The sequence below is a fragment of the Nyctereutes procyonoides genome, unplaced genomic scaffold, assembly GCF_905146905.1.
Source record: "Nyctereutes procyonoides isolate TBG_1078 unplaced genomic scaffold, NYPRO_anot_genome, whole genome shotgun sequence".
Lineage (NCBI taxonomy): Eukaryota > Metazoa > Chordata > Mammalia > Carnivora > Canidae > Nyctereutes > Nyctereutes procyonoides.
The window spans coordinates 18666326-18810504 of NW_026575033.1; the positions used below are offsets into that span (position 1 = coordinate 18666326).

The 144179-nt window shown below is 36.3% G+C and overlaps 1 protein-coding gene across 1 annotated transcript; it reads left to right on the top strand.

Moving 5' to 3' along the window:
• The first annotated feature begins 1323 nt into the window (after positions 1-1323).
• COG6 (component of oligomeric golgi complex 6) lies at positions 1324-93327 on the top strand. The gene is made up of 19 exons (XM_055317314.1): positions 1324-1540; positions 4749-4892; positions 9442-9513; positions 14432-14490; positions 19993-20104; positions 21023-21105; positions 21815-21885; positions 24963-25056; positions 29999-30127; positions 30202-30293; positions 31858-31922; positions 36651-36742; positions 42134-42251; positions 68178-68309; positions 68662-68829; positions 72049-72156; positions 73271-73324; positions 75984-76063; positions 91718-93327. Exons 1-19 carry the CDS (start codon positions 1385-1387, stop codon positions 91863-91865), a joined length of 1977 nt encoding a protein of 658 aa, XP_055173289.1. The 5' UTR covers positions 1324-1384; the 3' UTR covers positions 91866-93327.
• The last annotated feature ends 50852 nt before the right edge of the window (positions 93328-144179 follow it).

Below are 144179 nucleotides of genomic sequence, written 5' to 3' on the forward strand. Positions count from 1 at the left end.
GTATATATATGTATGTATATGCGTATATCTGTACATAGACATATGTCATAAGGCAAATTAAAGACAAAAGCCAAATGGTTAGTGTTTCAGAAAAATAGTAAACAAGAAGTTCAGAGATTTTTACTCTGATCCAAATTTTAAAAGGAAAGGAAAATTTAAAAATAACGATATTTGTTATCTAGGTCCTCCTGAGAATGTATTTTTCATTTTATTACTCACTACCTAATCCACTATTCTACAGCTACACTGGCTTTGGCCAGTTTGTGGAACACCCAAGTTTCTTCTTGTCTTTGGACCTTTGCATATATTACGCTTTCTCCTACCTGGGAGTGATTTCACCCCATGTCTCAGATTTTCCTTTAAATCTCATTTTAAATGCCAACTCCTTACCAGACCTTCCTGGGTCAACTAGGGCCCTCCCTCCACCATGCTCTTTCACTACAGTTTAGTACCTTGAGAATGCTCCTCATGATCTTGCAACATTGAACTCCTTTGTTTCATAGAATGTAGATTTCCCCCAATGTCTACGTGGGTACCTAGCATGTAATATGCTTCAGTACATCCTTTAAAAAAAAATTCAGGGGACGCCTGGGTGGCTCAGTGGTTGAGTGTCTGCCTTTGGCTCAGGGCGTGATGCTGGAGTCCCGGGATCGAGTCCCGCATCGGGTCTCCTGCATGGAGCCTGCTTCTCCCTCTGCCTGTGTCTCTCCTTCTCTCTCTTTCTCTCTCTCTCTATGTCTACCATGAATAAATAAATAAAATCTTTAAAAAAAATTCAGGTAAAGTGAATTTAATTACTGTGGAATTAACTTTTACTGAATTTACAAGCCAGGCACAGGTGTCAGTGCATGTGACTACGCTTCGCTTAGACTTTCATAGATTTAGGATTCCCAAATCCTTTTAATCCTCATAATTTTTTTAAAAGATTTTATTTATTCACGAGAGGTACACACAGAGAGGCAGAGACCCAGGCAGAGGGAGAAGCAGGTTACCCAAGAGGACCCTGATGCGGGACTGGATCCCAGGACCCCAGGGATCATGATCCGAGCCAAAGGCAGACGCTCCACCACTAAACCACCCCAGGCGCCCTAATCCCATAAAATTTAATTCCCAAACTTTAAATATTATCTAAATTTCAGACCATTTTGCAAAATTTCCCCAGAGTTCCCTTCCCATCCCAAGGATTCGCCCCCTCCCCCTAACTTCTCTACCGCCCCCGCCCCTCCAGCGCCCCTAGCGGAGCTGGGTAGTCCCCGCGGAGCCTCCGGGACGTGGGGCGCGTGCGCGGCAGGCCCCGCACATGCGCAGTATTGGCGCAGCCGGCGCGGGTCCTAGCCCAGGGCTGAGGTGGCGGCCGCGGAGCTGGGGCGGAGCCTGCGCCCCCATGGCGGACGGCGGCGGGGAAGTGGCGGCGGCGGTGCCCCCGTCCGGGGCTGCCAACGGCCTCAGCAACGGGGCAGGCGGGATCCTGGCGCAGACCGGCAACCCGCTGTCGCGGAAGCTGAATAAGATCCTGGAGACGCGGCTGGACAACGACAAGGTAACCGGGGCTGGCGGGGCCGGGTCCCGCGTCGCCGGCCGGGCGGCGTCTGCTCGGCGCCGGCTGCCTCACGCCCCCGTCCCGCTGTGGTGTGGAGGGGGCCGCACCCCCGCGGGGGCCGGCGCGGGGCGGGCGCGAGCGGGGAGGCCGACGAGACCCTGGAAAAGCGAGGAGGTGCCTTGAGTGTCGCCCCGTGCTTGAAAAACCTGTTCCTGGAAGGCCCGGGCTCCGGGAGGCGGACGGCGGAGTGTGCGCCCCCGGCAGGGGCCGGGGGTCCGAGGCGGGAGGCAGTGAGGGCCCAGGGCCGGGTCGGGACCCGCGCGAGCACCGGCCCCGCGCGGAGCCTGCCCCTCCCTCTGCCGGGGTCTCTGCCCCCCCCCCCCCCGTGTCTCTCATGAATAAATAAGTAAAATCTTAAAAAAAAAAAAAAGAGTAAATGACAAGATAAGGCGGTATGAATTGGGGTCATGGAGAACCGGGGTAGGCGGGATTGAGCATTTCCACCGACTGAACCAATTCGCAGAAGGAAGGAACTGCCACTTGCTCAGGGCTCACAGGAGATACTCTGTACTAGTTTTTATTGTTTTTAGATAAGCTCCGCCTGTGACACGTGGGCTCACCCTGTATTTCTTTACAAGATAAACCTTTCGTCTCCCAAGCGCCTCCTGAGACGCATCCGTCCCGCCTCGTCCTGGCCGGTTCTCTCTTCTGTAGTGGCTTGGAGTCCTTAGGTAAATTGGTCATGCCATAAAGAAAAAAATGTATGTAGAAGTTGAGAGACCTTTATAGATGAATTTGCCGGTGACTGAAAATAAGCCGTCAATAGAATTTGTGTGTAAAAAATAATAAGACAGACTCTAGGGCCACCTCTTATTAGATATAACCATCAAACTGAAGCATTATGATTTGAATAAGCCTCTTACTTTCCCCAAGCTTATTTTTCATGATTTCTAAGTTGAGAATTCTGCTGGTAGCTTTCTCAGGGGGAAATCCTCTTGTTGTGAGGAGGATTCAACAAGAGAATCTGCCTGAAGTGCTCAGCACAGTGCCCGCCCAGCACTTAACCATTTCTTATTCAGTGTTAATTTTATCGTACAGCTTATTGTTTATTGTATCTAATACTGACCCTTATTATCTCATTTAATACAGTTCCTATGATGTAGATAATCTCCTTTTTACCCAAGGTATTGAAAGAATGTAACTAGGTTAAATCCTATAACCAATAACTGATAGAGCTGTAATTTGCACCTGTCTATGTGGTTTCTTCACTCATCATTTACGGGCTATTTCTTTGAGCTAGGCCTAGGGCATTTCAAGGTTATAATCAAAAGAAATAGCTTCATTTTATGGTTTTTTTTTTCTTTTTCTTTTTTTGGTACATAAATCTTTGTAATGCTTTCTAGGATGTTAAATTGAATTAAAATAGCTTTACTATTTTTGTCAATCCAGCCAATGTCACAGAGTAACATTTTAACTGAAACATAGAGGGTTAGCTCATTAGAATATGTGTGAGTTCAGGCATAGGAGTTTAGATTTGCAGATAGATATCTTGGGCTTGGTCTTCTCCCTTCTCTCCTCTGTGCATATTTTCTCCGTAAGGAGAACTCTCTCACTTTCCTAGCAAAAGGGTGACAGTTCTCTAATTTATAACTTTGTTCTTGACATCTCTGATTTGTATAGTCAGTTGCTTGTATGATTCCTCCAGTTAGTTACCTGATCAACATCTTAAAAACCTAACATAGCCAGACTCTTGGTTTTTCTCCAAACTGGTTCTGCTTTCCACTGTTAGTAAAGAATAGCACTTACCCAGACAAGCAAAAAGTGTATGAATAATTTTTGATTCCTGTCATTTTTTTTTTCATTTCGTACATTCAGTCCATTAACAAGTCCTGTAGGCTCTACCTTCAAAAAAATTGATATGAAATATCTCCTTGCTTTCATCTGCAATGCTGCTGTCTTGTTCTAAGTCACTGTCAAATCTTGCTTGGATTATTTTAGTTTCTCCCTACTTGCTTCCTTTCTCCCTGTCCCCCATCTGCTCTCCTCACAAAATTAGAATAAACTTTTAAACATATAAAGCACATTTTATTTATTACTCCTTTTCCTAAAACGTCTGTAGTGTCCCACAGCTTCAGTCATAATGGCCTTTCTGCTGCTTTAGGGTCTTTTTAAAAATATTTTATTTGGTAAGTTAGAGAGGGAGAGAGAAAGAGAGAGAGAGAGAGAGAACAAACTAGGGGAGGGGCAGAGGAAGAAGCTGACTCCTCGCTGAGCAGGGAGCCCTGATGCAGGACTCAATCCCAGAACCCTGAGATTATGACCTGAGCCAAAGGCAGATGCTTAACCAACTAGGCCACCTGCTTTAGGGTCTTTGTACTCACAGTTTTTTTCTGCCTGTGAACAGCTTTGTCCTCATGGATGGCTTTCCTGTTACTTAGGCCTTAGTTCAAAAGTCACCTCAGAGAGGTATTACTCTAAGTTCTGCTTCCAGTTACTTAGTTCCTAACCTGGAGGCTGCGGGTAGTATTTATTTCTTATAGTGTATACATTCACCAATAAATATGCATGTATAAGGGCCCCTGGGTGACTCAGACAGTTAAGCATCTGCCTTCAGCTCAGGTCATGATCCCAGGGTCCTGGGATCCGGCCCTGTTTCAGTTGCCCTATTCATTGGGGAACCTGCTTCTCCCTCTCCTCCCCACTCATGTTCTCTCTTGCTATCTCTGTCACTATCTCTCTCTCTCAAATAAGTAAATAAAAAATCTTTAAAAAATATCCATGTGTATAGTCCTTTTCCTTTTTTTTTTTTAATTGGTGTTATAATTGTTTCTATACCTTGCTGTTTCACTTACTGTATCCTGAAGTTTGTATTATGTAAGTACATATAAGTTTTCATCTTTGTTAGAATGGATATATCATAATTTCTTTAACCAGTCCTCTTTAGATGGACATTAAGGTTATTTCCAATCTTTACAATTCAAAACTATTCTACAGTGAGTAGTCTTTTATTTATGCCATAATGTACAAGTAAGTAGATCCTTACTGTGTTTTGGAAATAAGTTTACTTTTCAGTAATGTGAAGGTCATCCAGTATTTTTTGATTATTTCATGGAAACATTTGAAAATTATTTCATTAAAATTTGGCTTGAGATTAAGAAAACATTTGAAAAATGGTTCCAGTAATTGTCTTCTGTTACCAATTTTGTAGGAGATGTTGGAAGCTCTCAAGGCACTCTCAACCTTTTTTGTTGAAAACAGTTTGCGGACTCGAAGAAATTTACGTGGAGACATTGAACGCAGAAGTTTAGCCATCAATGAAGAATTTGTCAGCATTTTCAAGGAAGTGAAGGAAGTATGTAAATTCTTTTTAACATTTATTGAGAACTTACTGTATATACCTAACTCTGTGCTAAGTATTTTTATGAATTGGGTTGATATGTTTGCTATTCATGTACCATGTTAAAATAGAAAACTACTTACTCCAGAAGCACCTAAGTCCTCAATTACTGTGATTTCTGAATCTGTGTGACCGCCACTAATGCTGCTTAAAAAGTTGTAACATTTGTTTTAGGATATTCTCTTAGAAATTTTTGCTTTTTAAAAAAAAAAAAATTTTGCTTTTTTATCAACAACAGCAAGAAAAGACATTTCTTTAAGTGATTTTCCAGTAGAAATTTTTCCTCACTGAATAAACCTCTGGATAACCACTCTCCATTGTAAGTTAATTAGGATTAGGTTACGTTAGTGCATCATAAATTAGGAAATTTTTGGATTAATTAAGATCAATTACATCTGGCATAAATAATAATTTATCATACATGAATGAGCACTCTATTCCCATAGGGTAAAAATGAATTTTATTATGTTATTGTATTTTATTTATCATGCAATATTTTGTTAACTTTATTAATATCACATATTCTGCATCAGTTGCATTTGAAAGTGTTATATATAGTTTCAGTGCCTAATTAATCAACAGATTATATTTAGAAAGAGTTCATTGATAGGCTAAAAATCTGGAAGGTTGGAAGGACAGTTTGATAGTATTCATAAGAATAGAAGGGGTATCCATGAGCACATCCTGATTGTGGTCTCTAAATACCATTTCCCACTGAAAGGAACAATCTTATAAATATCAGAAAGCCGGGAAGCTATCTAAGACTATTCGGGAAGTGACAGAAGAACTTTGGACCTAACTTGATGAGGCTTCTGTTGGCCAAAGATAGGATGATTAGAGCATCAATTAGAATAACTCAGTGGACTAAAAAATATCAAACATGTTTAAACGCACAAATTCATACTGATCTAAAAACCAAACAGAATCCTTGTTGGTTATATTTGGTGGATATAAGGGAATAAACTTATTTCGAAAACTGCTAAATAAAAGGGAAGAGTCAAGCATCTATCCTGTCTTTTCTTCCAACAACATACAGTTGTTGAGGGGAGGCTTCTCTTTTTATAGATTTATTGTAATATCAAGAAGATTAGAAGATTTTGCCACCACTGGTAAATTTATGGATCTAGTTTAAGGTTTCTCAACTTGGCACTATTTACATTTTGGTTCAGACAATTGGGGACTGTCTTCTGCTCTTTAGGGTGTTGAGCAGCATCCCTGGCTACTATCCAGTCAATGCTAGTAGGACTGTTTATCCTTCAGTTGTTCCACCCAAAAATATCTACAGACACTGCCAGATGCCCCATTGGGGAACAAAATTGCCTTGGTTGAGCACCACTGATCTAGCCCTTGGTCATTACCAGCAGCTAACCTCATACCTGTCACTCCTAATAAAGGTATACAGCACCACCTGTGAAAAATTCTGGCCGGAAAACTGAAGCAGAATATAATCAAGATCTAATTGCCTGTTTATAGGAAATACAGGGGTCAGAGGAATATATTAACACCACAAATATGCTGTTAGTAAATATAGAACACAGTGAATGATAGAGATAAATAAGCTGGTTTCTTCAACAAATAAATTGTTAAGAAAAAATAAAAGAAAAATGGGGAGAAGTGAGACTCTGTAGATTAAAAAAAAAGAAATGAGAAATAGCAATCAGTTGCTATTTGTGAATTTTAGTTTATTCCTGACTTGAAATAATTATTTAAAAACTGGGACAGTGGGGAGATTGGAACCCTGACTAGGTATTTGATATTGAGTTCATTGTTAAATTTTTAGATGTGAAAATGGCATTATGTTTTTTGGGGTCTTCTTAAAAGCATATACTGATGTTTATGAATGAAATGATAAAATATTGTGAATTCAAAATAATTCAGTTGTGGAGGAAGGAGAAAGGGATGGAGGAGAGGTAGAAAGTCAGTAGACAAATAGATGAAACGAGTGGTTGAAGCTGGGTGATATGCACATTGGCATTCATATTATCTCAACTTTTGGATATTTTTGAAAATTTTCTGAAGATTTTAAAAAATTTTATTGTATTCATGAGGGACACATTGAGAGTGCCAGAGACATAGGCAGAGGGAGTAGCAGGCTCACTGTGGGGAGCCCAATTCAGGACTTGATCCCAGGACCCTGGGATCATGACCTGAGCCAAAGGCAGACGCTCAGCTGCTGAGCCACCCAGGCATCCCATATTTTTGAAAATTTACAATAATAAAAACTTTTTAAAAAGTTTATCATACACCAGTTGTATTTCCCAGCCTATAATTTTATAATTGGGGGGGCAGGGGAACGTAGTTCGCCCTAAGTTCAAATAAAGATTTTATAAGTAATATACAGGCCATTGAATTACAGTCATCAGAACTCTGCATTTAAGTCATATATTCAGAGATATAATTTATATTATTTGACAAATCAGGTCCATTTTGTATATTATGGTGGCTAAAGTAAATATTAGGAGTAGTTATTCTTTTTTTTTTTTTAAGATTTTATTTATTTATTCATGAGACACAGAGAGAGGCAGAGACACAGGCAGAAGGAGAAGCAGGATCCATGAGGGAGCCTGACGTGGGACTCGATCCCAGGACTCCAAGATCTCACCCTGGGCCAAAGGCAGGTACTAAACCACTGAGCCACCCAGAGATCCCCAGGAGTAGTTATTCTTGACCTAGTTGGCTGATCATGTCATAGTTCTATTCGTATTAGATTACACAGTGAGGGGGTGCTTGGGTGGCTCAGTGAGTTAAGCATCTATCTTCAGCTCAGGTCATGATCCCCAAGTCCTGGGATCGAGCCTCGTTGGGCTTCCTGCTCCATGGGGAGCCTGCTTCTCCCTCTCCCTCTCCGTCTGCCTGTTGCTCTCCCTTCCTATACTATCTCTCTGTTAAATAAATAAATAAAATCTTTAAAAAAATTACACAGTGAGATTTAAGGGAATGGTGAGATAAATAAGTTTACTTAGGTTTCTGCTATTGCTAATATTAATTGATATTTTGAAATCATGCTTTTTTTTTTCTTTTTCTTTTTTTTTTTCTACTGTGCACCTCAAAGCAGTTTAGGATTTCATTTAATAATTTGATTTGTATCCTGTTTGTAGTGAAATAGAGCAACATTAGATATTTATAATTCAAAGTCTTAGATAGAAAGAAGGGAGAAAAATCTTACTTTGGAACTTAGATTTATGCTCATATTCTGATAAGTGATTTTCTAACTGGTTCATCCTCACGCTTTGTTTATAGCCTTGCTGGGCAGCTTTCTTATCTCTTGCCCTCTGATTGGCCATAAGGCTGTCATGTTTCTATTTGAAGGTCTGGATATTGTGTTGAAAGGGATTGTCCACTGTGTACCACTGAAACTTCCTTGTATATCTTTCTGTTGTGTGACATCAAGTTGAATTGGAAAAAAAAAATAGTAGTGCGATATGAAACTAAATGTAATTTTGTGATATCATTTTTCCATATCATAATTTTCATTGACTCAATAAGGACTAGAGAATGTTTTGGTAAAAAGTGTTGAGTCTGGGAGACCTGTTGGAAAACTTTTTTTTTTTTTTTTTTTTTAATCAGTTCACATAAGAGATCCAATTAACCTGAACTAAAGTAGTAGCTGTTAGAGTAGTAAAAAAGAAATGTATAGGTTACATACAGTAAGGGTATAAATGATGGGACATAGTAACCAGTTATGTTCCCATGTACCTGGGGGGAGGGGGGAAACACAAGGAGAGAATGTTACTGAGAAAATTGCCAACTTGTGGCAGGACTATTTACTATGTGATAACTTTCTACAAGGTAGAGGAGGCATGATTTTTATTTTATTGAGTTTTTGTATTTGCTTGTTTTTATTAATTAAAAGTTACAAATAGTTCATTATAGAACAGTTAGATAAGGTCAGAAATAGAACACTTGCTTATGATCCTATAACCCAGAAATAACTTTTGTCAGTATTTTATTGTCTGGCATTTCCTGTGTTCATTCATATATATATATATATATATATGTTTTTAAATGGGAAGTATTATATGTATTGTTTCATAATACTTTTTTTTAACCTTATATAGACATCTTTCCATGCCAACAAACATATATATATAATCATTGTTAATATATACACAGATTTCCATTTGTGGTTGGAAACGTTTCACATTTTACTTTTGTTTTGGACAACTCTGTGTTGATCATCTTATATATATTGTTGCACACTTATCTGATTAATTCCTTAGGATAAATCTTAGTGTTAGAATACTTGAATGAAAAGCTATTAATATTCTTATTAAAGACATTTGATATTTTCTATTGTCACCCCCCCTTAAAAAGCATATACTAATTTGTCTTTACTGACACTAGATTTATTCTTTTTAATTATTTACAGTCTATATTAAATATGCGATCTTTTGTCATGCTTTAGTAAAAAAAAATTCACAAGATGAAAATAAGGCTTTGGCTAAGGGAATAGAATTTCTTTAACGATATATGTAATGCTTGCTGTTACTTTTTTCCTTTTCAGGAACTTGAAAGCATAAATGAAGATGTTCAAGCAATGAGCAGCTGTTGTCAAGATATGACAAGTCGCCTACAGGTACTGTGTATAATGGCTGGATTTTAGCATAGTTTCTGCTTCAAAGTAAGCTTTCAAAAATTGTTAGATAGGTCTACAAGATGTGTGGATATCTAATATATCATGTCCTATAGGAAGTTTAAATATAAATATTATGCTTTTTTTTTTTTAACCACAAATGTGTTTTTAGGTGATGGTTTACCGATATTGTTCATTTAACTCCAGAAACCTTTATATTTTGATCTAGCCAGTATAGAGCTAACTTTATGGAATTTTGATAAACCTTGCAATCCCATAATATCCCATAAATCCAACAGAAATGAGTAGAAAGTCTTACGAATAAATCCAGACTACAGCTAAGCCTAACAAAGACCTAGCTTATGGTGCTCAAGCCTCCCCACAGAAACAAATCTCAGGAAAATATTTGTAATTCTACATCTGTTTATTAAAGCACTTTGAAACTTCTAGTTTGATTGCAGAGTTAAGATTTAACCCAATTATGCTCATTTATATAATTTTGGAATAGTGAATAGAATAGGCTTCCTTCTGCAAGTCAGTCATGACTATGTTTACTACCTCACATTTCTAATTCAAACTTACACCTATAAGATTCTTCTGGAACTGTTGACAGCTGCAGTGATTCTAGAAGAGTCATTAATTTCTGCATATTCCACAAATTAATCATAAGCTACTTGCATGTCTATTTCAAGAACCAGTTTCCTGTTCCTCTGAAATTTTAGCCTTCCTAGACTTATTTAAATTTCAGTATTCTTGGGATCCCTGGGTGGCGCAGCGGTTTGGCGCCTGCCTTTGGCCCAGGGCGCGATCCCGGAGATCCGGGATCGAATCCCACGTCGGGCTCCCGGTGCATGGAGCCTGCTTCTCCGTCTGCCTGTGTCTCTGCCTCTCTCTCTCTCTCTGTGACTATCATAAGTAAATAAAATAAATAAATAAATAAAAAAAAATTTAAAAAAAAAAAAATTTCAGTATTCTTACTAATATATCAGATATTATTGGCATATTTATTGTTCAACCTTTAAATCTTTATGAATTACACAGTACTTAAATACTCATAGAATCTTTGCTAATTACTGTCATTTCACATTTTTGGAGTATTACTTTTTTGCTAAGTAGTTTTGTTTGACTATTCTGTTTCTTTAACTTTTTCTTTTATTTCCTTATCTTCTGGCTTCCAGGTTTAATGCCTTTTCTCAAATCACGCTCTGTAAGGTTTGCTGTATTATTTTGTAGTGCTAATTTTATAATTGATGTTATAGAATTACTCAAGTTTCTCTTTTGGGGGGCAATATCTCTTGTTTTCTAATTTTTATCTTTAAATTATATTTTTATCCTTTTTATCATACCTATTTGTAGATGTAAAGAAATCAGAGTATTTTTATCCTTCGTGCTATTTTCTTTTTTTTTTTTTTTTTAAATTTTTTTTTTTATTTATTTATGACAGTCACAGAGAGAGAAGGAGAGAGAGGCAGAGACATAGGCAGATGGAGAAGCAGGCTCCATGCACCGGGAGCCCGATGTGGGATTCGATCCCGGGTCTCCAGGATCGCGCCCTGGGCCAAAGGCAGGCGCCAAACCGCTGCGCCACCCAGGGATCCCCCTTCGTGCTATTTTCTAAACAGATTATAAGTATTTTATATTATAAAGCATCCTCTTCGATTTTGTCCAATCCTATTTTTTTCCTATAATAATATGGGCCCTTCTTTCTTTTCTTATATCAGTTTTATTGAGGAAAAATTTATGTACAGCAATAAACTGCATCTATTTGATGTGTACAGGTTGATGCATTTTGACAATTATTCACCCATGAAACAGCTGCCATAATCAACATGTGCACTTTTATCACCTGCAAAAGATTCTCTATAGGTTTTTAAAAATATTTTATTTTACTTGTTGTTTACATTCAGGTTTGATGCACAAATTAGTAGGGCTTAGATCCATGATTCTGAAAGTTTTGTTCCTCCATTGGCACTGATTTATTTGCATATAGTGTTGTTGGAATCTTAATGGTACCCCCTCAGACTGTCAACTCTAGAATAATGTTTTTAATTCATTTAGTCATTCATCCAAAAAGAGTATTACTTTTTCATTTTAGGATGTCCTACACAGGACTAATTAAATTAGCTCATATTTTTCAAAATACTTTGGTTTAGGACATTTTAGAAATATTTTCAAGATACGTGTAGAAATGTAATCAAATTTTTATATGCTATGGTTTATCCCTTTGTGGATTTGCTTGGATAAATTACATTTAGAGGCATATGTTTATTATTTTATGAGAAATAATTATCCTTAACATTTAAGATAAATTGGAAATTGTTTTAGGAAAATGGTATTATTAAACGTTATTTTGGAATCATTACCAAAATTTATAATGAAGAGTCAGGAAATATGCAAAATTCTTATTGTATACTATTGTAATCAAGTATATTTCAGCAATTAATAGATAGTATTTATTGTAAGATATACCCTTGATTTAATAATGACTGAGGCTAAAAAAGGAGCTCATAAGCATTTTTTTAAAAGATCTTATTTATTTGTTTCAGAGAGAGCAAGCAAACATGAACAGGGGTAGGAGCAGAGGGAGATACAGGCTGCTTGCAGAGCCTGATGTGGGGCTCCATCCCAGGACCCTGGAATCGTGACCTGAGCTGAGAGGCAGATGCTTAACTGACTGAGCCACACAGGCGCCCCAGTGTTTTTTGATACTGATTTTGTGAAGCATTCTTTTTTCACAAATATTAAAACTAAATATATTTTAGAAATGAGGGAATTCTACATTTAAACAATCATATTAGGCAAGAATAAGGTGGCAGTGGATCTTGAAAGCAAAGCAACATTAAGGAAGATAAGGATAAAATCTTAAAAAAAAAAAAAAAAGGGATGCCTGGGTGGCTCAGTGGTTGATTGTCTGCCTTGGGCTCAGGGTGCGATCCCGGGGTCCAGGATTGAGTCCCACATAGGGTTCCTTGTAGGGAGCCTGCTTCTCCCTCTGCCTAGGCCTCTGCCTCTCTCTCTGTGTCTCTCATGAATAAATAAAAATTAAAAAAAAGATAAGAATTTGAAAAAATTAGTAGATTTAAAGAATAATAATTTTAGAATAGTACCATGGGAGCCATTATACTCCTTACATTCCTTAGAAGTTATTGATCTGCTGAATTATCTGGGTTCAAATCTATTTCCTTCAAAATATCTACTGTTTGCCAAGCACATAATTTGGTTTCAGAGTCCAGAGTGCTCACCATTACACTATGGAACCCATAATTTGGTTTCAAGGCACACAGACTCAACTGGAGATAGGGTGGGGGCTCTTACTGATGGGATGCCCATATGATACAATGAGACAGAAAATTTCATTGACAGTCTGAAAGACTGTAGAAGGATTAGGCCTCTGAGAACCCAGAAGTAGTGGTGGGGTAGGGGGTTCCTGTCTAATATCTAACACAAGCTCTAGAAACATTAGCAGCAGATGCTTGGCTCTTTATTGTAGTATTCCAACATGAAAATGACCCTGTATCTTCACATATTTGCTCTGGTATCCTATCTTTAACAGGCAGATCTTCTACAGTCTACTCTTAGTCTACTTTGTACAGTTGACCCTTGAGCAATGCAGGGGTTGGGGCATTGACCCCCACACAGGCAAAAATCTGCATGTAAGTTTTGACTCCCCAAAAGTTAACTACTAATAGCCTGCTGTTGACCAGAGCTGTTAGCATAAACAGCCACTTAACACATACTTTGTGCATTATTTATATTGTATACTATATTCTTATGATAAAGTAAGCTAGAGACCAGAAAATGTTAGTAAGAAAATCATAAGGAAGAGAAAATAGATTTATAGAACTGTAGTTCTTGTGTAAATGAACCCACAGAGTTCAAACATGTGGTGTTCAAGGGTCAACTGTAATTTTGTGGCTTTATTTATACATAATTTTAGCTCACTCTGTGCCCTTTCAGGGCATGGACTCCGTGCTCCTAGCTGCCATACACTCGCTTGTTTCTCCTCTCTTTTCTGACTGCTTTATGTTTAGTTCCTTGAGAATCTGAGTAGCTACATTTGTCTTTTGTTTCAGTTCACTTTAAAATATTTTCCTGATCTTAGGATGGAATAGCTTTTCATTAAGTTTTCATTCCTGATCCTGCTAGCTCTTGGGGAAGGATTGCTTAATATGAAATTTGGTCAGGAACTTGTCCTTTAGATAGGGCTGTCTTGATCTTCCCCAGAACCTTATATGAGGGGTAATTTGTATATTACAGCTCTCAAATGTTTATCTCCATCTTGGGCATTTCTGTTGAATTCCACAGTAACATTTCAGTAACTTAACTTACAACTCCATTTAGAGGTCTCATGGTATCTCAAGTCACATATGCATAACAGAAGTCACATTTTTCATTCTTCCTGCTTTGCCACTACTTCTGTTTCACTAAAAACATCATGAACTGTTAAATTCCTTAGCATGCTGACAACCTTTTTCCTTCTTGTAAGCCTTAGTGTTATGTGTTATTGAGAACGGAGTGGGTTCCCCTTGGTAAAGGTAGTATGTGAGGGGATACCTGGGTGGTTCAGTGGTTAAGTTTCTGCCTTTGGCTCAGGGTGTGATCCTGGAGTCCCAGGATCGAGTCCCACATTGGGCTCTCTGCATGGAGCCTGCTTCTCCTTCTTCCTGTGTCTCTACCACTCTCTCTGTGTCTCTCATGAATAAGTAAATAAAATCTTAAAAAAAAAAAAAGGTAGTATATGAGCCTTGAAACATCTCAATTATTTGGCCTTTTAAATTAGTTATTTATTTTTTGCCATTTTTAAGCTTCTAAATTCCGGAGTGTGATCTCACAAGCTGTAAGTTTGAACTTTAGTAAGTGGTACTATTAGTTTTTTGAAGTATAAAATCACTGAAATGTACTGATATGTTTATAATTTTAGGCAGCAAAGGAACAAACACAAGATTTAATAATAAAAACCACTAAGCTTCAAGCTGAAAGGTAAGTTTACTTTGTATAGTTACCTCTTCATTAATTTGGAGATTAAATGGAAAGAAAATTATAGATAACTCCAAATCAAAGTTAAAGTAATAAAAAAACATGATTCAAAATTCATACAACATATAAAATTCTAAGCTATTACCAAAGAAGAAAATAAACATAAAACGATAGTTTGGGGAGTATCAAACTTAATATTGGTCTTGAGAGATTATTCATTCTTGGAGGTGACAATGTGTTGTTTATTGTTTGCTATGAAATTAAGAGATTGCTTTTTAAAATGTAGATGATTTTAGATTTTTAGTGATTTTATTTTTTTTCCACACTCATTTTTCTTATTTTTTAGCTGTGATTAATCCTCTCTGATATAATTAAGAGTTCACTGTATAAATTTTTCTTATGGTAGTTTGCAGATAGGTATGTTAGTATTTGTTGACTGAATAAATGGGTGACTGAAGGTGAGTAGAATGTGAATTCATGTATTTTAGTGTGTATTACAGTCTTTGGTAAGTAGTTGTTGGTTTGTTTCTTTTCCTACTAAACTGAGCTAATTGAGAACAATGACAATTTCTTACCCTTTTTTTGTGTCTCCAGTGCCTAATACATTGTAGATCCAATAAATAATTTTTGAGTAAACGAATATGGAATGCACTAATCAAATGTCAGGAAAATAATATAAAATGAAAACTGAAAAAAGAAGCATTATATTGAAGCTTGTACCGTTTACCCTGATTAATGTCTACAGGAGGCAGCATTAGAACAGTGTGCTTCTATCTGTAAATTCTCAAAACTAAGCAGGGTTGTCCATGTTTATTATTTTAGTAAGCTGATGAAAGTATTTTGGCTTGGTATGCTTTCGGGAGTGAACATTTCTGACATTCTAGTATCCCAAGAGCTGTAGGTATGATGTGCCAAGTGAACATTTGTGGAAAGTATTTTAGGAAAATTACATAGCAGAAATTATAACAGATTCCTGGGAGCTGGTTGAGAGTTGTTTTTTTCCATTTTTAAATATTACCTTTTCTTTTTAGCAAGAAACTTTGTTAAACAAGCAATTTGCTTTAGAAATAGAATTTCTGTGGCCATATTTGGATAACATGACATTCTTACTGAGATAGAGTTATAAAGGATATGAATATTTTCCCAACTGGTTTAGAAGGTCAGTCGTTGTGACAGCTGATGCTTTAATAGGTAAAGTTCCATGTAGAATTGTCTTCACAGAACTGCAGCTAAAATTTTTTTTATGATATTTATTTAGTTGATAGAAGATAGATTTCAGTGATAATCAGGAAATTATATCCACATAAATACACTTCTATGTTTTTTAATGCTATTTAAGTCACTATTTACTATACATTTTATTGTCTCTTGTGAAGACTCAGCAGCCAGATTCTTTCTGGACTAAGAAAAATAATCTCGAGTAAATGTTCATGTTTCTTTTTGAGGTGTAGTTTGTTAAAGTGAAAAGAATGTAAGCTTTGAAGACAAAACCCTCAATTCAAATCTAAATTTTGAGTAAGAGTTCATTAGATTTTTAATTTTGTAGAAGTTCTTAACTTTCAGCCTCAGTTTTCACATCTGAAAAAAGAGACTAGCATCTGTGTCACAGGTTGTTGTGATGATTAGATGATATACATAGGTGCTGAACACTTAGCCTGAAATCTCTCATGGAACATTACCCTCCCACCATCCTCCAAAACCTTTATTAGACAAACTTATCAGCACATCTGTTTCTACATTGGCTTTGGTGGCTAGGAAGTTTAGGCTATTTGTGCCTAATTAGAAAAGCTTTCCTCATCTGTTATTTACTTTCTCATCCTTTCTTGCTATTTTATTTTTTAATAGTTTTAATTTTATTTTAATCTTGTTATAAATTAATTCAAGTTTTAAAGTTTGTAACAAAAATGTAAAACTTTATTTTGTACAAACATATATATAAAAATATATTACAGAAGCATACGTATTCAGACTGAAAAGCATACACCTCTTTCATCTTCCTCTCATTTATGTATATAAAATTTAGAGAAAGAAAATTAAAATCAGATATAACTTGACTACAAAGACATAGCCACTATTAACATTTTGGCATATTTCTTCCTACCATGAGTATATGTGCATAGTAGTTCCATTTTACTTTGTTCACCTAATATTTTATGTTCATTTTTCTGTCTTTTATCTAGAAAAAGCATTTTTTAATGGTGACATTATGTTTTGTCTTGTGAATGAACTGACATATATGTTAAGCATTTAAATTATTGAATATTAATATTATTTCCATTATTCAAAATAATGGTTTGAAAGATTTTTTTTTACTTATTTATTTATTCATGAGAGACGCACAAAGAGGGGCAGAGAAGAGACATAGGCAGAGGAAGAAGCAGGTTACCTGTGGGGAGCCCAAGAGGGAACTCGATCCCAGGACCTTTGGATCACACCCTGAGTCAAAGGCTGACACTCAACCACTGAGCCACCCAGGCTCCCCTTGACAGATGTTTTTAAATCATTATTTGTGTTTCAGGTTATTTCCTTAGGAAATGTTCTTAGAATTGTAATTAATGAATCAAATGGTAGAAACTTTTATTTGTATTTTTTTAAAGAGTTATGTATTCATTTTAGAGAGAGGGAGGAGCACTCATGAGTGGGCAGTGGGGAGGGGCAGAGGAAGAGGGAGAGAGAGAGAATCTGAAGCAGACTCCCCACTGAGCTCAGAGCCTAATGATGTAGGGCTTGATCCCAGGACACTGAAATCATGGCCTGAGCCCAAATCAAGAGTCAGACACTGAACCAGCTGAGCTACCCAGGCACCCCAAATGGTAGAAGCTTTTGAAAATATCCTGATGTATATTGCCTAAATTCCTCTTGAAAAGGTTATACCAATTTACACTTCTATCAGCAATACCTGAGAATGTCTCTTTGTCAGTAGTAGGTATTATAATTTTTTTTCTTTTTGTCTTGCCATTTATATTTCTTAATCTTTTTTATTCTTTTATATCTTTTGCCCATTTTTACATTCTTTTTCTTATTTGAAATTATTTGATAGGGGTGAGTCTAGAAGGTAGAGTTAAAATATGACAGGCATATTTTCAGGAAAAAAAGGAGACACCGTAAGATTCATAAATTGTGTTCTGGAAATGCTTGAAGGAACCATTATAAGGATTAATCAGTCTGTTTATTTTAAATACTTAGGTAATTATTCTGAAAATTTGTTTATTAGTATATATATATTTTAAAATAAATGTGTGTTGCTCTATATATTTTTTTGGGACTTGCTATTTGTACCTATAAAATGCCTTATAGATGATTTTATGTTAATAATACAGGTCTGCATCATATATCGCTGCATGTTATTTGACAGTATGTATTTGCTCTACTTATATATTGCATAAGGTATAATATACAGTGATTGCATGAACACATCTCAAAGAAGTTGTAATTTATAATAGCCATTTATATGTTTTATATGAGCATTTATTTTACATGATTTTGTTTAGGTATTAAAAACTCTCCTAAAGATACTATATTTTAATTGTGATGTAAGATGAAGGCAAAGTCTGTATCCTTATGTATCTTTTGTCACACCAGACCCTCCCTGGCCTAGGGCTGTCACACATCATAGATCTTCCTTAATGTTACTAGATTGCACAGATGCTCCCAAACCAAAGATTGGACTATCCAGTAGTAACTTTGTGTCAGAATGGTTGTGCACTCTTACCTGGGAAGAATATATGTGGTCAAACTAAAGAATGATATGATTTAAAGAATATATTAGACTTTATTTCATCAGTACTTTAAAAGTTGTCATCTTGAAATACCAGACCCTTACTTTAGCAATATGGCCATGGTTCAACATATTTTTGGATCAGATCTTTTGTAGATATAGAATCTCTGGTTGAAAGTCTTTATTTCATGGATTTTTTTTTTAAATAGCCAACAGTATTATTTGAAATAAAATTTAATGATTAAGAAGTAATATCAAAATAGGTAATACTGGGCAGCCCTGGTGGCGCAGCGGTTTAGCGCTGCCTGTAGCCCGGGGTGTGATCCTGGAGACCGAGGATTGAGTCCCACGTCGGGCTCCCTGCATGGAGCCTGCTTCTCCCTCTGCCTGTGTCTCTGCCTCTCTCTTGCTCTCCCTGAATGAATAAATAAATAAATCTTTTAAAAAAAATAGGTAATACTAAATTTGTTAAAACAAAAGTCAATTATAAACTAAAAATTTTTTTTCCTTTGTGCCTATTAAGTTGACTCTAAAGATAGATCCAGAAGTATCAAAAAGGTTTTAGTCAAAATGATTAATCTGTATAATCTTAAGGAATTTTATGAATTCTTATAATTACATTAAATCCTGTATGATAACGATTGGCACATTACTAGTATAAAACAAAACCTGTTAAGGTAACTTTTTGATGTCCATATAGGATGATTAAAGATATATGCCACTGATCTGTGTAGATTTAATTGGGTGATTTACATTATCATTTAAGATAAACAGAATGTTACTGCCACCTAGAGGACTTTTTACTTTCTTACTTGCTGTATTATTTCAGAGCTTTTGATTCTGAATTTAAAGCCTCACAACCAGACCATACTAACAAAACAAAGATGGCAGATGGGTTGTACTATCTATACATGTAGTGTTCATGTTTATTTTGTTCACTCTCATTTGAATATTATTAAATTGTGGAATATTACTGCCTTGTGAATACTGCTAGTGAAAACCCAATTTTATTTATATATCGTTAAATCTAAGATGGAGAAGCCAGGAATGTTGAAATTCATTCAGGTAGTTTGTATCCCTAACTTCCTTTCAGATGATGACTCTACTGTGTCTACTGTGTCAAGGACTCTTCAGTTCCTTGCAGATCACATTCCAGATGAGAACATGCTTTTTCTTAATTGTCAACCTAGTCTAGACAGATTTTATTCCGATAATACAGTTTAACAGACTTTTATTACCATATTATGCAGAAAAAATAAGGAAGACAAAAGTAGAGTGCTTTTATGGATTTATGAAGTATTGGTAAATGAGTTAACTTCTGTTTCTAATCTAAAGTTAAAATATAATAGACTTGATTTTGGGTTGCTATGTACTTCATGTGAAAACTTCAAAAGCTTAGAATTTTTTACTAAGAAGAAATTAGTTGGAGATGGGCATATTTCTCTCCTGTAAGATAAACTTATTATTACAAGATAAACAATTCACGTACATGTAAGTGGCTCAGAATTTGTTGTGTAGGGATCATTTGTGAACTTATTTCTTCTCTTGAATAATGAGTAACTCCTTTTACGCTGTGCAGATATCTAAGGTAGAACAATATCAGCTAATTTTGTCACCCACATGACTGATGAGTTTCTAATGTTTGAGGAAGAAATGAGACTTCCAAAAAGGTTGAGAATCTTTCACAATGTTTTAAGAAGTTATTATGTCAAAGATGTAACTTGTTTTAGGCAATGCAAACTCATAGCATGCTTGATTTTTTTTTATTGCTTTTTTTTAAATTATAGTCAAAGATTAGAAATAAGAGCACAAGTCGCAGATGCCTTCTTATCCAAGTTCCAACTGACTTCTGATGAAATGGGTCTCCTCCGAGGTACTAGAGAAGGACCTATTACTGAGGTATCTTGCTCTCTGTTACAGTCATTTAAAGCATAGCACATTCTGATTTATAGAGAAATCTCTTTTTTTAAGGCTCTGTTTTGCCATCTTAAAAATTTGATTTTAAAACTATTTTTGAAGTTTAGAAACTAAGGTGCATATTTTAAATTACCTTAATTTGGCTTTTTTGTTTGTTTTTTATTCAAAGCAATATCCAAACTTTTTTAAGAAATCAAAGAGTATCAAGCTTCTAAAGAAAACCTACTCCTCCTCCTCATCTCTAAGTCCTCTGTCAACCATTTTCAACCTTGTTTTTTTTTTTTTTTTTAATTTCACTCATCAAAGAAAAAGCATTCATTATTTTCATGATTGGAACATTATGACTGTCTGGAAACTAGGCTTCAATGCCTTCTTCTAAAAAAAAAAAATCTTGATATTCACCATCAGTCACCTATTTATGAGCAGCTTTTATGCCTTCAACTTTGAATTTTACTCTTGGCTTGGGGGCAAGAACAAGTATATAACAAATATGTAAAACATCATCTTCAGTGATAATAAAGCTATGGTTAATTAAGTCATAGGTGTGTAATATGTCGCATGTTTTTCTTTATTTAGTAATCTTTACGTTTGCACTCTCACTAGACTATACATTTCTTGAGGATAGTGATTTTTGTCTTTGTAAATTTTGTGTTCCCAGCAACTGGCATACTATTGATACATAGCAGAATTGAATTAATATATGTTTTAAAATGTAAATAAATATCTGTTACACTTCCTATAAAAATTTAGAGAAGGTTGAGGTCAGTATAGGAAGGCTTCATTCAAATTAAGTGAAATCCTTTCGGATTTGCTTTTCCCTTGTAGGGATATTTCAGTTTAGAGTAATGTAATTTCACTTGAAAAAATGGACATATTAAAGTTGCATTCTTAATTTTAAAGGATTTTTTCAAGGCTTTGGGAAGAGTGAAACGGATTCATAATGATGTCAAAGTTCTCTTGCGAACAAACCAACAGACGGCAGGGTGAGTAACCTTTTCAACTAATAATTGCATTTCCTGTTATATTTCTTAAATTTTATTTTTTTATAATAAATTAATTTTTTATTGGTGTTCAGTTTACCAACATACAGAATAACACCCAGTGCTCATCCCGTCAAGTGCCCCCCTCAGTGCCCGTCACCCATTCACCCTCACCCCCCACCCTATATTTCTTAAAATTTAAAGGCATTCTGGGTTCTTTTTGAAATATGACATTTTGTGAAATAAGAATTTAATCTTTATGTATCTTTGGTTAAGGAGGGAGTTAGTTTTATCCTTATATGTAATAAAGTGACACTTGGATACCTAAGTGATGATATTAAAATTTGGCAAAATTTATTTAATCATAAAAAGAATTAATGAAAAATCATTTCATAGGGGTCACCTGGGTCGCTCAGTGGTTGAGCATCTGCCTTTGGCTCATATAGTGATCCCAGGGTCCTGGGATCAAATCCCACATTGGGCTCCCTGCAGGGCCTGCTTCTCCCTCTGCCTATGTCTCTACCTCTCTTTCTGTGTCTCTCATGAATAAATAAATAAAATCTTTTAAAAAAAAGAAAAAAGGAAAAACCATTTCATAAAATGATAAAAAGTTAATATGCTATAACCAGATCACACTAGTTAAAATAATTAAATTCTTGGTTGTAGTTACTGTCTAAAACTTTAAATTAAAAGAAATCTTTAATTTTCTTAGTTTAGAAATTATGGAACAGATGGCCTTGCTTCAAGAAACAGCTTATGAAAGGCTTTATCGGTGGGCTCAAAGTAAGTGATTTCTTCCACTTGGTCTAGATTCATGAATATTATAGTTTTTAATTAGGTTATTTCATCTGACCTCTCCTATCTATTTTGATCATAGTAATCAAAAAGTATTTTTAAAAAGAAAAATGAACTTTACACTTGAACACATTGTATATGTATCTTAAGCATCTTCTATCCATGAAGCTCTATGTATTATTAAGGATAATAATAAAAAAATAAAGTCAGTACTTCTGCCCTACATTATCTTAGAGTTGATTAGACTTTTTTTTTTATTATTTAAGTAACTGTTTTATACATGGTGAATTGATATTTCTCTTGCTGCTGTCACAAATTACCACAAACTTAATGACTTCGAACAATACAAATTTATTACCTTATAGTTCTGTAGGTCAGATATCAGACATGGTCTCACCACACTAAAAGTGTTAATAGAGCTGTATTCATTTCTAAAGGCTGTAATAACAAATCTGTTTCCTTGCCCATTCAGTTTGTTGGCATAATTTATTAAGAGTCTGTAGGACCTGTGGAGGTATGAGTTTCCATGCCAGTTCTCACTGAAGGCTTTTCCCAGTTCTAGAGGCTTCCTACATTTTTTTGGCTTATGGCCTCCTCCACTATCTTTAGAGCCAACAGTAATTTATTGAATCACTCTCTCACTTTGAATCTCTCCTGTTTCTTCTTCCATATCATATCTCTGACTGACTCTGTTGCCAGCTTCTTCTACTTTTAAGACCTATGTCATTGGGCTTGCTTGGGTAAGCTGGGAACATTTCCCTGTTCTAAGGTCTGTCACCTTAATTCTATCCATGTACTATAACATAGTCATAGGTTCCAGGAATTAGAGAACTTTAGAGGGCCATTATTTTGCCTGCCACAAATGGTTTATTTATTTTAATTTTGTTTTAAAATGTTTAGTATTCTGTTCACAAAATTGCATGTTAAAGCCAAAGAAAACACTTAAGACAGTAGGATAGGATAGGATAGGAGTATATGACATTTTAATAGGTGTTACCAACTGACTGTTGGAAGGAGTTAAGAATACAAGCAGTTAACAAGTAATATCTATACTACACTGTGGAAAACTTAATTATCTGTTTGATCATTTGCTCTCTATGTCCAAACATGCTGTTTCTTTTTGTATCTCTCTTGTTCATACTCTTTATTCCTATTTGAAGTATTTTCTGGATTTTTCTCTTTAAATTTCAATCCTTTTTCAGTATTCAAAGCTGAACTTAGGTTCTGCATCTTTCTGGAACTCTCCATGGCTACATTAAATCACAGTGACTTTTCCCATCTCTAAACACTAACTGCTGGAATTGTGACATTTAGTAATTTAATGCTTAACTTTTCATATATGTATATCTTAGCCTCTCTAGTTAGATTTCTACTTTCTCAAAGGCAAGGACATTGCCACACATTTCTTTGTGCTTCCACAACAGTTAACATAGTGGTTCTAAACTATGGCCTTCTGACTCCTCAGGATTTTGGAGTCATCTTAAGATAGTTCTAGTTCCTATGAAGGAAAACGTCAACGAAACAAAAAGACAACCTACTGAATGGGAGAAGATATTTGCAAATGATATATCTGATAAGGGATTAATATCCAAAATATATAAAGAATTCTTGCAACTCAACACCAAAAAAAACCCCAATTTGATTCAAAAATAGGCAAAGGAACTAAATAGACATTTTTCAAAAGAAGACATACAGATGACCAACAAATACATGAAAAGATACACAACATCATTAATCATCAGGGAAATGCAAATCAAAACCACAATACGGTATCACCATAACAGTCAGAATGACTGATATCACAAAGACAAGAAATAACAAGTGTTGGTAAGGATGTGGAGAAAAAGGAGCCCTCGTACAGTATTGATGGGAATGTAAATTGGTGCAACCATTGTGGAAAATAGTGTAAAAGGTTCCTCAGAAAATTACAAGCAAATACCATATGATCCAGTAATTCCACTACTTGATACTAACCCAAAGAAAATAAAAACAGTAATTCAGGAAGATATATACACCCTTATGTTTATTGCAGCATTATTTACAATAGCCAGTCAGCTCTTACTCAGTCATAACTTAAATCTTGCCATTTGTGACAAGATAGACTGAGAGGGAATTATTATGCTAAGTGAAATAAGTGAGAAAGAGAAAGACAAATACTATATGATTTCATTTATATGTGGAATCTAAAAGACAAAACAAAGAAATAGATTCTTAAATACAGAGAACAAAGTAGTTGCTGCCAGAGGGGAGGTAGATAGGGGTACCGGGCAAACTAGGTGAAGGAGATTAAGAAGTACAAACTTCAGTTATAAAATAAGTCGTGGACATGAAAAATAGAGCATCAGGAATATAGTCAACAGCCTTGTAAAAGCATATATATATATGCTTTATATATATATATATATTATATCTTCAATTCCAAACATTCATACATTTTTCTCAGTGCATGGTAAAAAATATATTGCTAGTGTGAGGCCCACATATACCTAATGCTTGGGAATTTCTGAACAAGTTCTAATTTTTTTGAACATTGTAGACATTTAGTAAACATTTTATTGATAGAATAGTGAAATACAGTGTTGGTGTAAAGATTTTTAAAAGCTTAAAATCTAAACTATTTTGAAATTATAATTTTATTACTGTATATTATCTATATAAACATTTTAAAAAACTGCTTAGTTTGCTTCCAAGGGAAAGGATTGGTAATGTATTTTTTATATTCCTCCTCTTCCCCCTTGAACATTGCCATGTGTGTAGCAGTTACTCAGTGAATATTTCTTCACTGGTTTCTTAGGAACTGTAGTTTTTAAATAATAAAATAGACGTTTGGGGTGCACAGGATAGCATGTGTGGTCATATAAAATTATACAAATACTTAAGCTTACATTTCAGTTTGGTTGACAGCATAAAATAGTCTTTGATTGGAATATTCTCTTAAAGTTTTTCTGAGCATTTTTTTCATGCAATATTTGTTACAGAATTTAGACTCTGGGTGTACAATGGATGTAATAAAGGCCTAATTTTAATTTAACAAATGCTGTAATTATATGTTAACTGTTTTTCAGGTGAATGCAGAACACTGACACAAGAATCATGTGACATATCTCCAGTATTAACTCAGGCAATGGAAGCCCTGCAGGATAGGCCTGTCTTATATAAGTTGGTGACTTTTTCCTAATTTAAAAAAAAAATCTACTTTTTCTTTGATGAGTTATGTTAGTTTTCAGTATTATTAAATTAATGTACAATAGTTTGAGTAATATAATAATTTACAGTGGTATTTTCATTTCGTGCATTATTGGAGCATCAGCTTATTTGCATATTGTGTATTATAGAATTCAATATGGAGGAGAGAAGCAAAGCGTCCCCATACCATATCTAGACTACCCCTTATTGTATGTAGAGGTTAAGGAGTTTTACCCAGTCTGTCATCTCATTAACTACCTTAGAATTGCATGAAACTAAAACAACTCTATCAACCTGCCATAGAGAGAAGGAGGTCAGATAGGGGACTGAGAAATATAATTTCCCAGAAATGAAAATTTAAAATCAGAATTCCACTAATAGAATTCAAGAAAAGAAGGAGTTCAGGTCTTTGATTCTGTAAATAATGCCAACCAAGAGATATATGATGATAATTTGTATAGGAACTATGCATTAATTGTTTATATATTATTATTCTGTATTTTGATTTTATTATTTTATTATTCATATTAAATAGTGAATATTTTTATTTTTAATTTCTGCAATAGTATGGAAGTAGGGAGACCAAATGAGGAGTTCTGATGAGGGAAACAGAAAATTAGGGGACTCCTACATAGGCATTCAATCCTGCTCTGAGTCATGCCTTTCAGAGACTTGTAATAGTTTTAGAGTATTTCCCCATTATTCTTTCTGACTGGAACATTGCCTAGCCTATAAGAAGTTTCCACAACATTGTTCCAATGCTGGGACAGCTGTGTAAAATAATAACATTCAAAATGGAGCTATAGTAATAAAATGAGTATATTAATTGCTATTTTAGAGTTCGTGTGTCAGGTGCTGTGTGGCTCAAATGTTCTGTGGTAGGGGAAAGGGATGAACATCAGGGAAGGTTTCCTCTGGGAAATAGGTTTAAAGTGAGTTCTAAAGGTTGAATAGGCATTTTCCAGGAAGAGAAGGGAATTGAGAACATCCCAAGTTGAGGGAACAGCTGGTGCAAAGATGCAGATTGAGAAAGAACATGTATTTTTGGGAAATTGATTGCAAAAGCTTGTACTGGCTGTTGGGTTGGTAGGAAGAGCTGGATTGTAATAGCCCTGAATGTGGTACATGTATATATACCAGCTCAGCAGATTTTATGTACCTTGGAATTTCTTTTCCAGCCTTTTTAATTTTAGGTATTGCTATTTAATTATGAGAGCCTTTTAGTACTGAAAATATTTGGTATTTGATTTTAATAAAGTGTTAATAATATAATAATCACAGTTTCATATTTGCTCATAAGTTAGTCTTTGTTCTAAAAAATGGCTTTGTGTGTTTTGGTCAGCTGACTTCTATGTAAATATATTTTTGCTAAATTTTGATTCTTGATAAACACTTGGAAAGGAGCACTATTGCATAATAGTTTAGAAGATGAACTCTGAGTTTAGATTTTTTGAGAAGCCCCTCTACCTTCATAAACCTTAGTTTCCTTAAATGAGGATAAAAATAGTGTCTGTCTTATAGGACTTTTGTGAGTATTAAATTAGATTGTTCACATAAGGTGTTTAGTATAATGCTTTGCTCATCACTAAATATTAGCTATTTTATTTTGCAAGGAAGTAAACTGGAATGTTGTCAGCCACAGAGCAGTGTATATAGAGTCTGTTGTAATAGCCAGGAAAAAGCTTGAAAGACAAAGAACAAAAAAGATGTATCTTGAAGGGGCACATGCCAGGAAATAGGGGGGCAGTGGAGTTGGAAAGACTGTAAAAGGCATTTGGAAGTTAACTTGGGGAAAAAGGAGGATTTTTAGGATCAATTGATTCCCATTGGATGGATGCTAAAAAAGAGAAAATTGGCCTTTTTTTAAGTAATCATTTATTTCCAAAGTGGCAGTTTCTTTATACTTAGGAAAAATTTAACAATGTATCATGTTAACCACCAGATGGCACTATATGAACTTTAGTTAAGTAATGGGTAACTGCTTTGTTCTCTCAAATGTGTGTCTCAAATGTGTATCATGTGCAAGAAAAATGGTAATTATTGAAGTCCTTGGGAAAAGTTTCCATACCCACCTTTTATTAGTTAGTATGTAACTAGAGTGCTAATGTTTTATTAACTTTTAATAAACCAAATATAGACATTTCTTCATGGGGCACCTGGGTGGCTCAGTGTGTTAAGTGTCTGCCTTCAGACACTTCATGATCTCAGGGTCTTGGGCTAGGGCTCCCTGTTCAGTGGGGAGTCAGCTTCCCCCTCTCACTCTGCTTCTCTCTTCTACATGTGCTCTCTCTCAAGTGAAAAAATTGTTAAAAATGTTCAAAAAAAATTTCGTCATAAAGATATTTATTGTAAGTTGCAAAGAATAGATTGACATCTTCCTTTCGTAGACTTTCAGAATATAAAGTGTTAAAGAATGTAGTAATTTGCTGACTTTTCTTCATTATGTATTTGTTACATTTCTTAGAGGATTGTACACTATTTTCTTTATTTTTGATCAGCATTTTTCATGTTTTAATTTGCATTTTGACCAGAATTTTTCTTTTTTTTTGCTATAGAGATTAAAAATGGAGCCTTTAATTTTTAATTTTAACTGGAGGCATTTTGAATATTTGTATAATTTTAACATTCCCTTTTATAGAGTATTTTTGTATTTTTCACCTTTGTTGGGAAATAATCTCTTTTTAATCAAAGAAGTTTTCTTCTTTCCCTGGGAAAAGGTGTTTCACATATATTGATGTCATTGAAGATTCATTGTAGTGCATTCTGGTTTTGCCTCAAATTGTATCTGTTGCAGGGTGGTTAACATTCATATTAATGTATATGTATATTTCATATAATTATAACTATACAGATCAGAGTCTAGTGTTTGTCATTTAAAATGCCAGTGAATTTACCGGTTTCTAACATAACTTGTGGTCAGAGTGAATAGGCCTAGAAACAGAAGTTACATTGCTTCTGTTTATTATGGCAGGTTGAGTCCTGAGAATGAGGACTAGTTTTATGTATTTGGGAAGTTGAAAGTTTGTGAATGTTGTGCTGTTAGTAATAAACTAATCAAAGTCATTTCATAGAATTGGTGATCATTTAAAGGAATGCATTCTTTATACTACACATATGTATAATTTAAGAGCATGAGGGAAAAAATCAAAGCATTTTGGTTCTAACTTGTTCTAAAAAATAGAAAGTGATTGCAAGGTCATTGCAGGCTTAGAGCTTAGGGAGATAGTGCATTTCATCTTGACATACTACTAGTTGTATGCCACTGCACAGAATTTCTGAAGCATTTCCATTTAAGTGAAGACAAACACAAAAGACCATGATCTGATTTCTAAAGAACAGCCCTCTAAAAAGGTTCAGATTCCTACAGATTTATAGATCTAGACCATTTTACCACACTTACCCTTTTATTTAAAAATATTCTCAGGATCCCTGGGTGGCACAGCGGTTTAGCGCCTGCCTTTGGCCCAGGGCGCGATCCTGGAGACCCGGGATCGAATCCCACGTCGGGCTCCCGGTGTATGGAGCCTGCTTCTCCCTCTGCCTGTGTCTCTGCCTCTCTCTCTCTCTGTGACTATCATAAATAAATAAAAATTTAAAAAAAAATATTCTCTCTTCTAGCTTTCTTATGTTTAAAAGTGGATTTTTATTTTTTGTTTTTTAAGATTTTATTTGCATATTGAGAGAGAGCATGTGTGCAATCAAGAGGAGGGACAGAATGAGAGAAAGAATCTCAAGCAGACTCCCTGCTGAACATGGAGCTGGACATGGGGCTCAATCTCATGACCCTGAGATGATGACCTGAGCTGAAATCAAGAGTCAGTTATTTAACTGAGCGACTCAGGTGCCCTTGGAAAAATCTGGATTTTTAATTAAATCAGCAGCATATTAAAGAAAACAGTTTTTATAGTAGTATAAGAAATTAATTTTTTTGGCAACCAAAATCCCAAATTTTGGTAACTTTGGTTTATATATAGGGTACTGAGATAATTCTTAATATGAAGCCTGTTAGAAAACTGTTCAGATTAAAAAAAAAAAAACTGTTCAGATCTCTAAAAATTCATGGGTCTAGAATCTGCTGACATTGGACTGTGAAGAAAATCTCTCATTTTTCTGTGTACTTTTAAAATAGCAAGAACTTTGAATTGGTGGACTAGTGTAAGGAATAGTGGTGATAGTGGAAAACCAAGACTGATTCTAGTCCAAGAAATGGGCTGCCTTGACAGCTCTAAGCCCTATTGTAATTTCACCCAAAATTGTGTGATCTCGCAGTTCAGAGTTCCCTTTCCTGTAAACTCCTTCACTTTAGGAAGTCTTTTTTTTTTTTTTCTTTTAACCACAATAGATGACTTCTAAATATACGTAAAAAAAGTTTTTGCTCTGTAGGCCTTGTTGCTCAGTAAATTTAAAGGAACTCATGTTTAGTATTGGAGTCAAAATAAGCTCTTAAATATAAATAGTATGTTTGGGGCAAATTTTGATGGTAGAAGAAAAAATGTTTTTTGAATTATAGAGTTCTAACTGTGAGCAGTCTTGAGAACTGGAGAGTATGGCCTGTGTGAAACAGTAGAACATCATATTTTGGGCTCTAGGGGTGCTGAAACCAGAAGAATCCCAGATTTTCACCTTTCCTTGATTTTTACTTTTACCAAAACCACTTCTCTGTCCCTTACTAATGTTGCCCCTGTTATTGACCCTAAATTACAGCATTCTTTCCGAAGAGTAGTAAAAATATGTACGTTTAGGCTGAATTTTCATTATGGTAAGGTTATTTCATAAGTATTTTTTGTTTAAAAATGGTATTGCTTAAGAGTTGTGTAAAGAAGCTGTAGATGTCTTGCTTATCTCAAAAATTACATGAATAGTTTGATATAACCATTAAACAGAAACATCTGTTTTTCAAATAACTTTTTTCTAGGTATACCTTAGATGAATTTGGAACAGCTAGAAGAAGCACTGTTGTTCGTGGATTTATTGATGCTCTTACAAGAGGGGGCCCCGGAGGCACACCTAGACCCATTGAAATGCACTCCCATGACCCGTTGAGGTATAGTAATCAGACATTATTGGAATATTCTATGTTTTTCTGAAGGAAATACTAACATTTAGTTTTTACATTAGATATGTAGGAGATATGTTGGCTTGGCTCCATCAAGCTACAGCTTCTGAAAAAGAACATCTTGAAGCTCTCTTAAAGCATGTAACTATACAAGGTGGGTCCTCTGGTTGTAATTGCTAATGTCTAAGTATAGAAAGTAACACAAGGCTTCTCTGTTTTTATTCTTACTGCCGTTGTCTTCACTGAGATAAACTCTTCACACCTAAGTGGCACAATAAGCACCCTAATTAATTTTCTCTCTGGCTTCCTCCTTTTTCTGCTAATAGGCTTCTCTCCTCCATCACTTTCCTGTCACACAGCTGTTTACACTTGTATACTGTTCCCTCCTAGTCTTCCCACATCAGGCCTAGATTCCCCTGCCTCACTTTGAAGGTACTTCTGGAGTGTGCTGCATACACTGTCTCAGATCTTTAGAGCCACTCCTTGGAGGCGAGAGGTTGTATTATCTTCCTTTTATCTATGAGTAAACATACTCAGTAACTTGTTTAAGACCATTAAGCTACTAATTCTTTTATACTACCCAGCCCCTTTATTCATTCTCATGTGACTGTTGTAAAGATTTTTGAATAATTACTCATGGGGTTCTAAATGTACTTTAAATTTTAGTCTTGATTTCAAGGAAGAAAAATTATTTTTGAGTTGCTATGTCTGTTTTCTACAGAATTTCAGATTTTCTTAGTATTGTGACTTTCTTAAGATGCCTGTTAAGAGTTTGAGGGGTAAATGGGAAATAAAGATGGTCTGTCTTAAATAGGAATTAAAGAGAAATATTATGATGTGTATCACTTGACTGTGTTACATTGCCTAGCCCCAAACCCTTCTGGCTCATAACGTGATCTTCAGGAGGGTCTAGTGTACAAATTGGGGACAATCCTTACTTACCCTCCTGGGCTTTTTTTTTGTTGTTTCACTCTTTGATATTCAAATTAGACTCAGCATGTATGTTCAATTGGCACAAGGTCTAAACTTTTTAAAGTTGTTTTCTGTTATCCTAATTTCCTAGTTTAAAAGAATTTCTTAAAAGATGTTTTAATAAAGGATATGTGAGAGGCAGTGAAGAGGTTGGAAGAATATAGATCAGAGTTAGATGAAATAGGTTATTTGAAAATGGCTTCATTCTTCCAAGCCTTAGTTTCTCCGTCTATTAAAAAGAAGATGGTTACAAGCAGTAAGTGCCAAGTATACAGGAGCTTGGTAAATGGTCAGTATTTAGTAAATGCCAGTTTTTCTATTAGATTACATGGTGTGCTTTCCATCTTTATATCTTTAGCTTCTGTGTTTGGCACCCCTGCCCAGAATAAGGCATTTTTTGAACAAATTCTAATACATCTTCACATCACTTCCTTAATTGATATGTTTCCTAGTCAATTTTTCCTGTGACTCATACATTTACTCTTTTTCATAAAGAAGTGATGTTCATTTTATTAGTCAGCAGTGCAATAAATTAACAAGGCTCTAGACCCAGGTATTAACATAATTAATAATGTCCTAAAAGGTATTGAGCTTAATAAAATATTGTTACGTTATTCTAAATGTTTGTTATAGTACCAACAATAAGCATTATTGTTTGTTAATTTTTTGAACTTATGTGTAATATGGAAAAACTTTCAGTTATGTTGTAATTGATTGTAGGTTTTTTTTTTTTTTTTTGATTGTAGGTATTGAAGAAAATATTCAGGAAGTTGTTGGGCATATTACTGAGGGTGTGTGCAGGCCTCTAAAGGTAAATATTTTGTTTTTATATATGTTATATGATGTCTGGCTAAATGATTGCTTTATTCCTATGAGTTTAAAAAAACTGTTAACAGCTTGAAGTCAAGCTATAATTTTCTCAAGTTAACACATTAGTGTAGGAAAATAAAATACATTTTATTTTATTTTTATTTTTAAAAAATATTTATTTATTTATTTATCATAGACAGAGAGAGAGAGAGAGAGAGAGGCAGAGACACAGGAGGAGGTAGAAGCAGGCTCCATGCCGGGAGCCTGACGTGGGACTCGATCCTGGGACTCCAGGATTGCACCTTTCGCCAAAGGCAGGTGCTAAACCGCTGAGCCACCCAGGGATCCCCAATAAAATACATTTTAAAGTAATCATTGCCCATTTTCTCTGTAAGGAAGAAAATTTGAAATATTCTTAGTTTGTACATAGTCACTTATTTTTTTTTTTTACCATATTATGTTAAGCAATTGAAAAAAGTTCTTTAAGTTGAAATAACTAATCTATGAACTCTTCTCAGAAATCATCTAAGAACCTGTTCCATTTACTTTATTGTTTCAAGCATTGTACATTTTTTGCCTATTATAGCAATAAATGATGGTAAATATAAGTATAAAATAACATGTAAGTTTTATTATTACTGTTTAATAGTACAAGGAACAGAATTTGAAGTCAAACTTGGGTTAGAAGTTCCACTTGGCCACTTAATTGTGTTCACTTGTTCAGGTTGCCTCTTCTGTTGAACCTGTAAATAAAAATAGCTACTATGGGGTGCCTTTGTGGCTCAGTTTGTTAAACATCGGCCTTGGGCTCTGCTATTGAGCCCCTGTGGCATGGGCTCCCTGCTCAGCGGGGAGTCTGCTTCTCCCTCTTCTTCTACCCCTCCCCCCTGCTTGTGCTTGCTTTCTCAAATAAGTAAATAAAAATGTAGGAAAAAAAAAGAAAAACCTACCATTACGGGTGGTTGTGAAAATCGAATGAGAAAACTGTGTAGATGAAGTACACAGTTCTGACACCCATTAGGCCTGTAGCAGATGCTATTTTTCTTTATTAATATTTATAGAATACTTGGCAGTTGTTCGTTTACTTTCCTTGTTGTTGACTTTAATTTACTATGTGGAAGTTGAAATCCAGAAGGTTTTAGGATTTATTCTAACCAAGAACTTAATTTTAAAACTAATTTTTTTGTTGTTTCTAAGATTTTCTTTGGTATTTTGTTGTAGGCAAGGAAATATCAGTTGACATACCCTTGTAGCAATTGATTTACAGATTTAATTATTACTATAATTTGATCATTATAGGGCTCGATTGCATATTCAGTAAATGAATAGCAAATTTTTTTTTTTAAGATTTTTAAAATTTATTTATTCATGAGACAGAGAAAGAGAGATAGAGAGGCAGAGACACAGGCAGAGGGAGAAGCAGGCTCCATGCAGGGAGCCTGACGTGGGACTCAGTCCCGGGTCTCCAGGATCAGGCCCAGGGCTGACAGTGGCGCTAAACCGCTGAGCCACCCAGGCTGCCCAATAGCAAAATATTTTGAAACTACTTTACTTAGTTCTCTCAAATGAAATATTTATTTGCCACAGTTTGATTCTCAGACATTTATACTAATGTAAATGTTGCTTGTTTTGTATACTAGCAGTTATTGGAAAGATTAAAAAAAGAGAGAATAAAAATGTTTCTTTTTCTACACTTTTCATATTTTTTTGTGACTACATGGAGTTAAATGAAACTTATCATAACAATGAGTAAATTGCTTTGGTGAATAAATTGTATTTTATCTGCCTTATCTTTCTCTGCTCCCTTCCTTACTTGTGATATACTATGTTCGTTATATTCCTGATTCCTCTTTTTGTTGTTGTTAAAGTAATTGTTTAAAATATAATTCTAGAATCTGGGGGTTGGAATGGAGTTAAGAATTTCTTACTCTGGTAAGAAACTCTGGTCAGAGTAAGAAATGTTATTATGATGTTAAAAATATTAAAATTATACCCTTTGCTTATATAAAGAAATTATATACCAAAGTGTGCCTATGTTTTAAAATATACCTCATTTCATCTTTCTTAAACATGGATGTCCAGAAAGGTGTTTATAACAGTTGTAGGGCATTATTGTGATTGCCTGTGAAATTTTAATGTAAGATATCAAAAGGTGAAGGAAAAGCTAGTAAGCAAGCAAAAATATTTCTATTGTAAAATGAATAAAAATTCTTTTAGTTTCTGAAGTGACAGAAACCTTAGATCTTTTCATATAATTTTTTAAAAAAGATTTTATTTATTTATTCATGAGAGACACAGAGAGAGAGAGAGAGAGAGAGGCAGAGATACAGGCAGAGGGAGAAGCAGGCTCCCTGTAGGGAGCCTGATGCAGGACTGGATCCTAGGACCCCGGGATCATGCCCTGAGCTGAAGGTGGATTCTTAACCGCTGAGCCACTCAGGCGTCCCTGATAGTAATTTTAAGTACATACTCCAGAGAATATTTAACAGGTGTTCACAGTGACAATTTATACTATTTTAAGAATTTTCTTCCTATATGACCTCATTTAGGTATCTAATATTCTCAGTTGAAATACTGTAGTTGTCAACTGAGAAAAAGCAACAACAACAAATTATTTTAACATTTTCTTTTTTTTTTTTAATTTTTATTTATTTATGATAGTCACAGAGAGAGAGAGAGAGAGAGAGAGGCAGAGACGCAGGCAGAGGGAGAAGCAGGCTCCATGCACCGGAAGCCCGATGTGGGATTCGATCCCGGGTCTCCAGGATCGCGCCCTGGGCCAAAGGCAGGCGCCAAACCGCTGCGCCACCCAGGGATCCCAACATTTTCTTTTACAATTATAATTTGAAATGTTTTTTAGTGACCAAAAAATATATATAAAATTATAAAATATATCTAGCAATATAAAATATTTTACATTCCATTAATAGATTTTTTTTCTAAACTTTTCATAATGGCATATGGTATTGGATCTTTTGATTAAATATCTCTCACTCAATCTTGTTTCTTTGTAGGAGTGAATCCTTTTTAGGAAAGGGGAGATATAAATTTTTAGGAGCATAAAGAAAAAGTTGTAATGGTAATGAAGAACACCCTGTGAAACTGTGGATTTGGTTTACTCTATCCTGTGTTTAACCTTTACAGTATATGTTAATAAAGTAAAACTTCATAGGTGGTAGACTACATATTTGTAAATGTATGCATAAATTATGATTATTTCCAGTTTTAAAAATCTGTATTTAAGCTTAAAATTACATATATTGTGGAGAAGGTGCTATGTATCATAAACATCAAGCCTGTTACTTTATAGGTATCTCTATTTTAGAGTTGAAGCTAGCCTTATCAGAATTAATGTGTTAAATTTTTGTTTTTCAAGTGCATAGGTGGTAAAATGATGTCTCTTTTAAGTGAATGTTGTGGATTGCAGGGAGATTACCAGCAGACATTTGAATTCTATCTCTTTTAATAAAAACTTTAGTGTACTATATGCTCTGACCTTCATAAATTATGGTGGGTTCTATGCTGTCGGTTCACAATTAATATCTTTTATATTTTACCTAATAATTATATTAAAATTTAGGAAGTATTACTTTTAATGATATAATATATAATTTAAATCACTATTGGTCCAGGCCTTGGACATAGAAAGGAATTATAATATGAAAAATCTTGGTTTTTAAATTCACATGCCATTTGTGCTTTATAATACATGTCAGTTACCTCACTAGTACTTTATGCCATAAGATTATAAATTTCATAAACGTATTCATGTAAAGGTCATTTAACTTCTGTAATCTAAGAGGGTTTTATATGCTCATACATATATTTGTAAAATCTATTTTAGCAAATTTTATATGTTGGCATTATGACATATTCCAAAATCTAAGTATAGAGAAACTACATACTTTCAAAAGCGTGTATTAAGCATCTGTGTATATACTGTTCTACCAGATGCTGTAGAGATGTAAAAGAAGCAGAAAACACAATGTCTGTGTTTAGAATCTAGTTAGGAAACAAGAAGACACAATGTAAGCAGCAGCTTAAGAACAGATATAATATGCAAGTAAGCACATTAATCAGTGCAATTTAGATTGTATCCATTAATTAGGGAATGCAAAGGAAGGGCAAGGTCAGTGAGGAATGGAGTTTAATTAAAGAATCTTAGTAGTTAATCTTAAGAGAGATCAAGTTAACTTTGAAGTATAGAAGAATATTAGACATATATATTGGTACTAATTTAAGATTTGTCTATTATTGTCTAATGAAAGAGGAAAATTGGTATAATAGTTTGAAGATAAGAATTCTGTGATTTTTTTCTGAATATTTGGTGATAGGGCAGTATTTGCATTGATAATCTGTTTTTAGGGATGTAACAATTGCTTTGCAAATAATGCTGAACTAAATTCCATTATAATCTGGTGAAAAACCTCACAATGACCTCATCATTATATCATTTCTGGTAGCAACTGCCTTGAACCAAATTCTGTAGATAATGGATCTTTTCTTTTTAGTTTTTTTTTTTTTTTTAATGGAGTATATCTGTGTTAAAATGTTTCTTTTATTTTAACCATCCCCTATAATTTAGTATTCAGAAATTACTTAGAAGGAATTTTGTGATTTCTACAATATTAAATTTTATCTTTTTATATGCTATTAATACCACGTGTGATTATTGAAGGAAAGTTAAGCCTTTAAGAAATATTTAATTTTTTTTCACATGTTTTAATAGGTTCGAATTGAACAAGTAATAGTTGCTGAACCTGGGGCAGTTTTGTTATATAAAATTTCTAACCTCCTCAAATTTTACCATCATACAATCAGGTAAGTGGAGTGGTTAAATGTGTTTTATTAAGTCCTATATGATGGGGCACCTGAGTGGCTCAATGGTTGAGCAACTGCCTTTGGCTCAGGTCATGATCCCAGGGTCCTGGGACCTGAGTACCACATCAGGGTCCCCGCAGGGAGCCTGCTTCTCCCTCTGCCTATGTCTCTGCCTCTCTCTCTGTGTGTCTCTCATGAATAAATAAATAAAATCTTAAAAAAAAAAAAAACAACTAACTAACTAAATAAATCCTGTGTGATAAATCATTTCAGTTAGAACACAGTATAAGGGTTTTGTTTTTTGCTTTATTTGTTTTGTTTTCATCATTTGTATGACTAAATATAACTAGCAGAACCTCTATACCATATGAATTATTATATGCATATTATTTATGCTGTATTTAGAGGTCTATTATTTCCTTTTCTTCCCAAATGTAACTATACACATCCACTCACAGATACGTACACACATACAACTTAGTAAAACTTATAGGGCATTTTTTTTAATCCTTTTGCATTAGTAAAAGAGATCCATGACACCTAATGTAATTATACGTTATACTCAGAATAGGGAATAATAAGTGAAGTGTACTATCATTGATGTAAATAGTGTTATTTAGTTTCCTATTAGTGATAAAGCAGAACTATAGCTTTATCTGCTTTAAATAAAAGCTAGTTTAATTAGGAACCACTTGTTTTCTCTGTAATATGATCTTTGACTTTAAAGTATGCATTTATTTTCACTTTGAAGTGATGTTATACACTTGAGCTCTCTAATTTCACTGTAAGACCATGTTCCATGTGTAGTTGTGTTAAAATAATGTCTTTTCAAGCTAGATTTTGGATAGTTTCCTTGTTTATTAGAATGATTTAACAGTTATCTTTCATCCAGTATGCTAGAAGCAAGAACAGAAGTCCAATTGTTAAAATCCAGGAGGGTTATTATAACTAACAGATCCAGGAGAGGTGTGGGAATCACTAGTTCAAGAAGCACCAAAAGACTTTGACAGTGATGTTACCTACCTTCTAGAGCTGAGACTAGCCACCCAAAACTTCACAGCTAAGAGATGGATTTCATATGCTATTAGTAGATTTTTAAATAAAACCAACAAGCCATAGGCAATAAAACTAATAAGAAATAGGATTTGCATTAGTCCTCTAACATTTTAGATATTTATTAGGCTGTATTAGGCAAAGGTAGTGATAAATTATTTTTTACATTATTTATGTAGTAATACCCGTGATAGTACTGCACAAAATTTAGTATTTGAAGATAATGATAACTTAATTTCTAATGCAAAGAATGCTAAGAAAAGGTCATTTGAATTCTGAGGGTAATAGGTTGCTTAGACTCAGAATTATAATTTTTCTATCTTTGAAGATGATGATTTTGAGGATGACGTTTAGATCTTTTGGTACATTTTTTCCATATACTTTTTTTTTTACTTGTTCACGTATTTCCTCATTTAGTCAATTAAAAAAACAGATTATAAATGTCACTCTTCCTGATGCAAAGGAAATGGCAGTGAACAAAACTGCTTACACTTACATTTTAATGGGGGAAAGGCAAGTATATATAAAGTAACAATTTTATCTGGTGATAAGGGCACTGAGGAGAAAGAAAGCTGGAGAAAGTAAATAAAGTATAGGGAATGACCACATATGAGCAGCTGTATGCACATGTAGCTGTTTTAAAGGCCTTTTGGTGGAGGTGATATTTGAGTACAGACCTAAATAGTATGAAGAAGTTGGGCATATAAAGATCTCCGAGAAGAGTGTCCTAGGCAGGTTGCACTCTGACCCTGAGGCCAGAAAAAGCTTCCATTTTAGAGGACCAGAAGGAAGGCCTAGAATGAATGGAAGGTAGGGAGAGATGAAATCAGAGAGGCAGGCAGAGGCCAAATCATGTAGGACATTGTAGGCTAGGGTGAGAATTTAGATTTTATATTAAGTGAGTTGGAGAAGATGTGTGTGTGGTGAGGTGTGTGTTTCAGTGATTTGAGCTGATTTATGATTATAAGGTGACTCTGGGCACTGTGGATAATGTGGTGTGGTGGGGTAAAGTAGAACAAGGATGGTATTTAGGAGGCCGTCTGTACTCTTAGTAGAGATGGTGATGAGTCACAGTAGGGTGATAGTCTTGGAGGCGGTGAAAAGTAGTTGTTTCCAGAGACAGTAAGATATATACATAGACTAGAGAGGGTGAGATGTGAGGAGTCAGGGATGAATTCTTGGGTTTTGGTTTGAACAGTTAGATGATTGGTATTGCCATTTGCTGAGAGGGAGGAACTTGGAGAAGACAGGTGAATGGGAGTGAGTGGGTAATGAAGAGCCCAGCTCAGTTTTGACTATGTCAGAGTCAGCATCCCTGTGAACATACAGTGGGAAATGTTGAGTGAGCAGACAACAGAGAAATCAAGGCTGAACCTATAAACCTGTTGGTTTGCAGCATATAGATGGTATTTGAAGCATTAGAACTCGGTAGGATCACTTAAGTGAGTGTAGCTAAAAAAGAGGCCTAGGACTGAGTTGTGGGGAGCTCTAATATTTAGAGATTAGGAAGAAAAGAAAACCACAAAGAAAATTGGAAAGGAATAGCCAGTGATGTTGAGGAAAAGTGGAAGACATACAAGTCTTAAAAAATACTTTGCATCCTATACACTAAAACTAGAGGATGGATTCCATCAAAAGTCTGTAGTAAACCAAGAAAAGGAAGATGAAGAACCCATAAAAACAGGGAATCCAGCATACTTTGATACATTCCCTTTCTTGTAAAACTTTCTCTCTTTGTAGTTAATAATTGCTTTGTTTTTATACTTGCTTACTTTCCTATGTCCTTATTATTTCAGACCCAAACTCTAAAGTAGAATCTTACCTTTTTTTTAAAAAATTTTTATTTATTTATGATAGTTACACACAGAGAGAGAGAGAGAGAGAGAGAGAGGCAGAGACATAGGCAGAGGGAGAAGCAGGCTCCATGCACCGGGAGCCCGATGTGGGATTCGATCCTGGGTCTCCAGGATCACGCCCTGGGCCAAAGGCAGGCGCCAAACCACTGCGCCACCCAGGGATCCCGAATCTACCTTTTCTCACCATATAGTCAAGCATATCAACCAATCCTTCCCGACTTCTCCCTCCTCTCACCTTCCCACATCCATCTTGGAGACCTTGCTCTCTTTCTCTAGTCTGGGCTGGTTGCTCTTTAGGCCTACTGTAAGGCTGTGACACAGGGTTTTAATCTTCTTTATCAGCCTGCTCATTCTCTTATGTTGAAATATCTTATGCCTTGAGCAGCTCTGAATAGTATTTACATGACTATAATAATGTAAACGTTGAATATTTATTCACCAGAACCTTGTGAGATAACTGTATTAGGGAGCCTAGGAGAGATAAGTTTGAGTATATTGTGGTGAGGCATGAGCATTATCTAAGAGGATTTAACTCTCATCTTCTGTAGCAGGGTTTTTCTATATAATACCTAATGTTGAAAAATATAATAGGATAAGCGTATTAGATAGAAATATGAAATGAAATGCAAAAGCACCTACAAGTATCACCCCAGTTACTGGTACCTAGTGAGTACTTAGTAAATAGTAGTAAGTTCTAGATCCGAGTAAATGCAAAATATGACTGTTAACTCCATTTTAAAAAAATTGAATGTAAATATATCTTGATATCTCACCAAAGTTTTCATTAAATTATCAGTTTCCTGTGGTGCCTGGGTGGCTTGGTCAGTTAAGCATCCCACTCTTGGTTTTAGCTCAGGTCATGATCCCAGAGTTGTGAGATCAAGCTCTGCATTGGGCTCTGTGTTCAGCTTGGAGTCTGCTTGAGATTCTGTCTGCTTCTCCCCCCACCCATCTTCCTGCTCTTGTTCATGGTCTCCCTCTGGAATCTCAAAATAAATAAATAAAATCTTTAAAAAAATTTTTAAAAATCAAAATAAATAAAATATCAGTTTCGGTTTGTGTCCATTAGGTGTTTTTCCCTGTTGCTTGGTATGGTATACTTTTATTCAGAGGCATACTTACTTTTATTGTATGCATAGGCATATATGATGGTTTTTTTTTCAATTTATTTTGGTTTTTAGCTTATAATATTTTTAACTGAAATATTTTTCTTTTTATAATGTAGGTATCATGGCTGCCTGTTTAGGAATTTGCTTTTACTTTGCTGTTTGCTGTATTTTTTTTTTAACTTAATTTGTTTTGTCTGCATTAACTATATAAGAATTCATTACAATTTGTTTTAGTTTCAGAATCCATTGAAATATATAGTATTAGTATTTGCTTTTGTAATATGTTATATGCAGCTTACCAGTTTTCTGTAAATTTGCTGTATTTTTTTTTCATTTGCTTACTATCTACTAGTATTTATCAAGCCATTATATTTATTTTGAGCAATCTAAATTTCTTTTAGGCATACTAAGATGGTACTGTGCTGTTGGAAATTAGGGTTTCCTGCTGGATTATGGTATATTTTCACATCAACAAAAACCTTTCCCCTAACATCACATTTTTAAATGACTTTCAGTACATGAGTTAGAATAAAATTGGGATTGTTTTATATACGTGCTTGTCTTATATTCTTGCAAAAATGAGAAACTCCTTGGATAGGTCTAAGAAATATCCTTATAATAGCAAATTGAGGAGTACAGAATGTGCTAATAATTCAGTATTTTAAAATACTATCAGATTTTCATAATCAGTTTAAATATATTGCTATTTAGGCAGCTGTATAAAAATTGAGAAACTTTATAATTTAGATACGATGTAACAGTCTTAATTGAAATAATAACTCAGTGTTAATAAAATTTAAATATTTTATGAATAGAGCTATTGATGGAATGGCTTCCTTAAAATTAAAATTAGGTCTTGAATAATCAAGAGGTGCATTTACTATAATAGAGAAAAATAGAAAGATGAGTTGGCATATTATGAGTGTCTTTTTTCTAAAAGACATTGTGCAACACTGAAAACATTTGTTCATCACCTAACTCTTAAAAAAAAAATACCCTGTCATTTTTATATGAACCTAGAGTAGTTGTTGTTAATTCACAAATTATATTCTATATACACACTTTTTTAAATATCTAGAGTGATTTTTTGTTTTGTTTTTAGAGCTAGAGAGTGAGCGTGAGGGGGACGTGGTGGGAGGGGCAGAGGGAGACAGAGAGAGAATCTTAAGCAGGCTCCATGCCCAGCTCAGAGCCTGATGTGGGGCTCGATTTCAGAACTCTGAGGTCATGACGTTAGCTGAAATCAAGAGTCAAACACTTAACTGATTGAACTACCCAAGTGCCCCTAAGTCTAGATCTTTTAAATGAATTATACTTAAAGAAGTGATTGTTTTAGCCTCTGTTTTGCAACCTGAAATATTCTTTGCTTTTAGTGGCATTGTTGGAAATAGTGCAACTACATTATTGACTACCATTGAAGAAATGCATTTGCTAAGCAAAAAAATCTTCTTCAATAGCTTGAGTCTTCATGCAAGTAAATTAATGGACAAGGTATGTTTGAAAAATGCAATTCTTAAACTATGTGAGTGTGAATCTTTCACATTTAAAAATGTTGCTTTACAGTTCTTACATAGGTGACCATTTTTTCCCCCATTCCATATAATGTTCTTTTGAGTTCTTCTTGTGAACAACAAAATTTATTTTGAGATGGCTTTACTGGATCTAGGTTTATAGGCTGGGTTCCTGGAACAGTTTGACATTGAGTCATAATTGGAGGTAGAATCTCAAGCCTTAGTTTCACTACCAGTTTTCTGTAACCCAAAAATTTGTAATTAAAGCAAACTTTATTTAGGTCAAGGCTAAGATGATATACAGATTGGAAAACTGAAACTCTTACTAAATTTTTTTTTTCTAAACAGCTTGCTTTATATTTTTACTCTTTAATGGTCCAGTTTTGTCCTTAAGAAATTTATGCTCCTTTGAGTTGTATACTACAATCAATTATGAAAATAAGGTAACAAAAAACTCCCCACAAAAAACAACCAACCACAAAAAGAATCCTGAGAACTAATATTTTTCATTGGAGCAGGGTGTTGTGGCAAAACCTTAATGAATGGGTTTACAATAAGCAAATCCTTCTTTATTTTTGTTTCATTATTAAGGACTCAAGTCTTTTAAGGATACATCACAATCACCCTATGTTTTTTTCTTTTAATCATACCGCTCTAATAAGCTGGCTTTATTAGACACAGATTTGTAATATAGTATAGAATAGTGAGTAGCATTCCAACTTAGAATTCCCTAGTCAATTTTTATATCCCTAAGCTCAGAGAAGCCTTAATAGGAATCTGCTTTCTGACCCACATGCATAATTCTAATTCTTTGGAAAAGCAACATGAATTTATAGACCTGGACCTATTTAAATTTTTTCCTGCTTTATGTATTTTTGTTTATACCACAAGTTTACAAACAGTTCTGGTTATGTATATGTTTATATGAGTTCTTATTTAAACAAAAATTTTTAAAAATCATTCATGCTATTCTGAACATGAGTAAACATGTGCTAGCTGATGAGAGTACAGTAGTAAACAAGGTTGGCTAGCCTCATGTCATTTTTCCTTTTGTGGAAAATAGTTAAATTAATTGATGATTGCTATAGAATCATGTATTTTATGAAAGACATGTGCCCAAGGTGCTGTGCCAACACAAAAGGAAAAGGAGCTTTCCAAAGAGGGAGATAGAAGAGTTGAACTTTGAAGAATATGGAATTTAAATAGGCAGAAATGAAGGTGGACAGAGGTCATCCTAAGTAGAGGAAACAAAAACAGTATGTCCAAGAACACAAGCTGTGAGTCATCAGTAAAACAAAATTTTCATTTATTAGAAAAATCACTTGCAAAGTGGTATAGCATGTAGATAGGAGAGAGACCAGGTTACAGATCTGAAGATTAGGAGAGTATCAGGGTAGTTTTTTATGAAAATACATGATCTAAGGTAGAGATTCTAGGAAGAACCATGAAGGAACACATTCTTAAGGGATAAAGGTAAACCTTCAGAATTTGGTGACTGATTGAATATGGGTATATGAGAGACAGGAATCTAAAATAATTTCTAGGGCAGCCCGGGTGACTCAGCGGTTTAGCACAGCCTTTAGCCCAGGGCCTGATCCTGGAGACCCAGGATCCAGTCACACGTCAGGCTCCCTGCATGGAGCCTACTTCTCCCTCTGCCTGTGTCTCTGCCTCTCTCTCTCTCTCTCTCTCTCTCTCTCTCTCATTCTGTGCCTCTCATGAATAAATAAATAAAATCTTAAAAAATAATAATAATTTCTACATTACCAACCTAGGAATACCAAAATTAATCACAAGTATATAGAATATAGGAAGAGGGTAAAGTTTATAGGATGAAGATAATATTGCCCATGTTAGGTAGACAGGATAACAGGATACCTTGAAATATCCCGTTGTTCTTTGTCTAATCTATCTGGGAGCTGTACATATGGGTTTAGAGAGTTTTACGTGTAAAAAATAGTTGAATACATGGATCTGGATGAGGTCACTAGGAGTCATGTTTAAAAGGGTAGAGTTCACAGGACATATGGTCTTGGAAAACTCTAATACTTAAGAAAAGAAGCCCACCCATGGTAGGATGCTGAGGAAGGATGACAAGAGAGGCAGGAGAAAAATGAAGAAAGGGTTTTATAAGAAGAGCCAAGAGAATAGAATATCAAGGACATTATTAATGACCAGTATTGTATAAAGATTTCTAGTAAAACAAGGACAGCAGATTTGTTATCCTGGGCAACACATGACATGTGTTAGAAATTCTTAGCCAAAGAAAAAAGGAAGTTAAAAATTTAGAATATCAGAAATAACCAGAGATAAGAATTGAAATTCATTAGGAAATACCATGTTAAAATACAGGAATCTGTATTATCTACTATACAATAATACAATCTGTATTATCTACAATAATCTGAAGATCGGGAAAAAAAAAAGACTGATTTTAAGACAATATATATTGACAGAAAGGATGAAAAAGAAGCGGAAAGCTTGAATATACCTACCAAGAAAAGAAAAACTATTAAAGAACATGTGGCTTAGGCCTAGTTTATAGATAATTTTATTCACACCTATCATTCTCCAGAATGTAGGAGAATATAGAAGACTTCCCAGTTCACCTTAGGTGTTTTAACACTAACCATACATGTCCAGGGAAAGGAGCCAGCTCAGAAGAGAGCTGCGAAGACCTTAAGGGTTACATCTCAGGCTGATCCTTGGTACACTGATAACAATTTAAAAAAACTGAAAACAGTAACAGAAAATAGCAAACCCTGAGGAAGGAGGAGAATCTGCTTTTCAGAGTTAGCAAATCTTTACATTGAATTGTTCAGTTTTCAACAAAAAAACCACAAAGTAAACAAAGGAAGAGGAAAGTGTAGCCATTCACAGGAAAATACATAAACAACAGAAACTGTTTTTGAAAAACATGGTAGATCTATTAGACAAAGGCTTTAAAACAATTATGTTAAAGATGCTCAAAGAGTTAAAGGAAGATGTGGGCAAAATCAAGAGAACAGTGTATGGACAAAATGAAAATATTCATAAAGAGCTGAAAAACCTAAAAAGACACCTGAAATTCTGGAGTTGAAAATACTTTAACTGAAATGAAAATTTTACTATAAGGATTCAGAGGCAGATTTTAGCAGGCAGAAGACATAATCAATGAGCTTGAAAATAGGACTTTAGAAATTACTGAATCTGAGGAATGAATGAATAAAAGATAGGAGAAGTGAACAAAGCCTAAGGGACCTGTTGAATACCATCAAGCAGACTAACATATGCATTATGGGAGTTGCAGAAGATAGCAGTTGGAGGGCAGAGGGAATATTTGATGAAATAATGGCTGAAAAATTCTCAAATTTGATGATAGATATGGGGTAAACATACATTAAAAGGTCAATAAACTACAAGATGAACTCGGAGACCCACATCAACATCCTTTATAATTATAATCACATTAGATTTTGAAACAAAAAATAAAGGATCTTGAAAGTACCAAGAGAAAGGCAACTTGTCACATAAAATTATCAGCAGGTTTCTCATCAGAAACTTTGGAGGCTAGAAAGCAGTGGCTTTGAGCACATTAAATGTTCTTTGACTCTTTAATAAGACTTCTTTATTTGGCAAAACTGTCTTTCAAAAGTGAGGGCATTCTTTCACAAAAGTGAGACATTCCCAAATAAACTAATGCTGAGGGAGTTCAATACTAGAACTGCCCCACAAGAAATGTTCAAAGGAGCCCTGCAGAGAGAAATGAAATGACAGTAGACAGTAACTTCAAGCTTTATGAAGAAATAAAAATCTCAATAAAGGTAAATACATAAGCAGTTAAAAGCTAGTATTGGGGCACCTGAGTGGCTCAGTCATGTCACCTGACTTCAGTTCAGGTCATGATCTCAGGATCCTGGTATTGAGCCCCACATCAGGCTCCGTGCCTCTCCCTCTGCCTCTCCTCCCGTTCATGCTCACGCTCTCTCCCTCTTTCTCAAATAAATAAATAAAATCTTAAAAATAAAAAGTATTGTAACAAGAGTTTGAACTCTATTTTTTGTTTTCTCCATGATTTAAGAGACTAATACCTTTTAAAAAAGATTTATTCTAAAAACTAGTATTGTTGTAACTTTGTTTTGTAATTCCATACTTTTTCTACATAATTTAATAGGCTAATGCATTTAAAATGATTATTAATTTATATTTTATGACATCAACTGACAGAGTGGCGATGGAGCTATAAAAGAGTAGAGTTTTTGTATATTATTGAAGTTAGCTGGTAATTTCAAGTTAAGAGTGTTAAATAATTTTCATCCTTAAATGTAATCCCCATGGTAACCACAAAGAAAATAGCTAAATATACACAAAAAGAAGTGAGAAAAGAATTTAAATGTTTCATTCACTACAAAAACCAACCTAAAAGAAGACAGTAATGGAGGATATGATAGACCCCCCCCAAAAAAACTATAAGGTATATAGAAGATGATAGCAAAACAATGGAAGTAAGTTTCTTATCATTATTTACTTTAAATGTAAATGGATTAAACTGTCCAGTCAAAAGACAGAAATTGGCAGTATGAATAAAACCACAAGATACAACTGTATGCTGTCTACAGGAGACTTATTTTAGATACAAGACACAATGAAAGTGAAAGGAAGGACAAAGATATTCCTTGCAAATATAACCAAAAGAGAGCAAATGCAGCTAAAATAGCATCAAATAAAATAAACTTTAAGTCAAAAATGGTTACAGTAGATAAAGGACAATTATATATTAATAAAAGGTTCAGTGTAGCAAGAAGTTAAAACAATTATAAGTATTTACATAACTAATGACCAGCAAAATATATGTGGCCCAAACTGATGTAATTGAAGGAAGAATTAGATCTACATGAGTAGTTGGAAACTTTAATAGCCTTTTTGCAGTAATGGATAGAATAACCAGACAGAAGGCAACACAGTAAACCAACCAGATCTAACAGACATATATAGAACACTCTACTCGATAAAAACAACAGTATACACATTGTTATGAAGTACACATGGCTCATTTTCCAAGGTAGACCATATATTAGTCCACAAATTAATCTCAGTAGATTTTAAAAGATAGATATGATACAAATTATCTTCTTGATCACAACACGATAAAGTTACAAATCAGTAACAGAAGGTAAACTCAGAATTTTATCACAGATCTTTAGAAATTTAACAATTGTTGTTAAGACAATAAGAAATCACAAGGGAATTAGAAACTACTTAGAGACAAATGAAAATGAAAACACAACATGGCCAAAATTTATGGGGCACTGAAAGTGGTATCAAGGGGAAACTTTATGGCTATAAATACATTAAAAAACAAGGAAAATAACAGATCAGCAACTAACTTTACAACTTAAGGAACTAGAAAAGAATATACTAAACCCAAATCTAACAGAAAGGAAATAATAAAGATGAGAGCAGTGATATATGGAGTTAGGAAAACGATAGAGAAAATAAGTCAAGCTAAAATATGGTTCTTTGAAAATGTCAACAATTTTTTTAAATGTCAACAAAATTAACAAACCTTTAGCTAGATGGTCTAAGAAAAAAGAAGACTCATATTACTAAAACCAGAAATTAAAGTGGGGCATTACTATCAATTCTATGGAAAGAAAAGTATTATTGAAGAACAATATGCCAGCAAATTGGATAATCAGATAAAATGCACAGATTCCTAGAAATACAAAAGCTACCAGAACTCATGAAGAATTAGGTTGAATAGACGTGTAATTAGGCGAGAGATTGAATTAATAACAAAAACTTGTCCTCCAAACAGAAGCCCTAAATCTGATGACTTCACTGGTGAGTTCTATCAAACATTTAAAGAAGAACCAATACCAGTCTTTCTCAAGCCTTTTAAAAATTGAAGTGGTGGGAATACTTAGCTCATTCCATGAGGTCAGCCTTCCCTAATACCAAAGCCAGAAAAAAGACACCATAAGAAAAGGAAACTACAGACTAATATCCCTTATGAATATTGATGCAAAAATTGTCAACAAAATACTAGAAAACTAAATTCCGAAGTGTATTTAAAAAGATTATGCACCATAATCTAGTGGGTTATATTCCTGGAATACATATGGAAGTCAAACAACGTAATTATCTCTTAAAAGAACGGGGAAAGAAAAAAATGTGATCATCTCAATTGATTCATAAAAAGTATTTGACAAAAATTCAGTACCTTTTCATGATAAAAACACTCAACAAAGTAGGAATTGAAGGAAATTATCTCAACAGAATAAACCCCATCTATAAGAAAATCTCCAGCAAACATCATGCTCATCAGTGAAAGACTGAGTTTTTCCTTTAAGATCAGGAACAAGTCAAGGATGCCCACTTTCACCACTTCTGCTAAACAGTGTTGGAAGTTCTAGCCAGATCAGTTAGTTAAGAAAGAGAAATAAAAGCTATCCAAATTGGAAAGGAAGAAGTAAAATGATCTCTGTTGCAGATGATAAGATCTTATATGTAGAAAAACAGAACTAGTGAATGAATTGAGCAAAGTAGCAGGTACAAAGTCAACACCAAAAAATCAGTTGCATTTCTGTACACTAACAATGAAAAGGAAATGATGAAAAAAATTCTATTTGTAATAGCATTAGAAAGAATAAAATACTTAGGAATTAATCAGGGAGATGATAGATTTATACTATGAAAACTGTAAAGTGTTGCTGAAAGAAATTAAAGAGGACATAAATGTTCATAGTTTGGACAACTTACTCTTGTTAAGATGTTAATACAAAATAATTACAGAGTCAGTATAATCATCAAAATCTTAATAATTTTTTTTTTCAAAAACAGAAAATTCTGTAATTCATGTGGAATCTCAGGGGACCCTGAATAACCAAAACAATCTTGAAAAAGAAGCTAGAGGATTCACATTTCCTGATTTCAGAACTTACTGCAAAGCAAGAGTAATCAAAATAGTGTGGTACTGTCATAAAGGCAGGTATATAGAACAATGAAATAGAGAATTCAGTAATAAATCCTTGTTTTTATGATCGGAAGATTTTTGACAAGGATAACAAGACCATTATGTAGGGAAAAAACAGTCTTTTTTAAATATATGGCATTGTGAAAATTGGATAATCACATGCAGAAGACTGCAGTTGAACCCTTATCTAACAACATATACAAAAATTAATTCAGAATGGATCAAAAACTTGAAGGTAGACCTAAAACTATAAAACTCTTAAAACATAGCACAAAAGCCTCACAACGTTGTATTTGGAATATATACATAGAATATATGAGGACTATCAAAACTCAACAAGAAAACATCTTGACCAGGGATCCCTGGGTGGCGCAGTGGTTTAGCGCCTGTCTTTGGCCCAGCGCATGATCCTGGAGACCCGGGATCAAATCCCACGTCGGGCTCCCGGTGCATGGAGCCTGCTTCTCCCTCTGCCTATGTCTCTGCCTCTCTCTCTCTCTGTGTGTGACTATCATAAATAAATTTAAAAAAAAAATTAAAACATCTTGACCAAGCAAGGGACTAAATAGACATTTCTCCAAAGAACATATATATAAATGGCCAATAAAGTTTCAAGGAAAGATATTCAAACATCACTAACCATTTGGGAAGTAGAAATCAAAACTACAGTAAGACCCATTAGGATGGGTCTAATTGGTTTATGTCCATTAGGAGGCTGCTATCAAAACAAAACAAACCTCCCAAACCCAGAAAGTAGCAGTGTTAGCAAGATTGAAGAAATTGGAATCCTTGTTCACTGTTGAAAGAAATGTTAAATAGTACAGTGCTGTGGAAACCAGTATGGCAGTTTTTCAAAAAAATTTAAAATAGAATTACCATTATGATACAGCAGTTTCACTTCTGGGTCTCCAAAAGGTTTGAAAGCATGATCTCAAAGAGGTGTTTGTTTGATTATTTCATTGTAGCATTATCACAATAGCTAAAATGTGGAATCAGCCAATGTCTGTCAATGGATGAATGAATAAGCAGCATATGTGTGTGTGTATACACACACACATACATACATACAAGCAACATATATATTATATAGATGTACACACACACACTGTAATATATACATACTAGAATACAATTCAACCTTGAAAAGGAATAGAATTCTGACTTTATTACAATATGGATGAAACTTGAGGTTACTATGCTAAATGAAATAAGCCAGACATAAAAAGACAAATGCTGTATGATTCCACCTATATGAGATTGTACAGTAGGCAAAATTACAGAGACAGAAAGTAAAATGGTAATTGCCAGGGACTGGGACTGGGAGATAGGGGGTTATAATGGGTATAGAGTTTCCGTTTACAAGATGAAAAGAGTTATGGATATGGATAAGGATTGTACAGTGTTAATATGTTTAGTACCACTGACTTACACACTTAAGTATGGTTGGTTAAGGTGGAAGAATGAGATAAGATGGTGACATAGATTATTCCTGCCTGTCCCCCTCTCACAAGAACTATTCATAGGCAAGACACCACTGAGAGAATCCTAGAACTCTGGAATGAGGCTGAAGCACCCCCCTGTATCACAGAGATTAAGACATACAAGAATAAGAGAAGTAGCTACATGCTAACTGTATACTCCCCCCACCAACCCAGTTGAGAGTAGCACCATACAGACCCCCACCAAGCCTGTAATTCCTCCGATGGAAAAAGAGAGTCTGAGTAGACATCTAGCCTCCCCAGTGTTATGGGTTACTTCATGGGAGTCCCTATGCTATTCTTACTCCATGGGGATTATAGGGGAATCTTCAGGTCTCAACCACTGGAAATCTGGCTGGTGGAGCAATGGTGTGAGGCTTACTACAGGCATTCAGATTATGGCAGACCAAATTTATACCTGTAGAGCCCAAATAGTAGTCCCAACCAGTGGTTTTGCCCATCTGTAGAACCAAGTCAGAGGTACACTCTGACCAGCGACCTCATCAAGATTCAGGTCTGCCTGATTTGGATCCTGAAATGAAGAGTTTTGATGGCCTTAGATCTTGGTTTGCCCTCACATATAAAAGGGAACTGAGTCATAGTCATTTCTACTCCAGAGTATAACTCTTAGTCCCCTTTGACTAGAATGGCTGGCAGGAACACCTGATAACCTAGCAACACTCAAGCCTAGAAATGGATAAGCAGAGCTACTTGCCTCCAGGACAAAGCCTAACCTGAGGCTGAGGGTAGCTCTCAATTGGGAAGCCTGTTTGAGAAAATTGGGAGCTGATTCAAGGGACCCTTCCCTACCCTTTCCTTCCTTCCTCCTAGGCAGAGAGCTGACTCACAGCCCCACCTGCTGTGAAGCCTGGCTCCTAGCACCATGTGACAAAAACAACAAAAAGTTGTTTAACCCAGTAAAGCTTGAACCAAGAGACAGGCTGAGAAGCTGATAGTTTGCAGAACAAAGCCAGCAGCCCTGTTTGGCCAGGAAACTTGGGGCACAGGTTGGCTTAAGTTAAGACCACAAAAAGCCTTACTAGCTTCAGAGCTGCTTTTCTTGCTGCTCCTGAGCAAGGAAATTAGTTTGTAGGCCTATTCATTGCTGAATGCAACCTTTAGCCTGTTGAGGGAACCTAAGCACATGGGAAGCTGCATAGCCCATTCAACAGTCATGCCTACAGTGGCACTTGAACAGAGGGCACAGCACATGGCTTCCCCTATCTGTAGAGCAAGACTCATGGCTTCACCCAACCAGAGAATTCATTGTATACTCTTATCTGATTTTGATCACCAAATAAAGAACAGTATAGGCCATGGGTCTTGTCTTGCTGACCTCCCAGGTCAGGGTATCTAATTCATAATCTTACCTACTGCTGACTATAGTAACCAGCCATGGCTGTCTAATAAACCTGATGAGAGAACCCAGGCAACAGTGGAGTTCATCCTTCAGTCTCACTTGAGCAGTGAACCAAGCCAGCAATCATGTCTACCTGTTCTCAGCCAAAGGCACACTGTCATACCTCCTATCCTTAGAGCTCAGTTACTTTGTCTAAAAGTAAACTCTAATAGGAAGTCCCACCTGCTCAAGAATGGTCTTTATTAGCAAAGATGCCCAGAAAATCAAACCAAGCTGACTAGTGAAAAACTGTTTCTGCCAAGAAAATCTGCAGTCTGGGAAAGAAGCCTGCTTGCTCCAGTACACAAATACCAATGCAAGGAATCAAGGATCACAAAAAATCAAGTAAAAGTATAACACCACCAAAGGAAATTAATAAAGCTTTAGTAACTGCACCTAAAGTAATGTAGCTCTGTGAGCTGTCAGACAAAGAATTGAGAATAACCCATTTGAAGAAGTATAGTGAATAAGAACACAAACAACTAAATGAAATTAGGAAATCAATGCATGAACAAAAATGAGAAGTTCAAACAAAGAATAGAAACATTAAAAATCCTAGAGTTGAAAAACGCAATAACTAAATGGAAGAATTCAATAGAGATCTTCAAAAGAAAACTTGACTAAGTGGGAGAAAGAATTAATGACCTGGAAGACAGGACATTTGACATTATTCAGTCAGAGAAGCAAAAGGGAAAAAAAATGAAACAGTGAAGAAAACCTATAGGACCTATGAAGCACAATGAAAAGAAACAATATTCATATTAGGGGAATACCGGAAAGAGAAATAAACAGAAAGTATGTTTTAGCAGTAATGATTGAAAACTTCCTAAATCGGGGAAGAGGAATGGACATCCAGATCCATGAGGCCATAAGGAACCCAAATATGCAGACCCCAAATAGGACTACACCAAGATACATTATAATTGAAAAGTCAAAGACTGTGAATTTTAGAAGTAGTAAGAGAAAAAGAGATGTAACATTCAAGGGAACTCATCTATTGTTGCGCACTCTGCAGCAACACGATCAGGGTCCTGAGGGTAAGGGGATGAGGAAAATAAAAGTAAAGAGACGGGGACAGGAGGGACACAGTGGATGATGTCCAAGCAGTGTCAGCTTTATTCAAGGTTCTACAGCATTATATACCATAAGCAAAACAAAGATAAGGAAGGTCCATTCTTAGCATGTTTGTGAATCCCTCCAAGCTTTCCCTTTATCAGCATGCAAGACAGACCCACAGGCGCCAGAAGATTTAGGGTCCTGGTTAATAGATAAGCTTGTTGCTCCAGGTGTATATACCTCGAAGGAACATTATATATGGTTAACAGACCAGCAAGGACAGCACCGACCCTTATTTAAGTTTATGACCAGGCCAGAATAAATTGTATCTATGTGGACCATCACGTAAAAGCAAGCTCTGAAAACCATTGCTCAAGCCCTTTCTCAAGCGTCAACCAACTATTCACCCTTTAGGCTCCCGAGCCTTTTGAGTGATGAGGGACACAAGTCCGGGCATGGTTTGGTCTAGTTACTCCAGCTAGTCCGTGGCTGCCCACAATCTATAAGATTATGGGCAGAGTTCTTAATGAAAATTTTCAGACCAGGAAAGAATGGGGTAACATACCGAAATATCAAAAGAAAATAACTGTCACAATAATTATTTTAAATGTAAACAGATGAAATTTTCCAGTCAAAAGACATAGATTGGCTGAATAGATAAAACAGGAAAAATAACCAATGACTTGAGGTTCATAAGAGAGTCATTTTAGCCTTAAAGACACACATAGACTGAAAGGGATGGAAGACAATTTTCCAAGTAAATGGTAAACAAAATAAGAAAGGGGTAGCTATATTTATATCAGGCAAGGTAGATTTTATTTATTTTTTAAATTTTTTTTTTATTTATGATAGTCACAGAGAGATAGAGAGAGGCAGAGACACAGGCAGAGGGAGAAGCAGGCTCCATGCACCGGGAGCCCGACGTGGGATTCGATCCCGGGTCTCCAGGATCGCGCCCTGGGCCAAAGGCAAGCGCCAAACCGCTGCGCCACCCAGGGATCCCAGGCAAAGTAGATTTTAAACTAAAAATTGTAAAAAAGAGACAAAAGTTGTTATATAATGATAAAGAATTCAACCCATCAAGAAGATATAACAATTGTAGATAATATATGTGTCCAACATGGGAGCACCAAAATATAAAAAGCAAACTCTGACAGAGCTAAAATAAAAAAATAAATGGCAATACAAAAATAGCTGGAGACTTTAATATCCCACTCTCAACAATGGATACATTATGCAAAGAATCAACAAGTAAATAGTAGATTTGAACACTATAGATCAAATGGATTTAACATTGTTACATGCAGAACATTTTCTATCCGAAAACAGTAGTATACATGTTCTTAAGTGCACAAGGAACATTTTCTAGGGTAGAAATGAGGCTACAAATTTTAGCAAATACAAGAAGACTGAAATCATACCAACTATTTTCCCTGACCACAATGATATGAAACTAAAATCAGTAACAAAAGAAAAACTGGAAAGTTCAGTATGGAAATTAAACAACACATTCCTGATCAACCAAGGGATCAAAGAAGAAATTAAAGGTGAAATTAAACATCAGTGAAAGAAATTGAAGACAGAAGTAAATATAAAGGTACTACTCTGTGTTCATGGACTAGAAGAATTAATATTCTTAAAATATGAATACTACCAAAGGCCATCTGTGGACCCAGTGCAAACCCTAACAAGATTTCAGAGGCATTTATTACTGAAATAAAAATCCTAAGATTTGTATGAAGCTACAGAAGACCCCCCCCCCAAAAGCCAAAGTAATCCTAAGAAAGAAGAGCAAAGCAGGAGGCATCACACCTTCTGATATCAAGCTATACTATGAAGTTATAGTAAATAAAACAGTATGGTACTGGCATAAAATCAGAAAAAAAAGAAAACAATGAAACAGAATAAAGAGCCCAGAATAAACCCAAATAAACCCAAATATATACATTCAACTAATTTTGACAAGGGAGCTGATAATATTTAATTGAGAAAAGACAGTATCTTAAATGGTGCTGGGAAAATTGGATACTCACATTTAAAAGAATGAAACTTCTATCTTATAACACTCATGAAGATTTAACTCAAAGTGGAATTTAAAGGCTTAAATGTAAAACCTAAAACCATGAAACTCTTAGAAGAAAATATAGGGAAAAAATTCCTTGATGTGGGTCTCAGCAGTGACTTTTTTGAGTGTGACATCTAAAGCACAAGCAATAAAATCAAAACTAAACAAGTAGGATTACACCAAACTAAAAAGCTCTTCATAGCAAAAGAAACCATCAACAAAGTAAAAAGACAACATACTGAATGGGAAAAAATATTTGCAAACCACAAACCAGATTCCTAATAAGGGGTTATTATCTAAAATATATTTTTAAAACTCATACAAGTCAATAGAAAAGAAGCAAGTGATTTAATTTGCATATGGTCAAAGAACATGAATATGTATTTCTCGAAAGAAGACATATGAAAGGCAAATAGGTACATGAAAAGATGCTCAACATCGCTAATCATCAGGGAAATGCAACTCAAAACCACAATGAGATATCCACAGACCTGTCAGAATGGTCACCATCAAAAAGACAAGAAATAACAAAATACTGCTGAGTATATAGAGAAACCAGAATACTTCTTTTCTTTTTGGTGGGATTGTAAATTGGTACAGCTGCTATGGAAAACAGTATGGAGGATCCACAAAAAGTTAAAATTTAGAACTATCAAATGTTCCAGCAATTCCATTTCTGGGAATATATCCAAAGGAAATGAAAACACTAATCAAAAAAATCACCCCCTGTTCATAGCAGCGTTATTTACAATAGTCAAGACATGGAAACAACTTAAGTGTTCATCAAGAGATGAACAGATAAAGAAGCGATATACAATGTATATCATATATACAATGTAATATTATTCAGCCATAAAAAAAAAAAACAAGGAAATCCTGCTATTTGTGACAACATGAATGGATACCTTGAGGGCATGCATTATGCTTAGTAAAGTATTTCAAACAGGGAAAAGACAAATACTGTATGCTCTTAAGTGTGGAATCCAAAAGAACAAAACAAAAACCAAACTCAGAAAAAGAGATCTGACTTGTGGTTATAAAGGATTGAGGGGATGGGGAATTGGAGGAAGGTGATCAAAGATATAAACTTACATTTAGTTGTAAGATAAAGAAGTACTAGGAATGTAATGTACAACATAATGACTACAGTTACCACTGCTGTATGACATACGGGAAAGTTGTTAAAAGAGTAAATCTTATGTGTTCTTATTATGTGGAAAATTTTTCTTATTTTTTCATGTCTTTTTATTGAATCTAAATCAGATGGTAGATGTTAACTGAATTTATTATAATTTTGCAAAATATGTAAGTCAGATCTTAATGCTGTGCACATAAAATGAGTAACCATAATTTATATTAATCATATTTCAATAAAAGGGGGAAATGTATTGTATTTCAGTTAAAGAATGGCTAACTGGGGGCACCTGGGTGGCTCAGTGGTTGAGTATCTGCTTTGGCTCAGGTCGTGATCCCAGGGTCCTTGGTTTGAGTCCCACATAGGGCTCCCGCGGGGAGCCTGCTTCTCCCTCTGCCTATGTCTCTGCCTCTCTCTCTGTCTCTCTCTTGAATAAATAAATAAAATCTTTAAAAAGAATGGCTAACTGATCAGAATGATGCCTTTTACAAATCATGGCCAACATTTAGTGAGCGCTTAGTATTGGACACACAGACATATACACAAATGATTAAGATGGTTACATATGTTAAAGAAAGAAAGAAAGAATGATCTTCCTGTATGCCAGATCACATGGGACTTAATAAATATTAATTATGTGAATGACTCCTTCCCTTCGTTTTCTGCTAGCCTATTATTATCTCTTGCACCCTTTTCATTTTACCACACTTCCTTTGCAAAAACACTCTGAATTCAGCTTTCAGTATATCCTCTGTATATCCTGTTGAGCACTGCTAAAAGAATCATGTAACCATGCAGACTAAATTTACTAAAATTTACCATTTCCAACATCATTGAAGCCCGCCATAATGGCAGTCTTACATGTCCTTAAGCAGCCACTTCTATTTACCTTTCTTTCAGTTATTTCCTCAAATCTACCATACTTGGCTCCTATTTTAAACTGCCAGCTCTTATTGACATTGGATAATAGGCATTTTAAAATACCTTTGCCAATATATGAGAAAAACGTGGTATTACTGTTTTTTTTTTTAATTTGGATTTCAGTGATTCTACTGAGAATGAACATTTAAAATATGCTTATTGCCTGTCTGTGAATTGCTTGTTCATGTCCCATGCTATTTTCTTATCAGATTTTATCCTACTATTTTCTGATATTCTTTATACATAAAGAATATTGACTGTCATTTTTATTACAAATATTTTCTCCAGGTCATCATTTGCCTTCTACATTTGCCCATAGTATTTTCTAACACATTTACCTTTAATTTTTACATAATCAAATCCCAAGTTTCTTTGTATATGGTTTCTCCCTTTGGGAGTATGTGATGCTTAAAAACTTCAGCACGATTAGGAAATTTTTGTTAATAACATTTTAAGCAGATAGTAAAATTGTTAGGAAGAATAGCCTTTAAAGAATTTAATATATGATAAAGTTAGCATCTGTCAATTGGAAAATGTTAGATTACATAATAAAATTAGTTAGATTTATGTTCTTAGGTGTTTTTGTGGTTTCATTTTTAATTTTTTTTTAAATTTTTTTTTAAATTTTTTTTTTTTTTTATTCATGACAGTCACAGAGAGAGAGAGAGAGGCAGAGACACAGGCAGAGGGAGAAGCAGGCTCCATGCACCGGGAGCCCAACGTGGGACTCGATCCCGGGTCCCCAGGATCGCGCCCCGGGCCAAAGACAGGCGCCAAACCACTGCGCCACCCAGGGATCCCTGTGGTTTCATTTTTACATCAAAATTTTAATCTACATGAAGTTTATTTTTGTCCATGCTGGGGAGGAAGAATCTTATTTACTTTTTCCAAATGGTTATCCATTTATTTTATGTCAGTTTTACTCAAAAAACTACTAAGTTCTTCTGGTTTTATTTCTTTTGTAAAGTTAAAATGCAAATTGCAAGAAAATAGAAAAATAAAATGGATAATAAGGGATGACATCTTTTAGTTAAAACCTTGAGCAGGACAGGGATAAACAGGGAAAGAAAGTAATTATAATTTGAATATTCTAAGTGCAAGTTAAGTAAGTTTATAGTAGTGCAAAGATTTTGACTATTATTGGTTTTTGTTGCCATTATCAGTATTGTGCCCTGAAATATTTTTCCTCAGTTCATTTTGGGGCTCTATTTAGGGATATTTTGACATTAAATTGAGATTGGAATATGATACTGTTTACAGCTTGCATGTTGCTTACATCTGTAGCCATTTCAGATTTCTTTCAAGAATTGTCTTTCTTTCATTAAATTTTAATGTTCCATATTTTATATTAATTCTTTCTTTTATTCTGCATCTCATAAATCATTCACTTCTATAAAGATTCTAGCCTTATAAAGAAAACAACATTTACTTAGAATGGTCTTCATCAGCAAAGCACCCAAGTGGAAATTTTTGTCAATAAAATTTTAAGTAGATAGTAAAATTGTTAGGAAGAATAGCCTTTAAAATGAAGGCATAGCCAGAAATGAACTTTTTATATGATTCCTTTTGTGCTTTTAAAAAGACATATTTGGGGACCAATTCTTTATTCACCATGAAAAAAAATTCAAAGACATCATTTTGACAGTTGTATCTTTTTCCTAACAAAGCAGTTTGAAGCACTTGAGTGTTCAGTATGTATACTCCCTTCTTTATCAGACTCTCTTGAAACTTTAATAGTTGCAGACCTAGCAATGTCTAAAGGGAATACAGTCTTCCTCTACTTATGATAGGTTTACGTCCCAAAACTATTGTAAGTTGAAAATGCATTTAATACACCTAACCTATAGAACACGATAGCTTTGCCTAACCTGTCTTAAACGTCTTGGAACACTAACATTAACCTACAGTTGAGTGAAATCTAACACAGAACCTATTTCATAATTAAAGTGTTAAATATCTCATGCAGTTTATTTAAAATTGTATTGAAAATGAAAAACAAAATGACTGTATGGGTGCAGAATGGTTATCAGTTGTTTACCCTTGTGATTGCTTGGCTGACTGGGAGCTGCAGCTTGCTGCTCCAGCCCAGCATCATTGGAGAGTATTGCAACTGCATCTTGCTAGCCTGGGGGAAAAAAAATCAAAATTTGAAGTACTGTTTCTGCTGAATGTGTATTGCTTTTATGTATATTGCTTTTACACCATTGTAAAGTAAAAAATTCTAACCATCCTAAGTTGGGAACTGTCTACATGTATCTTTGCTTCAAAATATACAATGCCATATCAATTTAAGCTAGACAGACATTTGCAAAAATTCTTTTTCACTATAGCAGTATGACAATTCTGATTTAAAAGTATATATATCATAAATGAAATCAGATCAGGCACACCTGGGTGGATCAGTTGGTTATGCATGGTTATCCACCAAAATTTTAAATAAAATTTAAATTTTAATAAAAAATAAATTTATAATAAATTTATTTATAATAAATAAATAAAATTTAAAATTTAAAATTTAAAATTTTAATTTATAACCAATACTATTGGTTTTGGCTCCGGTCGTGATCTCAGGGGTCCTGGACTGAGACCCTCTCCTTCTGCCTCTTTCCCTCCCCCCCCCTCACTGGCTTGCACAGGTTCTCTCTATATCTCTTTCTCTCTCTCAAATAAAATAAATCTAATGAAGCCCAAATCAAATTAACAATTGTCAGGGTAAATTTACCCATGCCTCTAGGGAAGGAAAAAAAAAAACCCTAAACTAAATGGTCTTTTAATAAAATTGTGATTTAAATTCTAGTATTTAGGGACACCTGGGTGGCTCAGTGGTTGAGTGTCTCCCTTTGGCTCAGGGTGTGATCCCTAAGCCCCGGGATGGAATCCCACATCGGGCTCCCTACAGTGGAGCCTGCTTCTCCTTTTATCTTTCTCTGCCTCGCTCTCTTTGTGTCTCTCATGAATAAGTAAATCTTAAAAAAAAATAAATTCTAGTATTTAGTTAGTTAAAAAAAATAAATTCTAGTATTAAGTGTTTGAAATCTTTTACTGTTCAGAGTGTAGTATATGGACCAGCAGCTTAAACGTCACTTCTGAGCTTCTTAGACATTCTAATGAGATCCCTTGGTCACTCATATACTTGTTAAAGTTTGAGAAATGCTATTCTAGATGAATAGTTTGAGTTTTACGTTATTTCTTACAGATAGTTCTGCCAGGAAAAACAAAACAGGATTTTCAGCTAAAATGCTTTTTAAATTTTAAATCAAGTTAGGTGAACTGAAAAGTTGTAATTATTTGAAGTTATTTCAAGCAGATGTTAGTTTGCATTTTAAGATTCATCTTGGTTATTTTTATCGACTTAACATCTTCAATTACATAAGTAAAAACACAGGACAAGAAGAAATTTTTGGAGGTTATGGGTATGTTTTATGGCATAGAATTTGGTGATGGTTCATGGGTGTATATCGATCTCCAAACTTCTCAAATTACATATGTTAAATAAATACAGCTGTTTGTTATGTCAATCATGTCTCAATGGAGTGGTTTTTAAAAAACACTTAATTCTGTTTATTATCAGTTGCTAGAACATACATGTATATAGATAGAGCAAAAGGAATCTAAAATGAAGAAATACTTTTAAAAATAGGAGGTTTTATCTATGTTTGTGTGTTTGGTTTGTTTATTTTGTTTTTATTTTATTTTTTAAACAATTATTAATTTTTAAAGATTTTATTTATTCATGAGAGACAGAGAGGGAGAGAGAGGGGCAGAGACACAGGCAGATGGAGAAGGAGGCTCCATGCTGGGAACCCGACATGGGACTTGATCCGTGGTCTCCAGGATCACGCTCTGGGCTGAAGGTGGCACTAAACCTCTGAGCCACCCAGGCTGCCCTTATTTTTATGTTTGAAAGAAGATAGGTGAGTGGCCTTCTAAGCAACTACAGAACAGAAAATTAGAATACCTTAAATGGAAGGTATTTGAATGAAGTCTTAAGAACAGCTTTTGGAATTTTTATGGTGCAACCTTATCATTTCTTCTAAAAAAGAGCACCTCTCTATAAAAGGGATGAAAAGTATCATGGTGAACAGTCACAGGAAGAATAATTCTATGTAGTCTATAGCTCTATACATTTTTTAAAAAGAGAAATTCTAACATATGGGTTGTGAAATTTTTAGTAGACTAAATGTTTTTAAATGTGAATTTTTTATAGTTCGACTTTATCAATTGGAAAATGTACTTAAAATTACTAATGTGGGTTTCATATAGCTCTTTTATACATTCATAATTATTAGTAATAACTTTATGAATCTTGGATATTTTTATAAAACATTGTTGATTCTCAATGTTTACATAATATAAATAAAAAATCAAGTGAACTTTCTTTTTAAGTGGAGATGTCACTGACTGTACACAAAACTTAACTGTACAGTTAGTTGAATTTGTGTATACTCATAATCTCCACCCCGATCAAGATCTAAAACATGTCCAGCACATCAGAAGGCTTCTTTATGCCTTTTCTCAGTAACCCCTATGGTTAACCACTATCTGACTTTTATTTCCTGTTTTTGTGTGCTACTTAAATTCACATAAATAGAGTCATACAGTTGAACTTTTTTTGGATCTGATTCCTTTCATTTAACATATCTGTAAGATTCATCTAAGTTGTCTACAGTAGTTCATTTTTAAATTATTGTGTAATAATTCAGTTATACACAATTATACGCAATTCAATACACCACCGTGTATTGATGGACACTTGGACTGTTTCCAGTTCTTAGGTATTGTAAATAAGGATCCTGTAAACATTCTTGTACATGTCTTTTGGTGGATGTACATTTTCATTTCTCTTGTGTATACACAGGAATGGAATATCTGGTACTGCCATTCATTTTTTAAGTGTTTGTATCAATTTCCTCCACCAGTAATGTGTAAGAACTTCATTTGTTCCACATCCTCTCCAGTACTTGATATTGCTAATCTTTCTAATTTTAGCCATTGTGGAAATTGTGTGGTGGTATTTCGTTTGTGATTTGTACTTTTCTGAAGACTAATGACGTTGAATACTTTTTCCTAAGTCTATTGGTTGCTGGATTACCTTTTTGTGAAGCATCTTTTGAAGTCTATCACCCAGTTTTCTATTGGGTTATCTGTATTTTTCTTATTGATTTGTGAGGGTTTTAAAAATGTGTTGTAGTTACAAATAAGCATTACAAACATTTCCCCCCAATTTAAACCTGTCTTTTCACTCTCTTAATGGTGTATTTTGGTGAACAGAAGTTCATTTTAATTTTGTCCTATATCCTAAGTTTTATTCATTTAATGTTTTCCTGCTCCTGGGTCATGAAGTTCTCCTTACATGTATTTTCTAAGAAGTTTGATTACTTTAGCTTCCACATTTTAGGCCTTTGATCCATTTCAAATTAATTTTTGAGTATGCTGTGAGGTGTAGGGGTCAAGGTTAAGATTTTTCCCATTTGAATTTCTAGTAGATCAAGAAAGATCATTTATTATAAAGGCAGTCCTTTCAGGGGGAACCCTCAATTGCAGTGGAAACTTTGTCAAAAATCACAAGACCATATATGTGTAGATTTGTTTTATAAATGTTTATTCTACTCCCATTGGTTTGCCTATCCTTGCACCAATATCACAGTATCTTATATAAAGTTTAACCATTAGAAATACATTTTACTTGAATGGAATTAAATTGAAATGACAGAATATTAATTAGATATTTTTCTTTCAGTTTTTCTCAGTTATTTTTACTACATTATTATAAAATTGTAAATAGTGTTTATCTGACAACAGCCATATTTTTCCCTTTGCCTTTGAAGTGTGATTCTGGGCTATTGGTAATATGATAAATGTGTATAAAAGCCTTTCATAGAATGTCAGTTTGTTGAATGAAGTGAGTTTAAGTAGTACTTGTGTCATTTATCATTGGCTCTACTAGCAGAGGCAGGACTTTTGCTTTAAATTTGCACAGCTCTTAAAGACCTAATTCAAGAGGGTAAAAAGAGTTTTCTCATCAGCCATCTCTTACTGGTAGGATTTCTGTCATTGGCCTTCTGTTTTGATTGGCAATTGAAAAACGCTGGATTTTTGAAAGATATTCCATAAGGCTTTTTTTTTTTTTTTGGTTTCCAAATGATACTTATACTATGGTTTATAACTTAGAAGAGAAAATTGTATATTAAACATTAGAGTCTTAATCATACAGTGTACGTAGCTATATTGAAGCTTCCCTAGAGAATTTGTTAAATCCTTGATTATTATTTTTTCTTTTTATAAAAGGCTTTAGGAATACCCCCCCCCCCCCATTTCCTCAGGTTTATATAGGTGCCTATTTTTGCGTTAAAGCTGTGAGAGTGCTGGAAAATCTTACTGATTTATACTGATCTAAAGATTCCCGAGTCATTTTTTGTATGAGTAGCTTCTGTGCATTTTATATTACTTATATATATGCATGTGTGTATATGTGATACCTATATATTCTAATTAAATTTCTAAAATTATAAGTACACTTATTAAATAGTTTATTTTAAAATGTTGAAAACATAAAGAACAAAATAAGTCATTCATCCCTTTTCATCCTGAATTAATTGCTGTTAACAAGTTGATATGTTTCATTCAGTCTGGGGTTAGATTGCTTTATTATTTTTGTAAAATTGATATACATAAAGTCATTATAAGGATTCAGACCTGCAGAAAACACAAAGATGAAAGTTTAAAAAATTCCTTCACTTAGAAATAATATTGAGGAACCATCATTGTCATCAGTTTAACAATATTTTAGATATCTTTTATTTTTTTTATTTTTAAATATTTTATTTATTCATGAGAGAGAGAGAGAGAAGAGAGAGAGAGAGAAAGAAAGAGAGAGAGAGGCAGAGGGAGAAGCAGGCTTCATGCCGGGAGCCCGATGTGGGACTCGATCACGGAACTTCAGGATCACGCCCTGGGCCGAAGGCAGGGCCAAACTGCTGAGCCACCCAGGGATCCTCTAGATATCTTTTAAATTGGGTGAATGAATAGAAAATACTTTTATAAAGATGACTTTATATTCTGGTGTTTTTCTTAATTCAATTTGAGTTTAATACAAAAAAAAAAAAAGGAAAGAAAAATGAAAGAAGTGTGAAACTTGAAATATTTGCCATGAGAGATACTTCTTCAATTTTGGTTTCAATCTTGGCTTCATATATTTTGGGGCTCTTATTGTTAGATGCACACATGTTGGTAATTGTCATGTCTTCTTGATAATAAACATTATAAAATATCCTTCTCTGTTTCTAGTAGCAGTTTTTGTCTTCAAAATTTATTGTGTCTGAAATCAGTATAACTAGTGTAGTTCTCTTTCGGTTTTTGTATGCAAGATTTATCACTTCCTGTCCTTTCACTTTTCAACCTTTTTGTGTCTTTAAATTGTTTTTGGATGACAGCCTATAAATAGTTAGATCATTCTTTTTTAGTATTTATTTATTCATGAGAGACACACAGAGAGAGAGAGAGAGGCAGAGACACAGGCAGAGGGAGAAGCAGGCTCCATGCAGGGAACCCAATGTGGGACTCCATCCCGGGACTCCAGGATCACTCCCTGGGCCCAAGGCAGGTGCTAAACCACTGAGCCACCTGGGCATCCCAAACCATCCAGGCGTCCCTGGATCATTCTTCTAAAAAAATCCACCTGGGGCAGCCCCAGTGGCTTAGTGCCACCTTCAGCCCAGGGCATGATCCTAGGGACCCGGGATCGAGTCCCACGTCAGGCTCCCTGCACAGATCCTGCTTCTCCCTCCTTCTCTCTCCCTCTCTCTCTCTCTCTCTCTCTGTCTCAAATAAATAAAAAATCTTTAAAAAAAAATAAATTAAAAAACCCACCTGCTAATCTGCTTTTTGGATGGATGTTTAATCCATTTACATTTAATTTAATTGCTTATAAAGTAGTGCCATTTTGCTATTTTTGTATGTCTTAAATTTTTGTTCCTTTGTCCCTCTATTACTGCCTTCTCTTGTGTTAATATTTTCTACTATGCTACTTTAATTCCTATACTATTTATTTAAATACATGTATATGAAAAGAGAGCATGTGTAGTTTCTTAGTGGTGCCCTGGGAATTACTATTAACATCTTAATTTATAACAGTTCAGGTTAATACCAACTTACTTTCAATAGCATATGAAAGCTTTACTCCTACAAGCCCAGTTTTCCTGTTGCCTTACACTATTATTGTTACAAATTACATCTTTCTACATTGTGTGCTCATTAACTTGGGACTATAATTATTGCTTCATGCAGTTGTCTTTTAAAACATGGAAAAAAGGAATTACAAATGGAAAGTACATTAATACTGTCTTGTATTTACCTGTGTCAGAACTTTTACTGGTGTTCTTTATTTCTTCATGTGAATTTGAGTTACTGTCTAGTGTTCCTGTACTTTAGCCTGATTTCCCATATTTCGTGTGGAACAGGTTTCCGAATAGTTTTTGGTTTTTGCTTATTGGGAATGTCAATTTCTCCTTCATTCTTTTTTTTTTTTTTAGATTTTATTCATTTATTCATGAGAGACAGAGAGAAAGAGAGAGAGAGAGAGAGAGGGGGGGGCAGAGACACAGGCAGAGGGAAAAGCAGGCTTCACACAGGGAGCCTGATGTGGGACTTGATCCTCGTTCTCCAGGACCACACTCTGGGCTGAAGGCAGGCACTAAACCACTGAGCCACCCGGGCTGCCCTTTCTCCTTCATTCTTGAAGAATAATTTTACTGATTATAGAATTCTTTGTTGACAATCTTTCAGCCCTTGAATATGCCATCCAATGCTGTCTGGCCTTTATGTTTTCTGATGAGAAATCAGCTGTTAATCTAATGAGAATCCTTTGTCATAATCAGTTACTTCTCTCTTACTACTTCCAGATTCTCTTTTTGTCTTTTGAAAGTTTGTGATGTGTCTTAGGGTGGATCTATTTAAATTTATTTTCTGTGGAGTTTGTGAGCTTCTTGGATGTAGATTAATGTTTTGACTTAATCATGTTTGTTAAGTCTTTGTTATTATTTTTCAAATATTCTCTCTATACTACCCTCTTCTTCTAAGATCCCCATTGTACTCATGCTGGTGGTGTTCCATAAGTATCTGAGGCTCTGTGAATTTCCTTTCATTTTTCCCCTTCCAATTCTGCAAACTGGGTAACCTTAATTATCTGTCTTCAAGTTCACTGGTCATTTATTCTGCCTATTCAGATGTGCCATGGAATCCCTATAGTGAATTTTTCATTTTTTTTTCAACCATAAAATTCTGATTTGTTTTTATCATTTCTATCTCTTTATTGATATTTTCTATTTGATGAGACATTGTTCTCATACTTTAGTTCATTAACATGGTTTCCTTTAGTTTCTGAACATATTTAAAATAGCTGATTTAAAGTTTTTAAGTAGTAACTCCAGTATTTAGTCTTCCTCCAGGAAAGTTCCTACTGATGTTTTTTTTATGTACATGGACCATATTTTTTTTGTTTCTTTGCATGTCTTATATTTTTTTTGGTTTTGTTGCTTTTGTGAAGGAGGGAGGATTCTCAGAGGTCCATACTTTGCCATTCCTGCTGATGTCACCTATGTATTAACTTTTCTATATAAAACATTCTTAATATAAATCCAGATACTTAAAAATTCTTAGACCTTTCTGTCTGACACAAGGCTATATAGTTCCTTACATGGACTTCAAGTATGAGATTTTATTAAAAAAACAAAATCTATCTATGTTAATATTATAAGTACTCAGAAAAATGTGATTTAAAAAATCCATAGGGACATCTTCTTGGATATCATGATGTTAGCAAGTAGGGGTAATGATGGGCAGCCTGGTGGCTCAGTGCCTATGTATCTGCCTCCTCTCTTTCTCTCTCTGTCGCTCATGAATAAATAATTTTTTTTTAAAGTAGGTGTAATGAACTTGGCATACCTTCCAGTTACTAAGTGCCTGGTACCATACCTATAGTTTAAATACAACAATCCCAGTTTATCCTTACAGAATCCCTCTGAAGCTCTGTGAAGTTAAAGAGCTTACCTAGGACCATACAACTAGTAAATGGTAATCTGAAATGTTCATTTATTTCCTTCTTCTTTTTTTTAAAGATTTTATCTATTTATTCATGAGAGATAGAGAGAGGCAGATACATAGGCAGAGGGAGAAGCAGGCTCCATGCAGGGAGCCCAATGTGGGACTCGATCTTGGGACTCCAGGATCACACCCTGAGCCGAAGGCAAATGGCTCAAACGCTGAGCCACGTAGGTGTCTCAATGATAATCTAAAATGTAAAATAGTCTTTAACTTCAGTGCTTAAAATTTTAATGGCAGTGTTATACTGTGTAGAATATAGTATGCACTGTATTTTTGTGAAGTGTATAGCCCATAGATTAATCACCTGAAAATTGTGTATGGTACTTACTGAAAGATAGATTCCTAGACCCCAAACCTATGCATATTGAACCAAAATATCTAAGATCTGGGCCTAGGGATGGATGATGATTCTTAGTTATGTTATTGTTGGGGGAATACTGGTTTCTAGAATGCCTTTTTATTATGGTTTGGGCTAAAAAAAATAAAACAGTAAGCCATTTCAAGTTTGTATAAATATATAATTCTACAATTCAAAGACTTCTAAGTTTTCTTAAAACTTTTTGAATTTTAGAAGTATAAATTCTATATAGCGGTGAGAAGAATATATTCTGTAATAATAAAGCAAAAAACTTGTGTCACTTTCTATGCTTATTAGTATAACCTATTGATAAATTATGATTTTGTAATGTGTCAAAGCTTTACATATTTTATAAGTATTTTACTGTGAATTTCATTCATTTATACATTAAAAGTTAGTGAAAAATGTAAGCAGTGGGTAAACCACCTTTTATTTTAGGTTGAGCTCCCACCACCTGATCTTGGACCGAGCTCTGCATTAAATCAGACACTCATGTTGTTGCGTGAAGTTCTGGCATCTCACGATTCTTCAGTTGTACCATTAGATGCCCGTCAAGCTGACTTTGTACAAGTATGCTATAAATAATTTTATATTTTTTAATATAAAATTTTTGATATTTATTGCTCCTCTATTATACGTTGTTAAAATTCTGGCATTTTATAACCCATATATTTTAACAATTCCATTAATTTTTCCTTCAAATATTAAACCAGCTCTCTTTAGTTTGAAAAATATTTTATTCGGTGATGCTCATTGTAAAAGACATTGTGAGAACTGTACCATTTAATCTTTTTTAAATGTACTTCTGTCAGTTGGCCCCCTTCCAATCAGTTTGACATTTATACTGAAGTACTGTTAACCCAGGCCTGTTATCACTGATTGGGAAATAAAGAATAAATTTCATTTGATTTTTCATTTATAGGTTTTATCATGTGTCTTGGATCCCCTCCTCCAAATGTGTACTGTATCTGCCAGCAATTTAGGCACAGCTGACATGGCCACTTTCATGGTCAATTCACTATATATGATGAAGACAACACTAGCTCTGTTTGAGTTCACTGACAGACGTCTAGAAATGCTGCAGTTTCAGGTAAATTTGCCATAAGATGACAGCTCACTGTGATGGAGCCTTTTTTTCTGCATACGATCTCAGATACTGGCTTTGATCCAATTTCAGTGACCTATTTTCTATAAATCTTTTGGTGTAGTCTGATGGAAGTCCTCTCTCTTTCTCTCTCTCTCTCTCACTTGATATTTTGGTTTTGGGGGTAAGTTAGAATATGTATTTTATTCAAACCATAGTTTGTGATGGTGGAATGAAGCTTTTCTTATTGATTGGAACAGTTATTCTGTATGCAGATTTCAGTTTCTGAACTGTGAATAATATGCTATATTTTTCAAGCTTTCTAGCTAGTGCAGAAGGTGTTACAGAGGACAGATATATTTTTATCTATGTGTAAACCAGTGTTAGGCAAAACATTACAGTTTGTTATACCAATGACTCTAGTCCTGTAAGCCAAATGGTATCACTTAACAATTTGTAAAGTGGCTAAAACAAAGCCATTTGTAAAATTTACCAGATATTTGGCTTCTGATTTTGAAATAGTTATTTCTGGTATATATGATGTTCTTAAGAAAAAATTCTAAATGTTCTGTTATTACAAGTATATAAGTAATTTGGCAGTGGCTATAGTAAAAATATATTTGTAAAGTTTTAGGGATTCTAAGGAATAAGTTTCGGGCAGCCAGGGTGGCTCAGTGGTTTAGTGCTGCCTTCGGCCCAGGGTGTGATCCTGGAGACCCAAGATCGAGTCCCACCTCGGGCTCCCTGCATGGAGCCTGCTTCTCCCTCTGCCTGTCTCTCATGAATAAATAAATAAAATCTTAAAAAAAAAAAAGGGATATAAGTTTTGATACATTTAAACCTTTGATATTATCTAATTCCTAATTCCTTCTTTCAAAAGAAATATAATGAAGTATGATTAATTTTCCTTTGGTACATAATTCCTTTTTTTGTGGAACTAATAAATTCTTTGTTAAAGAATTCATTGGTTTTTGCTGTATTTATCACTAATTCAGCCCTTAAACTCTGCCATTTGTGTAAATCTTTTCTCAAGGAGTTCAGATATATCAGGTATTCATTGATCTGTTTTATCACCAATTATCTGTGTTTCTTAAATATTCCGTAGTCAGGATCCCTGGGTGGCGCAGCGGTTTGGCGCCTGCCTTTGGCCCAGGGTGCAATCCTGGAGACCCGGGATCGAATCCCACGTCGGGCTCCCGGTGCATGGAGCCTGCTTCTCCCTCTGCCTGTGTCTCTGCCTCTCTCTCTCTCTCTCTCTCTCTCTCTCTCTCTGTGTGTGTAACTATCATAAATAAATAAAAATTAAATATTCCGTAGTCATGTTTTGCATTCCAAGGGGATAAGCCCCATGCTTGCTGATTGGCTGTTGGCCAATGCTAGTTGCATAGGCCAGCCCAGAGTCAATGGACTGTACAATGATGTAGATCCTAGAAGGTGTGGCTTATTTAGGCCCTCCAAAGAAAATTCACCTTGTTGAATAGAAGAGGCTTGATTTTCAGAACTTTTCTGTCAATAGTCTATTAAATTTCTTTCCGCTCTTACTTGCATTCTTCCCGTGTTTCAAGTAAGTTCAGGCTAGTCTGACTCTTATCTTTGTGGTAACTTATTCTGTCCATCTGGAAGTTTGTAAGGATTTTCCTTTGAGTTCAGATATTTCCTCAGGATATTTTTTTTTGGTATGTCTCCTTTTCCATTATTTCCATTTGGATTTTGCAGAGCCATTTCAGTCTGAAGATTTAATCCTTTCTTTTGCTCAATAATGTTTTCTACTAATTAATTTTCACTTTTCCATCTGTTACTTTTTTTTTTCCATCTGTTACTTTTTATATTCTGAAGCTCCTGCCCTTAGTTGGTTTTATCTCCAGAATCTCTCTTCTACTTTCTTTTTATATCTCTTTATTTTAATCTTTCTTTGATGTTACTGTATTGCTTTCCTTCTATTCTTCAGATACTCATTGGTTTTTAGCATTAACTCTTTCATTATATGTTTATATTTGTACATCTTGTTTTTCTTTGATTTCCAGTAATGTAGTTGACTAAAGGCTCTAATTGTGCTTTCTTGGACATTCACTTAAAAAAATTTTTTTAAAAAGATTTTATTTATTTATTCATGAGAGACACAGGGGGTGCGGCACACAGGAATGCAGGCAGAGGGAGAAGCAGGCTCCATGCAGGGAACCTGATGTGGGACTCGAACCCAGGTCTCCAGGATCAGGCCCTGGGCTGAAGGCGGTGCTAAACCGCTGAGCCACCCAGGCTGCCCTAAAAAAAAATTAAAATATTCTCTGTCTTTTAATAGTGTTGCCTCCAGAAAAGGTACGTGTTCTTATTATTCATATGAGTTTTTCTCTTAGAACGTACCTCTTTTAAGTTAGTTGTAAGTTTTTTAGGGGGAAGGGCTCAGCTATTGGAGTTACTTGGACAATGGCAAACATTCAGATATTAGCACAGTTAGTATACTATGCCATCGTGGGCAAACAAACTGGTAAAACTGAGGGGATTCCCTGTACTGGTAAAAATAAGGGAGTAGCAGACTTATTCCCACTAGGAGATACTTCAGCCCACCAGGGAAGTCTACTTCTGGGGATTCTGTCCCCGTTAGCATTAGATGGCCTCCTCAAAAATAATACAAAGCAGGTGAGCACATACAACTCACTTCTTAGCTGGGTCTTTGTAGGCAGTTCCTAAACTTGAAGTCTTTGACTAACCTTCTGCCAGGTCCTCAACTTTACCTAATTGTAACAAACCTGCTTCTCCAGATGGCACATTTGAATGGTTGACTCAGTCCAGGAAGTTGGGAGGGTGAGGGTATGTGGAGGTCTGTAACATCAGGCCCTCATCTTCTCAGAAGTCTTCCTAAGTATTTCATTTTGCACTGTTGTTGTTTATAGTGTTTTTTGCTTCTTTGTTTGTGTTTTGCTTATTGCCATCTTTGAAGAGAGCTGATAAGCAACTCAGATTTTTTGACTACTGGCTAGTCCTGGAATCCTCTTCAGTTACCATTTTTAAAGTGAGACACTCTCTTCCTTTTGTAGGAGGACTTTCTCTTTGGGGGAGGAAAAGCTTTCTGTCAGAGAAGCAGCCCTTGTGCCTCGTGGTCTGGCCTCATAGTCACTGCAAAGAGCAAGCCCATGATGAAAAGCTGACTCCAGGGTGGTCTACTTCTACTCTCATCAATCTTACTCTTCTTTTAAAATATTTTCTTTCTGACATATTTTATTTTAGATTGAAGCACATTTGGACACACTTATAAATGAGCAAGCTTCTTACGTCTTAACTAGAGCAGGCTTGAGTTACATCTATAACATAGTACAACAACATAAACCAGAACAGGTAAGGACATGGGTGTTCCTAATTATAGAAATGCCCATGTAGAGCATGGGTTCCAGAGCTAGACTCTAGTCTTGACTCTGCCACTTAATAGCTATTTTTCATTGGAAAAGTGACTTACTTTCTGTGTCTATTTACTCATCTCTGGGATTGGGGTAATAATAGTATCTGTAGCAAAGGGTTGTTCAGAAGATTAAGTGATATTATACACGTAGAGTTCTTAGATGACTACCTGAGATGTAGTAGAGTGCCCCCAAATGTTAACTGTCCTTTTTACTATGGATAACTTTAGTTAAAAGTAATGAAAATGAAACTTAGAATTATAAAATGTATAAAGGATATTCATACTGGGTAATTTTTCAGAGTCCTATGTCACTATCAGTTAATTGAATGGATAGATTACTGTGTAAATTCAGTCATCCCTTTTTTAACTTAGCAAATCTTTGTTTATTACTTTGGAAAGGTAAATACTTTGAGGCCGGCATAAGATCTTGTTATGTTATAGAACTCCAGTGGAAATAGAGAAGGGAGTGGGGGAACCCGAGAAATCCATGTAAGCATCTGCCTTGAAAAAGCAAAGAACTCATTTAAATGGTATTAACATGAAACATATTTTATAGTCCAGGAACTCTTAAATGAAGCTTTTCAAAATCACCAGTCCCAAGTTTTTTATTCTGATAAAGCAGCAAGCAAATTTCTACCAAAAAGGAATCAATTCTGCTGCTTTTTTTACTATCTATAATTGTCAGAGTGCAACTTCAAGCCTCCATGTTTAACTGACATTTTCTAAGTGCTTCCTTGTATTTTTGTCTTCCTTATATGTAAATCTGAAATATCCTGGTATTTCCCTTGTTAATAAACTTGTGCTTGTCACTTCCTCCAACAAATATGATTGCGTGCCTTCATGCTACTTACAGAAAAATAAATCATAGTCCCTGCTCTAATTGAGGTTGACGAGATGATACTTGAATTCTTTGGAAAGGAGCTGAATTTCCAAATCTGGGGAATCTATTAGTGGACTGTATTTCATGAGTGAACTGAAACTATAGCACCTGTTTTTTTTTTTTTTTTTTTTTTTTTTTTTACATCTTACTTTTTGTTTTGTTTTATTTTTTAGGGCTCTTTAGCTAATTTGCCCAACCTAGATTCTGTGGCACTGAAGGCTGCAATGGTAAGTGAATAGTAAAACATTTCAACATAGGTTTCCTCGTAGAACATTATTAATTTTTTCCTGGGTGGTAATTTTATCTCTTAATATATACTACATTCACATTGGGTACAATAATAAAGATTGTACACATGTGTCCTTTAAGGTCTGGCCAAGATATATATTTGTAGTAATATTCCACTCATCCATACCTGTTTAGGTTTTCTTCATTTTCAGAGTTTTACTCCTAGCATAAAGGAGAAACAAAAATAATGGATGCAAAGAAGTTAGGCCATATGTCATTAAAGACTTCCTACGGTTATAGTAGTTAGTTTAGTAGGAAGGCTTATAGTTGTTGATTTCTTCCTGAGATGATAATTGAAACTGATTCCAATCTTAAAATAACATATTACTCTTGAGTGTGAGACTCCTCGAACCTCCACTTTTATTTCCTTCTTTTCAAGTGAAGAGCTTGCTTGCACATCCTTTCTGCCTGAGCACCACTTCTTGTAGCATGTTTCCATGTCTTAAGTATATACTTTACATTAATGCAAATCCACCAGTTGAAGGATATTCATTTAGTTCTCATAGGATGATTTTGTTTGGAAGCTTTATAATACACTATCAGCAATAATAACAAAAATGATCAATAATAACACCAGCCATTAGTATTTATTGAGCATGCCACTGTTTTTCATGTATTAACTCTGATCCTCCAAACAACCCCATTCAACCTAGGACTTAACTTTCAACTACTATGCCATCTATCCTGTCCTAAGTATTTAAATACTCACATATGCTCACTACTGCAATGGCTTGACTTTAACACATAGTTCTCCTGGATGACTTTTTTGATGCCAAGGCTTTGTTACCTATCATCTTACTGAGCTAAATTAAAGAAAGTGATAACAATGTAAAGAGTTCAGAGCCGACAATATTATTAGGTAAAGTAGATTTTAAAAACACTAGAAAAGATAAATAAGGAACATTATGTCAGGATAAAAGGTAATATATAAATATGTATATATAGATAGAGAAATACTAGTCGTAACTTCTATTCATCAGACATCTCTCTCTAAAGAGAGAACTAAAAATATGAAGATTTTATTCTAAAAAGTTTAAATAAAAATAAATGAAAATGAATACATTTTAGATTAATAAAAAAAGATAAGTTTCTTAGAAAGGTAAATATGTGCTCACCATACTACCCAGTAGTCCCACTTCAAGGTACTCCCTCCCCCACAAAATGAACACATAAGTCTACACAAAGATTAGTTAGTACTCAATAAATGTGTTTCCTCCCTCTCTTTCTCTCCCCACCAACACATATCCAATCCATAATATAAACCTACAAAATATATTTAAACCCCATTACAAATAATTTTGTGCTTGGTCTTAAACTTTAATAGCAATTAAGTTGAGTATCTGTTTAAAGAAACAGAATCTTGTTTTATGTGTGGTCTGCCATTTTATATATAACTGTCTGTTGCATTTGATTGAATGCTTCAGGGCACTTCAGATCAGCATATCCCAAGCTTGAACTCTTCTAAGTTTTCCCTGCCCCATCCTCCCAAGTCCTCTTCCAAGTTTCCAAACTCAGAAAGTGGTAAGAGCATCTGTCCATTATTGTTTCAACTAAATAAATGTGAAAAGAATGCAGTTATGAATTGTGATAATGCTGTGAATTAAATTATACAGACCCAGATCTGGGAGTCAACCTCTGCACCCTGTCACTAACCAAATACTGATGATTTTACGATCCAGTGTTCTTCTATGTACCATGTTATTGTCCTTGTAGTCTAAGATGTTATAATAGCCACTTATCTGGTGTCCTTGCATCCATCATTACAACCTTCCCTTCTAGCTGTAGCCAGGAATAGCTTCTTAAAACTTAAATCAAATTATTCCCCTCCTTCAGTGGTTTCCTAAATGCTTTTACCAATAAGAATGAAAATCCTTTTAAAAAGTGTAGGAGACCTACATGAACTGATCTGTTAGCCCTTTTTTCTCTCCTCAAGCCTTTATCCATGCTGTCCTATCCATGACACCCCCACAGCCTTCACTGCACACACTCTTAGTTAATAATCTCTATTCGATGCTAAGATCTCACTTCAAATGTCCTTTACCAAACACAGAAACTACGTCCATCCTCCTGATTTATACTTTTATAATATTTTGGTATTTTCCTTCATAGCATCTAACACAATTTGTGATTATATATTTATTTATAATTACGGTTTATTATTTTTCTTCGTAGGTCATAAGCTCTGTGAGCTAGGGGCTGTCCCCTTTTGCTCACCATTATATACACTTTACCTAATATAGTACCTTCCTAATAGTAGGTCCTCAATAAATATTAGTTGAGTAACTTAACAATTAACAAATACAGTAGATTTAAGGAAATAAGGTAGATTTGAAACCTGATGACTTGTTAATATTGGTTTGGTGAAGTTTGGTGAAGGAGATTAAGGTGAATAACTTGGATTCAGAATTAAGAAGTTGACACTTTTAGGGAATTTTAGTTAGAATGTTGAAGCAATAACTCATTTTGTTCACAAAGAACTCATTATTTGTACCATGGTATATTTGCTGAGATTTAACCCTTATAACTGACGGTTATATTTGATATATCTGTTGGCAAATACATGCACTTTATGTTTTGCTCTTTCTCTGTTTCATGTAGGTTCAGTTTGATCGTTACCTGTCAGCCCCAGATAGCCTGCTAATGCCACAGCTGAACTTTCTTCTAAGTGCCACAGTGAAGTAAGTATCTTTTGGTCTCAACTACTTGGTAAAGATTCGTATATTTTTAAAGATACCGAGCACATTTCTTAGAGAAAATTTTTTTTCAAGAATAGATTTACCATTGAAGATCTATGTTACCAAAGTTTTATTATGCCTGAGCACCCGTAAAAGATCTGACCTGACCCTGTTCGTACTTATTGCTTTCATGTATATGGCTCCAAAATCTCTTTTTATTATTTATTATTTTTTATTTTATTATTTTTAAAAGATTTTGTTTATTTATTCAGGAGAGACACAGAGAGGCAGAGACACAGGCAGAGGGAGAAGCAGGCTCCATGCAGGGAGCCTGATGCGGGACTTGATCCTGGGATTCCAGGATCACGCCTTGGGCCAAAGGCAGGCGCTAAATCACTGAGCCACCCAGGAATCCTCAAAATCTCTTTTTTGTAAATGTTTTTTAAAGTTAATGTGAATATAATTGGATATGATATAGCCATAATACCAAAATTCCCTTATATTAACAAACATGTCAGAATGACATTGAAAATGTCATGGAAGATCAATAATATATTAATCGTATAGTGTATATGCATCTTATAGACTATTTTGGGTCTGCAGGTATATTTTTAATGTTCAGTATCACATATTTATCAGGAATGTGTTCAAGACAAAGAACTATACATTAAAATCTTTAAATGTTACAGTTAGAAGAAACAGAAAGATCATAGTCTGACTTTGTTGATTATAAGGAACATATTGACAAATTTAAATTGTCCTAAAGTAGGAAATTTGAACTATACATTTTTTTTCCTCCCCATTCACCCAGCTGTATATCAAATGCTTTCTATATAACAGGCACCAAGGATTAAGATTTAAAAGACATTTGCACTGTCTTCTTGGAGATTATAGTCTGTTGGGTCAATTAGACATGTGAACAAATATTTATATTAAAAACTACACTAAGGAAAGAATGATCAAACGTGAAGAAAATATTTCAGTTATCTACAAGGATGCAGTGGTACAGAGATAGTGGTACACTTGTTTTCTGTTTTTTCTGGAGAGTAGATCTACAGCAATAAATAAAACAAGGAGACAACTTTTGGTTCAACAAGCAGAAAAATTTGGTATCAATTAGAATTGGCTAGAAATGGGGGAAGCCCAGGTAGCTCAGCGGTTTAGCCCAGGGTGTGACCTTGGAGACCCGTAAGCTAAGCATAATGACCCTGGAGATCCGAGATCAAGTCCCGCATTGGGCTCCCTGCATGGAGCCTCCTTCTTCCTCTGCCTGTGTCTCTGCCTGCCTCTCTCTCTCTCTCTGTGTCTCTCATGAATAAATAAATAAAATCTTAAAAAAAAAAAAAAAGAATTGGCTGGAAATGGGATGGAACATTTTTTTCATCAGGGAAATTTTCCCATATTAGGTGTAGAGTGAGTGATTTAAACATTTTTTTTTACTTCAATTGTTTCTTTAAAATAGATCTTTGAAAGGTAAAACACTATTTTTTAATCTTTTATTTTATTATCCTAAAAGGTCTCATACTATCTACATAACTGGAATTCTAAAGACGTAAGAGATTATAAAAGAAACTCCATTATGCCATGGCTCAAACTGTTGTGTGTGTTTCTTAAATTATTTTTGTAAGTGATTACCTGCAACTCTTTTAGATTTAGCCACGTTTCAATCTTAGTATTTGAGTGTTGAGTTGTTTGGAGCATTGCTCCAAAACATACCATTATTCTTTTCATTTTATGCTGATTGAGGGGAAATTTTAATGTGTTTTATAAAGGACGGCATGTAGCCCAGATTCCAGAAAGGAGAGAATGGACAGATTTGGCTACCTAACACTTTAAAGTTTTAGGTTTTGTTGTTTTTTTACACAAAACAACAGTATAAACTAAGTTAAAATATAAGCAATAATATGGAACAATTTTGCAAGTTACATAACAGACAAGTTATCCTTAATATATTCTTAATATTGAACAGAATCCCACAAATCAGGACAAAGCAGTAGAAAAACAGGCACTGTATGTTTGGACAATTCACAGAAGAAATACAAATGCCAAATAAATATGAGAACATAATGATGATCAAAAATGCAAATTAAAACAGCAATGAGAATTTTTGCCTATCAGAATACTAACAAAAAGTATGTTATATGCGAATGGAAAGGGTCTGGGAAAATGGGCATTATTTCATATGCTGTTGATGAGAATATAAATTAGTACAGTCCTTCTAGAGGGCAATTTGACAAGATTCATCAAAATTTTAAGAGTGTACATCCTTATTAGATTCAGGGATACTTCTTAATAGATTTTCCCCCCTTTCATAAACTGTAATAATAGTTTAAAATAAAGTTACAAAACTAGCAGTGGGATTGAGCATGTTCTATGACTCTATCTGAATTCTCTATCTGTGAGGACTCCTCAGATTTTTCTAAAGCATAAATGATATTTCAAATCAGATGTTTGTCTTTTATTACTGAATTATTTTAATTTTGCATTTGCTTTTATTGTTTTGCTGGTTAACAATAATGTAAGTTTTTTTTGTTTTTATTAACAACCAAATGAACACAATTTTTGGTACATTGTTTTGAAATCTAAATTTTTAAATTATATTGTTTTTATTTTTATTTATTTATTTTTAAAGATTTATTTATTTGTTTATTTATTTATTTATGATAGAGAGAGAGAGAGAGAGAGAGAGAGAGGCAGAGACACAGGAGGAGGGAGAAGTAGTCTCCATGCCGGGAGCCTGATGTGGGACTCGATCCCAGGACTCCTGGATTGCGCCCTGGGCCAAAGGCAGGCACTAAACCACTGAGCCACCCAGGGATCCCTTATATTGTTTTTATAGTATGTACCTAATATCCTGTTATAAATTTTTACTAATATAATGACTTTTTAAAATTGAGATATGCATATAAGTAATAATAGGACAACTAAGAGAAATTGGTTAGTACCTATTTACCACTTTTTTCTTTCTTTTTTTAAAAAATATTTTATTTATTTATTCATGAGAGACACAGAGAGGCAGAGACACAGGCAGACGGAGAAGCAGGCTCCACTCAGGGAGCACGATGTGGGACTCGATCCCGGGACTCCAGGATCATGCCCTGGGCCAGAGGCAGATGCTCAACTGCTGAGCCACCCAGGCGTCCCTACCACTTTTTTCATTCAGGAAATTTCTAAGATATTATTTGCAAAGTATTCTAAAATTAAAATATAACCTGTGAATGTATTTTCAGAAGAAAAATACATCAAATGGGCTACTTATTTTAAAAATTGGGGCTGCTTTGAAAATATTGAGCATTTTACACATTTAAGACTCACCATGAAGGCAGGTTTTCTAACTACTTTTTTTCCCTTTTCTAAATTGATGATATTTTAATTTCAAAATTAACTTTTATCCTAATTTCTGCCACTGTATAGGCACAAAATTTATTTGATCTTATTTTTAAAGTATTTGAGATAATAGGACAGAACTTTTATTCAGTTAAATTTTGAACTTTTTCAAAATGATGATTCATTTTTAATCAAAATTAATTTCATATTTTTATGTCATCAATTTCTTTTCTATTCATATTCTGTTTAAAATGTCAACTAGCAGATGATCTGCCTTCAGGTCAGGTTATGATCCTGGGGGTCCTGGGAGCCAGTCCCGCATGGAGCTCCCTGCTTAGCAGGAAGTCGGCTTCTCCCTCTGCCCATGCCCCCAGCTTATGATCTTTCTCATGCTCTCATCTTTCTCTATCTCAAATAAATAAATAAAAATTTAAAATGTAGTAAATAAAATGTCAGTTGTTTCTTTGAAATGTATCTTCGAAATGTAAAGCATTATTTTCTAATCTTTTAAAAATTTTGTTAATATTCTGCTCTCCTGCACTTTAGTGTGGTTGAAGTGTATTTGGGACACCTGTTACTCTTGTCTCCCTTTTTTGTCTTAGAGTTTGATGGCCTTTCAAAGGAGATTTTGATTGAATGCTTCAGCCTTGAAATAAACTATTGAATAAATTTAAGTAGCCAAGAAGCAAAGTTGTATAGAAAATGAACAAGAGGGAAAGAAAATAGTTTTAAGGATTTCTTCCTTCCTTGGAGTGAATTAGAAGGATGTATTCTTTATTCAGTGCTAAACTCCAATATTCACCTTTCAATGGTGTAAATATACAGATTGGATTACAGAAACCCCAGTTTAAAATATTTAGGTTATTCTCATGTCTTTTCTTAATGATTCAGAATTACTTCTGTGAGTAACTTAAGAAATAAAGGGAATTATAGATACCTCCTAACGTTGAGCATATAGAAAAATGGATGTGATTCGACAACTCTTGTTCAGGAATCTTTCTCTATTATGTATATTAGGAAAATAATATAATACTATAAAAAATAATGCCTTTAGAGGAAATTTTTTTTAAAGAAGTAGAATAATTTTTCTTTTCCTCTTTTTCTTTTTTTTAACTGCCTCCTTTTAAGCCACTTGTATTTACTGTCAGGAACACCTGTATCAATAAAAATAAAATAAGTTTTGGGGGAAAGAACAACTACTGGAAAACTGTGAGAGGAAAAGTAAATGATTGCACAATGCTTTAGAGACTTCAGAAAGTCCAAGCCTTAAAAGCAGGTTAATTTTGTCCTACATTAAAGGCTACTTTAGCAGGTTAATTTTGTCCTACATTAAAGGCTACTTTAGACTCCAAGAAGCTTAAAAACAAACTCTAAAAGATATTGGCAATCTTTAACTAAACTAAATGCCTTCCAGAACAAAACTTAGCAACCTTAAGATTGACAACAAACATAGACAATCAACAGTGTAGCATTTATAATGCAATAAAAAATTACTTAGGTAAAGTAGTAGGAATATATGAACCAAAACTAGGAAAAAAAATCTGTCAGTAGAAATAAGCTGACAAATGACAATTTATAGAACTAGCAGGTAAGGACTTTTAAGACTGCTATTTACAGTGTGTTCAGGGACTTAAAGGAAAACATTATTATACTGAGAGAAAAAATGGGGAATTTTACAAAATGAGAATTCTGTACCTAAAAAGTATAATATCTAAATGAATATTGAGTGGGTGTAACTATCAGCTGAACCCCTAGAGAGAAAGATCAGTCGACTTGAAAAGAGCACAGTAGAAACTATCCAAACTGAAACACAGATAGAAAAAAATAAAAGACTAGAAAAAGATGGGGGGGGGTGTCTTAGTGAATTGTGACATAATATTAAGCACTCTAAAGTAGGTATAATTGGAGTGTCATTTTGAAATTGAGTCAGAAAAACTTTAAGAAATAAAACAACTTTTTCCAAATGTGACAGAAGACATGAACCCACTGATCCAAGAAGTTAAAAAAAAAAAAAACTCAACAGAGAAAATTGTACTAAGGTATGCAATAATTGAATTATTGAAAACCAGTGATAAAGAGAGAAATCTTGAAAGCAGCCAGAGGGAAAAAGACATTATTTATAGGGACTAATGATAAGTTTATTACTGACTTTTTTTTTTAGAGTCAGTGCAAACCAGAAGACAATAGAAAATCATCTTTAAATGTCTACTTTCATAGTGTATTTATCAAAAGTATCTTTCAGACTGGAAAAGCAATAAATACATTTTGAGATAAATGAAAGTAGAGAGGCTTTATCACTAGTATACTGCACTGTAAGAAATGATAAAAGAAGTCCTTCAGGCTAAATGAAAACAATATGAGAAGAAAATTCAGATCAACACAGAGGAGTAATGAGCCCAGGAAATGCTAAATATAAAAGATAGTTGACCATTTAAAACAAAAACGCTAATAGTGAATTGTGGAATTTTTAACACATAGAAATTAAATTTATGACAACAAATGCACAAAAGATGGAGTGGGAGGAAAGTAGAAATGTACATTTATGATGTTATAAGGTAATTATATAATATATTTTGAAGGTACATTTTGAACCTTGCAGCAGGCTCTCGAATAAAAATTATCTAACATGCCAATAGATAAAATAGAATGCTAAAAAACAATTATATCAAAACAAAGCAGAAAAGGAAAAAGAACAGAAGGGACAAATATAAAACAAATAGAATGACAGCCTTAAATTCTGCCTTATAAGTAACTATATTAAATATAAAAGGTTTACACACTCCAGTTAAAAGGCAGAGCTTCTTAGATTAGATGAAAAAGCATGGCCCAAATCTTAAAATAATTTGTTCTAACTCTCTGAAGAAAGTCCATGGTATTTTGATAGGGATTGCATTAAACATGTAAATTGCCCTGGGTAACATTGACATTTTCACAGTATTAATTCTTCCAATCCATGAGCATGGAATATTTTTCCATCTCTTTGTGTCTTCCTCAATTTCTTTCAGAAGTGTTCTATAGTTTTTAGGGTATAGATCCTTGACCTCTTTGGTTAGGTTTATTCCTAGGTATCTTATGCTTTTGGGTGCAATTGTAAATGGGATTGACTCCTTAATTTCTCTTTCTTCAGTCTCATTGTTAGTGTATAGAAATGCCATTGATTTCTGGGCATTGATTTTGTATCCTGCCATGCTGCCAAATTGCTGTATGAGTTCTAGCAATCTTGGGGTGGAGTCTTTTGGGTTTTCTAGGTAGAGTATCATGTCATCAGAGAAGAGGGAGAGTTTGACTTCTTCTTTGCCAATTTGAATGCCTTTAATGTCTTTTTGTTGTCGATTGCTGAGGCTAGGATTTCCATTACTGTGTTGAATAGCAGTGGTGAGAGTGGACATTCCTGTCTTGTTCCTGATCTTAGGGGAAAGGCTCCCAGTGCTTCCCCATTGAGAATGATATTTGCTGTGGGCTTTTCGTAGATGGCTTTTAAGATGTCGAGGAAAGTTCCCTCTATCCCTACACTCTGAAGAGTTTTGATCAGGAATGGATGCTGTATTTTGTCAAATGCTTTCTCTGCATCTAATGAGAGGATCATATGGTTCTTGGTTTTTCTCTTGCTGATATGATGAATCACATTGATTGTTTTACGGGTGTTGAACCAGCCTTGTGTCCCGGGAATAAATCCTACTTGGTCATGGAGAACAAATTATTTTAAGATTTGTGTGGAATCAGAAAAGACCTCGAATAGCCAGGGGAATTTTAAAAAAGAAAACCATAGCTGGGGGCATCACAATGCCAGATTTCAGGTTGTACTACAAAGCTGTGGTCATCAAGACAGTGTGGTACTGGCACAAAAACAGACACATAGATCAATGGAACAGAAGAGAGAACCCAGAAGTGGACCCTGAACTTTATGGTCAACTAATATTCGATAAAGGAGGAAAGACTATCCACTGGAAGAAAGACAGTCTCTTCAGTAGATGGTGCTGGGAAAATTAGACATCCACATGCAGAAGAATGAAACTAGACCACTCTCTTGCACCATACACAAAGATAAACTCAAAATGGATGAAAGATCTAAATGTGAGACAAGATTCCATCAAAATCCTAGAGGAGAACACAGGCAACACCCTTTTTGAACTTGGCCACAGTAACTTCTTGCAAGATACATCCACGAAGGCAAAAGAAACAAAAGCAAAAATGAACTATTGGGACTTCATCAAGATAAGAAGCTTTTGCATAGCAAAGGATACAGTCAACAAAACTAAAAGACAACCTACAGAATGGGAGAAGATATTTGCAAATGAGATATCAGATAAAGGGCTAGTTTCCAAGATCTATAAGGAACTTCTTAAACTCAACAGCAAAGAAACAAACTATCCAATCATGAAATGGGCAAAAGACATGAACAGAAATCTCACAGAGGAAGACACAGACATGGCCAACAAGCACATGAGAAAATGCTCCGCATCACTTGCCATCAGGGAAATACAAATCAAAACCACAATGAGATCCCACCTCACACCAGTGAGAATGGGGAAAATTAACAAGGCAGAAAACCACAAATGTTGGAGAGGATGCGGAGAAAAGGGAACCCTCTTACACTGTTGGTGGGAATGTGAAATGGTGCAGCCACTCTGGAAAACTGTGTGGAGGTTCCTCAAAGAGTTAAAAATAGACCTGCCCTATGACCCAGCAATTGCAGTGCTGGGGATTTACCCCAAAGATACAGATGCAATGAAACGCCGGGACACCTTCACCCCAATGTTTCTAGCAGCTATGTCCACAATAGCCAAACTGTGGAAGGAGCCTCAGTGTCCATCGAAAGATGAATGGATAAAGAAGATATGGTTTATGTATACAATGAAATATTACTCAGCCATTAGAAATGACAAATATCCACCATTTGGTTCGATGTGGATGGTTCTGGAGGGTATTATGCTGAGTGAAATAAGTCAATCAGAAAAGGACAAACATTTTATGGTTTCATTCGTTTGGGGAATATAAATAATAGTGAAAGGGAATAGAAAGGAAGGAGAAGAAATGGGTAGGAAATATCAGAAAGGGAGACAGTACATGGAAGACTCCTAACTCTGGGAAACGAGCTAGGGTTGGTGGAAGGGGAGGAGGGCGGGGGGTGGGGGTAACTGTGTGGCGGCACTGAGGGGGGCACTTGACAGGATGAGAACTGGGTGGTGTTCTGTATGTTGGCAAATTGAACACCAATAAAAAATAAATTTATTATTAAAAAAAAGCATGACCCAACTGTCTGCTACCTATAAGAAATCTAATTTAAATATAAGGATACAAATAATTTAAACACAAAAGGATGGTAACAGCTATACTATGCAAATACTAATCATAATAAAGCTAAAGTAGCTGTATTAATATCAGAAAAATTAGACCGCAGGACAGATACCAAAGATAAGCAGGGTCATTTACAATAATAATAGAATCAGTTCATGAAGAAGATATAATTATGTGCCTCTAATTGCAGAGCTTCAAAAAACAAGCCGTATAAGCTCAAAGAATTGAGTAAGAATAGATACACTGACAGTTATAGGTAGATATTTCGAAACTGGTATCTTAGAAATTGATAAAAAGTAGACAAAAATATAGTACAGTGTAAAAGAACTGAAAAATGCCACCAATCAGCTCAACCTAATAGAGACTATCACACACAACTATAGAAGGTAGCATTCTTTTCAAGTGTGTATAAGACGTTCACCAGGGGTACCTGAGTGGCTGTCAGTTAACATTGGGCTCCTTAATCAGTGGAGAATCTGCTTGTCTCTCCCTGCTCATGCTCTCTCTCCGTACCTCTCACACTCTTGTGTCTGTGCTCTCTCTCAAATAAATAAAGTCTTTAAAAAGTAAAAATTAGAAAAAAATAAAACATTCACCAAGCTAATGTAAGAATGAGCAAAAAAGAACTGAAAAAGTATAATCCACTAGTAAATATTCCCATCTATAAACATGGTATGCTTATTCATATCTTTTAGAATTTTCAATAAAGTTTTTCTAATTTCCATATGTAATCTTTGTATATTATTGGGTTTATTCCTAGGAAATAATTCTGTGACTATTATAAGATCTTTTTTTTTTAATATATATATTTTTTTAAATTTTTATTTATTTATGATAGTCACACACAGAGAGAGAGAGAGGCAGAGACACAGGCAGAGGGAGAAGCAGGCTCCATGCACCGGGAGCTCGACGTGGGATTCGATCCCAGGTCTCCAGGACCGCGCCCTGGGCCAAAGGCAGGCGCCAAACCGCTGCGCCACCCAGGGATCCCCTATTATAAGATCTTTTATTTTCCATTATGTGTTTTAATTAGATATTGCTGGCACATAGGAAACATACTATATTTTATATGATAATTTTGAATCTGGCCAGCTAACTGGCCAACTAAACTCTATTTTAGTTCTATTAGCTTATCAGTTGTTTAGTTTTTGGTAAAGACATAGAAGAATATTGAGTTTCATTAATTTTTTTTCAGTATTTATAACTAAACTCATATTGGTTAAGAGCTCCAAGGTAAATAGTAGATGTAATAGTGAATGTGTATATCTTATTTTGAACTTCAATGAAAATGTTTCTGATGTTTCATCATTAAGTGTGATGTTTGCTGTAGATTTTCATTGTTCCAACATAGTCACATGGTATTCTTCTCAGACTGGCTATGTGATAGAGTTTATCTAGTAAATTCAATATGCCTTCATTCAGAATTCCCATGGAGCCACTTCATTAAATGTTTACCTAGAAAAAAGTATGGGAGAGGAAACTAGTTACTTTTGAACATCTTCGCAGTTACCACTGTGGTCCAAGGTAGTATCTTCTGTGCTTATATTATCACATTAGCTTCTGAGCTATCCTATTTGCACTCTTGTCCGCTCCAACCCCTATGTAATCAATGTGAACACCTCAGCAAGATTGATCCTTTAACTTCACTTAGTCCTCCTAATGAGTCCATGAATTAGGATTTCTTCTTTATAGAAGAGGACATTATTAGAAAGGTTAAATAATTGAACCAAGGGCAAGCAGTTAGTAAGAAGCAAAGCCAAGATTTGAATCCAGTATTTCTGATTCCAAAATCTGTTCTCTTTAACACTGATCTGTACTGTGTTTTTTATATTAGTCCCTCTATGTTGAGATTATTTTATTATTTTTAAAAGAAGCTCAAAAACGTTTGCATGATAGGTAACATTTATGTGAGATATGTGCGCTTGGTGTTACGTAAAATATACCTCTCAAAAAAATATACTCTCTTTTAAAGATTTTATTTTTTAAAATAATCTCTATACCCATTGTGGGGCTCGACCTCAGAATCCCAAGACCAAGAGTTGCACACTCTTCCAACCAGGCACCCCTAAAATATACTTTAATTTTACAGTGAATGATAGAAAACTGACCTGGGATGAAAATTGATTTGACCCATTGTTACATCTTTGATGTTTGTATTACATTAAAAGAAAAATCAAGGGGCACTTGGGTGTCTCGGTTGAGCATCTGCCTTCAGTTTAAGTCATGATCCCAGGGTCCTTGGATGGAGTCCCGCATCAGGCTCCCCAGAGGGAGCCTTCCTCTCTCTCTGCCTATGTCTCTGCCTTTTTCTCTGTGTCTCTCATGAATAAGTAAAATTTAAAAAAAAAGAAAAAAAATTCTTTAACCAATCTATTATTTATAAATATATTATCATCTTTTCTTTTTAATTTTTCAGGCTTAAACTGTTAATGCCTTCTTTTCTCCTATGATGCATTTGATTGCACTGTTAACTGTGGTTCTGTAATAAAGCCCAATTTTAGTGATCACAGAGCCTGAATGTTGAAATAAGCTATTTTTAGAAATGCTAGGTTTATGGTAATAATGAAAATTGTGTCATGTTGTTATGGCAACCAAAATCCTAAAGTACTGATTAATGACAAGCTCACTGATTCTGGAAGTAAGTTCATTTCTTATCACAGCTAAATGCTTTCAATAATTATTTTAAATGTTTTGTGAACATGTTTTAAATGGATGAAATTTCCATTTAGTTATATATTAGTCTTTATTGGTATTTTTGAGATTCATAATACCAAATTGTTTATAACTGGACAAATTGAATTTCTTAATACATGGTATTCTGATTCATAAGAAAAATATTGCCCTTCTGTACAATTTTATAACATCCTCATCTTCTTCTCCTTCATTTTTTTCCTTTTTTCCAGTAATTAACTACATGATTATTATCTTTGATATATGATACACTGATGGATAGCAAACTGCTTTTAGATAAAAGAAAGACTTTTTGAAACTTGAAAATAAGGCAGATTGGGTCTGGAAGAGCAGTATGTCCTTTCCGTGTCACACTGAAGCATTGTTAACAGACCCTTCAAGAATTATTTAATTATTTGGGGGGATGTATCATTTCGATGCTCTGCTGTTAATTAAATGCCCCGTGCTTCCTCATGTCCTGTGTAATTTTTTTTTTTTTTTTGCTCAGTGGAACATTAACCCATTTTGTGTTTAATCTCTTTTATTCTAACCTGCCTTTCCAAATGCCTGTAAATGACCAGTTCCTCAAAATGTTCTGTGAACCAGCTTTAGCATCTTAATAGTTTCCTCATTAATGAGTTATTAAAATTTTGACATTCTCTTATTCTTCATTTGTATGAATCATGTTTTTATTTTTTAAAGGTCCGTTTAACTATGAGGATTATTAAACTGTCCAAAGGCCAATAGAGCACCACCTAATAAATTACTACCTATGAAATTTTCATGGTAGTAAAGAGACCAAGAAAGTTAGTGATCTAACTTTATAGATGATCATAGCTTACATTCAAATACATTTTTTTCCCTTTCAGCCCTTTTTACATATCCTTTGGTCATGTGAAAAGCAGGACTGAACTTTAAATTTAACCTACAGAAATCATTCTAAGCAATGTCTACAATAGCCAAACTATGGAAAGAGCCCAGATGTCCATCAACAGATGAATGGATTAGGAAGATGTGATACACACACACACACACACAAAATTCAATATTACTCAGCCATCAAAAAATTGAAATCTTCCCATTTGCAATGACGTGAGTGGAACTAGACGGTATTATGCTAAGGAAATAAGTCCATTAGAGAAAGACCATTATCATATGATCTCGCTTACATGTAGAATTTAAGAAACAAAACAGAGGATCATTGGGGGAGGGAGGGGAAAAAATAATACAAAATCAGAGATGGAGACAAACCATAAGAGACTTTATAGGAAACAAACTGAGGGTTCCTGGAGGGGAGGTAAGTGAGGGGTAGGGGTAACTGAGTGATGGACATTAAGGAGGGCATGTGATGTGATGAGCATGGGGTGTTATATGCAACTGATGAATTACTGACCTCTACCTCTGAAACTAATAATACATTATATGTTAATTAATTGAATTCAAAATAAAAAAAATAGTTCTAAAAGTACTCTTTATCCACGAGCTATGGACTTGACTGTGATCAGAATACAGTGTGTAGATCTGAGGTGGATGCCCATGCTAGCACCAGTGCTCAGCATATACCACTGAAAAAAATACTGCTTTTTTTCCTGCCTATACACAAGGTAATCAGGGGATAAGCACATTTGAAGTTTTCAGAAGCACATGACTGATAGGATTTGTTGGTGATTTTGTATTTTGTTACAGAATACCTGAAACTTCTGTTTTGAACATTGGTTATTTGTCACTATGATTCATCATTATTTGAGACTCTATCTCTCTTTTTTTAAAGATTTATTTATTTATCTATCTATCTATCTATTTATTTATTTATTTATTTATTTATTTATTTATGAAAGAGAGAGAGAGAGAGAGGCAGAGACACAGGAGGAGGAAGAAGCAGGCTCCATGCTGGGAGCCCGACGTGGGACTCGATCCCGGGACTCCAGGATTGCGCCCTGGGCCAAAGGCAGGCGCTAAACCGCTAAGCCCCCCAGGGATCCCCGAGACAATATTTCTTAAGTGATATTAGTGAATAATTTGGGCCAAGACACCAGGAAGGCAGGCAGGCAGACAGATAAATATACAGACACATGCATATATTTTTTAAGTTAAAGATATATACTAATTGGATAGTAATTAGCACTACAAATAAAAAGAGGGGATAGTAAAATGGCAAGAAAGTAAAATTTTCTTGTCTGCAGGCAGACAGATAAATATACAGACACATGCATATATTTTTTAAGTTAAAGATATATACTAATTGGATAGTAATTAGCACTACAAATAAAAAGAGGGGATAGTAAAATGGCAAGAAAGTAAAATTTTCCTCATCTCAGATTGTATGTAAAAGTAAAAATAATTATATACAAATAACTGATATGCTTATTATAAATCATTATTTGAGGAACCCAATAACATGTATGTATGTATGTGTATATGTGACATGTGCATACATATGTATGTATATAGATAGGCACATAGAGGTTTCTTTAAAAAAATAACAGGTTATTAACATGTATGTATGTATGTGTATATGTGACATATGCATACATATGTATGTATATAGATAGGCACATAGAGGTTTCTTTAAAAAAAATAACAGGTTATTAAAATGCTCTTAATATTCAATGGAATAATTTAAGAGCTAAAAGTAACTTGTAAATATTATCAAGCTCAATGTTTTGCCTTACAGTAGTGAAATTAGTCTTAGAAAGGCTAAATTACTTGTTCAAGGCAACAGTAATAAGTGGCAGAGCTTCAACTAGAGTCAAGGTCTTCTGACAGTAATCTTCATCACTGTTCCGTTTCATCTCTATAATAGTTCACTAGAAAAAAGTTGTTGAATATGAATGTGTAGACCTATACCTGGCTTTGGAGATGGTCATGAACTCTTATATTTGTTCAGAAATGGGGAAAATCATTATCAGTTACAGTTCCTGCTCTTATAGTTTGGATTTGACTCCAATTCACTTTGGAGAATTTCACTTTCCATTGCCTTTCTACATTTACCAGTTACTCTGGATTTTTAAAAATTATATTTAATATTCATTATTGTACTATATTCTGATTTTAAACTTCTCGTGATAGGGAATAGCCTTGTCTCTTTGTGTTTTGTTATGTAGTAGATATAAAACACTATGTTCCTTCTACCCACTGTCAGCTTGAAAGCTTTAGCAATTTTTTAGAATTGTCAAGTTGTTTCATCTTACCAAGAGTTTGAGACCTTAACCAGAACAGGGTGTTGATGATCCAAGATCATAAATCTATTTTCCTCCTCATTCCATCCAATTAATTTTATTCTTTCTTAGCACAGGTATATATTTCCACAGATAGTCTTCCAAGCATCATTTTGGTCATAGACATTCCAAAATGGAATAATTATTTTCAGCTCTAAGGATCAGAGAATGAGAGAGTACGTTTTTACTGAGAATTAAGGACATTTGAAGGTGAGAGAGAGAGAGAGACAAGCATCCTAGGCAAATGGAGGAATAGTGCAGAGGAATTCAGGTCAATAAGAAAGGGCAGAGAGAACAGTCAGGAGTTGTGTCAGACCTCAGGATTAGAGTTGTGATATGGAGGGTATTAAAGGATTCTAAATGACAGGATGAGGGATTTTGGCTTCTCTGAAACCAGAGAAACTCCTTGAAGGAAGGGCCTGGGTGAGGGAGAGACAAGATAATAGGTATGCTTTAGAAACAATCTAACAGCAGTGCTTATGATAGATTGATGCAGAAGAGACTAGAAGAGGGAAGACCAGATGGGAGCTTTTTCTATACTCCATACAAGAATTCATTAGGGTCTAAACTGAGGTGATGCAACATGGTTATATTGCTTTATTTTTGTTTTCTCCATTGCAGATTTATAATGATGTTTCTGCTGCATTGTGAGCTGTAGACATTTGTGAGCTAGTTTAGCTTATAAACAGAAATGTGCCCTGGGTTATACCTAAACTATAATAAATTAAATTTTTTTCATCATTTGGACTTGAGAATAAAATTTAAAATTTATTCCTTAGATTTTTCAACAATTCATTCTACATTTAACATGTCATCAGTCATGTTTGCAAAATCAGTACATTGATGGTAGGTCACAATTTTTGTTTCTTGTCTAGTAATCCTTCAGATTACTAGAACATAACACAGTCCTTCAGAATACTGGGAACATAACACAGTCCCTGCCCTTCTGCAACAATAAACAAATAATGAATATAAAAAGTATGTTTGATCCCCAAACCAAAGTTACTTTTGTAGTTGTACAATGATTTCTTTATAGTATGTATGTGGTAATTATGAAAATGAAATGTATTGATTCAAATATGAAGCTTCTTCTTAGTATTTCATCTTTAGATTGTGTTTTCACATACTGTTTTTTTATCAATAGAGAGCAAATCATAAAACAGTCTACAGAATTAGTCTGCAGAGCCTATGGTGAAGTGTATGCAGCTGTGATGAATCCAGTGAATGAATACAAAGATCCAGAGAGCATCCTACACCGATCGCCTCAGCAAGTGCAGACACTCCTCTCCTGATAATCTTACTTGAATGTGTGAGCAAAACATTGCATCCCTAAGACTCTAAAGGTTTTCTTGTTCTTTAGTCTCTTAATCTTCCCTTTGAAATGTGATGGTTACGATTTTGTTTGTATCATAACATTGTAGGTCCAATAATTCTTTTCTTTGATCACAATAACATGGAAGTAAGTAATATAATTTCAACCTGAGTTAGTGTTGCTCTGTATCTGCTCCTTATGTAAAGATGGTCTGTTCTCTGTGAGCTGCCTCCCCAGCTCTGCAGTTTTCTGGAATATAAATGTATGGGAAAAAGTAGTATGAGAGATTTGATTGATTTTTTTTTCTTTACAGCATTAGTTCCAAATTAATCATACATAAAAAAATTTGTCTAAACTTAAGAATTAGTACAAAGATGTGGCATAATGTCCCTTTTACCTAAAGATTAAGTTGCTTTCTTATTAATGTGGGTAGACATATTTAAAATGAGCAGAAATATACACTTAGCAAAAAAGTGGGAAAAAAGAAGTAATTTAAACAGGGTGGATTTCACTCTGTATACTCTGGACTGAATTCAAGGTGAAGTTCAGCACTTCAAAAGGATTTTAGGTATGTAGGCACCCTGTGCTGCAACCTGTGCTGTGTTTAATGATAACTACATGTTATATAGTATGAATTCTAAATCTAACCAACTACAAATTTTACCTGGTGTTCAAACCAGAGAAATAATGATCTACTTTAACACCATAGGAAAAAATACTGAGTAGCAATTGCTCATTGACAGTGTATCTGTCTCCCTGGTGACCCCTCACAAAGAATGATTTGGACTCTGACTTTCAACCTCTACGTGTAAGATTCAGAATCACTGTGTTGTTAAAAAAAAAATTAGGTCTCAGTGTGTTTAATGTGACTTCACTTTGTTGGTAAGATTTGAAGAATGACTTTTATTAACAAAATATCTTAGTTTCTGGTAAAACTGTAAAAAGAGGTGAGTCCCTAAATTACAAATGAGAAAACTGAGGCATAAGGAAAAAATGGACAAGGCTAAACTATTTTGCAAAGTAGTAATATAAAACTAATATTTATATAACATAATGTATAACACATTAGTATTTACAGAACATGACCTATTCATCTATCTGAAATTTATAATTGTTTATATTAATATTCTTTTGGAGTAAGAGCAGTTATTTATCGCCTCTTTTGGTGTAATTCTGTGCTTTTAGTCTTTTTCCTTCATGAGTATGTGTGATATATATAAAAGATAGAAAATAAAGTATGGTATAAATCAAGAGCTTAGGGACGCCTGGGTGGCTCAGCGGTTGAGCATCTGCCTTCGGCTCAGGGCGTGATCCCGGAGTTCCGGGATCGAGTCCCACATGGGGCTCCCTGCAGGAGCCTGCCTCTCCCTCTGTTGTGTCTCTGCCTCTCTCTCTGTGTGTCTCTCATGAATAAATAAATAAAATCTTTTAAAAAAAATCAAGAGCTTAAAGTTTATATAATTTGTTTCTATAATGAAAGAAAAAGATTGCTACCTTACCATTAGTGAATCCCTTTGTGTCTTAGGGAAAAGGTGTATTTGGCTATTTACATAGTTTTCTTAAAATATTAAAACTATTTCTAGAACAGTGGTAATTGCAGGGTATTTTTATACATCTCACCAGTGTGTTTTTGAAGTACAATATAGGACCAAATTGAGATAACCAGTGGAAGATTGATGAGCAGAATGTGGTATCAATATTATCTTGAGTACTAAGTCAAAATAAAAGATTTTAAATGCTAATTCATGAACACAACACTTATATTTGCTATATACTTGCTGGTTTGCATTTTGAGCTTTTTAATGTGGCATAAGTATAACCTTAGAGAATAACATGTCAGCCTTTTCTTAGAGAAAGATATTTTCCTCACAGAAACCTCTGGTTGAATTCCTCAGTTTCTTTCTTTGAACTTGAACTAGAACAGGTAAATATTACCTGAGAAAAATCACATAAATGGACTGAGTGACTTTTTTTAAATTCATGATCACAGTCTTCAAGTGGCACTCAGTTTCTGCTCTCTTTGCTAAACTCACCTCTCCACTTCTCAAGATAACCTTTCTGCCCCCACTCTTAGTTAATGACCCTCATAATTCATGGAGAAAATCGAAGCTGCTAGATTAATAATCTCCCTTACTTTTCTACCTTCAAATACTGCACTCATCTTTTCTGCCTTTCCTCCTTTTGCACTGGAGACAATGTCCCTCCTCCTATTCTCTAGATTCCATTCTCTCACCTTCTCAGAGACTTTTCTCTCTGAGTTATCTCTTCATTTTGCTTCAACAACTTGTGACCTTTCTATAAGATTATTCTCAGCATACACGGTGCTCTAGTGTTGATAATGTTTTTAAAAAAACTCTCCACCTTCCAGATTCCAACACCTCCCCTTTCAGCTTCTTTTTGTGGTTGTTGACGCATGCTCTCGTGTACTTCCATTGCCATTGTCTTTAAAATATTCCAGTGCAGCTTCAGCCTCTCACCACTACAGCAAGCCTAATGAGATCTTCCTAATGTTTTATGTTGGCAAATCCAATGGATTCTTCACTACCCTTATTTGAAATACTGTTTTTTCCCCCAGGCTTTAATAGCACAACTTTCTGCTAATTTTCCTTTTGCTTCACTGGCCAAACCCATTTTTGACCTCCTTCTCAGGTTCTTTTGCCTCTTATGTATAACTTCTAAAAGAGCACAATTTAGGATTTGATCCTGAGATGTCTTTTTTCCCTCCCCTTAGGATTCATTACCTCAGCATAGCCTAGCGTTCCTGACTGCCATTAGTTCACATGTCCTCAGATATATCCATATAATGGAATATTCTACAGTAGTTAAAAATGAATGATTTTCAAATATATAATATTTAAGAAAAAAGAAAGCTATATAGAAAATGTAATGAGTCCATTTATAGAATTTTTTATAAAAAGTAAAAAAATTGTACATTGTACATCATGAGTACAGACATGGTAAAGCTATGAGGAAGGTATAGGAAATGATTAATACAGAATTCAAGATTATCTCTGGGGAGGGAAACATAGGATCTGTTGAGTTACTAATGAATGCTCTCTTACACTGGATTGTTGGTATATGAATGTTGATTTTTTTAATTCTCTAAAATTTACATATATGTTACATGAATCTTACCTGTATATTTTATAATTAAAAAATATTTTTTAGGGGCAGCCCCGGTGGTGCAGCGGTTTAGCGCCGCCTGCAGCCCAGGGCGTGATCTGGAGACCCTGGATCGAGTCCCACGTCAGGCTCTCTGCATGGAGCCTGCTTCTCCCTCTGCCTTTGTCTCTGCCTCTCTCTCTCTCTCTCTCTCTCTCTCTCTGCATCTCTATGAATAAATAAATAAAATCTTTAAAAAAATATTTTTTAAAAATATGCTTAGCTGAGACCTAGGGTAAACTTAGAACTCAATATATGTTAGCTAGTTTTTTTAAATTACTCTTATTAAACACATTTATTAAGTACCTCCTAGAAGCCAGGCTCTGCGATAAGCACCATGGTTTTAAAAGACCACTGAAATGTGCATCTGTCATTGAGGAGTTCCCTCTCTTTCACAGAGATGGTCACATGTATATAAGTAAACATAATGCAGTTTCTTAGGGGGTTTGTTGATATAGGCAAGCAGGAAGAATGAACTTAGAACATTCTCTATAACAGCCACATGTAGGTATTTGACGTTACAGAGGCTGATAGCACAGAAAAGAAAGTTTTAAAACACAAGTGTACATTTTTCATTCTGACACAATCATAGTGACATTAATTAGCTATTTAGTTAAGATATAAAATTGTATTATAAGATGACATCAGTAAAAATGGTAGATTAAGGAATTCCAAAATTATGCCTCTCCATAAAAGCAACAATAAAACTGGCCCCCAAGAACTGTCAACGTCAGCTTTTTTAGAATTCAAGAAACCAGATAACAGCAAGTCGGGTTTATACTTACAAAAAAAAAAAAAAAAAGTTGGATCTTCATTAGTAGAACAGCATGTTTTGTGGTTTTTTAACTTAAGCTAGCCCTGTACCTTGTCCCCAAGTTCAGCAGTAGCCTTAAATTAATATCCCACATTTCTGGTACTGGAGAGAGCAGAATGGATCTTTTTCATGAAAATTGTCCTTATCTGTCTCCCTGCAAGATCCATGTTCTAAAAGCTTATCTTTATTTGCCAAACTTGGAACTTTCCCAGCACTAAAGTCACTACCCCAGGATGAGGGGAGTACATTTCTCTGCTCCCTGAAGCAGTGGATAACCATAGGGACAAACAATAAGCAAAACGCTTGGGAAGAAAGGTCAGCAGTGAGATATCCATAAGGACGTTAAAAAACCCTGACATATTCCTGGCAGAAAGTTATGCATTGTCTAGGACTAAGCATGCCCAGAAAATGCCAGAGAGACCCTAAGCTCTCACCTCTGGCTACATCTTGAAGGCATGCCCCAACATTAACTCAGAACATCCCAGCAAAGACTGGGAGATTCTTTTGGTTCAAGATATTTAAGGAGATCTCTGTCCAATTATTAGCCGAATATGAAGCTAATGGGCCACTTTAAGTGGTCACAACAGAGAATTGACAATTGTGTAGGATTAGTTCATAAAAATCACTAAAGCACACACAATAGCAACTACAAAAAGCATCAACAACAGCAAACTCTAAGGTGAGGGTTGAGAGAATCTGATTTCCCAGTGTCAAAATGCCCATTTTTCAAGAAAAAAGTTGGCAAGGTATCCAAACAAAGTACAACCAGTATACAGGAAAAAAAAAAAACACAAAGCAGTCCATAGAAACCGTCCCTGAGGAAGCCTAGATGTTGGACTTAATAGACAAAGACTTCCCATCAGCTGTTTTAAATATGTTCAAGGACTGAAAGTATGAGGATAGTGTCTCACCAAATAGAGAATATCCATGAAGAGATAGAAATTGCAAAAAGGATGTTTTTATAAAGTTACAAACTTATAAAAATTATAACTTAAAGTCATAATTTTATAAAAATTATAACTTAAAGTCATAATTTTATAAAAATTATAAATATCTCTTCTGGAGTTGAAAATTATAATAACTGAAATGTAAGAATCCAGTGTAGGACTTGAACAGATTTGAACAGTCAATAAAAATAATCTGTAAATTTGAAGTTAGATCAATGAAGATTATCCAATCTGAAGAGCAGAAAGAAAAAAACGATAGAGAACAGGGCCTGAGAGACCTGTAGGATATTATCAACAACATTCACACAATAAGTGTCTCAGAAGGAAAAGGGGAAAGAGGGCCAAAAGAGTATTTGAGGAAATATTTGTAGGAAATTTACAAGTTAGTTGAAAAATTTAATATATACATTTAAGAAGTTCACCAAGCCCACACAGAAAAATACACCAAGACACATCACAATCAAATTACCATAAGCCAAAGACTAAGAAGGGAACTTGAAAGCAGCAAGAGAGAAAACTCATCGTGTACATGTGATTTGCAATAAGATTATCACAGTTCTCATCAGAAACCATAGAGGCCAGAGAACATTAAGTAATATATTCAAAGTGCTGGAAGAACAACAAAACTGTTAACTTAGAATTAATTCTTTACCCGGCAAAACTGCCTGTGAAAATACACACAAAATTAAGACAATTCAGGATAAACAAAAGCTATCACACTTGCCTTTTTAAAATTTATTTATTTATTTATTTATTTATTTATTTATTTATTTATTTATTTATTTATGAAGGATGCAGAGAGGCAGAGACAGGCAGAGGGAGAAGCAGGCTCCCTGTGATCCTGACCTGAGCCAAAGGCAAATGCCCAACCACTGAGCCACCAGGTGCCCCTCACACTTGCCTTAAGGGAGTGTTAAAGGTAGTCCTTGTGACTGAGGGACGCTGGGTGGCTCAGTAGTTTAAGCATCTGCCATTGGCTCAGGTCATGATCCCAGGACTTCCAGATTCCACATCAGGCTTCTTGCTGAGCAGGGAGCCTGCTTCTCCCTCTCCCTCTGCTGCTCCCCACACTTGTGCTCTCTTTCTCAAATAATTGTAGAAAATCCTTAAAAAAAAAAAAAAAGGTTATCTTTGTGGCTGAAATGAAAGGATACTAGACAGTCACTTGAATCGACAAAGAAATAAAGAATAGCAAGGAAATAGAGGCCTTAGGCAACATTGTAAACCAGCTGGACCTAATAGACATCTACAGAACACCACCCAACAGCAGAGTATGCATTCCTCTTGAGTCTACATTCTCCAAGGCAGACTATATGTCAAGCCATAATTCAAATCTCAGTGAATTTTAAAACTGGAGGTCATACAAAGTATTTTCCCTAACTACAAAGGCACAAAATCAGAAACCAGTAACAAGAGGAAAATAAATATGGAAATTAAACAACATTCTCTTAATCAGTGGATTAAAAAGGAGATAAAGGAAATTAGAGAAAACTTTGAGATGAATGAGAGTTTGGTATAAGACAGCGTATCGATACCTATGATATTTGGCAAAAATAGTACTCAGAAAAAAATAGCCTACATTAAAGAAGACATTAACTTTACACCTTAAAAAAACTAGAAAAACGGCAAACTAAACTGAGAGCAAGAAGGAAATAATAAAGATTATGGCAGACAAAATATAGGAAAATAGTGTTGTTTCAGTGAATGGTTATGCTAGTTATTCTGTAAGGTATGTAGAGATGTGTTTGAATACATATGCAAAATTTAAAAAAATTGTTTCTTGCATGGCATGTTGAGAAGAGTGTTATTTCTGAGAATGTGCTGATCATAATGTAATGCATGCAAACAAGTGTTTAAGAAATATGTAAGATGATTCTAGGAGTGTTCTTTGCTCATCAAGTTGAGAAAAATGTTATTTCAGTTATTGGATGTTCTGACCATCCAGCATTGCATGTAAAGAAGTTTTTATAAACATATGTAAAAATAGAAGAAAAAAGAAAAATTGGATTTTTGAAAAGATTTTAGAAAGTTGACCAACTTTTGGCTAGATTGACCAAGAATAAAGAGAGAAGACTCAAATTACTAAAATCACGTATAAAAGGTAAAACATAAGGTTACTACTGATCTACAGAAATAAAATACAGAAATAAAAAGATAACAGAATACTACAAATAATTGTACATCAATAATTAAATAATATGGGTGAAAAAATACAGAGAAACATAATCTAAACTGACTTAAGAAGAAATAGAAAATCTGAATAGACTTGTACCAAAGAGATTGATTCTGACTCAGTCTGACTCAATTTGATTACTAGAGTCAAAACTATTCCAATTTTTAAAAAGCCCTGGACCAAATTGTTTCACTGATTAATTCTATCAAATGTTTAAAGAATTAACATGAATCCTTATCAAAGTCTTCCAAAAAAATAGAACAGAGGAAACACATCCTATGAGGCCAATATTTGTTATTGGTATAATAAAGCCAGGAAAGACAACATAAGAAAACCACAGTCCAGTATCCCTTATGATTATGAATGCAAAATCCTCAACAAAATGCTAACAAAATTCAGCAACATGTTAAAGGATTATATACTAGGAGTAAGTGGGTTTGTCCCAGGAATGCAAGATCAGTTTCACCTGTGGAAGTCAATCAATATACTACACTCCATTAGTAGAATAAATAGAATAAATAATAAACATGATTACTTCAAAATATGTAGGGAAAGCCTTTGATAAAATAAAAAGCACAGAACAAATTAGGAATAGAAAGAATTTCCTTGAACTGATAAAGGACACTTATGAAAAACTCACATCTAACATTGTACTTCATAGTGAAAAACTGAAAGCTTTCCCCCTAAAATCATGAACAAGATAAAGTTGTACACTCTTGCCACTTCTGTTCCACATTGTACTAGAAATTATACCCAGAGAAATTATGTAAGACTAAATAAAAGACCCCCAGATTGGAAAGGAAGAAGTAAAATAATATGAGCATATGTATTCATTATATCTATCTACCTATCTAGCCATATATGTATTAGAACTAATATGTATTAGAACTAATAAACACGAATAGCAACATTGCAGTATATAAGACCAGTATGCAAAAATCTATTGTATTGCTATACACAAGTCATGAACAATGAAAATTAAAGTAAGAAAACAGTTCCATTTACAATAACACCACAAAGAATAAAATACTTAGGGATAGATTTAACCAAGGAAGTGAAATACTTATCCACTGCAAACTATAAAACAGTTGAAAGAGATTAAAGATGGCCTAAAGACATTTCATGTTTATGGATAAAAGACTCAATATTGTTAAGATAGCAATATTCCCCAAACTGATCTATAGATTCAATACAGTCCCTCTCAAAATATCATTTGCCTTTTTTTTTTTTGCCCAGAAATAGACAAGTTGATCCCAAAATTTATATGGATATATAGGGGATCATAAATAACCTAACAAATCTTAAATCTTCCCAATGTCAAAACTTACTACAATTCCACAGTAATCAAAACAGTATGATACTGGCAGAAGGATAGGTATAAATGGGATAGAATTTAAAGTCCAGAAGTAAACTCATACATCCATTGTCAACCGATTTTTTACAAAGCTGCCAAGACCTGTCAATGGGGAAAAAATAATCTTTTTACCAAATGGCCAGAACAACTTGAAATCCACATTCAAAAAGATTGAAGTTGCCCCCCACACACACACACTCTGCTGGCTCAGTTGATGGGGTGTGTGACTTTTGATCTCAGAGCTGTGGGGTTGAGCCCCACATAGATTGCAGAGATTACTTAAAAATAAAATCTTAAAAAAAAAAAAAAGACTGAACTTGGACTCATATCATGACCTATACAAAAATTAACTCAAAATGGGTCAAAGATCTCAATGTAAAAGTTAAAAGCTATAAAACTCTCAGAAAAAAAACAAAGGTGTCTTTGTGACCCTGTGTTAGGCAACAAGTTTTCACCTCTTATACTATAGAGATTTTAAAATAAATGTTAAGATGCAGAGTCACATAATAATGTTGAATATTTGGAGGTCAGCTTATGTTTCCTGTTTAGTTAAATATACTCTTTAGATAATTTTATAAATACATAGGTCTACATGTGGTTACTTGGGGGCTATAATTGTACTTAGGCACAACTATCTTGAAAATATGTATTTATTCCCCTTTGAATGTGCTTTTGGAGATAAATGATATAATTATGTATTTTTGCATCCACACATGAAATGACTATAAATTGGCTAAGAAATGAATATGGTAATCATTTAATAACAGCATGCTAGTCCTCAAATTCAACTAACATTAACGTTAAAAATAACTTTCCTAGCACTGATAATTTAATAAGTAAAAATAAATGGTGCTAAGCTTATGAAAATAAGGGAAAATTGTTAGGGAAAATTGTTGGTGGGGCCGAAAATATCCATATGAAATATTTGTGTTTTGAGAGGATATATCATTTTTTGACGAAGTGTTTTTCCATTGTATACTTTAAACAGTTAAAGTCCCAACCAATCCAGGAGTTTCAAAGTTAATAGCTTTGCCACCAGGAAATTAATTTACTTGAATATTCTTTTTATTTCCATTAATGTCAAGATCTGAAATTCCACTGGAGCAAGCATTAGTTTTTGCCTACTACAGGCAAAATGACAAGAAACAAGAGTGACTTTTCCTTTGCAAGCCAGCATCGAAAGTTGGGTCTCTTGTGTTGAGATGCCATGAGCCTTTCTAGGGTATCAGGCTAGTTTGGAGAACTCAGACTAGAGCTGGCTGCTGTTTGCTATTCAGGCCTCAGATGGAATATATAAAATGGTAATGAGGAGTACATTGAGGTAGAAAAATGCATTTGCCTTAGAAACCAAGTCTTAAAAAGGAAACCAAAGATTTGGTTAGTATTCCACAGACTTGCAATGTGCATTGAATAGAGGACCAGGAATTTTTCTTGCTTGAAAACTGTATTAGTTTCTTTTTATAAACAAAGATGTAAGCAAAACAAGCATTCAAAAGTCAGAAGGCTGCCATTAAAAACAACAAAAACAAAAACACCATGTCAAGTTACCCTGCCTTTATTCTGAATCCTACAAAGAAGAAATCACTCAACCACTGAGTATTAACAGGTTAATGTAATGAATCATACAATAATAAATCATAATGGAATTTGCAAAAACCAAAAAATGTGCAAATACATGCCTGTGGTTAGCCTGTGATTCTCCTTGCAAGTGGTAAATCATTAGCCATGGTATTGCTCTTGGTAACCGCAAGTATCCAGGGATGATGCAGAATTATACTGCTACCTACTTTGTGATAACAGTAGGGTGAGGCTAGTGCTATATCTCATAAATTTTTATATATGTGGGCACACTTCTGAATCTTTTTTGCATTCTCTTCATAGGTTTATTTATTCCTGCACCAATAACAAATATTTTAATATTAGAACTTTATAACTTTAATAAATGTTAGAAAGTACCATTTTGTCTTTTTCTTATAGACTGCATCAGGCATTCTTGGCTTTTTGCTCTTCCACTTAGGTTTTAAAATCAACTTCTATTTCTCAAGCAGCAACTGGGATTATGGTAGGGATTATTTTGAATCTATATATCAATTTGGGTACAATTAATATCTTTATGATGTTAATTAGTCCAAATCATGAACATGTTAAATTTTCCCTATTAGAGTAGTTTTAGTGTCCTTCAAAAAAGTTTATATTTCTTCATATAAAGCTAAGAATACTTCAGTATATTCATTCCTAACAAACTACAGTTCTTGTTCATAGTGTAAATGGTATCTATTTTTAATTACATTTTAATATTATCTATTGCTGTGTATAGAAAATTGATTTTTATATGTTGCTTATATTAGACCTAAGCACTTATTATATCTAACATAATATCTATGCCTTGAATATTCTATATAGACATTTATGTTATTTGAGACCAAATGATAGTTTTGTTTCTTTCTTTGCAATCTATATGCCTTTCATTTCTTTTGTTGTCTTGATATACTGACTAGGACCGGCAGCACTATGTTGACCAAGAGCAATGATAATGATCAGTTTTGTAATTCAGATTTGAAAAGTGATGTTCCCAATATCTCACAATTAAGAATTATGTTTGCTGTAGGTTTTCAGTAGATTAATCAGAGAGCGTCATATGATCACAAGGCTCTTCTCTTTTTAATGTTAATGTGGTAAATTGCTTTTATAGTTTTTCTGATCAAAAGCCACTCTTGCATTCCTGGAATAATCCTATATTGATCATATTATTTTCTCTTTTTGTACAAACCACTAGATTTAGTTTTGTTTTACCCAATGACTAGTGACCTTGCTAAACTTACTAGTTAATTCTAAACTTTATGGATTGTTTTTATAAATTCTATAAATTCAATCATATTGTCTGTGATTAATGACAGTTTTATTTCTTCTTTTTAGTTTTTCTGGCTTTATGACACTGTGCAATGTTCAATCAGTACAATGTTACAGTGTTGAATAGAAGTGTTAATAGTGGTCACCCTATCTTTTTCCAAAATGTGAGGAAGGAGGGAAACCTTTTACTAGGCTGATTTTTTGGAGATAAGTTTTATCAAATTAAGAAAGTCCCCTCAATTTCTGGTTTGTTATGATTACTTTAAATCATAAATAAGTTTTGAATTTTATCAAATGTGCGTTGTTTTTTCTCTGTATCTATTTAGATAACTATACAATCTTTATACCCCTGCCTTATTTGCTTAATGTGGAGAATTTCAAATGTCAAAACAATTTTGCATTTCTGGAATAAACCCCAAGGTCATAATGTACAATCTTTTTTATATGGCTCTTAATTTTATTTATTTATATTTTATTTAGAAATTTTGCTTTTATTTCATGGCCTGTAGATTACTCCGTAACTTTCCTTTCTTTTAATATTTTTGTCAGGTTTTGCTAACAAGATTGTACTGACCTCATAAAACAGATTAGCACATAATTTCTTTTTCTCTTATCTGGAATAGTTTGTGTAAGATTGTTATTTCTTCCATAAATCCTTGAAAGAATTCCAGTTCAGCCAACCTACCTAGAGATATCTTTGTGGAAAGGTTTTAAATTTTAGGTCCAATTTTTAAAATGTATACAAGAGTATTCATATGGTCCATTTTTTCTTGTGTCAGTTTTGATGAATTCTGTTTTTCAAGATATATGTCCATTTCACTTAAATTTGTCATAATGTCATTCTCCTTACTGTCTTCTTACCTTGTTTAATGTCTGTGGAAATGGTATTAATAATTTATGTTTTCTTTTCCTGATTAGTCTTGCTGAAGAGTTACGAATTTTGTCAGTCTTTTCAAAGAGTCTCTTCTTGACCCATTTATTTCATGTTCATTTTTTGTTTCATTGATTTTTTTTTTTGCTCTCTTTTTGTTATTTCCTTCCCTCTACTTTGTTGATATTTTGTTTGCTCTTCTTTTTCTACTTTCTTGAAGTGGGAGCTTATACATATGGTCCCTGACCTCTTGTATAGTTTAGTATTCGATTTTTTGACTTTACAGTGGTGGAAATGCTGTATGCATTCACTTGGAACTGCACTTCACATTTGAATCTTGATCTTTTCCTGGGCCAGTGACATGCAGTAGGATCCTCTCATGATGCTGGTGAGCAGCAGAGAGCGGCAGCTCTTGCTCTGCCCCAGAAATTCCAAGGGTAGACAACTGACAAACTTATTGCCATTCTATACCCATACAACCATTCCGTTTTTCATTTTCAGTGCAGTATTTAATAAATAAATGAGGTATTTAACACTTTATTCCAAAGCAGGCATGTTAGATGATTCACTGCAGGCTGATGTGAGTGTTCTGAGCACATCTGAGGTAGGCTAGTAAGGCTATTAAGTAGGTTAGGTGCATTTTAAAAAAAGATTTTATTATTCATGACAGACAGAGAGTAAGAGAGGCAGAGACACAGGCAGAGGGAGAAGCAGGCTCCATGCAGAGAGCCTGATGTGGGACTTGATCCCAGAACCCTGGGGTCATGCCCTGAGCCAAAGGCAGATGCTCAACCACTGAGCCACCCAGGCATCCCAGGTTAGGTGCATCAAATGCATTGTCAACTTATTTCAACTTACAGTGGGTTTAATGAGACATAACCTATTGTGAGTCAAGGAAGATCGGTATCATCAATTTTCAAACTTTCTTTTTTGTAGTATATTCATTTAGATATCATCTGTATTTCCATGTAAACATAGACTTAGTTATATCCATGTTTTTATATTGTCATATTTTCATTATTTTTCACTGCAAAGTATTTTCAAATTTCCACTGTGATTTCTTCTTTGATTCATGGATTATTTAAAAATGTATTTCCAAACAAGATTCCCTAGTTATCTTTTTATTGATTTCAAAGTTAATTCTACTGTAGCCAGCCAATATATTGTACATCAATCCTTATATATTTGTTCATAATTATTTTATGGTCCAGCATACTCTTTTATTTATTTTTTATTTTTAAAAAAGATTTTATTTATTTATTTATGAGAGATACAAAGAGAGAGAGAGAGAGAGAGGCAGACAAACAGGCAGAGGGAGAAGCAGGCTCCACGCAAGGAGCCCGATGTGGGACTCAATCCCGGGTCTCCAGGATCACACCCTGGGCTGAAGGCGGTGCTAAACCGCTGAGCCACCCAGGCTGCCCAGCAGCATACTCTTTTAGTGAAGGATATCCCCTTATATTTGGAAATTATTTGTCCTGTGGTATTGGTACAGTGTTCTATACATGTTAAGAGGATAAATTTTATTAATCTTGTTCAAATCATCTATAGTCCTTTGGATTTTTTATCTGTATGTTGTAGCAACTGCTGAGAGATATTTATTAAAAATTTTAACTAAGACTTTATTTTCTCTTTTTTTAGTTTTTTCAGTTTTTGCTTTCTAGGTTTTGAGGCTATGTCTAGACATTTTAATTTTATCCATTGTGATTTTTTTCTTTGAATCTTTAGTTACTTGAAGTATGTTATTTGCATTTCTGCTATTAAAGTTTTTAACAAGGGAATGAGGCAATAAGATTTGTTTCTTAAGGAATGCCTGAGTGGCTCAGTGGTTGAGCATCTGCCTTTGGCTCAGGGTGTGATCCGGGAGTCCCAGGATCTAGTCTCACATCAGGTCTCCTGCGTGGAGCCTGCTTCTTTCTCTGCCTATGTCTCTGCCTCTCTCTCTCATGAATAAATAAATAAAATCTTTTTTTTAAAGAAAATTTGTTTCTTAAAAAGAACAATTGATTATGACAATAGATTTCCTCTGTCATGCCCCTTTTATGTCCCTCTCTGTGTGCTACTTCACAGTTATTGATAGGCTTCAATTAAGCCTATCATTAATTAAGTAATCAATCATCAATTAAGCCTATCATTAATACATGGACTACCAGCAGCACCAATCACTTTGCTCCCATGGTAAATTAAGTGAAATCTCCAGAACATTTTGAGACACGATTCATATTGTTCACTTCTGTCCTTCTCTCAAACCCTGAGGTGGGTGACTGGGATTCTGTTGGCTCTGACTTCTTTTTGAATACTAGCATCTGACTTGAATCTCAAAGAGATCAAACTGATAAGATAATCTGATTTCATTAACCAAAATGACCTTATCTCAAAATGAGTTATGGTGCATAATTATGTTAACAAGCATAAGCAAGTATATCAGCTTCCAGTCTTTTGAGATAATATATATAATGGGAACCTTTTTTATCACTGAATGTAGCAACATTCCTTGTAGGTGGTTCTTGAACAAAATGAGGCGATTTTCTTGATGGATGGACGTTCCGAGGTTTATACATCTACCCATAATCTGAAGCATAAACTTAACATAAAACTCAGTTTGCTTTATACCTAAGAGCTTCTGAGAATCTTTCATAGAATGTTGGTGGTCGGCAAAGGAATTATTGGAATAAAAATATCACAGCTTTTGTGCCGTGTGCAGATACTTACTGAGTGTGATGAAGGAATTACTCTCTAACCATGCACATATTCTGAGCAATTAGGCCAAGGTCCAAAACCATTAAGGCTCAAATGCCAAGTGCCTGTAGGGAGGGTTCTGTTACAGGATTTAGCAACCAACCCCTGGCTTAGTTACCAGAGAGTGGCACTCCAAGCTTCCTGATAGCGGTGCCAGGCTGGCTGAGACTCAGCAGCTGCCACCCGGCCACTGCTGGCTTCTAGACACTCTCCTCAATGCTGCCTCTGTCCCCACCCTTCTTGCCCATCTGCCTTCCATCTGCCTGCCACCTGAGCGGTGGGGGCACATTTGGGGCACTTATGAGTTGAGTCATGACACCCAGATGACACATTGCATTCACCTTCCCTGTGTCTCCATGGCTCTTTCTCCAGTTTGGCAGCTTAAGAGGAAAGGGTTGCCAATTGCTGTTTCATAACATTTCAGGGGCTCCATTCCGAGGCTTCTGAAGTCTCCTGGCACTCAAGGAAACTGGGTATGGGGTAGGATAAGGAGATCAACTCAGGGATTATGGACATCTAGGCACCCCTGGCCTGCAACCAGAAAAACCTGAGGGAATAAGAGTAGCCTTTGTAACTCCAAAATTTCATCAAGATGAGCTGAAATCTGGTTCTGCTGTTTCCCCCTCTCATCCTGTTCCACAATCCATCGCCCCTCCAACACACAAAAAAAAGCAAAAAACAGCTCTGCAATATCTTCACAATTTGACTTTTATCCAGAACTGAGGCTCTTTATTTGTTAGAGCTAAGCATTTGGTCCAAGATTTTCTTTTTCTTTCTGTGGGAACTTGAATCAGCACCCCCTCCCCAATCCCCCATGGAAGCAGATGGGGATCTTGGCGAGGTTTAGAAGTCCAAGACTTGGCAGGTTGAGAGTTCTATTTGCCAGCTGAATTGCTTGTAATTAAAAAGCTCATCCTCCTCCTTTTTGCACTTCTGAACTTATCTGAGGAATCAAGAGAGTATTTAATCATGCATAGAAACAAATCTGTTCATATAAGTGAAAATCTGCATTTGAAGTCAGTGGCTTAGCAGCAGCGATGAGTCAGAACAGGCTGGTGAGGGTGATGGGACACAGTCCGAGTCCCGTGCCCAGGTTGGGTCCGGATGTTTAGCCCTCTTCTCTGTCCCCTTCTCCTGCTATTTCCTGTCCCCGTCTCCTGGCCTCCATTGTGGCTACACTCAACACTCCTGGACTGGGGGATTCTGAAGCAAGTTTGGGGTTTTGTTAGTGACACTTTCTGACACCAGATTGGTAATGTTTATCTGCTTTCTAATACTGAAAAGAAAATAAGTCATTAGTCTTGACATTTTAATGTGTGAGCGTTCTGAGACAAAATTTAACTTTGCTCCTTCCAGACTGAGTTGTGTTAATTACCAGATTGAGCGCATGTTAGAAACTTGGGAACAAAGTGAGGCATGACCATTTGTGGCTCATGGGGTACTAAGAGCGCAGAGTTAATTTTAGAAATAAATGTTTCAAAAAAAAAAAATCCAAAGGAGGTGAGTGGCTGGATTTGTCTCTAGGAGCTTTTCTATGGGGCTTTGGTGGTTTGGGTAGTAGACATGGAGGTGGCAGTAGCAGGCAGCATTGGCCCCTACCTGTGAGGGAAGAAGAACATTATCTCTCTGTGCATGAATGGTGGGAACATTTGCTGAATCTAGCCAGAGCCTGGTGGTGTGCATTCTTCCAGGGGAGGCGGGGGAGATGTCACTCTTGTGGGCTTCCTTCCAGATTGGCAAGTGCTTCTGCTGCTGCATGGGAGTGATTCCCTCTGCATTTATTCTCTGGTATCTAGAACTACCTGTCACACAGGCAGACAGCTCCAGTTCCAGCTCTGAATTCTGCCATGAAGGGGAGCAGGCATGAAGAGTGCTGATGGTACAGCTTGCTTGGGCAACCATGCCAGGATGAACTCTGGAGATGGGGGAGAGACAGAACAGATCTTTGCTACATAGGGACTAGGTAAAGCCCCAGCAGGGCCCAGGACCAGGCTACCATGAGTTAGGCCCAATCCTGAGTCCTCATCATTGAGAGCAGCCACAAGGGATGGGTTTCCCAAGTCATTCAGAGGCTCCATGAGGCGCCAAGGTCTCCTTCCATGGAGGTGGCACAGTCAGGCACTCTGCTTGCTCTCGTTCACATTCATTTATGCAATTTTATTTTCTTGCATTTTAACACACGTGTCTCTATCTATCTCTTTCACACTCATACACAATGAGATTTAGTAACCCATTTTAATGAGGCAATTATATTTTAACTCCATTATGTGCAATTATCCACTCACATAAATTGCCCCAGCTGGAGCGCCTGGTGTTGATGTCTCACTGGCACTCACTTGCCGGCCCCTGGGGGCAGTGGGGCCTCCAGCCTTGGAACGATGACACTCCTATTCCCCTTGCTGCCCTCCACAGGTGGATTAGTGCTGCCAAGAGGCAGGGACATTTGCAATTTCTGGCCCACCCAGTGGAGCTCTTGATTGCTGTGTGGGTGGTCTAGAACTTTGTCATTTGCTTTGCTGTGCTGGCAGGGTTGTTTATCCACACCCGGAGCCCTAGGTAGCCTTCTAGCTTGGCGGGGCCAGAAAAACAAACTTGGATAATCAGAGCCATGCCCCTCGGCCTAATGTTTTTCCTTTTCAGTCATCTAGGCTTTAGGTGCCTTAGGGTGGGATGAAAGGCAGAGACCCCTATAGACCCGTCCTACCAGTAGTAACTTCAAAACAGAAGTTTTAATGATGACCTGTGTACTTCATTCAAAGTAATGATCTAATTTATATGGTCACTTGAAGCAGGACAAAGCAGTCACCCAAGGACTTGCCACTCAGTTCAGTAACTAGAATGTACCCAATACTTTTGCATCTACCGATAAATGTTCATTTGATCCTTGCCTACCCCCAGAGGGCACCATTTGCTTGAATTTTGTCCTTACCTTTCACTTGATTTTTTAAAAGTTCTATCATGTATGCATTTATCCCAATTTATTGTATTAGTTTTACTTGCTTTGAGTTTTATTGAAGTGGTGTATTTCTAGAGGTAGCTTCCTGTAACTTACTCTTCTCCATTTACTGTAAGGTGACAGATTTGTCTCTGCAACTTATAGAGTTATGGCTCATTCCTATTCACGGCCGTATGATATCATGTGACACTTTATTTACATTCATTCCCTTGTCAAATGAACTTTTGGCTTTTCTAGATTTTTTGTTTGTTTTACAGTATGAGCAATTCTTCCATAATATTTCTGTATACACAGACTAGTACAAATACATGAGAATTTCTGTACCTTGGAGTGGAATTTCTGGATTATAGCATATAAGAATGTTCAAGATTTTCAGTAAGTGCCAAAGTGTTTTTCCAAAATGGTTGAACCAACTCATAGCCCCTCCAGGCAGGCGGTATCTTTTGCAATTTTCCAGATTCCCAGTGTCCTCTGTCCAGTGTGACATAATGGTTAAGAATATTATTTGGATCTGTGGGACTTGAGATAAACTAGTTGCTCTCTCTAAGCCCCAAAGCCCCAGTTTTCTCATCTGTGAAGTTGGAGGAAAATACTTGAGTATAGCACCTTAATATCTAGTGGGTCACACTGGCAAATTTCCTTGACTTAGGAAAATGCAACATCCCACAGCAACTTGGTGACTTAACATTGCTGAGTGTAGCCAACCAAAGTGCCTTGTGCTGTTAAGATATTTGCTACTTGGAACCTTTCACAATTTGAATCTGTCCTGCAAAGAAAATGAGTCATCAGTAAGATACCAGAAGGTGTGGACATTTTCCAGTTTGTTTCACAGGTGGTGATCTGGTCATTTATCTAATTAACACCCACCGCCAATGCTGTCATCTTGTACACATTAGCTAGGTTTTCTCTCTAGACTGTTCGGTGGAATGCCATTGCCCTCTGAACCGCAGAAGGGGACATGAGCCCCTCTGAGGCTCCCTCACACCGACGCTGCTGTCCTCGCAGGCAGCCACCAGTGATGCCAAGAGCAGTGACATTAGATTAGGGCTTTTACAAAGCCTACTCCCGCATGGCCTGTCACTCGCCTCCCCATTGAGGTCCTCAAAGTGCAGTGTTATTTCTATTCCTGCCTTTGCAGATAAAGAGCCCAAAACTTAGAGACAATTCAGTGACTTGTCTTACGTAAGTGACAGAAGCTGGATGGAAGCCCAAGTCTTCTGTCACTGGACCCAATGCTTTTGTCCCATTGCCTCCCCTCATCTAACTGCATTATGCTCCATTGTGTGTGTTTATTCTTTTTTTTCTTTCCATGTGATTTAGTAATCTGCTTGATTATATTAAAAAATAAAAAGAAATTCATTTGTGTTTCCAGAGGTGGCCGTAGCCATTAGTCAGACTATTGAACAAAGCTCGCTGTCAAATTTGCTTTCAGAGGAACGATCTGAGAATTAACTGGAAAAGGCTTATTCATAATGAACAAGGCTTAGGATCACGGGCTTTCATTTCTCCCAATCAAGTTTTAATTACTGAAAAGTTTGGTAACAACTGAAGTGTGTCATTCCTGAGCTCCTTGCTCTTCATTGTCTTCTCTTCTTGTTTCTGCAAGACCTCAGTTGATAATATTAACCATCTTCTTTGTGTTCATATTCATTAAAAAAATTGCTGCATTCCCTGGGGCTCAAGCATGAGCGTTTCCTTGTGGTATAGGTAGCAGCCGTGTCAAACCCGAGTGGGCACGGGATGGCTTTGCCGCACACTGCTGCCACCCACACCGGTGAGGCACGAAGAAAGCCCTGCCACCACTTGGAGTCATCCCGTATAAGGCTGAGGGATGAGGACCACTCTGATCCCTCACAACTCGGGGCCTGTCCCTGGAATAACACTCAGCGGGTAACAAATCCACAGTCTTTCTGGCTTATTTCTCGAGGACTCTGGAAGGCACTTGATTCCCTAGAGTCACGCTGCAGGACTTCCCAGGCACTTCTTTGTATGTTGTTTTGGTGTCAGACAAGATTGACTGAGTATGTTTGATCCAGAGATACCAAGTTAGAGTTATAGTGTGGGGTGAGCCTCGGCCTTTCCCCAGGCTTTTCCAGCGAGATCCTGCCCTGCTGCTCAGTCCTATTGCGTGGCCATAACAGTCAGCTTGGGACTGGCCCCTGGAACATAGTGTTGAGAAGGTGCCTTGGCCCAGGTTTTGGTCTCTCCAAAGAGAGGGCTGCTCCCTTGGGGGGTAATTTAACCCCACTGACCCTTTCTTCCCTTGCAGACATGGTTCCTGCCCTTGGGGAACTTGTAGTCTCTATTCTCTCAGCTCTCCATTGTTGGACAGCTGGAGCTTGGCCTTCCTTTGTGTTCTTTGCAGGGACACCAGCCCCTGAATATTAGTCAAAAGAAGTTGGTCACTGAAAGTCAGAGGAGTTCTTCATAAATACCTGAAAGAGATTTTGCTAAAGTTACTCCCTGCCACTGTGGTGTCACATCATTTATGAGGTATTTCCTGGTTCAGAGACTCTCTTCACACTCTCCTTCCTGATCTGAGAGTTCAGTCCTTGATCTCTTATGGGTGGTGGAAGTAAACAAGTACTTGACTCACCATAGGTCTCTTTAGAAAACAGAAAAAACATCCTTTGTCCAGTCACCTTGAGCTCTCTTGGCCTTTGTCAAGGAGCCGAAGGATTTTCCAAAGCATGCAAATTATCAAGCTAGAGGATCTAGTCTGAGCAGTGACTGCACTGTACTGTCCCAGGCATTGCCTCCTTTTGTATGCCTGCTATTTGGGATCACCAATATGGGGGCAGGCACTTTACATACTATTATGTCTCAACCTCACATTAACCCCACAAAGCAGATGTTGCAGACTGTTTTCCAGATGAGAGTCAGGAAGGTCTGAGAGGTTGAGGGACTTGCCCCAAAGGCAGAGCAAGTATCAAAAGCCAGTTCTGTCTACCTAATGCTCTTCTTAACTCTCCATCCTACCACCACCCCCTTCTCCCCTCCACACCTCCTTCCCAACCATCCTAATGCCAGGGAGGGAAAAGAGCAGATCTGTCTCCAAAACAACTGGAGGAAGAAGGTGAGTCCTCCCTGGATGCCACCCATACTTGTTTCTTGGGAGGAGGCACACGCCTGGCTTGAGGCAGCAGTGAGCACTTTCCAAATGGACTTCCCTGGCTGTTTGAAGGGACAGGGAGGGCTTCATGTGATCTGGATTGCCCCCTAACAGTGGGAGCCTTGGGTACTGGGGATGGTTTGTGAGGCTTCTGATAGACAAAGAAGAAGAGATTTTATGCCACTAAAAATTTTCTGCCGACAACCAAAGAGTCCAGGACACCATGATTTTGAATAATTAGAATCTGATTATCTCTTTCTACCTCTGCTTTTATTAGAACCAGCCAAAACTTTGAACTGAAGATTGTCTAATTGTGGATTGACGGTGCCCAGTCAGTGACAGAACTGGGCCACTATCACTCATCAGTTGTCTGGAGAGGAGTCACTGCAATGTAGAAATCCTGCATTTCTACGGGATCCTGATTCCCAAAAGGTTTCTTTTAAGGCTGATAGTTTTGTGGAAATAAGCTAATCCTTTCCTGCGACTTAAGTTTGATACACCTAATAATCAGGTTCTTCTTATCTAAGCATAAATACATTCTTTAAGAAATGCTGTGTTAGCCTGTGTAACTGTAATGCCGTACTCAAATTAGTCCTGAAGATGCAGAAATTATGTATCTATTGACATTTTTATTTGCTCTGTAACTCTTGGCTAAAATTAACCTAAAAATCAACCACACAAGGAAATGTGAGAGTTGTAAGAAGTTTGGGTAGCTCAGTGTAAAATGGTTGGGCAGAAACACGTACACGTGTGGTTGTGCCAGCCTGTGTTCAGGCTTCTAGGTGGCCTCCCATTTCACAGAGTGAAGCTGTCTCATTGCAGGAAAAGACCCATCCAACTGCTTCCCTGGCTATATATTAATAGGGTTGCAAACCCCAAGTTTATATCTGCCAATGGAGATCTTACTTGTGACTTTTCAGAGTCTTCCATATTATCTATTCTTCCCTAACCTTCATACAATTTTAAAACTTTATAAATGCAACGTACATTTTGAAGACTTCTTTTTGCTAATAGAAAGTCATTAAAAAAAAAACATTGTTAGACCAGTTGTATCTGGCGTTTAGAACAGAATTTAGGTTACTCATTAAAAATAGGGTTTTGATTTGAGATAGAAAGAGAGAACATGAGCAAGGGGGAGGGAGGAGGAAAGGGAGAGAGGGAGAAGCAGATTCCCTGCTGAGCAAGGAGCCTAACATGGGGCTCAATCCCAATCCTAGAGGGGAACACAGCAGCAACCTTTTTAACCTCGGCCACAGCAACTTCTTGCAAGACACGTCTATGAAGGGAAGGGAAACAAAAGTGATAATGAATTATTGGGTTTTAATCAGGATAAAAAGCTTCTGCACAGCAAAGGAAATAGTTGACAAAATTAAAAGACAACCTACAGAATGGGAGAAGATGTTTGCAAATGACATATCAGATAAAGGGCTAGTTTCCAAGATCTGTAAAGAATTTATCAAACTCAACACCTAAAAAACAAAAAAATCCAGTCAAGAAATGGGCAGAAGACAATGAACAGAAATTTCATCAAAGACATACACATGGCCAAGAAGCACATAAGAAAATGCTCCACATCACTTCATCACTTGCCATCAGGGAAATACAAATCAAAACCACAATGAGATCCCACCTCACACCAGTGAGAATGGGGAAAATTAACAAGGCAGGAAACAACAAATGTTGGAGAGGATGTGGAGAAAGGGGAACCCTCTTGCACTGTTGGTGGGAATGTGAACTGGTCCAGCCACTCTGGAAAACTGTGTGGAGGTTCCTCAAAGAGTTAAAAATAGACCTGCCCTACGACCCAGCAATTGCACTGCTGCACAGAATACCATCCACGTCAAAGCAAATGGTGGGTATTTGTCATTTCTAATGGCTGAGTAATATTCCATTGTATACATAAACCACATCTTTATCCATTCATCTTTCCTTGGACACCGAGGCTCTTTCCACAGTTTGGCTAGTGTGGACATTGCTGCTATAAACATTGGGGTGCAGGTGTCCCGGTGTTTCACTGCATCTGTATCTTTGGGGTAAATCCCCAGCAGTGCAATTGCTGGGTGAATGGAACTGGAGGGTATTATGCTGAGTGAAATAAGTCAATCGGAGAAGGACAAACATTATATGGTCTCATTCATTTGGGGAATATAAATAATAGTGAAAAGGAAAAGAGGGGAAGGGAGAAGAAATGGGTAGGAAATATCAGAAAGGGAGACAGAACATGGAAGACTCCTAACTATGGGAAACGAACTAGGGGTGGTGGAAGGGGAGGAGGGTGGGGGGTGGGGGTGACTGGGTGGCGGGCACTGAGGGGGGCACTTGATGGGATGAGCACTGGGTGTTATTCTGTATGTTGGCAAATTGAACACCAATAAAAAATAAATTTACAAAAAAAAAAAAAAAGACGACAAAGAACAAAGGAGCCCTCAGCAGAAAGAAAGGAGCTAATCAAACCTGGATCTTTCACTTTCCAGAGTTCTGCATCAGTGTCCATTGAAAGATGAATGGATACAGAAGATATGGTCTATGTATACAATGGACTATTCCTCAGCCATTAGAAATGACAAATACCCACCATTTGCTTCGAGGTGGATGGAACTGGAGGGTATTATGCTGAGTGAAGTAAGTCAGAGAAGGACAATCATCATATGGTCTCACTCATTCAGGGAATGTAAGAAATAGTGAAAGGGAACATAAGGGAAGGAGGGGGACTGAGTGGGGAAAAATTAGAGAGGAAGACAAAACATGAGAGACTCTTGACTCTGGGAAATAAACAAAGGGTTGTGGAAGGGGAGGAGGGCAGGGGGATGGAGTAATTGGGTGATTGGCAATAAGAAGGGCACTTGATGGGATGAGCACTGGGTGCTGTTATATTATATGTTGGCAAATTGAATTTAAATTTAAAAAATATGATTTTGAAAAATATCTGAGAACTGTATTTAGTGTTTTATACAACTTTTACATCATGCTGGTAGTCTCTTCTATTTGAACTGTCATTTTGGATATTAAGAAATGTCACTTCTGTAGCTTTATACTGATACCTTTGTAAATCTTGTTTATAATTATTTTCTTTTATCAGTGGTTTAGAGCAAACTTTTTAGTATCTTTACATCTAGGTAGTTTACTAAGATGCAAAATTTGCAATGTTATATTTTCACATCATTGCAAAATCAGTGTGATTGTATTCAGAAAATTCTAAGGGAGAGAGATTGCAATTCATTAGTAATGATTATGTAAAATAAGGGTTATCAAAATGCAAAGCCACAATAATGACATTGAAATAGCAATGAAATGTCACACTCAGACAGAGGTAGAGAGGCATTTCCATTGCTTTTCCAACCCCAGGGGAGGTCTGGTTTTGCTGAGAGATGTCAGGTGTAATGGATGAGTATTGTTCTTTGGAGCCAGGGCTTTGGAGTCACATCTTATCTCTGTCATCTGTTACCTACAGTAGGTTACCCAGAGAAAGTAACAAACTTTTTGTGCCTCAGTTTCCTCATTGGTAAGATGGAGATAATGGTTTTATAACTCAGATAAAGAAAGACACATTAAAAGTATAAAACAATGCAGAGCACAAAGTAAGCATTCATTGGATGTTAGCTATTCTTATCTTCGTTATGGTTATACTGCTGAAATTTAGATTGTGGGGGGAAAGAAAGAAAATGCCAATTGTCTCTACCTACTTAATCCTCGGTATAATGGGAAAAGTTCTAGCTGAAAAATGAGGACGTCTAGGTTCAGGTCTAGGCTTTGACTCCCACTAGTTTTGTGACCCCATAATACATCTGGGAGTTTGGTTCCCTCCTCGCTAAAATGAGAGGGTCCTGCCAGACCCTCCCTGCTCCTACTCGCCCTGAACACACTCAGATCTTGCCCAAATGGCTCAAAAAAAAAACGTGATTACTTGGTTATTTTTTAATGTAGTATTACATTTTAATGCACCAAAACAAAATAAAGCATCCAGATGCCAGCTAAAAGTGAAAGCTGGAAATAATCTAAAACAATATTTTCAGAGATACTTTGGAAAGATGTCTTTTAGGCAAAATTCTCATCAGCAGAGTCGGAAAAATAGGAGCACATTTAAAAAGCTAAAAAAACAACTGTAAGAGAATAGTAGTATCAGCTCTTTTATTCTGGTGTCTGGCTTTGTTTCTAAGAACTATCACATGAAAAAAAAGGGGCAGAGGAACGAGGAGGAGGAAGCAGTGAGGGAGCTAGAACAGTAAAGTACATGCATGTATGGTTTTATTTTACCAAAATGTATTCTGACCAATTTTTTTCAAAGACTAAATCAACAAACACTCAGTAGCAATCTGCCCCAGGATTTTTTCCCCAATATGGACCCAATCAAAATAATCAGGTTGTGTCAAAGAAGTTTCCAGTAAAATGGCCGTCTCTCTATTTTCCACTGTTATTGTTCAATATTAGCCTCTGTGGGCTTGCACTGTCCCCTTGCTGGATAACATTCAGGAAGGAAATATTCATACTGTGCACCTTGTCCTCAGAAAAATGGAGGTGAACAAATGAAAAAGATGTAATGAATGTTTTGCAGCCTTATTATAAATACCTTATGAATGAATCAGAGAAATTAAAGATGAAAAAGCCCACTAACTCAGCTGATGTCTGCTGCCATATACTTTTAAGTGGTTTGTCTGGTCTAGTTTCTGGTGACTCAGGTTATAGGGAATTTACCACTTCTCTCAAAGCCACTCTCCCAGTGGAGACTATTTGGCCAGCTAGGAAAAGCTAGGATTCTTCATTGTTTTCTATGTATGTCTTATGTTTTTTTCTTTTCTTTTCATTCAGCCTTCCTCTCTTTAGTTGTTGCTGGGAAGAAAGCAAATCCTTTTTTTTTTTTTTTTTTTTTTGTTGTGGGTATATGATCAGTAACCACTGGTTTCATCCAACAAACTAATAGCAATAGCAACAACAACCTGAATTGACCACTCACTATCAATACTAAATGTGCTAAAATACTTTATGTACATTATATCATTTATCAAGTACCTAGTATTTGCCAGATACCAGAAGTGCAAAATTAAATATAATCCTGCAATTGTTATCAAAGAGCTTATACAGTACCAGAGGAGACAGGACTCAAACAGATGATGTCAACATGGCATGTCGGAGTACTGCAGGAGCATGGAGGGTGAGGGGCCACTCCAGCTGTGAAGAGGAAGGAGCAACGGCAGAGGTCCCTGGAGCGGGAAGATGATATTCCAGAGGAGACAAACTCTAGGCCGAATCCTCAAAGAATTAGAAAGAGCTTGTGGAGTTGGAAAGGATGGTTACTCTGAAAATTACATAGACTTCAGTGTCACTAAGTAGAAAATCACAAGGATTGTTGAGAGATAAGCGAGGCCAGGGTCTGATTGTGGAAAGCTCTGGTACCATCTGATGGGAAAGTTGGACTTGGCTCTGGGTTTTAAGCAGAAGAGTGACATGACTGCCATGCAGAAAACACACAGTAGTAGAAGCAAAGAGACTGTGATTATAGTATATGTCCTGGTAAGACACAATGTGTATAAGGACTCCGGGGTCAGGGTAGTTCTTTCTGGTTGGAGCATCATTAAGGCCTTCTGTCTCCCTTGACTCTGAGTAATTGATAAGTTGTTACCAAGTACCTTCTGAACCTCTGAGTGGATCTTTTGGGTATCTCGATGATGAAAAGTGAGTATTGGGAACACATGTTTGCTGCAACCAGTGGAGTTCTGTCAAATGATGGTTATTTATTGGCAACTTTCTAGCAATTTCTGTGGAGAGAAACAAGCACTACCACTTACTAAGCATCCTTCCATCTATGCAAAGTCCAGTGCTATGGGCGCTAGCATTTATTCTATCAACAAGGTGGCAGCAGAGAGTCAACCTTCTGACACGCAGCCCAAATCAACACATAAGGGGAAATAACTATGTGCAAAAGTGATCCTGTTTTAGAGATGAGTTGCTTATGTTTTCCTCCCAACCTAAAAGTAATAGATGATAAAAGAAGGCTAATACTTGAGGTCAGTAGATTGGATACATATCTAATTTGGTTAAGGTGATTGTGGTGTATCCATAGGATAGAAATGACACTAAAATAACCTGTAATTTGATTAATTATATTGTAATAAGCTTGTCTGAAGTGCTGGTGCTAACAGAAAGGTAGCATCTGATTGGAGTCTAGAAAAAAAAAGATAGACCAAAAGACCTCAACCAACATTCATCCAGAACATCCAAGAAGGAAAAGAGTGACTGTATGTAGCTGACACATACATTGCCATCATCGAATTTATAAATGTCTAGAAACACATTAGAATTTCTAACAGCTTGGATCAAATGGTCCTCCAAATGACTGAACATTTTTTGTCAGATTCTGAGCTTATCGAGATGCCTGGGTGGCTCAGTGGTTGAGCATCTGCCTTTGGCTCAGGGTGTGATCCCAGGGTCCTGGGATCTAGTCCCACATCAGGCTCTCTGCATGGAGCCTGCTTCTCCCTCTGCCTGTGTCTCTGCCTCTCTCTCTGTCTCTCATGAATAAATAAATAAAATATTTTAAAAAAAGAATCTGAGCTTATCAAATAATCTCCTTTGTATCAAGAGAAGCAGAATGGTATAATGATATACTGTGGGCTCTGCTCTCAGACCTTCTGGATTGCTATCTTAATTCTGACACTTAGAAGCTGTGTGTATTAGTTATCTATTGATATATAACAAATTATTCCAAACCTAGAAGTTTAAAATAATAACCATTTATTATTTCACAGTTTTTGTAGGCCAGAGATTTAGAAGTGGCTTAGCTGAGCACTTGTGGCTCAGTGTTTATCATGTGGTTGCTGTCAACAGAAGGCTTGACGGTGGTGGGAAGACCCACCTCCAGAGTGGTTTACTTGCAAGGGGGGGCACATTGGTACTGGTCGTTGGTCCTCCCACTTGGGGCCCTCTATAGGCTGCTTAGGAATCCTCAAGACATGCAATTCAAGACAGAGCCAGCAAGAAGGGACAATCGATGTCTTTTATCCTAGTGTAGGGAGCACTGCCGTCACTTCCACCACATTCTGTTCATTAGAATCCAGCTTCTACGTCTGACTCAAGTCAAGGGAGAAGAAGATTGGTACCCCACTTCTTGAAGAGGAAAGTTTTAAAGAATTTTCACACAATTGTATACCATCACACTGTGCAGCTTAGGGCAATTTATCTAAAATCTCTCTGCTCTAGCTTCTTTATCAGTAAAAGAAAAATAATTTTAGTATCTGCCTATAGAGTTCTTATAAGATAAATTGAATTAATGTAGACCTTAAAACCACGCAGGAGATATGACAAGTGCTTGATGAGTATTAGCAGTTATTAAGCTAACCACTAGTTCTGTCCCAGACCTCTTTGGCCTGCAATGGAACTAATCTGGAGGCAAGAACAATCTATGCTGGCACCAGCCGTAGCCTCCCCCTTAGCTCAATCATTCCTATAAATTAGCTTCCTGCCCTCTTGTTGGGCTTTGATGAACCTAGATAATCTTCTTGCCTAGACTGGGGATCCAGGACAGGCAGCATGTTTTCTTCTTTGTTATAAAGCCTCTCCTTATTCTTTTCTCATCAGTGGAAGTGGTCTGGAAAGGTGCTAGCCAGACTACATGACTTCTCAGGTTTAGTGGAATGGAGATGAGGAAAACCAAATGGCACCTGGGGGTTCTTCTGAACTCACAGGTACAACTCTCAGCTGAGCCATCCAAAGCCATCAGAAAACTCTTGAATAGATCCTTTCAGATTCTTAGGGTAGTGTCACTGAGCGAGGGCCTCTCCAGGGCTCTGTCCTGAAGTCACTTCACAAAGCTTGTCTCTAACATTGTCAGGAAGGGAGCCAAAATCACCCGCCTCAGTTCCACCTCTAAGAATTGAACTATCAGGAACAAATATTACAGGAATGTTCAAGAACCTCAGAGGTACTATCCTACTTTAAATCAAATTAATAAATATTTATTAAGTACTTACTATTAGCAAGTTCACAAAATTTTCTAAATTAGAAAAAACTTTCTGATGGCCAAGGAATGAATAGAATTCTAACCCATGTAGGATCTTAGAGATACTATTTCTATCTGCTGCAGTCAAAATTCACAGTGATATTCCAAGAACATGAGTCAGAAAGTTGAATAAGGAGAGTCTTGAATTTTTTACCTAACAAAGTCATTGAGTTCAAACCAGAAACCCTAATCACTACCTACTTCTCACAGTTTCAGCTCAAACCAGCAAGTTGGCCTTCAAAAAGAGAGAAGAAATTGACAGGGTGTCCAAAGACTCCCTGGCCTGATATCTAACCAAATGAAAGTTAAAAGTTCAGAACTTTGTTTTTGAATATCTAAAGCAGCATAGTGGCTGGTTCCATGGAAGGCAAGACCCCTAGGAAGCATCAATGTCACATTCTAGCATGCATGCCTTGTTGGCTGAACCTTCCCTGAAAGAAATGTCCCTTCTATTCAAAAGCAGTATCAAGGGTGAAGTAATTTACGGATTTTAATACCAACAAATGAAAATTACTATTTCTGATCAAGTATCCTTATTCATATGGGGAAAAAATGAGAAAAGAGACCCATTGTTTTTCCGAGTATCACATTTCAGCTAGATTAACAGGAGGAGACTCAGCTTCAGGATCAATGTTTGGATATTTTATATACACTCTATAACTTAGGGAGGTCTGAGGATATTTGGACATAGAATATTATGATCAAGTCACAGAAAATAATTTTCAGGCAAATTTTACCTTTTTAAAGTAGATTACAAACCATCTAATTTCTCCTTGTTTATTCCTATGAGAGAATGCCACACAATGCCACGCAGAGAAACAGAGAGAAGTCTTTTCCTCACACAAAGTCTGCACAAGGAAGGGCAAATGACTGTCCGCATCGTGTACAGCTGTGTGGCTGTAAACCACATAGCCTTCTCTTCTTCTTGGAAAATGGTCTCCAATTAGTCTAGGACACTAGATGAACTGCTGCTGAGGAAAACGTTCATTAGTTTCTGCAACAGTGAATGCCATTGAGTTATATCAGCGATTCTGAATTCTTTTTCCTCCAAAGGCCCCATCCCCATTGGCCTCTAAATCTCTTTCACAACCCCTCCTCCCCTCTCTTAAAAATGTTTCCTATTCACTGCGAGGCTCTCATCCAAGGAAAATAGATGGCGGTGCAGAACCTGGAGATGGGGTCAGGGATGCCGAAGGGAGCTGTGTTAGTGAAGGGGGTACATAATGCTTGGATACTTATTAGGGGGTTGGAGGGCTTTTTGGCAAACATTGGGTGAAATCCAAACATTTACCCCAGTCTACTGGAATGTGCAAATTAATTTGACAGGTTAGAGAAGGGAGGTTTTAAAAAATTAATTTTTTCATAGAAGTATGAAATGACTTTGTGCAGAAGAAAAAAAGTGGTAGCTAACAAGGAGGATTTTTTTTTTGTAGGATGAGAAGCTAAATGACTGGAATAGAAGTATTTCATATTTCAGATGCAGTCTGTGATAGCTGAATAACCTTCTTATTTTGACTCACAGCTTTGCACAATGCAGGCTTTCATCACATGAAGAGCCACAGCAGAGGGTTTGGGGCCATTTTCCCTCTTTATTCATTTTCTAAGCCCCAACCCTCCCCCGGCTCCATTTCCTCTGTCTGGTTTGAATAGCTGAAGTGTGCCCACAATATGTACTAGACACATTGTTACCTCCCTTTTACCAAAAGCACCTGGCAGGGTCACTAGTCTCCCAAGTCCCCCATGGTGTCAGGCTTAACTCTTTGAGTGACAACTGTCCGAATATGTTTTTACAGTGATTTAAACAAATACTAGAAAGAGTCTAACAAACTATTTTCACAAATGCTTTAAAAACTGGGAAAAATGTAGCCTGTTAAATTGTTTTAAGTTTTATTATTTCCCTTCTATTCCTCCTCTCATTTTGTTTCCTTTTCTCTTGGGTTCTTAATGTTGAAATGTGAATTTGTTCTTCCCCAGCTGAATCAGTAGCAGGTGGGGTTATTAACTGCTATAAATTATAAATCTGAGCCTGGAGATATCTAGACTTTGTGATCACAAAACAAGCAACCACACATATGTGGTAAAAGAAAAAAACCGTCCCATTTTACAGCAAAGCATAAGAATAAAATCAGAATGCTTTGTATTTCTAGAAACTTATTCTTCTCCAGAGGCCAGAGGACTGTCAGAATGTGACCGCAGATTTCTGCTCCCAGCCAAGATGGAGTGACAGGGACTAGATATACTCTCCTGTCCGAAACAAAAAACAAACAAAAACAACCCTGTATATAAAATAATAGTTTCAAGACACTAGACAATAGGCAGCTTGGGATAACCCAAATCAGATGCAGATTTATTTTTGTTAGAAGTTGTACTTTGGACCATAAGCCAAGGGGTGTGATTTCTTACTTAGAGTGGGTGTCAAATGTTGGACATGCTGATTGTAGTAACCTTTGGGCACCTCTGCTCTTGCCTGGGTCAGACAGGAGTCCTCCCCAAGGACTGTGGGCCAGATTCTGGAAGGAGTACATGAGAGATGATGGGTTTTTGTGAAGTTGAACCTCAATCTCTGCTTCATTTTTACCTGAGTCTTATGATGGATTCTTAGTTTAATGAGAATGAGGGCTAGAACTAGCCTTGAACGGGAGCATGAGCTGACCATTTTTGGAGTTCTGTGGGGGTTGGGGGGACAGAGCCATAGAAAGTCAGAGAGTTGCTGCCTCTTCCCCATCACAGCAGGGCTGGCAATGGCCTTCCTAGGAGCAGTGCCACGACCATGATGCTCAGGTGGTAAGACTTTTTCTGTAGTCTGTGACTTCTTTCCTCCCTTAGGATGTACTGATGGATAGGTCAAAGACGAAGGTTTTGAATTCTGTTTTTAAAAGTTAGTGCAGTTTGTAAATGAGCTTCTAGGACTGCTAATGTCCTGTTTCTTGATCCTGGTGATGGTTACCAGTATGTTAACTTTGTGACAATTCATCAAACTCTATGTAGAAGACTGTGAACTTTTATCTATGCATACTATGTTGAGTAATAGGTTGCAGAAGTAAGCATAATGGTCCACATTCGTTAGGGCTTGTAATTGACTCTGTTTGATCCAATCACTATTTTATTACAGAAGAATGTGTAGTTAAAGCTTGAGTACTGATTATACCTGATATTCTTAGTGGTAATCCTAGGGCCTTGCATACTTTTGAATAACTTTAAGAAAGAATCCAGTCTCCTCATTCCTGCAGGTGGAGACAAAGCTGTACCCTTCAATCCTGTGCCCTTTGTTACGAAACCTTTACTTTTTGAACAGAAATAAGTATTCTCATCAGCAACGGCATGGTGGCCACAGGGCTAGTTGGATGACATGATTTAGAAATTTACCGATGCTGAGCATCATAAAAGCCTGGCTTTTACAATCACCACGTGACTAATGTTTGTTTGTTTTAGCTTTCCTTTTTCTGTTCTCAATGCCTTAAATGAACACAGTAGCTTATTTTAGAATTGTTTTATTGTCTCCTGTGTTTCACGAAAAATTCTTGGAGACAGGAACTGTCTTTTGCCAGTGTTACTCATGTGCTTGTGAGGCTGGAAAGGACACTACTTCCCAGAGCCCTGTGAGGCCACATACCAATTCAAACTAAGTGACCATATTTTCAATATTATGAAACACAGTCCCCAATCTGGGACTTTGACTCCATACCAGCAAATGACCCAGAATCTGTCTCCATTGAATCCCAGGACATCTGAACCCTACTTACCTGTTGACCTGGGTGCCCCTTACGTTAGGAGTGGCTGTGCATAATAGCAATTCAATTTTCATATACCAATTCAGCTTCGGAGTTTAGTAAGATGCATTTCCATTCCTATCTAGTTGAACATCTTCAGAAATCAAAGTGACTGAGTGAGGTACTTTTTCATACTATCCTAGAGGAAGTGGAGGCTGGGCTGGAGGTGGCCCATGCAGCATGCAGCCTGGGCAGTGGAAGTGTGGTGGGCAGAGAAGCAAGGTGGTTGTGGTGTGGCTTGACTTTGGCCTGGCACAGTCTGCTCTACTCTAGGCAGCATATCTACCATGAAGATGCACCTGGCAAAGCTGCCATCATCTTCGTGGTGAGCCAAGAGCTTATATTCCTTGAACTCTTAGGAGATCCTTGTGAGCATCAACCTGCCTAGATCAGAGAACGGCTCAGCTGACTTTTCCTGCAAAGAGTGGCTCAGATGCAGGATCCTCAAGGGAGCATGAGTCAAGGGCAAGGGTGCTGCTTAGAAGAGCTGTGAGAGATAAGTGGCTGGATCCAGAAGCAGGGGCTTGGATTAGTGGGGACACTGCAACAGGAGCTGGAGGACACCACAGCCACTGGGCACCGGGTCTGACCAGACTGTATTTACTGGATATGATCTGGCAGCAGGGGCTGTAAACATTGGATATGGAGAGAGTTCACAGTCCAGAGCACAGTAGGCTGTTCACGGACTTGGAGTTAGACAAGACTGCAGATCATCAGGGCTTGAAGTATACTGTGAGAGACTGAATGATTCACAGAGTATGTCCATATGCCTAGAAAGAGATTTCCAACCCTTTTTCTCTTAGATCCAAAGTTAAGCAAACCTGTCTGGATGAAGACAATGTCCTTAGGCCCAGGAACAGGGGAGAACAGTGAGTCTTCCCTAATAGATTCCCCAAGAGAACAAGAGACAGGCCTCAGGCCTCTACCCTGAGCTGGCTGTTGAAGCTTTGGAAGCCCTCAGAATGTGAGTGCTGCAGAGGTGCCCCCCACCGGGGGGGGGGGGCGCAGTCTGAGAGCCAGAGAAGTGCCTGAGAAAATGAATTTGAAGGCATCGTGTTGAACTCAGGCTCATTTGGTTGTGTGCACCCCTAGGTGAGCACTGTACTGGGAAGAGCAAGTGGGGTTTGCCAAACTGCATGTTTGGTGAGGAATTGGAATGGAGGTCTAGACTCAGGCCCACGGCCTTGGTCAGGACCAACTGCAAAACACTTCATCATGGTCACTAGAGGACAGCAAGGTTTCTTTGAAGCAGTACTGGAGGTGACCTTGGGTGGGCATCTGAGTCCCTGCTCCACTAGTCAGGCTGGGAAACTGGGAACTAACTGCCTTTGGATTCTAGGGAACACTTGGGAATTCTATGCTACATCAGATATCTGATAAGGAGATGGGCAACTGGAGGTAGATATAGCAGGAAGTAAAGGGGCTGGTTTTCCTACTGTAGGACCATATGATAAATGGAGTATTTTATCTTGCATCTCTACTGGTAAATGTTACATTCCTGGACTTAAAAAGGAGCTATCTCTATGGTCATTTTCTGATTACTATTCAGGGGTTTTCTCAGAGAAGGAATCCATATTTAAGATTGTTGAAAAGTGTCTACTTACACTCCTCCATGAGAAATAAAAAGGATTAGAGAATTGACTCTAATTCTGGTATATCTACCAATCCTTTTATCTTCAAATTATTCTGTGTTTTAAATATTTAGGATACTCAGAAGAGCTTTCAACAGGAAGATTACATCTCATGTAACATTTTGCTTCTCTAGCTCTTAATTTATCTAACAAAATCCTTCAGTTTAAGGATTAAGGCAGAAACCACTCTCAAATCAAATCAGGCAGACAGTAGGGGCTGAAGTGCTTGAGAAGAAAGGATTTTCCACTTTGCTCAGCTTTGGGGAATGAAGGAAATGGTATATCAAAGCAGGCACTGACCTCACTGCCCTAGGATATAAATATAACATGTTGGACAGAGGAGGATGGTCCCTATGAAGTGCGGTCAGGAGAGAGCCCCGCGGTGCCCCCACTCTGCATATATCCCCGGCTCAGGAAATCCTGCAGGCCGACAGCAGGAAACGGAGGAGCATGCTGAAGTCCCGGCCTTAGAAGACGCTCCTCACCGTCGTCGTTGGAGGAGGGCGAGCAGGCCAAGCAAAGGAAGCTATATGAACTCAATCAAGTGAGGAGGGAGGAGGAAATCAGCTCCCCAAAACAACGAGGCTCAGAAGCTGTGCTGCAGGGGGAAACGGTCCCCTCCAGGACGGCAGGAAGTTGGCCCCGACCTCTGCAGCAGCGGCAATAGGCAGAGGAAGGAATGTGAGGGCAGATAAAGAGGGCGGCTGGGACACAAGCTTTGCCTGTGTTTGGATTTGTCTGACGTGGCCTGGAAGACGCACGGTGGAGGCCCGGAAAGCCCGTGGCTCTGCGGCTGAGGGCTGAGGGCGGGCGCCCGCGGAGGACGCGTGCGGTGCGGGCCCTGGCGGGTCGGGGCAGCCCAGAACGCGACACCCCAGAGCGCTCTGCAGACAGACGCTACTCGCTCGTGCGCGCCCTGGTGAGATTCAGCTTTACAGCGAGGACACTGCCACGAGCCCGAGAATCATGTTTCTGTTTTGTTTTTGTTTTTTAGAGATTTTCTTTATTTATTCATGAGAGACACAGAGAGAGAGAGGGAGAGAGAGGCCGGACCCAGGCAGAGGGAGGAGCAGGCTCCATGCGCTGGGGGGCGGAGGGGGGCGGAAGTGGAGCTCGAGCTCAGGACCCGGGGTCACCCCGGGATCACCCCCAGGATCACCCCGGGATCATCCTGAGATCATCCCCGGGATCACCCCGGGATCATCCCCGGGATCACCCCGAGATCACTCCCGGGATCATCCCCCGGATCACCCCAAGATCACTCCCGGGATCATCCCCCGGATCACCCCGGGTTCACCCCCCGGATCACCCCCGGCATCACCCCGGGATCACTCCGGGATCACCCCCGGGATCACCCCCCGGATCACCCCGGGATTACTCCCAGGATCACCCCTGGGATCACCCCTGGCATCACCCCGGGATCACCCCCGGCGTCACCCCGAGAACACCCTGGGATCACCCCTGAGCCGCGGGCAGACGCTCAGCCGCCGAGCCCAGCCACCGAGGCCGCCCTGAAAAGCACGTTTTAAAGTGCTCCCAGGAAGAGCCACCCCGAGTCGCCCACTCTCCTTCGTCCCGCTGATTTGAGGTATCCAGATGCCCGAGGTCGCCCTGGGCTTTCCCCACAGCAGCACCATCAGTTCCCTGCTGGATTTCAAGCAAAATGTTTACTTGGTACAGATCGCTCGCTTGGCTCCCAGAGTCCCTCTGAGCGTCCGGCACACCTGCGAGGAGGAGGGAGACCGGTCACCATGCCACCTCCCTTTCCTAGCTCACGACTGTACGTTCCCAAGACGCTATTCTATCTGAAATTCTAAAGGCCACCGAGACACTCAACATTACTGATCCCATTATGAGCCCCCAGAGATTGCTTACTGGAAAGTAGTTTGAGAAATTTACATGTGGGAAATGGAAGGCACCAGAAGTCTGCTGGTTCTCTGCCCATTTTTTTTCAAAGGTAGGAAATGTCCCTTTTCATTGTGAGATTGGCTCACTGTGCTATGACCTGTCGTGAGCAGACTGTGTCAGGGGTCACGGGAGTGGAACGAACAAAAGGGCACCGGCGGTTACTGCACAAAGGGCCACTTCCAGGCAAGATGGTCAAGTTTGCTTTCGGCGCGGAACTCTCGCATCGCCTGCCAAGATGACGGGGTTAATTGGGTAGGAAAGTGTAGGAGGAAACTGATGTTAGTGGAACATTTAATTGCGAATGCTTTAGCACTTAACTGGATTCTGTATCTGGTGGAGTATGTGCGTCTGTATGCAATTCTCCCAACAACCTTAAGAAATGAGAATCAGTAGGCCCATTTCACAGATGAGGAAACTACCTCTCATCAAGTAAGCTTGCCTGATGGCATGGGGTCATGAAAAGGCATAGGGAAGATTAAGGGCACCTGGGTGGTTTTTAAGCACCTGACTCTTGAGCTCAGCTCAGGTCTTGATCTCAGAGTTGTGAGTTCAAGCCCTACCTTAAAAAAAAAAAGGCATAGGAAACTTTAGAACAAACATCTGACCTCTATGCTTTGCATTTTTTAATTAATTCACTCTTTTATTTAGTGTTTTATATATATATTTTTTCATTGGATTTTCATTTAAAAAGTGGAGTTGGCAGACAGCTGACAGCAATGCTTCCTTGAGGAACTTCAGGCACTGTGGACAGAGGCATGGAGAAAAGATATTATGGAGTGAGATTTTCTCAAAGTGCCATGCTTAAAGCTTTCCTTGTGTGACAACTGTCACCACTATGCAATAATCAGCTGTAAGCATAGTGTCCAACTGCCCTCGCTGTCTTAGCAAGTCCCCCACCACATGGTACTTGGTGTGCTGTCCCAGATAAATCTTTATATTAGCCTTTACTGTGAGTACTCAGGAATGTGGAGCATTCAGAGCAGGAAATTGCACCATCAGCAACATTGTCTGAATGTTGACACTTGCTCAGGGTCAGGCCACCCTACAGGCCGTCATCATCATTTTCTGACCCATGTAGGACCTTGTGCTTCTGGAACCCTTCCAGGTGTGGGAGGAGGTGATGTCTCGGAAAACTCTGCCCAGTGGCCTGGCTTGTAGAAATGTGGCCAGATGGTTTTGTCATCTGCCCTTGTCTATGCTATTCACTATAATTCTTCATTTGATGGAAATGAACCAAATGGAAACTCCAATTTACTCTTTGGAAAAATGCAGACGATAATACGTACATACGGCACATAGGGTTGCTACGGGGGTTAAATAAGTAAAATATACACAAAGCCCTTAAAATAGTGTCTGGCAAACTGAAAGCACCAAGCCAATGTGAGTCCTTACTGTGATTTTTATTATGACTTATATTCTTCTCTTAAGTGTGTGTTATTTTCTAAATGACTTCCATTTTTGTAGATTGTTAAAAGGTAGAATGACCTGAAGAAAATTCAGCCCTTAAGATCCACTCACTGAGCAACTTTTTTCTCTGTCACTCTCCTTTTCTCTTAAACCTCATGATTCCCTTTTCTGTTTTCACAAAGGTTTTTTGCTTCAATGGGCAGAGAGAGGATTATGCAGATGATGATTAAAATATCTGCACTGTTGTTGATTTTAAATTTTGTTACATATGAATAGGTAATAATGTGTATGCCGTAAAATATTCACAAGGTACAAAAGGATATACATTGAAAATTTAGTCTTTCCCCCAAAACCTTACCCATCCAAATTCTCTTCCCCAAAGGCAATCCTGGCACCTGGTCCTTGGGCACACATCAGAGAGAATCCATGCATGCCCACTTAGACCACACACACAACACTGAAAACAAATGATAGCATACCACACTGTGCTTTCTGTTCTTTCCTTTCTATATTCAAGATGTATTTTGCATAATACTCCTTAGCTGTATATATAATACTGCCCAATATTTTAAATGATTGTATAGTATTCCACAATATGGATTTATTCTAATTTATAATCCAGTCTACATGAATGGGTTTTTTAAAAAAATATTTTATTCATTTACTCATAAGAGACACACACACACAGAAAGAGGCAGAGACACGGGCAGAGGGAGGAGTAGGCTCCATGCAGGGACCCTGACGTGGGACTTAATCCCGGGTCTCCAGGATCACACCTTGGGCTGAAGGCGGTGCTAAATCACTGAGCCACCTGGGCTGCCCCATGAACGGATATTTTGATTTTATTATTACAGATCATGCTGCAGTGATATGCTTGTTCTTCACTTTTAGTTTTTCATCATTTAAATATTAAATATTTTATCTATCTGGTATTGATTTTACCAATAGGTAGAGGACAGGGATCCAGCTTTATTTTTTAACCAGATATGATGTATTGAATAATCTACCTTTCCTGCAATGATTTTTTTTTTTTTAGGATTTTATTTATCTATTCATGAGAGATACAGAGAGAGATGCAGAGACACAGGCAGAGGGAGAAGCAGGCTCCATGCAGGGAGCCCAATGTGGGACTCGATCCCAGGACTCTAGGATCACGCCCTGAGCCGAAAGCAGCCGCTCAACCACTGAGCCACCCAGGCGTCCCTCCTCAAATGATTTGAAGTATACTTTTATCATACATACAGTTGATTCTTCCATGCATTTAGGCAGTAAAACATAACATTTGAGAGTGTGCTCAGCAGTCTGTCTGGGTTTGAACCTTAGCTCTTCCAGTAACTAATGATTTAAACTTGAACAAATTATTCAGTGCTTTGCCTCAATTTCCTCATCCAATAAGAGAGGATAAAAACAATTTCATGGATTATTGAAAACATAGTGCAAGGCAAATATTGTACAGGGCTTACAATACTGCCTGGTATATAATAAATTCCAAATATCAATAGCTACTATTATTTATTTACCTATTATTTCTGGCCTTTGTAATATTTTTCCTATTACCTTTTCTTCTCTTCATGAATCATTAATTGAGTGTTCATGAATCTATGAGCCATAGATAGGCAGAGAGAGAGAAGCAGGCTCCCTGTAGGGAGCCCAATGTGGGACGCAATCCCAGGACCCCAGGATCATGCCCTGAGCTGAAGGCAGAGGCTCAACCACTGAGTCACCCAGGTGTCCTGAGACGATTACTTTTTTAATCAGCTACTATACTGAATTTTCTTATTATTTATGATATATTTCTAGTTGACTCTGTTAGGTTTTCCAGAGAAAACAATTATTTCCAGAAAAGCAATCACATCAAATAATAATTTTAATAATAATCAAAAAATAATTTTGTTTCCTTAAATTTTATACCTCTATGATTTCTACTATCTATTATAGTTACTGGTCACCTTAAAACAATATAAACAATATTGTTGGCAAGGAACATGCTTTCTTGCTCCAAATTTCTTTTGAGGGGAAAGGGCAGAAAGAGAATTTCAAGCAGATTCCTTGCTGAGTGCAGACCCTGATGTGAGCCTCCATCTCATGACCCTGAGCCAAAATCAAGGGACTGATGCTTAACCAACTGAGCCACCCAAGTGCCACTTGCTCCAGACTTTAAAGATAATGTTTTAGCAGAAGGCTGGTATACATACATGCATACATATGTACATACGTACTTACGTGCATACATCCTCCCTTTCTTTTTCTCTCTGTATCTAGATATATACTACATCTATATTCAAATAGATATTATAGATATGTGTTTGTGATTCATGATATGAAGTACCTATTTTTAGTATTTAATATTTTTATCTAGAATGGATATTGTATTGATGGCCTTTAAGTATCTATGGAGATGATAAAATAAATTTTCTCTTTTAACTGATTAATAGGATGATCTATGGTAATGTAGTAATGGACTTCCTAACATTGAATTATTGAAGTATTATGGAGGATTCTGTTTGTTTTTATTTTACTGAAGATTTTGCATCAGTATTCATAAGTGAGCATGGTCTGTGGGTTCCCTTTTTTTGGTATGTTATCTTTGTGGAATTTTTGTAGGTTAGCTTTGCAAGAAATTTTTACTGATTTCTAGTTATGAAAATATGGTAGGTTATATATCTAAAAGTATCATATTTTTAAATTAATTAGGTCTTCTAATCTTTTCTGATGTCATTTTTGGAAATATTTATTTTAATAAAAAACTATGCATTATATCCCAGTTTCCAAATTGATTTGCAGAGAGTTGTAGTACTCTCTCATGATTCTGTTGAAGTTTTTGTATCTATAATCATTTTCTACTACTTTTTATTTTGTGTATTTCTACTTAATATTTTTTCTTTTTTTCATATTTTCTTTATTAAATTAGGTAATGTGCCCATTTTATTTTATTTTAAAGGAATAACTCTTGAATTTATTAACTTTATTATCTTCCTGTTTTGAAATTATCAATTTCAGTTTTCATACTTACCAGATCTGATTGTTTTACTTTTGTCATTTACTTTCTAGCTTCTTGAGATAAATTTTTTCCAACATTGTACTATGAAACATTTTAACTGAACAAAGTTGAAGTAATTTTACAGGGAACACATAGATTTACTCATCTAATAGTTTCTACCAATAATATTTTATATGTTTGTTTAATAATATATTTACCTGTCAATCCATTCAGCTATCTATCTTACATTGTTGACTCATTTCTAAGTAAATCATAGGGATCAGTTCATTTCCTTTATTTTACATACTTTTCAGAAAATAGTTCAATATTTGCTATAATTTTTCCTTTTGATATAGATTTACATACAATGAGATACACAAATCTTAAGTATACATTTGCTGGGCTTTGACAAATGTATACATATATGTAACTGAAACCCTATCAAGATATAGAACATTAACATAGCCCCAGGATTTTCTCTCCTACCCCTCCAAGTCAATCACCATCTTATATCCCCTTTAGAGACAAATGCCATTCTGAATTTTTTTCCAGCATAGACTAGTTTTGCCTATTTTAGTACCTGATATAAATGTAGTCATATAGTATATATGCTTTGGGTTATATACATAATAGTATATATGTATATGGTTTCTTTTAGTCAGCATGTTTTTGAGATTTATCTGTGTTGGTTCATGTGTCAGTAGTTTTCTTCCTTGTTATTGATAACTAGTACTTCATTGTATAAATATCCCATTATTTTAAGACACCTGAGGTTTTCCCAATGTGTATTTTATTTATTTATTTTTTTTTAAAAAGTGGAGGAAGGTGGGTTTTAATATTTTTTTTTGAATTTTTATTTATTTACGATAGGCACACAGTGAGAGAGAGAGAGGCAGAGACACAGGCAGAGGGAGAAGCAGCTCCACGCACCGGGAGCCCGACGTGGGATTCGATCCTGGGTCTCCAGGATCGCGCCCTGGGCCAAAGGCAGGCGCCAAACCGCTGCGCCACCCAGGGATCCCCCAATGTGTATTTTAATAAGCACTGTGTGGACACTTGAAAATGAAGGTTTTGCCTGAGATGAAGAAGGTTCCTGGGATGTAAGACCTACCATGGAAAAACTAGGGCCACTCTGAATAAACTAGGATGAGATCACTTGATCTAAGGATAAAATTCTTAGGTCAACTTTCTTTCATTGAGGACTTGCTGACCGTCCTTCAGCAGAGACTATAGTAATAAAATCATCTGAGAACGACAGGCATTTTTTTCCCTCTACTATAAGTAACTGGATATTTTATTTCTGAAACCAGTTATTTTCTAGTCTGTCTCAACATCGATTCTTCTATGTCAGTTTTTCTTGGGCCATATATTGCCTTCATTTGTGGAATCAAATCTTCACTTAATTCCAGAGAGTTAAAAAAAATTTTATAGCAATAAATATTTTCCATTTCCACTAGGTTTTCACTTCTTCAGGGATTTTAGTTAAGACCTTTTGACTTTCCTCTGTTGTATATATCTATATTTTATAGAGATATAGATTTTCTAATTTGTATGAACTATTTTCATTTTATTTCACTTGCTTTTCTCAGTTCTCTTCTCTATAACCCTTACTATATTTCTCACTTGTTTGCTTCCAGTTTAGCCTTTGTTTTATGGGAGAATTTTAGTTTTTACTTTCCCTTTTTTCTAAGTTACATCAGCTCATGTTTCATCTCCTTTTGTTGTCCTGTCACAGCTTCTCTGAGCTCTCACATTTCTGCTCTGTGCTCTTGGTTTAGAGAAGTGGTTGCTTCTTGAAGATTTAAAAATTTTGCTGTGATATATTTAGTTAAAATTCTCATTTGTTAAATGCATTTTTCCCCCCTGAGGTAAGTACTTTCTGTAATATTTTAAATTTCTATTTAATCACTTTAGCCCATTGTAGTACCTTTGAAGGAGATAAATTCTTTCTGAATCAGCCATTTGTAACAGATTTATGTGAAGGAAGAATTAGTGCCATGTCTCAGGCTAGAAGAAATTCTTCTTAATATCTGGGTTTGTGTGTGTTTGTGAATGAGTTACTGAAATCTTATATCTCTCTAGCAGGTGAACTCAGTATCTGCTTCCTAGCTCACTGATGGACTATTTCCTGCAGTGACTTGTCTCTGTGATTCCTCATTCAATGTTACCTTCCAAGCTTCCTGAAGGTGCCAAGAGTCTCTATGCTTCTTGTTTCAAACAAGAGATGGTGATTTTGTTCCTCTAAAGGGCAAACCTCCTAGAACTGTACTTTGTTGATTCTCTGAGATCTGCAGCTATGATAACTCCCTCTTGGTATCTTTATCTTTACTATTTTTGTCAGCTTTTCTTATGTACTATATTCATCATTAGATATGCTTCTGAATTTGCCATAGTTGGAGCTTACATTTCTGCTGCTTCTCCTTGTTGTTTTACTCCATTATTTTTCTCCAACACAAGTGGTATTTTAAATGATCTATTTTGAAAGTACCCAGTACATAAGCATTAATAATTTAAAAACATTTTTTTCCTTTCTCAGATATCTCTGCAACAAAAAATGGAGAAATGTTTGTTGTGGTAAGTGGTTAAACTGATGAGTGCAGAGAGCAGCTGGGATCATTGAAAGTTTAGGTAAAACATCTTGAAGAGTCAATTTTCATGGAGGAGTGGTAGGAAAAAAGAGACAAGAGACATTACCTACCCCAGAGCTGATAGCTGGTGGGTAAACACAGGTAGAGATGAAACACATACTTACAGATGACATCAGATTTGATTGGTCAAGTATTTGTTCTGATTGTTGAGTGTTTATACTATATCATTTTGTTACATATTTTGAACATTACCCTTCTACCTAACATAAAGTAGAGATTTGTTAATTGTTTGAATACTTCAGTCAATGTGAATAGCCAATTTGGAAGAGTTCTAGAATTTTTCCACACCGACTAAATTAACCAGGTAATTGCCATATATTCAAAGTATTACCTGGTACTGACACCAATTTTTCTATTTATTCTTTTTGTTTCTTTTTGACTTTACAGACAAATTAACTCTGCGGTGCCTTCACTTCTTATCCAAATATTTTATTTGTGAATAAGACCCTCTGATTCATATTTTCTATATTAATGCCAAAGCAATGTTTATATACTAACAGTAAACTGGACTGTTTATGCAGTATAGCCAGCTTGGCTTGTCATGGTTTCAGGGGAGCCCTTTTCTCAAGACCTGAAAGGTCTAGTGTTAGAGATCAATAAACCTTTTCAGAACGCATCAACAGTAGCCAAAAAGTCCTTTCCATTCAGCCAAATCTATTAGTTTGGGTCCTTTCCTCCATCAAGGCTTAAGGAAACAAACACGAAAACAAAAACACTCTATTAAATCACACCCCTGAACTGTGTTAACTCATTTTATGTAGGGGTGATAGAGTTGTAATTGCCTTCGAATTAATCTTATCTTCCTCCAATATTCATATGAGATGTTTCCACTCTGCCTCCCACCCTGCAAGACTTGCTTAATTCATACTTTATCTCACCAGATTCTGCAGTGCAATTAATAATGCTAACATTTAATGAATCAGGTGCCAGGAATTGTGTTTCCCATGCCTTACCACATTTAATCCTCAGAACAACTCTATTAATATGGAACCATTACCAATCCAATTTAAGGAAATTAAATTTCCAACTTAAGGGAATTGAAGGTGAGAGAAGATAGGAACATTATACTAGATCATACAGCTAGTTAACATTAGTTCCAAGAGTCTAACCTGGCCCATCTGACAATACTAAGCAATAGTGACCCTATGTGTTATTTATATCCTGCCTACTTAACCCAGAGGTTTTCAATCCTTGCTGCACATTAGAACCATCTGTTGAACTTTTAGAACAATATTAATTTCCAGAGATACTAACTTAATGGATTTAGATTTTTAAAAATACCAGTTTGAGTGTTTTAAAATTTTTTTGTATGTTTTTTATTGGAGTTCTATTTGCCAACATATAGTATAACACCCAATGCTCATCCCGTCAAGTGCCCCACTCAGTGCCTGTCACCCAGTCACCCCATCCCCCCGCCCATCTCCCATTCCACTACCCCTTGTTTGTTTCTCATGTTCTGTCACCCTCTCTGATATTTCGAGTGGGTTTTTTTTTTTTAAAGTTCCCAGGATTGACAATGAAGCCTTAACCATACATTTTTAATGAAAGGGTCTGTACACGTAATATATATCCGTATATATTATGTTACATATATCTGCATATATTTTATAACATATATATTAGGTTCCTAATAGATGCATCTTAGGTGAATTAGAAGACTATAGATTGTTATTTGATTTATTTGGTAGAGTTTATCATACAGAAATAAAGGTACCTATACAGATTCAGATAGGATAGATGCTCAGGAAAGACCTGAAAAGGCCTGAAGCTATCACCCTAGACTGATACCAAGGTTCAGGGACCTGCAAGTCAGTAGAAGTCTTTCATGACAGTCTGCAAAGGATGGGAAAGGTAGCTATTTTTGCAAATGCCTAATTTTCAACAAAAGTTCACAGACATGTAAAGAAACAGGGAAATATGACCCATTCAAAAGGACAAAATAAATACCTAAAAACAGTCTTTTAAGAAGCACATTGTTTGGATTTAACTTTATTTTTTATTTATTTCATTAATTTTATTTTTTTTAATATTCATTCATGAGAGACACAGAGAGAGAGAGAGAGAGAGAGAGAGACAGGCAGAGGGAGAAGCAGACTCCATGCAGGGAGCCTGATGTGGGACTCAATCCCAGGTCTCCAGGATCAGCCCTGGGCTAAAGGCGGCGCTAAACCGCCGAGCCACCCGGGCTGCCCACTGTATGTTTTAAAAAAAATATTTTATTTTAAAATATTTTATATTTTAAAAGAATGTTTATTTGACAGAACAAGTGATCACAAGCAGGGGGAGGAGCAGGGGGAGAGGGAGAAGCAGGCTCCCTGCTGAGCTGGATCCTAGGACCCTGGGATCATGACCTGAGCCAAAGGCAGATGCCTAACTGACTGAGCCATCCAGGCACCCTGGCTCAGATTTCCTTTAAAACAACTGTCATAAGTATGTTCAGTATGTTTAGTATGAACTGAAGGAAATTAGGAAAATAATAAATAGGTGAAATGAGAACATCAGACAAGTGGCAGGGCTGGGATTTGAAAGCTATTTCTAACTATTCTTCCTTTGATTGCTGCCTCCTGTTTATATGTACCATGCAATAAGTCGAATGTTTCACATGCATTCCTTATGATAATTCTATGAAGTAATTTTTGTTTATTCCCTTTTTATAAATGGAGGAACTGAGGCTTAGAGAATGCAATAGTGAAAATCATAACTTGAATAATTTTAAGTAGTACTAGACTTGTAACTGTTATATAACCAATGGAACCCCTTTTATAGAAAATATTTTAGAGGATTTAGAAAACATTTATTTAGCAGTAATAGAAAGACAGGCAGGAGTATGAGTTAGCAAATGTGAAAAGATAGGTCATTTGAAATAATCAAAGCTCAGGAATAAAAAGAAAAAAGAATGAAGAAAAGTGAACAGAGCCCAAGGGACTTATAGAATACCATCAAAAGGTGTATATATAAATTATGAGAACTACAGAAGGAGGGAGAGAGAAAGGGACAGAAGGATTGTTTTAAAAATTAATGGCTAAAAACTTCTAAAATTAGAGGAAAGACATACTACTTCAAGAATCTCAGTGAAATTTGAGTAGGATAAACCCAAAGAGACCCAAAAGGGACATAATCAAACTGTCAAAAGACAGAATCTTGAAAGCAGTAAGAGAAAAATCATGCATCATGGAGACTGATTAGACCTAACAAAATGAACAGAACACTCTTATCCAATGACAACAGAATACACATCTTTTTTCAATTGCACATGGATTATTTTCCAGGATGGACAATGTTGTGGGCTACAAAACAAGTCTTAAGAAGTGTAAAAGATTGAAATCCTATCAAGTATCTTTTCTGATCATAGTAGAATGACACTAGAAATAAACAGCAAAAGAAACACTAAAAGAATTTTAAACATATGGAAATCAAGCAACACATCCTTAAACAATGAATAGGTCAAAGAAGAAACTTTTTTTTTCAAAGAAAAAACTTATGAAGAAAATAAAATATTTTGAGACAAATAAAAATGAGAAAACAGCATATCAAAACTTATGGAATGCAGCAAAAGCACTAAAGGAAAAATTTATAGCTATAAATGCATTTAAAAAGAAGAAAGTCTCAAATCAGTAACCTAACTCTATACCTTAAGGAACTAGAAAAGGAAAAGCAACTAATTCCAAAGCTTATAGAAGGGAAGAAGTCATTGAGATTAAAGCAGAGACAATTATATAGAGAACAGGAAAACAGAAGAGAAAAATTAATGAAACCAAGAGTTAGTTCTTTGAAAAGACTGACAAAATTGACATGGCTTCAGCTAGATTGCTTAAGAAAAAAAAAAAACAGAGAAGGCTTAAATAACTAAAATCAGAAATGAAAGGGGACATTACTATAGATTTTAGAAAAGTAAAAACAAATGAGTATTATGAGTAACTCTGTGCCAACAAATTGAAGAGCCCAGATGAAATTAAAAATTCCTAGAAAAATACAACCTACCAAGACTGCACTGTGAAGAAATGGAAAATTTAAATAGACCTACACTGGCAAGTAGGTTGAATCAGTCAGTAATCAAAACTTCTCCCAAACAAAAACTCTAAGACCAGATGAATTCATTAATGAATTCTACCAAATATTTAAAGAATTTACATCAAAACTTCTCAAACTCTTTCAAATAATTGAAGATGAGGGAACATTTCTTAATTCATTTTCTGAGACCATTATTATCTTGATATCAAAGCAAGATAGAAAGGCACTACAGAAAAGGAAAACTATAGTCCAATATTCCTGATGAATATGATGCAATGAATATTGCTATTTATTCATGAATATTGATGAATATTGATAGTCCTATTTAGTCTATTTAGTCCACGCAGGACTTAAATAGAAGTCACCTCAAAGAAGATATGGAAATGGCCAATAAGCACAAAAAAAGATAGTCAACATCGCTAATTATTAGGTAAATGCAAATCAAAATCACGCTGAAATACAACTTCATACCCATTAGCTTGGCTGTTACTGAAAAAACAGAAAATAAGTATTGGCAGGCTTGTGGAGAAATTGGAGCCCTTGTGCATTGCTGGTGGAATGTGAAACTATGGATCTGTTGTAGAAAAAATTATGGTGACTCTTCAAAAAATTAAACACAGAATTACCATGTGGTTTATGTGCAAAAGAAATGATATCAAGCACATGAACAGATATTTGCACACCAATGTCCAGAGCAGCGTTATTCACAGTAGCCACAGGTGAAAGCAACCAAAGTGTTCATCAATGAATGAATGGATAAGCAAAATGTGGTGTATATATATGATGGACTATTACTCAGCCTTAAAAAGGAAAACTTTCTGACACCTGCTACTATATGGATGAATCTTGAATGCTTAGACACAGAAGGACAAATATGATTCCTCTTAAATGTGGTACCTGGAGTTTTACCATAAAAAATGAAACTGCCTCCAAAAAAGAGTCAAATCTAAAAAAAAAAAAAAATTCTACTAAGTTGGATGACCCTTCAACTTCCTTCTTTTCCTGGAAATCTCACTCCTGGTGGCCTCTCTCTTCTCTAATATGGATTCATTGATCTCCAGGGACCCAGTGGTCATTCAGGGATTTCCCTTCCCAGCTCTGTTGTTGGAACCGCTGCTTCCCTAATCTATGTCTTGATTTATTCCCTTGTTTTGGTGGACAATATTCTCTGTGAAAGGATGCATGGGTATTAAATCTTCTGAGTCATTGCATGTTCTGGGATGTCTTTATTTTGCTCTCTGCTGAATTCCAATTCAGTCTTCCTCTGAATACTCAAGGCATTTCTCCCTTTGCTCCTAGCGTCGAAGTCAGTGCTCTGTAGTTATTCCACAGCAGCCTAGGATCTGGATCTGGATTTGATATCTGATTTCCAACTTAAATATTGTCTCCCTCAGAGTATTATGCTGAGCAAAATAAGTCATTTGGAGAAAGACAATTATCATATGGTTTCACTCAAATGTGGGGGAAACAGGGTAGAGGTAGGGGAAGGGAGGGAAAACTGAAAGGAAGTCATCAGAGAGGGAGAAAAACCATGAGACTCCTAACTCTAGGAAACAAACTGAGGGTTCCTGGAGGGGAGGTGTGGGGGGAGGGATGACAGGGGGATAGACATTAAGGAGGGCACGTAATGTGATGAGCACTGGGTGTTATACATAACTGGTAAATTACTGAACACTACATCTGAAATTAGTGATGTACTATAAGTTGGCTAATTGAAAGAAAGAAAAGAGAAAGAAGAAAGAAGAAAAGAAAGAAAGAAAGAGAGAGAGAGAGAGAAAGAAAAGAAAGAAACAAGAAAAAAATTTTAAGATTTTATTTATTTATTCATGAGAGACACAGAGAGAGGCAGAGACACAGGCAGAGGGAGAAGCAGGCTCCCTATGGGGAGCCTGTGCAGGACCCGATCCCAGAACCCGGGGTTACCACCTGAGCCGAAGGCAGACGCTCAACCGCTGAGCCACCCAGGCGTCCCAAGAAAGAAAATTTTAAAAAGAAAAAAAAAAGATTGTCTCCCTCTCCGTGTTTTTAAAAAAATTAACAAGATAATTGGTGAATATCATTTACAATGTTTTCTCCCCGTTTACCTGCTGGGTTCATCCTTTGCTCCTTGATATGCCCAGGAAATTGTTGGAACTCCAGAGCTAAAACCTGACTGTATAAAAGGGGTTCTGGTAAAATGTCCATAGTCTAGTTTTCCCTGATATTTTATTTCAAAATAGTGTTGAAGTTGGAATTGCTGTTTATTTCCCTAAAAATATAAAAGTACATCCCCCAAAGAGCAAAATATCAACTAAATAAAAATTCCTGTTGGTTTGAAAACTTAGCTATTATGTGTCACCTTCATATTTTCATTTTAGACTATTATTAACCAAAAGCCAGTCATTGCAGAGACTAGATCCTCCCCCTTCATATAGCATGACACTGTAGGTCAAGAAAACATATTTCAAATTTCGTTTCACTTTTCTGTTGTGTTTTGTTTTGTTTACTTTGTGCCTTTGTATGTGTTCCTATCTAAGTGTTTTCAGTTTTTAAATAAATATTTAAGACCCAGATCTATATTTGGATGCATGCATAATCAACATCACCTTCAGTTAAACCTTCTGCGTTTTGCAACAAATGGCAGAAATTGACCTTGATATTTTCCAGGAGGACAAATTCATAAATATGAAAACAGAAAAGAAAATCCTGCACTAAGATAGCAAATGACTCAGTGCAGTTTCTGTAGCGAAATGGAGAGAATTCACAAGGCCGGCACACTTATGAAAAGTACAATAAATTATATAATACCACAAATCAGCACAGATAATATGAGCCTGTGCTTTTTCCTTAATGCTAGCGGATTTTATGTATCTGAGCTCTCATGTGCTTCACTTTCAGTGGGTTTTGTTCCTAAAAACTAAACATTCTAGAAAGACTCCCAGGGCGAATCTGTCATTTAAAATCCTACTTTGCTTTGTTACAGATGCTTTGTGTGGGAAGGAATAAAACCATCCTTGTTTTGTTTTGTTGGTTTTTTCATGTAAAGAGAGAGTTAGAGAAAACACTGATGAAGGAAAATCTATAAATAGCATTTTTTTAAATGGTCACTGTTTAACCTTCTTGACTCAGTAAACCTTGATAACAGAGCAGCTAGGCTTTAGACCAGGAGGTTGGTTGGAATTTCATCAGGCCTTAATTTTTTCCAACGTATCCTTTGACAAGTGTAGAAAGGGTACATGGCTAAGCAAAGGAAGGGGGGTGTAGTGAAGGAAAGAATTAGGGAGCACTAAATAGAGACCTAAGGTGTGGTGGCTACACGGCTGGGTTCGGGGATTTTCCCCAGGTTATATTGCTACACTTGACCTTCTAGGGACAGGCCAACTCCCCACGCTCAGCCTTCCCTCCTTACCTTCCCTGCAGCCTCCCTGGCAGATTCAATTTGTTTTCACCCCCGTATACTCCCTGGACATCCACCCCATCTTCCTTTTCCCTCCTTAGGACTTAGTAGAGGCTGGGCCCGATACTTCCACTGCCTGTTACTTGGTACTCCTCAAGGAAGGTACTTTTACAACAGGCTTAGTGCACAAAGGGAGGATATATGTGAAAAACTACATGATGAGTATGGTACAGGTTCATTGTCACATTCTATGCCTCCAGCTAACTGTCCTAGGCAGGCATTATCATCTGTCAAGGAAGCTAGAGAATCCCATCCTAGTCACTTCAGTGCCCCATATGACACCATATGATACCATGTCCCCCTGGTCCAAGTGGCAGGGTCTTAAATCCCTCCAAGGCCAGTGGTTTCTAGTTCCTAACCTGAAGCCCTCTGAGCGTTCTATTGCCTCTGCTTCTTATCCAGTACCTCCTGCCACCCAGAAGAAGGATGTCCTTTTGTTCCTTGAGAAGTTGTAGATGATGGCATCTAGGGAGCACCCACAGGACTTGCTGGTCTTGGTCTGTGACAGGAGAGAGCATTTCCCTCCACCATACTTTAGGAACATGTCTTTCCCCTGATGCTCCCACCCCTTTTTCCCCACCCCCAATTGCCCAGGAGCTTAGGGCTGCTGGTAAGGTAGTTGGATAAGAGTCTCCCAAATCTTAATAGGACATGCTCTTTCCATTAAAATGAGAAACGCTGATTTTGTGAAATGAAGGTAAACCAGCCAAAACCACTATGATACCCCAGTTAAGCATGCATTTATAATCTTCCAGCAATCTCAGTGTAGCCTGGTGAATGTTTGTATGACAGAGCTGATTTTGCAGGCATAAGCCACAGCATGAAGCCCATCCATGTGTCTGTCCGCTCCTCACCCACCCCACCCCAGCCACCAGATTAATTTGGCTATGAAACTTTTGTGTTCATGTACCAAAAGGTCACACTCAAGGGAAGAGGCCATTCTCCACTTCTGCATGGGTGCATGTGTGGCCTCCTTTAAGGATCCCAGAGAACATCCCTCCCATGTGCCAGCTATACTGAGGCAGAAGCAGAAAGGTGGTAACTTAGACGGTTCTGGCTGTGATAACAGAATACCACAGACTACTAAGTGGCTAAATGACAACAGATATTTTTTTTTTCATAGTTCTAGATGCTGGGAAGTCCAAGATCAAGGTGTGGGCAGATTCAGTTCCTGGGGAGAGCTATCTTCCTAGTTATGTCCTAACAGGGCAGAGAGGGAGAGGAGAAGCAAGCTCCCTTGTGTCTCTTTTTAGAAGGATACTAATCCCATCATGGGGCTCCATCCTCATGACCTAATTATCTCCCAGTAGCCCTACCTCCACATATTATCACAATAGGGATTAGGGTTTCAACATAGAAGGAACATGTTCAGTCACAGCAGGTGCAGTGGCACTGGAAAGGGTCCCCGTGGTGCTGGGCCCTAAGGGGTGATGGGTTGTAGTGGTCACAGCAGTGACCCTCAGAGACATGGTGGGAAAGAGCTCAACAGTGGATTTCAGAGGCAGGGATGAGAAGCTTCATTGCAGCTTTTG

Bases quoted from the DNA above. Each gene is read 5' to 3' on its own strand.
- COG6 (XM_055317314.1), top strand. From the start codon at position 1,385: ATGGCGGACGGCGGCGGGGAAGTGGCGGCGGCGGTGCCCCCGTCCGGG. The intron at 9,514-14,431 runs GTACTGTGTATA...TTATAATTTTAG, and splicing joins ATATGACAAGTCGCCTACAG to GCAGCAAAGGAACAAACACA. The intron at 30,294-31,857 runs GTGGGTCCTCTG...TTTTGATTGTAG, and splicing joins AAAGCATGTAACTATACAAG to GTATTGAAGAAAATATTCAG.